The following is a 141,992-nucleotide window of genomic DNA, read 5'->3' as shown; positions in this document are numbered from 1 at the left end:
CGGCTTTTCAATTTGATGGGCACATTCTGCTGCTTCCGGACAAATGAGAAAAAAAAGCATGTTAAACACACTCACTCCTGGGAAGCTAATGCTTGCTTGTAAACGGACATTACACCATTTGAATTACTTTTCACCTGACAGTGGTTAAAGCTGCGTAGGTCTCGATCGATTCCTTTTTTTTTGTTGATAAATAACTCAAGCGTCTTCTGGAAATTGGGGTTTTTTTTAATACAACCACAAAACGCCACCGTCACGCTGCTCGTTAATTTCCCGCAGGTACTCCATGCGAATCGATAATCGAGGTCAGCAAGGCTTAGAACACGGCTTATCTCCGGCCGACCCTCGTCATCGATCGAACAGCGCACCGGACATAATAGGCAACCAATTGCACTGGGCGGACGATGATGAGGATGGTGATAAGCTGGAGAATTTGTCTCCTAATCTGCGCACTGTCATCGCACCACTTCTTGAAAAGTCGTTTTAAATAGACTCGGCCTGTCACTTTGGTTGCCTGTTTCGTGATACAGTTGCTTGGTTTTCTTTAAGGCTGAAGAAACTTTTCATGGGGGATATTTTTCAATCCAATTTTAAAGCCTAGAGCTTATGAGTTATGAAGTTAAATATTTACAACTTTTTTGCTGGATCACAAGACTGGATGACTAGGTTTTGGACAGCTTAATGTTAATAATTTCAGATCAAGGCCATTGCAGTACATCGAATCTCTTTAACTCCACCGCGTATCTTCTGTTGTATCTTGTGAAAAACTTTACAGACTAGTTTGTATGGTGTCATTCTCAAGACATATTCACCCATCTGCTGCCTAGTGAGTCTGATTTAAATTAGAGAAACAAGCTCATTCATAAGCTCATATATCCTACCTTCTTATTCATTATAAATCCTTATGAGCTTCACTGTCTCAGTTGTATGGCTTTTCATCAGGTTGAGACTTTCTCTATATACAACATAACATTCCTAGTCTTAAACTATAACCTGTCCGCTTTTATCAACAACTTTAATTATGACAAAAAAAAAACCATCATCTCTCTGCACATCACAGCATACTGCCATAACCAAGAGGATGGTAAAATAAATAAAAAAAATCATCCACACTCCATGCGCGTATTTTTATGAATTACTCAAACGGAGAGCTACAGAATACATTAATTCTTCATAACAAAAAGGCGATGTAAAACCTTGTACCAAAAATTCATCGCTTGAAATAGAAAAACCATTCAGTGCTTGCAACCCACGCTAGCCCACCGGGTCGTTCAAGGCTGGCAAGGGAGCGACGACTCGGCCATATTTGCGTAGGCTGCACATTCAAGCAACAAACATCGATTCACTATAAAAAGCCGAGCAAAAAACAAAACCGAAGCGTGGAAAAGAATGTTAAATTACGCCAATGCACACATAACGCCCATACTCTACGATTCCTAATGAGACGTTTCGCAGCATTTAATTACCGCCCTCCCCGACCACCATCGTACCGAGGGATGATGCCTTGGCGCAGCAAAACCACGATCGATGCGTAGGATCCATCCATGATCCATCGAGATTGCGGTAGGTATTGTTTACTTGTACGTGGCGCGTGGTGCGTGTTATGTTATTGGGACGGAAAAAACAACACCGAGCTGCGGAGAGTTTGTGTTTGCGGTCGATCGTTTTACTGGGGAATCAGTTAGCGCCCAAAGACCGGAGAACGTTTGGGAACCACAGTTCTCAGGCATGTTAGGGAGGCAATCAAAATTCACTGATTGAAGAGAGTGAGGCCAAGTGTATTTTTAGATTACTTTTTGTAGAGAAAAAAGAGCTGTATTGTTTAGTCTGTAATATTATTTTTAATCAAAGTCGTAATAATCTCTACTTGAATATCTACCGCATGACTCAAGTACACAGGCATTCTACAGGCGCAAAACTGCTAGCTCAGCCTCTCGATCTAATGAAACTCCATTCACAGCTTCCCAGCACAACCACATCACTCACTCACCTATTTGGCGTCAGCATCATTCAATACATTTTAATCAAGTATCGAACCGCTCCATATAATATCCATTAGACACCACACGGCCTTTTTCCAAGGCAGCCTTCAAAATTCCTTTCGATGCTCCCCCAAGTGCAGGAAGTAGCTCGTTCGCTAGTAGCATTAATTCTTATTTCTACCTTTAACACAGCTCCACCTCGAACTAATCACCATTTATCGGCGTATCGAACCCGCGGCTTGTCTTTCGTCGGAGGCTGAAGCCTTAATTATTTCTACAGTCCTTCCGGCAGCTGTCGGTAAGCTTTGCTGCGAGTGCATCAACTTAGCGCACTTCCGCCATCCAAATTAGGAATAAACGGAAGGAAACACATAACAAATTACCATCACCATTCGGTTTTTTGTTTCTGGGCCGGAACTTTCCATTCTTCGTATTCAAATTACCTCAAGCACGAGGATGCTGTCTTGTTTAAATACACATACACACACAGCCAGTTAGCATGCTGGCTGATGTGGCTTCCCTTAAGAAAAGGCTTAACATTTAAATCTGACTAAGCGACCGAAGAAGCAGCAAACCGGCGGCGGCTTGAGCATGAGGCCGGATGACTACACAATTTTCAGTGCCGCAACAAAGGAAAGCTGCTTCATTTAGCTTCACACAACAACCCGGCACAGGAATTCGGGTCTGCTTTCATCTTTCAATTCTATTTACCCATCTTCCACACCGCTTAAAGCCAACACCATTCGCATCGAAAAGTTGATCGAACTTTTTTGACATTTTGTACGAAATCTCGTGTGTGTGTGCTTTATCCTGCTACTTAAGCTACAGCCCGGTTTTCCCCTCCCCTCAGTGCTTTCCCATGCCAACACCGGTGGCTTACGGAGTGGTTTAGAAGAAGCACTTGCAAACCGTGCCAAAGTAAAAACATTGCTCCCGAAAGAGAATGAAACGTACGCAAAGCTGCTTCCTACGCAGATACGCCCGCATGTGTGCGCAAGGTGCTGTGCTGGGACATTATTTAACGTGGAGATCTTAATGCCGGGAGACAGGGCAGCAGGGTTGCTCTTCTCGGCAGAGGGTTTTTATGCTTCATCCACCACATTCGATGAGCTTAACTTCGTTTTAACCGATATATTCGTCAGCGGCAGTGTTAAGCCTAATGAACTTACGCTTCATCTTATCGACATGTTGCATTTGGAAATCGTGGCTAGCGTACGTAAAGGTGTTTCAACAAGTGAACTGCTTTAAAAACAAAATAACAACTGAACTCTTTTATCTCATTCGCTTTTTATATTCAATTCTTGTATTTTTTATTTACTTTGCAGAGAATACTGATTGAACTATTCAAAATATTTGTGTATTTATTTCTTTACTTTTTTGTATTCGTTTCAAATATTTTTGATCTATTTTTTTAAAGTTGATATAAATTAATGTTTGATACATTTTCTTTTGTCTATTTACATTTTTTTTATTTTCTCTTAATTATTCGTTTATTTGTCAATTTTTTCTCTTATTTAGTTACACTTTATTTAGTTTCCAAGTTTTCTACAATTTTTCTTTTCAAATAATTATTTTAATTATTTATTTTTTGTCTTTTGTATGTTATTCGACTATTCTTTTATGTTTCTTGTCATTTATTTATCTTTTTTATTATTGTAAACTTTTATTTTGTATATTATTTATTTTTCATTATTCGTTTTATTTTATTTTTCATTATTATCTAATTTTAAATCAGTGTTAATTTATCATTATTCATTTTTTTCTCTTTTACGTTATTTCCAGTTTTCCACTAACAGTGTCGGTCCTCACCCTCTCTACCACCTTTCTTTTCAATCACAATCCCATACACAGCTAATTATAGCAGAGTGCATTATCAGCCATCACATTTATCCACATGAAAGTGTGGTTTCACCCCCCAAAAAAACCCACTTTCATGCATATTTAAACACCAAACAGAACCGCTGCTCATCTAAACATATAATATGCTTTCCCCTGCTTATCGGTCCCCTTGACTGCACCAGTGTGGTGCCATCAGTGGAATCTCCAGCCAGCACCATTCAAACTTTATCTAAGCAGCAGTTTCGCCCTCTATTATATCTTGTACGGCACAAGAGAGTACGTCCAACCGCCATGTTTTCACCGATTCAATGCGATAGACCATCTACACACACACGCACACACTACACGCTGGCATACGTTATCTTGTACGGTTACCTTTATGTGCCGAAACTTCCTGTGCCATTCCGCTTTTCCGCTGTACGTGCATCGCATGACTCGGAGCGCATCACAGACCGTATGCCTGCATTTAGTGCACAGCCTCCAAACGCCCAACCCCCATCCCGATTTCGGGTTTTTGGTGAGTTCCAAAAACGTGTCGTGTGTCTTCCGGTTTGGCCTGGTTGTTCGCATCGCATTAAACTTCTCGTCGTGTGTAAACTTTTCAATGCAATTCTATTAGTGAGCGAAGCATTAATTGCCCTATTTTCGGTTGTGCAAAGCGAACAGTGGAAAACCGCACATCGCTCAACTGGTAGCTGTTAATCGAACACTGGGAAAGTGGGAAAGCCTTTCAGAAACAAGCCGTGGCTCTCGATTTGAACCATCGCCGTATCTTCCGGTGCAATCTTAATAGTCTGTCACTTGTCTGAGCCTTCCGTGCGGGAGACGTGTGCATACACGATGGCAATTTCGTACGGACAACTATTTCATTCTCCTATCAAGATCCGCATTGTTTGTCCATTTCCTTCTATGTAAGAGAAAATAAGATGCAAATTTATGCCCTTTTCCCCACCACACTCGCTTTCTTCTTCAAACTGAGCTCCTCGACGGCAGCACAGTGCTGCTAGTTGCTTTGCAGTGTGATTCTTTATTATTATTTCCTTGTTTTTATCCACACACACACAGACACACACTCGCCCTGTTGTTGGCCTTTTGCACCAAGCGGCCAGCCCTGGTTTACTGACAAAAACAGAAGCGAATGGCGAAAAACTATATTTGCAAAACTTTCCTTGTCCCACAATCGCACACAATCTCTGCACTGGGCGAGGCTGGCACTGCTCTACAGCCACAGGGTAGTTACCACTTCGGGGGGGAGTTTTTGTTAATTTTTTTCTCCTTTACTTTCCTACTTTATATTGTGTTGTAGGTTTGCATTTTTCCGCCCCTTCTTTCATCAGAACTTTCATTTGAACCAGCAAAAAGTTTAGTCTGTGTGTTTTTATTTCCATTTTTCTCTATTGTATTTTCTTCTTTTTGAGTTCATTCTCTTGCTCATTTTATCATCTGAATGTTGCACCAGTTGTAGTGCTCTTGTTTCCTCTTTTTTCTTTCCTTCGCCAGTTCTACTTTGTTACTAACTTTCATGAGTTTACAAGTTTACCCGACTTCGGTTTTCTCTACACTGTCCCGGGGATGGGTTTGTTTCCCACTTTTTCCCACCGCTGTGACCAGAGTGGCAACCGTTGACAGAGCGAAAGAGCGCCGCACTGCACTTTCGCTCACTTGCAGCAGGCAAATTAAAATAAATGTACATTGAAATGAATTGCGCCTGATGATGATTTTCTCACAACTTTGAGCGAGGCCGCAATTATCACCAGTAGTGGTGAAGCTGCCGACAATGGGTCTGGTAGGCGGTTGTGGTACTTTCTTGAGCTGTAAGCCATTCCTGTTATTGTGCTAATTGTGTCATCTAGAAGAAAGGAGCTTATAAGATGCTTTCTTCATAACGTCCTTAGTTTGATCAGCACAGAAGACTTATATCCCGGAGATTAGTCACAGCTCGATTAACAAAACCTCGGCCGAAAAACCTGATACAAAATTTAATTCCCTCGCTAGGAAACATCCCTGCCTTATGCTAAGGCTTTATGCACATCCGGTAGCGGAAGCACCGTCCCACGCCAATTCTCCAAAATGTCTTGCAAAATGCATCCTTAAGGACTTCCGGGCTCGAGGGCTACTTAAGGCAGGCTGCTTCTTCGCTGGTTCCTCCGCTTTTTGCCTTCTTCACAGACGAACCGACACACCAAAATTAGACAACCATTTCGGCCAGCCCGAGGGCATATCTTTTCGTTAGTTTCCGTGGTTTCCGTTGCACTTGCTGTAGCTGTCTGACTGGTGGTAGCATGAGAAAGCTTTTCCCTTTCCATTCTTTTGCGAGCATGCTATTTGGCTAGTAAAAGTTCTATCGCTTAGTACGATACGAGGGTTTTTGAGTGTATAGTTTTGCTGGTCCTTTTTATTGTCTCTCTCTCTTTTATTTAAGGTCGTCCGGTTCTAACCTAAAACTTATTCTTTTAACTACCCAGAAGCGAGCAAAAAAGAAGCACTACCAACAGTAACCACCGGAATCTGTTTTATTATCTTACCAGAACAGCAAGCAACTATTTAAAAATGAAAATGTCTCGTAGAATAAAGTGGTTGGTTTGGATTCCGTCCTGTGTTTTTGCCGGACATTCCCTAAAAAGTAGTTAAAGTTTTTTTTTCCTCCTTCTACTTCGGTCACAAGTTTACAGCTTGCTAATTGAAACGGATGACAACTGTGTGCAGATGTTATTTTCGATCCTTCCCATTTTCTTCTACAAGAAACATGGATCGCTTTTTGTTCCCGGGAGCTGCAGAACACACAAGGACAGCCGTACACTGGCCAGGTTTCTGCTGCAGAAACACACATTAAACCATAAACTTTGGCTTGACCTGCTTTGATTAAATTTCTACTCAAAACAATCTTCGAACAAAGTAAGCCATTTTCAATTTGTAACCAGACCGTCCGACCCGCTCCGATGACCTTCGGAGAGTTTTTCCTTTCGCTTTTTTTTTTGTTGGTTTGGTGAGAAGGTTGTTTTCATTGCACCAGCGCTTCCAGAAGCACAACGTTCCCACAAACACACTCGTTCGTCCCCTGAGATGATCCTCAAGTTCATGATGCCCATACGATTGGCCGAAGTCGTAAAGTTCGGTCGACAGTCGACGTGAGAACAACCAGCGTGGTCAGTGTCAGAGTGAGTGCTGGTTTGCCCGTCCCGTCTGCTGGTTGGGGATATTCGAAGAGAACAACTCGACCCACATGACTGACACAGCCGATATCCGTGTCTTCACCAGATCAAGCGCACATGCAAAAACCCCACCTGACCGCATGATGAAAACGTGTGTGTGTGCTGCTTTGCATGTGTGTGTGTTTTTGGGAAAATATTTCAGCGTTCACTTCTCCATCCTTTATCGTGAGGCCAGACCGAGTTCGAAACCGTCCGCTCTTTTTGGTGCAGACGAGACGTGATTCATGCTTTCATGTGACGCACAAACTTGCATTGGGAGCTGGTCTCGGCTAGCCAGAACAAAAGCGATAGCGATTGAACGCACCGAACACTGGTCTTTGGTCGATTCGTATCCGAGAATGGCGCGGTTTTTGCTTGCGACCCTTGTTTTTTCGAGATCGAACGGCTCTTCACGTAGTGCCATTTGTTTTGATGGATTGCTCAATGCCATGGGCGTGCAGTGAATGGCAAATTTTTCTCCCTACAGTGGTCATCACTTGATTTCACTCTACCGTCCTTGAAAGTACCACTAACGAGAATTCGCTGTTTGATTAAATTCTATTTTTTTCCGAAAAACTCTCTTCACCATTGCGAACGTGCACCGTAACGTGCGTTACTCACTGTAAACATGATGAATGCGTTGCACGATTGCATACCTTCAGGCGGATAAGCGGAAATAAAAACATTTTTCCCACTGCTCTGTACTGACACTCACTACAAATTACATCCTAACACGGGTTCAAAAGGGGCCATTTGTTTGGGCTCTGGGCTCTTTTGGTGCAACGGAAGCATTTGAAGCTTGTTGTGCCACACGGCCGTTGTTTACAGGTTCATTGGCACGTCGCAGACGGGGGTAGTTATTTATGATAGTTTCCAGTTCCTTTTAAGAGTGGTCTGAGAAGTTTTAAACCCTTTCTACATGTAAAATAGATGGTTATTGTTATATTTAAAACTCAACTCAACTGGTTTTTATTTCGAATTATTTTAATATTTAAAAACTAGGTTTTAAAATGAGTATTAATAATAAATGAGCAATAATATTTAAAAACTAGGTGGTAAATTTTGAGTAAATCAGAAGAAAATGAGCGAGAGAGAAACGCGGTAAAAATGAGTGAAAAATAGCAGAGAGCAAGAAATGAACAAAAAGTGAGACAAAAGGTTATGAATTGAGAAAAATTTAAGAAAAATATTAAAAAAAAAATATAAAAAAAATCGCAGAAAAGTTACGAAATAACGAAAAAATATCTAGACAATGATAAATGAACGAGAGAAACAATTAAGTAAATAGCGAAAGAATCGCGAGAGTAGGCGAGATAAAATGAGATAAAAATGAAAGAAAATAAGGAATAAATTTGAGAACAAAAATTTAAGGAGCGAGAGAGAAATGAGAAATCCTAAAGAAAAGTGAGAAAGAGAATAAGAAATTAGAGAGAAATGGGAAAGTTTGATAGAAATAAGAAATAAATGAGAGAGGAAACGAAATATAAATGAAGGAAGGGAACGTGAAATTTGAGTTAAAGCGAGAGAAAAGCGAGAGACAATCGAAAGAACAATTATTGTGCTGACAATATTATAAAGAAAAATAATTAAATCCACAGCAGCAGCAACCTGTAATCTCATTAAATATCAAATTTTTTATTCAATTTCGTCTTTCAAGCTTTTTTTTCCCAATCATTCCATATTCATTATCATCTGGCTACTCTTATGAATGGCAGAAGAGCCTTTTGTGTTCGCCGAAAATTAACACACCGGGATACGATAAATCGAAAGCACCGAACACCGCCGGCGCCACCATCATCGCCACCACCAATTGCCATTCTTCAATCACTAATGGAATCATGCAATTTTCAGGACGGAAGCCGGAAAAACATACTCCAACATCCAACGCATTCTTTCGACCGGGGGTCGGTCCACCACCGGGAAGCAGCACAAACACCAGCCAGCGCCTGACCGCCTGGGTTTCAGGCCCGAAACGAAAGTTGGCTACCAGTTTGCTACACTTTTCCTTCCCACAGGCATTCCGGTGTTCCGGCTTCCGGTTAATGGGCCACCGGTAAGGGCACAAAGTTGTGCCAGCCGAACAAACCGAACACATCAGCAAAGACACACACACACGCGTAAACGAGCTGAACCAGTGCGTGAAGATCGTAGGCATACAGAAATAACTTTAATTAAAATAACTTTCATTACGTACGTACAGTGGCCGAAAATGTGGCAAGCCCCGGCAACTCGGGCGAGATGTTTTGATTACCTTTTATACATATTCCTTCTACCCCCCTCCTTGCCATATTTGCTTATTTTGCAGGCTTTTCTTTCAAGAGGAGCTGCTTTTTTGTTGTTGTTTAATGAAATCCTCACCAACTCACAAAAACTTTTGCCCCCCTTTTTTGGACACATTGCAGCGCTGTAATGTCTAGTGGAGGAAGGATCTGTACGAAAAGAAGAAGCTTCTTCTCTCGTGACACTAGGCCAGCTGGTACGCTAGTATCGGGCGCATCATTCGGCAAAGCTGCGGTAAGGAACAAGTTTCTTTCAAGGGCAAATAGAGACGACTCTTTTTGTCTATTTCGGAACTAGGCACTTGTAATGGTGTTGTAATTGGAAGGCAATCTACCCCAAAAAAATCAATTCCATTCGAGATGGTCGCCACAGCTTTGCGGGGAACCTTTAATAATGCAGATAGTCGCCTTTCCTGGTGTTTACTCTGCAGTCTTTTTGGAGCTGAAACTAACATCAGCGTAATTGCTTCACTATAAAAGCGCAGAATATTGTATATACGTGTCGTAAAAACTTTTAAATCTATGAACTGTGCTACTTATTTCTGAGTAAAAAAAATCCACCTGGCCTGTCGATTAAAATCCGATCGTTTAACAAACAAAAATGGGTCATTTTTTGAGGCCGTTCGTGGAACTTAAAAGAGATTCCAAACCAAGTTTAAGCTTCCAATTTCTCAATGCCCTACGATGTTGTTTCCAGAACAAATTATGGACTTTACTTAACAAAATAATATTATAGTTATTGAAATCGAAAACAATCTGAAATACGAGTCATATTTAATAAAAATTGCATTAAAATCTTTGACACAAATTTATGAAACACAATTCAAATTTCCGCCACCAAATCACCTGCCGAGGACACTCTCTTAAGGAACACTTTGGTTGATAAATACACAATCCGCCCATTCAAATCGCTCACCTGCACAATTGTAGCCACTTATTCCTATTCATCTAAATAATATATTCCTGTAACGAGCGAGAGCCTCAGCTGCGACCCATCCAGAGCCACCCCGCTGATATCCAGAGCTGATTGTGAATTTTCCACAAGACATTCTGCGAACCCTCTTTCAAAGAGCGGGAGAGAGATATAGTGTGCGTGTGTGTGTGAGACAGCTCGATACCTTTCTATATGATAAACGAGTGGCACAACTTCAGTTATTATCCAATTCCGGTATCCCCAACCCAAGACCAACGGTACGTTGATGATGATGGCATTGGTTCCAGTTTTGAAAAGAACTACACCCGGCCACACATACACACCCAGTTAGCATTCATCCCCTTCTCCGGTCCGGGTTTGATATCGGTAAAAGTTATCCATTTGATTGAATTTCCATTTGCATACCGAGCCGATGGATGCATGGTAGTCCTGACTCCTGTCCTGGCGTCCGAAACCTTCTCGGGCTCGATCGAATGCAAATCGAAGTGATTCTATGCACGAACGAACCCCGGCGGAACGAACGATACGGCCGGGTTCTTGCCCGATGGATAAAATGTTATAATTAATATTCTATATCTCGCTCTCCTGTGTGTGCGACTGTGTGTGTTTGTCCCTCCTCGAGATTCCCTATGTGTTAGTGGGTCCTGAGCGATCCACCGAACCGGAGGTCCTAGCAAAACTAAATTTAAATCACGTCCGATCGTTTCTATTAAAATTTGCATCGATATAGGGGGAATTCGCCATGCCGGCTGGTTGGGCCCTCGAAAAGTGCCGGAACACACTCCAGCCTGCTGGCTGAAATCACGAACCGTGTGAAGATTTCACGTGCCAGCATTTTCGTTAAGGGCACTTCAAGTCAACAGCAAACGGTTATCGGTTTTGAGCGATTCTGCTCGATGAAAACCCCGCACATGGGATGGGAGGTGACGCAAGAGAGAGAGAGAGAGAGAGAGAGAGAGAGAGAGAGAGGAAAAGCGTGGAAGGAAGGAAGAAGTGAGGGATTGAATGTCCCCCGACGTGGGGGAGTTGACGGTTCATCCGGCCCCTTTAAATCTCTGCCTAAAGAGCTGGGAGAAAAAAATCTTTCAAATCCATACCACCGTTGCCAGCACCGCTTTCCCGCCAGGCACAGTAATAGCTGGGCTGGAAAAATGGATGAAGAAAAAAAAACACCACATCTCTCCAGCCCAAGAATCGATACATTCTGTGAGCAAGGTGAGCGCGAGCGGGAAATCCAAAATAATCGAACCAGAAAAGCTTTCCTTCGCCGAAGGTCGGGTCGCAACGGTCGGTGCGCTGCGTGAAGGTGTGTTTTGCGACTTTTTAAAACCTTCCCTTTGGTTTTTCGGGGGATTTTCTTTTGCGTTTCGTTGTGCATTTACTTCATCCCTCACAGGATGCGAAGTGGCCTTACGCCGAGAGTTTTTCAGAACAAAAAAAAAACAACCTCAAAATCTTTCATAACACAGGCAGGCAAATTGATGAAGGTCCTTAAATCTTCATCCCTCAGGAAAGGGTTTTGTTGTATTTTTTGGTGTAGTCTTGTGATCTTTCATTTTTGTTTTCCTTTGCTACCCCTGCTTTTCGTGGCACCTTTCTTTGCATTAAAGCTCCGCTCCGCACTGTCTCCGGAGGCACTTAGCAGCGTAACGAAAGTGAACACGCTGACAAGCAAAGAAGTATGGCTGGGATCTGCTAATTAAAACAAGCTAGACCGGTTTCCTCTTTGCCACTCCTGATTTAAGTCCTGCGAAGATGGAGATTGGTCACGGACTTTTGGGCAGGGGCTTTAGCACGATACAGAATAACTTTTGGTTGGGTGATTGAAAATAAAATTCGAAAGGAGCCTCAAGTGGTCTAGGGCTGCTGATTTGATTGAAGGACCTGTGAGTGGGGAAACTGTCCGGATGGGTTTGGATGACCGTGCATGTCACGTGCACGATTATCACTTCTACCTCTAACCCTCCATTGATTTTATGCAGCTTTTGCTTAAACTGTGTAGAAACTATGCTTGAAGATGTCGTCAAACTATCAGCTCCAAGTCTTAGCAAAGAAAGGGAATATCTCAAAGCATGAGAAAGAGCCTTCTTTTATACGGCTTCTTCTATGCTTTGCTCTCTCTCTCACTCTCTGTGATTCTCTTCTTAAAACAACTTTAACTGCTATATGACTGTAAATTTCAAGAGAAACTTATGGCAGAAAATTTTGAACTTGAGACCTAATATCCCAACAAGAATGAAGAACGCCTCGTCTGATATTCTGTAAGTATGCCCCAAGAGCTTCCCTCAAGCCTACAGTAGACTTTTTCCAAGCCTCTAATGAACGCATATTGACTCAGAAAAGGACGGAGATCAAACTAATGTCATCGGTCGTGCCTATTATTGCAGCCTCCTTTCAGTTAAGCCTTGTAGGGCTTCGAATAATGTTTGTGTCAGTGACTAGAGATGCACATCACCAGGTGACTATGAATATTGCCAAAATCTATCTCCAAAGACCAGCTATTGAAAATATTTTATAGCAACGATCTTCGATGTATTACACTTTTCCTTTTGCACAAGTAAGAAATACTTAGCATCTATCACACCTTCCTCAAGACATTATTATTTGTATCCGGTGACGGCAAATAACATACACAACTGGTAATGAAGGCATTACCATCACTATTATTCCACCACTGAAACCACGCCACTCTGCTCTACCCACCGGATACCAGCATGCTTCACCGAACCGTGGGAAATGAAGCAGAAATAAACCGCCCCGAATGAATTGATCGTAGTGACGAATTTTAATACCGGTAGTTGCAATAAATTGTACACCTTTCCCGGGGCCAACCTTTCCCATTGCTTCCACTCCTCCCTAGATCTCGTCGCCTTTTAACCACACGTTTGCTCCAATCATGCACCAATACCGCCGTTACGTGTATCGAATTCGAAAGTACGTGATTTTTACCGTTTCTCACCGAAAACCGGTACCTGGCTGCGAGTGAACCAACAATGAAGAACGAAACGAACAAAAAAGCGAAGCAAGTTCCTCATTGCTGCCCTTTCGATATTTACTACGGCATTACTACCAATCACGGCCGTACGCGAAACTTAGCATGATGGTGCCCGAACGTGGTGGGTTTGGTTTTTCGCCCGGACGTGTTTTCCCGAAACAAACTACAGCTGTGACTGTGAGCGACGGGCTGCCGTGTTGCAATCTGCGGAACTCCACCAATAAATGTGTGATATATCACCAACAGAGTTAGCTCGCTGTAAACCCGGGGGAGCAAGGGGTCAACAATTTCACCCATCAGGCGTAATGGAAGCGAGTAATAAATTTCGCTCAAATGCATTAGCTCGGGGTTCTGTGATATTGTTCGGCTGAACGGGGACGAAGGTGGCTTACCTGCAATTCCGGCTGCCGAAACCGGAACCGGAAGTGAAAATGTTAAGGAAGCAACTGTTCCGCCAAAACGAGCTGGAGTGGGTGTTATGTTTCTTTCTGTCTCTTTTTTTCTTGACCTACCATTGCTACATACATTATGTTTGAAAATGAATTAGTTTTCGGAAATAGCGAGGTGACCTACATTCGCTGCAGCAGGTACAGGTGCAGTTGCAGTTGAAACAATTTGCACAGGCAATGGTAATCGATGAAGTTTTGGGCCATGACTAATTCAAGTGATTGATAAAATTTGGTTTCCTCTCTTTAGGCGAGGAAGTTATTTCGAGTCTAATTAGCTGAATTCTCAATCAAGAATATTACTATATTTATTTTTTTATTGTGCTGCGATTTGGTAAGAATCCAGGCAGGTCGATCGGGATTATATCAGTTTATTGAACAACAAATCTAAAATTTTTATAATCACTTCCTTAAAAAGTAAAAACAAAATTCAATGTTCAAATGTAGTCCAACGAGCCAAATGTTAGCTGACCACTTGAAAGGCGCAACACAATTCCATCTAATTACACCGTGGCTGATTAATCGGTGGTTGGCTCGCTACATTTGTGGCTGGCCAATTATCAATTTCCAAAACTAACATTACACACCTACACCCAACACAAGGGTCAAATGTAACTGACAGCCCAATGGCACCCCCTGGTTGGGCACGATAAAAGCTAAGGCCACCTTTGTGGGCGACCATTTTAAATTACTATCCACATCGATTGGAACATTTTAAACCAATTTGCTATTTACAAAAAGGGACCGAGAGAAAGCGAGAGAGGGAGGGTGAGAGAGAGAGAGAGAGAGAGGCGTGCTACATAATGACTGAAACTGATTTTGCGGTCAACGTTTTGAAAACCACCATTCCTAACCTAGGAGGTAATTTTTGGTGTTAGAACGCACCCCGGAAAACCTGGGGAACGTTTGAAGTGGAGGTGACGTAAATTGGGATTATTTCTATGACGGTTGGGGACTGTTTGATAAATAGGGTGTAATTTTTCTCCCATTTTCAACCTGCATTCCACTCGCCCTCGGTCCAAAATTAACTCCCAACTCGCAGGCTAGGGACGTGGCCACGCTCCAAACTTTCCAAACATCACAAAATGAATGATCGTTTCCGGGTGCGCTCTGTGCGCTTCATCATTTTTCCCGAACTTTCTAATGAATTTTCAATGATAAATTATTGCGTCCATACAATTATGTTTTGAAACGGGGAAATCAATCAACTGGACGCTGGCATCGATGATACAGCCTGGGGGCGAATGTTTTGGCCGAAGAGTTTTAATTGATTTTCAGTTTCACTGGGCCCTGGGCGCATATGATGGACGAAGGCTATTCGTTCTTGTGCGAGGAACGATCTCGCTGACGGGCTTTAATTTCTTCTCTTGAATATTCTCCCTTACTTCCTGTATAGCTTAAGAGAAATTAATTCCTAATTTGGCCCGAAGAATTTGTCCTCAGGAAAACCCACCCTGAAAGAACGTTAGTAACAGTGACATAACCTCACCCGAGCCGGCTAGCCCAAACACTTGTTTCGGTAGGCAATCATTTCGACAACAATCAATGCTGCTGCTGCTACCGAACTGTACAGCTTCTTCTACTGTGGTGGCTTGTTAATAAGCTCTATTCTTAGCCAGCAGCAGCATCGATTTTGATCCGAACCGACGACGAACGTCTTTCCGGGACCCGAGCCCCCATATTACTGTAATCGAAAAGCCACAATATTAATTTATTCATAAAAGCCGAATGCTTAGCACGTGGGGACTGCCAAGACAGAAAGGCGAACGACACCGAACCTTACCCTAGGGATAGACCGGAATATAATCGGAATATCGAGCAACGAACGCATACAGTCGACATTTGAATGTTCGTTTCTCCCGGCCACGCTACGCATCCAGCTCCCCTCCCTGGACTTCCGGACAATCGATGGCCAGATGCCGACGGAACGGAAGAAGCAATCGATTGGCGGGAGATGGGGTGGTGGCTTTTGTATCAAGTTTTCGAGCCTTATTTCGAACTTCTTACCAACTAAACTTTCGTTCACTTCGTCGGTTTGTGTCTTACATTTTCCTTCCTAACACACACACACACTGGCAAATCTATAGTTAAGCCACCACCGAACAAGACACCAAATACGAAAGTCAGGTACATTTAGTGCTTCGTCGAGCAGCTCCATTCTTCGCCTTGCCAGTAAGCCAGCCAGACAAAAACCGTTTTCCCATTATCTTGGCATAAAACCGTACAACCATAATCCTAATCTGGAGCTCGAGAAACAGTACCAGAAACGATGTTTCACTGTTATACTACCACTTTTCAACTTGCCTGCCTGCCTGCCTACCAGATTCTATCACACGATCCAGTCGCTCGGTCTAGTGCAGCCTAGTGTTGCCGATAGAGTACAACCGATTCGTTCCAAATGTTGAAATCTTGTTTCGACTTCAATTAGTGTCAGGCCGGGTTTTGGTCGATACAGATCTGCCTACCGTTTTTTGGAGTGGGACAATGCGAATTGGTGAAGGAACTTCCTACAGGTTTCATTATGGGTTTGGATGTTTGTTTGCCAAGAAACTGAGCCTGTTGAAAGATGATCTCAAACATTGTATCTTATGACTGCCATTTTAGGTATGTATTCTAAGGTATTTAAATCTAATTTAGCATGTTTTATTTAGAGAATACATTTGAATAAAATAATAATTAGAGAAAATATGTAAAACAAGCTAAGAATGAAATATATGTCAATATATTAAGAAATAACGACAGAAAGAAATAAAATAGAAACTTACAGCAATTGGAAATGATCGACACTCCATACTTACCTGGAAAACAATTTCTTCAAACCTTATTTTTGTGTGAAAACAGAACACAAAATTGCTTTGGTTTAATGCTTTACTTTTATACCTTCGACGTTTAAATAGCTTCTTTTTGATATGTTTTTATCTCTAATCCTGCTGCACTAAGCTTATAGCGAGATACACTTGTTGATGAGTGTTTCGATCATTCAAAACCTTGCAGCATTCATGTCTTGCTCTTCATGCTTTTAATAGCACTCCAGTTTTGATGCCAGGTTTATCGAAAGCTCGAAACATTTCCCCCTATTAAGAGCAAGGCTTAACCCACCAAAACACAGCACATCTGCCCCTCGGTACAATCAACGGACGGGCGCTGCAGTCCTTCGGCGCACCGGTCCATGCATGCTCCACGGTACTCGTGGCAGGTGAGATTTTTCGCTGGTTTTACTGCAAATAATAAAACAAAAAACAAACGCTCACATTAGATTCGCGATCAGGGTTGGCACACAATGGCAGCTAATCACCTTCGTAGCAGCAATCAACCCCGAGATGACCATTTTCCGGGCAGAGTCCTTCCTTGCCGGGCCGCGAGTTGCATTCGCTCTTCTGCACACACATACCGCCGAGCATCGCACACGGTCGCTCCATTTTGTACAGCTTAACACCCAGATACGCTGTGGAGTTTTAAATAAAAAATCAAATAAAGTAAAACAGGTAACCGTTTTTCCACGAATAAAATTAAAAAAACAAAGATTTGTTTTTCCATCGAAAAAAGAACTCCTCTGATGGTCCCGTTTTATCATTCAAACACGACAACTCCTCACGACAATCGTTACCAAAACCACGTTCAAACGATATTTATCGACCCGGTATCCGGTACCTTCCACGAACCTACAACCAATTTCACGTAAATATTGGCAAACAAATGGAACGCAGTGCTGTAGCACACACGCACCCAGAAAGGAAACCAGTATCCGGAGCCACATTTTCCTGACACAAAACCAAATATTCGGTGAACATGACCGACATGAGGGACCCATCATCAACCGCTTGGTGACGACATGTGAACATGTGTGGACACCCATCAAATCCGAAATCCGGCTGTGTGCGAATGTACCGGCCGGTGATAGATTTCGGCCAGGATGCGTATTTGGTTTTGACATTTTCGCTGTCATACATCGCAGATTAGATAAATTAGACGGCAGGACGGCAGGACGACAGTATGGCAAGTCGTGCCTTTCCCCGTCTCCCCGTCGCCCACCATCCTTCGCCAGGTCCAGAGTCGCCCGACACGCATCCTTGACTGGTGCTAATTGAACCGCATCTAATTCACTCCGCTTCGCTCCAGTAACATTCGGCACGGTGCACGAACCGATTCCGAACAGCGCAAGAGCTGCACGGAGGAGAATCGGTGGATGTGTGTGTCTGTATGTTGCGTGGGCAACCATGCGTCTCCATTGAACGGCAGCGTGTACGGTTCAATCACCGGACACGCTTCGGTTACATCGATTGCTCCGCGCTCTGTGCCAGATTCTGTTTCCAACACACGCAAAACAGAAGCGAAAACGGGTCCACCCAAAAAAGAAAACGGGAACGGCTGCCCACTCTCAGCTCGCTTGCTCGCTCGATGTATGTAATTGCATCGTTCTGCAGTTGCGCTGGGAAAGGGAACCGGTCACCGAAACACCTGACTAAGTGCTGCAGTTTTTTGGCAACACTGCTCATTAGTGTGCAGTGCCAGAAGGGACGAGCAGCGCAAATGTAACGATAAATGTCGCCCCGAAAAAAGGCGAGGCTAACGACTCGGAAAGCCGAATGCGGTAAAAGATGCGTGCAGAACGTGCTCGAGTTTGTGCTCGGCACTCAACACCACCCAAAAACAAAAGGCTTTCTATGCGAGCATCACACACACACACAATCGCTTCTAGAGACCAGAGAACAAAGTGAACCGTTGGAAGGAATGTAATGTAACCACCATTCACCATTGCTGCCGATCTAACCATTGCAAAATGGTCGCTTTTGAAGGTGGTCGCCCCATACACACACACACACACACACACAATCAAACGAAAAGAGTAAAAGAATGTGTATTTCAGCATTATAGCACCACCGGTGCTAACGAACTGGAAACTGGTAAATAGAATAGGTAGGTGCACTGGGAACGTAACAGTGCGACAGTGTCTGCAAGTGGGTTGTTGAATGCGGGAAAATCAGTGAAGCTGGGAAAAGGGAAATTGGAGTTGCGACCGGTTGGGGGTCGTGGTAACGATTTGTAGCACATACGAATTGAAACGAATTTCATGGTGACAGTGTGCCGGAGTGACAGTTTCACCTGCTGAGATAAATTTACGAGAATTCATTTCAATGGTGGTTTCATTTGTAAAAGGTTACAATGTTACTACAATTTAAACTTTGTTCATACCTCGACCATGTCAATGGAGCATTTGCAAGACATTTTAAATTTTGATATTGTTTGAAAGCAAGCTTTTAGGCTCGGTTAGGAAGACGTTTAAGAAATTGAATTCCCTCAACAAAGCTTGAAAATGTTATTAATCCATAGATTATTAAATAGCAGTTATAGCAAATCGATGTTTTTAATTTTCCTCTCAACATAAGTCGCTATAATTATATTCGTAATTGATGAAAAAAAAATCTTTAAAATCTCTTAAAGGTTATAATTTTTTAAATAACATTTGTACACTTCAAGAAGCTGGGAAAAACATCTCAAAACAGGGTAATAACGAACTCGTCAAGGCCCTCAACCAACAACAAACAACTCCCAGCAAATCGATCAGCAAAACTGTGCTATAAAAATGTATGAAACATATTCTCCCAAGAATTTCAGCGTTTCCGAATCGTAAAGCTCGATTATATTTATATCGAATGTTCGGCCTTTCTCGACACCCAGATGGAGCGTTGGTCGAGCAAGAGTTCCTGGAATTTTCCCGTACACGAACACATTTCTCCAAATTTTTCGGTTTGGTTTTCATCGTGTTCTACATTCGATCAGCATTCCCGATGTCCAGTTCTCGTTCGACTCGGGCAACTAAATGGGCAAAACATCACGGTCTCGTAAAAAAAGCTATTTTATGTGTTTGTTCCTTTTCTATTCGATCATCTGCTGTTTTTTTTTTTTTTCGTTTTCCAATCTCCGTATGCACTACTCACAGACACAGTCCTAGGGATGAGCATAAACGAAGCACAAAAAAATCATCAAAATGGCACCAAACGACCTAAACGAATTTTCACCATTTCGACATATTTGATGTGGGACGAGAATCCGGGAGTAACGAGAATGTGTCGACGCGTGTGTGTGTTTATTTCCGCACTCGTGTGTGAGTTCTATCAAAACCGGAAACAACTCATCTCAGCGTGAACAGTCACACGCTAGCTCACCAACCGCTGGTAACCATCCATGCAGAAGGATAGGGAAAAATTGTTCGTCCACCACCCAATACAAAAAAAAGGTAAAGAAAAGGCATGGCGTCAAATGGAAAGAGTAAACTTTTCCTCCTATACACACCTGCTTCCGGTGTGTGGAAGCGCCAGCAAGCGCTAGAGGTAAAAATCGGTAACAGCTGGCCAGCCACCAAAAGCTGGTCGCTTCCGTAATCAGGACACACACACACACACACACGAACAAACACACAGTAAGACAGTTGGAAAAGCTTCGGCAGTTCAAACACCAGCCAAGGTGGTCCAAGCCATAGAGCAGCCGGATCCGGAAGCCTTCCGATGGGCTTCCAGCGCACACGGCCAACGGCAAACACGTCCACTGTCCACAGCGCTGAAAGCAACGGAAGAAATCACACGTTAGCGACTATTTCCGGGTGCTCCCACACACTGCAAGCAAGTGGCCAACGGAGATGGCGCCTCCGTTCGCGTTACTTTCCCACTGCCTCGCCACATTTGCTCAACATAACGCCGCCGATCATGATGACGATGGTGATGATAGCGCACCTGGTGCTGCAGAGGTGCTTTTGTGATTTCTGGTACTCGCCGGAAGAAGAAAACGACCAGCTCGCTTTAAGGCTCGCCGTTGACCTTTCCCCGCAGAAACAGCCGACAGGTGCGATTAGAAGCGATTGGATTTTCCAAACATCGCACCGAGCGTACCGAGCGAGAATTATCATGCAAACGTGCTACGGAGCGCACAAGTACGCGCCATTAACATTAATAACATCATCATAAAAATAATTCACCGCGGCTCGCTCTGCTCGGTTTGATAACAGTTTTCATCCATTTTCATTTGCACCGATTGGTCTGCATCGATGAGGGTAAAATATTTCCATACGAGCGAGGGCATACTGGCACGGGTTGATTACCGGTTCAATAGACGGAATCGATGGTGGCTAGCATCACCTCACACGCATCCATATATTTTATTCGGTTTCGTCTTCCTGCTTCTTGGCGAAGGGGATGTTCGTTGATAGGATCCGTGTTCCGGGCACATATCCCCTGATTGCAGCAGCAGCAGCAGCAGCAGGATGTATGATGCTATTCAGCTTCAGCAAACGTGCACATTTATGTGCGATTGAACATGTGATGTGCTCGGCTCAATAGAAGTGGCTCGTTTGTGCGATAGTCAACGAGATCACAAAGCAGGAAAACTGTTTTCCTTATTTATAGTAAAACTCAGCAAAGGATGCCAATAATGGTAAGGGTTTTTTTGTGTTGTATAATCCATCGAGAAGAGCTGGCCATATCAATAAATTATTAGTTAAGATAATTAAATAAATATTAAGGACCAGAGTTCAAATCCCAACTGGACCGCAGTGAGGACTGACTATCTAACTACGAAGTATAATTATATCTAGTAAGCCAGAAATGACAGGCGTGACCTGAGAGATCGTTAGACCAAAGAAGAAGGAAAAAAATCTATTTTTATAATACGTAAGAAGCTATACAAGTCATCAGGTTTGTAGCATATCATTAGAGATTAGAGCACTACTAGCAAACACATTATACGAGGCTCTAGTATCAATAGGTCTTCCCAGCTTCGAAGTCATCGAAAACATCACCAAGATCCACGTTGAGTTCATACTACAGCCAGAGGAAACTTTTTAACTCAAACGTCTTATCGCGATGGATGAAACTGAGACTATATAAAACATTTGAAGTCTCAGGACTCAGGACGTACCCCTCTAGGTTTCTGAGTCAGTCTGGAACTCTGTCTAAAACAAACAAACTCCTCTTAGCCTTTTTACCAAAGAAGGTGTTCAGAAGAGTATTTGGCCACATGAGTTCTACAATAACAAGCTCATGTCATGATCATGAGCATGATCATGTCATGAGAATACACATGAGAATACAGATGATCATGTCATGAGAATGGCACAGGACAACCAAGCCTGTAAAGAATTTTTACTCATGGATAAAGAAGGCGTGTTAGGCCTAAACTGAGCCTTAATTATAACGTTTATGCTTCTGTCAGGAAGGCCAGGATATTTGATTGGGTAAGAAGAATATTTTTTAACTAACACATCGATTATAATCTTCATAAAAAACATCCAATCATAGAATACGCTCCAGGAAGCGCACTCATATTTACAAATCATAATAAAGCTGAATATTTACACGCTCGCCACCAATCATTGCCCGACTAAACCATGATCTGCCAGAGATTGATGCACGCCGGTCCATATCAACCATAGAATGATGTACGACGCATATCATACCATCATTAACATCCTGTCCAAAGCAGATCAATATTGACACACATTCTCTCCCGCTTTCAGTAGAATCATCAGAAGCAGCGCAGCAAACAGAACACGATAAACAAACCTCGCTGGGGCAGCAAAACCAAAAAAAATAGGAAGTTATCAATACGTTCGCCAGGCGATAAATATCCCATCAAACTTCCCAGCCAGCTTTCCTGTTCCGGCTTGTAATTTATTATTAAACAAAGCGATCGAACGCTGTAATGACATGGCAATAAAGCAACTGTTTCGCGGGGAAGGATAGATAGTGACGGAGCAGACACACATGAGGGCAGCAAAAACCGAATCCCATACACTAAGCCAAATTCATTAGGAACCACCTCCCTCCGACCGGACTGGGGCAAGTGTCAGGCAAGAAAGCCAACAAAAGCCACCCGTTCGTTATGATAAATAGATATTCAATCAAACAACCCACCCATCCACCCCATCAAAAACCGTGCCCCAACCAACCATTAGTCATTCACACTCTCGTTCATTCTGTTTCTTGTGGCACTTGCTGTCCCGACTTCTTATGGCTCTGTGTGTTGTGGGTATTATGGTAAACGTTACACGCGTCGTAATTACGTCGCTGTCGGAACCGATTTCTACCGAGGAACTGCATTCACACTTGTCGATCGAACCAAACAGGGACTGGGTGATTCGTTCCCATACGTGATGCGTACGGAGGTGTGATTGAGCAGAACTCAATTTACGATAATTGGAAAATAATGTTCCTGTTTTCCAGTGCTCAATTGCTCCCAAAGGAAATGAAACAGTGGAATCTAATCGTGTCTTTGTACTGATGGCGTATGGGAATCATGCACTTGCTTGAGGACATTCCGTAAGAGGCTAGTAATTGCATTAGGATGGAAATTAGATAGGATCTTCATGGATAGGATTACCATTATGCTCTAAGTAAATATGTTATTTCTATAATTTGATCAACAGAATTGAATTTACTCATTTGAAACTATTTTCTACTTTTTTTCATTACTTTCATAAGAAATCAGCTATCTGTTGCTTACACCTCAACTCTAGCAGGTAAAGTCGGTTGCTATAAAGTTTGCTGATAAATGCTATAAAATATTCAAACGACTATATTCAAATAAATTTATCAAATTTTATGATACTTCTCTAATCACTTTGAAATAAGAGTAATTATAAAAGATTGTTTTGCAATTACTTTTATTCACTAGACAAACAATCCGTGAATAATTACACGCCATAAAAAAGCTCGCCACTCTACTTCACGTTCAATCGACAAACGACCGTACAAAGCACCCGCAACGATCCAATCAGTGGCGAATTGTTTTCAAATCTTTCTGCATTTACTCCCATTCACCATTGCCCGACTATCGAGAATGTATTGCGAGCTTTTTTCTGCTTTCCAAAGCTTTTTTGCTCAGCAAGTCCCAGTGTTTGCTTGCTTTTTCCCTCTGTTTGTTTTGTTGGGTCAAACGTGAGAGATATTTGATGCTTTCACTCGCCCGATTCACCTTTCCCGTTGGTTGGAGCAAAGAAATTGCAAAGCAACGAAGAAATAAAAATCTCGCCAAACGCTCAAATGCCTCACCTCAAACTTAAGCGGTTCCAAACGAGAAAAAAAAGCTCTAAAATGCGAATGAATCAAGACGGGGTGGCTCGTCGGCAGCAGTTTCCTGACGATCAAATAATGGCGGTGCAAATGAGCGGACAACTATTCTGAATAGAAAAAAGCAGCATTCGCTTCATAAAAAGCACGCCACGGTTCGCTATAGACGCCAACGGTGAACCGGAACCGGTGTCCTTTCCGTTTTTGTGCCTTGGGTTTGCATTTCAAGCGCACATTAAAAATTTTGCTTCCGCTTTGCGTTCGGCATCGAAACTTAAGCGTAATTACAGGTGATTCAAACCGGGGTCACATTCAATGGGTACTAACCGTTGGTCATTCCGGGGCTAGTTGCATGCATGGTTTTATCGGCGAGAAAAGTTCTGTTTTTAGGAGGTGATGAAATATTATCCCGGCTTCGCGTGCCGTGGTGTTGGGGTACGTGATTTAGATCGGTTTCAACAGGTATGAACTTCTTGTTTAATATGACATTTTTCAGAAATTATGTGTGGCTAGATAAGTTCAACACTGTGTAGATGAAACGATAATATTAAATGTATGTTTTCAGACCGGTCGTTTTGAAACAGATCGTTTAACATCAACTATCGCATTTCGAATAATCGTTCCCGAGGCTCCCAAAAATATAAAACGCTGGAAAGCTTTACTCCGATTCAATGCAAGAATCATTTGAATTAAACATATTAAAAGCATTCAAATAACATTATTTTACTAAGGTTTTAATAAGTCTAGTCCAATTTTCTACCCATGTGTGGTAAGAATACCAATTGAGCCTTCGAAGCTGACCGTTTGCGTTCCCGGTCTCTACTCAGTTGTCTCTCGTTCGAAAGGCCTCCTTCTCTTTCAGAATTTATTGTGTTGATATTTATTCCTCATGTTATGGCGCCTATCCAACATCTATCAATAGTTGATTAAGGTAAATTATAGCCCAAATACTGCAATACGACTCTCAGGCTCATCTAAAGGCTCGTCCGCGTATCAAAGAACCCGTAAAGAACCTTAAATGTCACCTTTGATCCATCGGTTTAGCTTTGATGAACAGCTCTATTTTCTTGTCCCGGGTGACATTCGATCCACCAGCGGTCGCGATTGGATGAAATTGAACCAAATAAATCATAGGGTAAATAAACTACAGCCTGCTCGGCCGTCCGACCGATCACGGGGACGACTCTATCAGCCAAAAGCTACGCACCACAGACAGAACCGAAACCGGCTAAGGTCGAACCGGCTTTAGTGAATGGACTGTTTACCAAACACCTCACACCTCCAGAAGTGTGCTTCGCCACTGCGTACTGTTCGTGTTGGACAGGAACTCCCAACCCGTCACGAGTCCACGGTTTTGTCACTAAATCGATCACACAATGGCGTGAATGAGTCGCCGCTCAAAATAAACACGATATTATAATCAATCATCGTCCAAACGGTTGACGCGGCGTGTGTCCCCGCAGGAGACACGCCGGATACGCCCGGACGATACAGTACCACACACGCATGAAGCATGCCCGGCCGCACGTCGGCCGTATCATCCACATCCGGTGTTTGGTCAATCAGTGTCTGAGAGGAAGAACGGCTAATGGGAAGGGTGGTGAGTACGAGTTCTAATCTGAGGTCTCACCGTACAAAACGCCCTACCGTAGGCTAGATAATCTGGGGATGGTCTGGGAGAAGACTTTTTGGACAGAAATCCAATCTATCGAAAACTGCTCACAAGGCCGGATATTTTTTTTGTTCTCCTAGGCCATTGCGATCAATCAATGGTCGTTACCCGTGAGGCAGTTAGACAGTGCGTGTATATAGCCACGATGTGGCTAGGCCATCTTGGTTACATTGCATGAACTTCAAATGACTTTTAAAGATATCACACGATCCTTAACATCATTCTGAATTCAATTCTATTTAAAATTGAAGTATTCTGAATTAAAATTGAAGAAAAGCTTGAATATATTTACAGCGTTGTTTTATAGCATATTTATGGCTCATCATTCTTTCAAACTCATTACGATGGACCTTAAGATTTATGATGCTTGCACTGAGCCACCTCATTTACAACTCAGAAAACTCAAAATTAAACTCCAAACTTCCTCATAACACCAAATGTGCTTTTTGCTAAACAACTGCATACGCATAAATCCCCAGAAAAAAATGTTCAATGCCATAAACCATTCAGCAGCAATCGAGCTCCCAGTGTACGAAGAAATCCTAACCTCTTCGGAAGAAGCAAAAACCAAACCCATCGAGTGATTGACTTTTACTTTTTTCCACCCTGCTTTCACGTAATTTTCCAACAGTGAAAAGATTTCGCCCGGACTCCGGTTCGATGCAGCTCCGCGATACATCGACCGGCCGGAATACTTACTGAACTTACTGCTTACTTTGCTCGTCAAGCGCGCACAGGCTGGCTGGCCGACTGAATGATTTATGAGCTTTTGCGAACGAAATGTGACTGGCCTTTTCTAGCTAATTTTTTTTTTTTTGCCGAGCGCTGAACGCCAAGCCTCGAGATGGAAAAAGTCAACAAAAAGCTGCCCTAGCTTCTCGTTGGCTAAAAGAGGGCGATCGCTTAGGCTGGAGGGACAAGGCGGACACAAGAAAATGTTTGCCCCATGTTTACTTGAGATGACACAAGCTGACGCGGGGCTTGTCTAGGATATTTATGAGCAAAAGTTTAGTTCATTTTGGGCCGCACAAGTTTGGCAAACACGCTCCCGATCCGAGCGAAACGTCATATTCCTGTCGAACTGGATTGGAAGGCACCAAAAAAACTGCGCTAAAAAGTTCGTTTTTTAAGGGCGGAGTACTTAAAAAAAAATATGACGAATATTGAACAGCATGTTATCGGGTTGTAAATGTTTTATTAAGCTGCTCTAGCCTTTTTTTAGAGTTATTAAAAAAGGGACGACTTAATCGGTATATTAAAATACATACTGCTCGTTTCTGGCCAGAGCTATTCATAGCTAGATATTCTTAGACTTGATTGTTGGGTGTGTGTGCTCTAAGCTGTTGGCAATCATGTTGGATATAATTCTCGAGATTCGTTTGTAGTTTGTCACTAAATGGAAGCAATACTTGGTCAAGATTTATAATCTGCAGGACTCGGTCAGGAGAGGAGCCATAATGAGACCAATAACGTCGATCATCGCTTATTAACAATACAACGTAAACAACTTATGATCAAACAATTTGATCCTCTGCCAACTTCCGATGAGCAACACACACGCTAAGAGAGATCAAGTACAAGTACAACTCTCAACTCTACTCAACATCGCGCCTGACAAATTACCAATTATTGTGTTCCACGAAACGCGGTGCTAAAAATAACTCACATGCCGCGTTGTTAAAAATCTCCCGAGAGCACAGCCTACAACAACTCCGACCACGGCACAAAACAATCGTCAAAACTTGCCATAATCATAAGTCTGATAGCTCTTCTTTTAACCTCTTCATCGCACTCGGCCTCCCTCTACTTCAGCTACCAGATCCGTATCAATCCATCCGAGCGGGTGCATGTCCCCGTAACTTTACCAACAAAAAAACGATCAACATTTCATGCAAATTGAAAAGACAACTTTCACGACGTCTTACCGCCATGCCTGAACTTTGCCAACTAGTCCGTCTGGCCACCGGAACTCGGGGTGGTATCTCCCATCCCCCCCCCCCCCACCCAAGTATGTCGCTCGGTAGCTCATTAAAATCTTTTCCCCCAAAATACTACTTGCTTGCATCATCATTACCCGACCGACCGCGGTTCGGCAGTGACGAGGACAAGGGTGCCGCTGACGACTGCGAAACTTTCCATCCCATTTGGTCCCGGGGTTTCCACCCAGCGTCAGACGATGGCTCGTCATCAGGCTTTTGCAGCGCATCAAAAGCAGCTGCTTTTAATGTATCATCTCGCCCGCCTTCGCCCAAAACCTTGAACTGAAACTTTTGCCAAGCGATTTCCATGTTTCGGCATGCCAACAAATTGCTCTCGTGTGTCCCTGCTGCTGCGTGTTGGGACGGAAAAGATCCCCCCCCCCCCACCGATGGCTAACTTTTACCTTGCCTATCCAAACGCACCATATTCCCCGGTCACAGAGACAGAGACAAAACGAATGCCGATGGAAGACAGTTTCCCCGGTTTACATTCCCGAGCGAGATGGAAAGGCGCATTAGTTTTCCGCGTGAAAGTTATTCAAATTGCTGGTTGCAGATGAGACAAGTTTTCCGGACGGGTGACGATCGAACGGAGGGATGCGAAACAGTGTCGAAGAACTTCCAACCGGTCCAAAAATCCGAGTCCGAGTTTTGTGTTTCCTTAATTGCCACGTATCGTGTGTCCTCTGTGGCAGCTGTGCCGGTGTTTCGGGGTGGAAGGCGAAAATCGTTTTTGCACTCGAATGAGCAACTAGAACTCGGAAAACTTCCTTCCCCGAAAAAACAAACGCATTTGGGAGAGTAAAGAAAAAAATCGGACCCCGTAAAATGTGTCGGCAGAGCCAGGAGGATTAAGGATTATGACTGTGACAATCCATTCGCTCGGAAAAGCGGCGCTACAAGTTCTTGCCCAGAGTCCAAAAAAGAATAACACTCACTCCTACCAGTTTTGTTTTTTTTTTGGAGCTAGATTTTAAATGCTTTTATGTCGGTAACCTTTGTTATGATGCCACCGAAGACCACATCCTCCTTGCAGGACAAAGCACTTTGCGCTCTTGGTGTCGTTCATATGGCGGACCATGTTTTTTGGCTCGCTCACCCAAAATGAATCCACCGCGAGCAATTAATGCAATTAATTTCCTTGTTCCTAGTTGCATCCGAACCACGGCGGCAGTGCCACCTTCCATCCACCATTTGTGATCCTCGATCGGCCATTTGGCGGAAGCTCTGGAGAGGAAAACTTACTGACCGTGCCGACTGTCCGAAAGTGTTTCTCGGACGAACGGCCAAACCAACATCGGTGAACATTTTCCGTACCCTTTTGCAGCCCGGCACAAAGCGCTGTCGGGCGTGTGGAAGTTCTCGGCAGGAAAATTTCTACAAAATCGTTTCCTGTCTTTCCCAAACCTTCCAAGCCACTCGTAGCTCCAGTGACGTTCAGCTATCGTTGCTCCCAGCGCTCAAATTAAGCTTCATTTGCGCTTCGACCATACCTACCGCCCGACCAGTCCGATTTCTCGGGCGGTGAACCTGGCGGAGGTGTTGAGTTCTACCTTTGGCTCGAAAGATTAGCACCGAAATTGGATGCTGCGGTTCGCTTTCCCGGGCAGCAACCAGGCGTTGTCCAGACGATGCCCGATTATTGAATATTGCAGGCAAATTTGCTGCCAAATTGATGCATTCCCTCCGGGGGTTTTCGGTGATGAACGATGCGATGCGGTGTCCGGACTAGCGCAGCGGGATGGGTGGGAAGGTTCGACTGGTACGACGGGTTACGGGTAATTATGGTTTATTATACAGAGGGTTGGCACTGATTGTACCAAGAATCTGGCCAGTTACGAAAGTTACAAAAGGCAATCGGGCGGATGGGGTCGAACGAACTGAGAAGCGGTTTGCGGTTGTGTTAGTAATTTCAGGAAATTAATTTTGTAATTTTAAGGAAGCTGTAACTTGCAAGGTGAGGTTTGCGACATAAAACAGTTGATATTAAATTTAAAGCACACAATAACAAAAAACAGTATGAAGTTGAAAATGTGTCCAACGATTTATACCCCATAATTATGAGTTCTTAGCCTAGCTCTAAACATCCAAGGAAGAGCTGATGAGGTCCTCCAAACGTTCATAAGTGATCTGAAATGCGTGTAAAGTTAGCCAAATGGATACGATGAATGACCCTAGCTTAAGACAACCTAATCTCATATACACCTCTTAGACAAAAACCCATGATGGTGAAATTGTCTGAGCCACATTTTTTCTTCTTTCTGGGCCTAACGACCTCTAAGATCATGCCTGCAATTGGTGGTTTAAAATAAATATGGATACCACGTAGTTGGATAGACAGTCCTCATTACGGGGGAACGGTCCGGATGGGATTTGAACTCAGTTCGTATCGCGTGGAGACCAGCTCCGCTGCCACCTCTATCACCGGGCCACCCCTAGGGGCTTCAGCCTTGATATTGTGATGTAGGTTATGTCATTCCAAATAATATTACTAGTGCAGTGTAATGGAACCTGCAACTAAACACTGTTACGACTTTATTCCAGTAGACATAAAACAGTCAATTAAACTGTTAAACCACATTTTTCTGACATACAATAAAAACATTGAGACAGTGAAGAATCTAATGTGGGAACTCATCTTGTCGCTGGAACCTCTTTGACGCATTTTTAGTGAAAAGCTATGATTATCAATAAAATTTACTAACTTCCTGGATGCATTAACTCTACCTATGGAAACTTCCACACAAATATCAACAATGTACGTAACGATAAGGAGCTTCCCAAAAAACTCATTGCCTTCCATTTCACAGCTCAGCACATCGGTTGGCTAGCGTTCCAAAAGTGCATCCCCATACTGCATCACGCATCATCATGGCCGCTGGCAATAATAACGCATCCAGCTACCTCTCACTCTCTCACAACGCACCACCGAAACTACAAGGACCAGCAAGATATGCGTCGCAATACACGCAATAAAACCCCGGGTCTAGCCCCCAAAAAACCCACCGAAAGCAAGGCGGGATCCACTGGTTCACCTTCCCGCTGTAGGAAGAAATTAATAATCACGCACTGCACGAACTTACATTCTTGCGCTTCCGATGACGATGCGCCACCATCGCCACCACCACCACCTCCCTCACCACCGGCCGTTTGGTCGTCCTGTACCGGCAGTGGTGGAATTTCGGCACTGTCACCGATGCAGACGGCCAGCGCCACGAACAGCAGCAGTGCGACAGCGTTGGAATTCATATTTCACTGATAGCTGGAGGGATGTCAGTGGTCAGCGTTTTTTGTTTGCTCCTGTACCGTTTCTGGCTTGCTGTTGCCTTGTGCACGGTACACGGAACCGGGCGCGAACTATGCCAACAATGTTTAACAGCACGTAAGGACGGTGAGGACGCTCGCACGGTTGGATCACTTAGATCTGGCACATGAACAGATACAACCGCTCGATAATGTCACAAGCGATGATGACGGGGGTCCGGACACACCATCAACGCTCAGTAAAACCACTGTACTGTGTATCACCAAACGAGAAAAAGGAAGAGAGATAGATAGAGAGAGTGAAAACAGGAATACCGTAGACCTGTGTGGGTTAAATAATAGTACAGCACAAAAGCTATGGCCGTTGCTATAACGACCGCAGCTGTTGTACCAACCGGGCTGCTGTGTTTTCGCGCGATCTAACGATGCTTGTTCCCGCACACTCGGGGCCCGAACGTTCAAGAACGGCACTCGAAAAGTGTTCTTCTGCGGACACGGCACAATGTCACCGAAAACTGTTTGCACAATGTTGCACTCCATCCACTTGGTCGCACAAAAATCAACAGGGATGTCACTTTTGTTTTTTTTTTTGCTTCCGATTTTAACTTCACTTATCCCGTTCTTCACTGTTGATTTTTTTAAAGGTTAGCTTTTGGCACGAGTTTCCGCGAATTTCGAGAGTTTGAACACTGAACTTTAAGCCTACAACAATCATCACGCGAATCGACGCGCGTTTTTAGCGCTCTTCACAGCACAACACGCAGTACGACTGTTGCACCACACGACATCGATGGCGCCTTCAGGGCCAACGAAACATTAACCTACGCCGGGACAACAACGTGACAGCTCGTGAACGTAGTCGACTGACACCGGGGGGGAGGATTTTTCGAACCGTAAAGCCTACCTACTCCAACGCACACGACTGACTGGTGGTGATGAGTAATCAATTGCTTTTATATAGACTTTATGGTGTTGCTCTGTTGCTTCTACTTTTTGTGCGCCTTTTTTTTCGTTCATTTAACCGTATTTAAGATTCCCCACCCAGGCTCACCCAGCACCCACCCCATCCCATCCGTCGCGTTCGTTCGGGATGAGTTAAATTGAATGACACCCATCGCAACCCCAGCAACGTCACCATCATCCCCATCGACCCGCCCTGTTTCGCCCTGGCTCCCTTCACATGGCGCAGTTTGTTGGAGGTCTCGCTAGTCTCGCTAATAGAGGCTACAGGCAACAACAGCCACACGGGCGAACACTCTTCGAAAAAACATTAGCATGTGATTCGTGCTACAACTGCTCACTGTTTCGCTTTCACTCGTCGAAAGCAACACAAACACAGCAGCGCTAGCCTCGGTGTGCCCCACATTATCTTTCTCGCATAATCTAACATTCTGCACCCGTGCGGGAGTAGGGGGTTGCAGCCGGTTTTGTTTCTATCGGTCACCCCGTCCGTAACCCGGCCCGGTAGGTTGGCTATAAAATGAAGTGCTGATGAGCATTTCGCCTGGTACGTTCGCGCGGGTCATTAGTGTGATGGATGGGACAGCGAAGCGAGAGAGAGAGAGAGAGAGAGAGTACCGTGATGCGTTTGATTTTTTATTCCGTCGTTTGTCTGCATGTTGATGCAGCTGTAAGTGCATCTTGATGGCTTCGGAAGAGAGTCAGAAAGGGTTTAGTAATGGGAAAAACCCATATTACAACGGAGGTTGTGTATAAACAAATAATGGATGAATGAACGGTGTGCTAGTTAGCAGCTCGTTAAGCTTTTTTTCAACCCTTCAGATCATTTTGTTTGCTAAACATTTTGCAAGCTTTCTTTATTGAGAAGTAGTGAGGACTATATACGAGCTGTGTGTCGGTAAAAGATAGCAGACTTTATGGACCCTTAGAACCCAACAATTTCATTGGATGGGGGATCTTTTATTATTATTTATTTTATTTATTAATTATCACGGCTAGAAGCCGTATTGTCAGCACCGCATGTGCTGACGAAATACAAATGTCAAAAAAAAATTCACAAAGAAATTACCAAGGCATTTCCTCCCTGGTGTTTAGCCTTATCCCGGGCCTGCTCGGTTGTAGGTGTGTGGCGATTGCAGTGAGGAAATCCAGGTCTATTGTAGAAGTTGTATCAATGATTAGGTCCGGGTCTATTGCTAGCGGTGTTGTGTTGATGGCAGTGTGATGTGTAAACGGATCATCCTTCCGTGTATCGGATCTGGAGAGTGAAACAAAACTAAACAAAAAAAAACAGCGTTTTGGACAGCACAAACATTTGCCTCTGTGTAGTGTTTCTCAAACTGCCCAGCAGTGATAGCCCAAGTTCGACCAAGCCAGCACCAAAATCAAAAGCTATCGGATGGAGGATCTCTTGGACAAAAAAAAAGTCTTGGACTGGGAACTTGTAAAATATTTCTATTAAAATATTTGAGATATTACAATGCAACTTTCACCAAACATTTGATCACATTTACATTCAATCTAAAACTCTGCTAGCATAGCACATCACCGACAATTTGACAGGGAAAGAGTGATAAGATGTTGGAATAATGTTCAAGGCAGACAAATACGATCAAGAGCAATTCTTTCAGAGTTGTAAACCCCCTGAAGCTTTTCGATCGTTTCCGTATGCACTGGTGATAGAGGACAAAAAAATACGTCACCAAGACTATAGACTCTGAAGAATTTTTTTCTTCCTGGGATGTCCAAGTAGCCGTGACGATAGCGGCACCAGTCTTCACATTTCAGGGCCGAGGATCAAATCTTATCCAGATTTAAATTATCCAGAGAATTTAAATTAAATAGACCTTCTGGATAAAGATAAGATCATATGGGATAACAAGTCCTAGCCAAAGCCTAGTCCCAAAAATTGGAGTTTTCTTTGTCTCTTGCACTAGGTCTATGAAATATTGTCAAAGCTTTGACCTTATCTGTGGATGCCGCAAGTGTTTCAACGCTGTACTGAGAACATTTAAATTATACCAGTAGCAGAGATATTTGTGATTACTAAGAAGACACTTCCTCCATCTTCCATCATGAAACTAATTGCAGTAAGGCTGGAGTCATTGCTCAGTCGTATACGACTAACAGTATACCCTTTGTATAGGATTTAGGCCGACCTGCCTGAAATTTGACCAGCCTAAGTGATCTTGATTTTAAAATATGTACTTATCTACATCTTCAACATTTCTTACATATTTAATTTAAATTCACAGGACCAACAGGGTAAACAAACGATCATAATTAAAGCAGCATCTACAACACTAAAACCATTTGTCCTTCTGCTCCACATTGCAGCCCTTGACCATCTAGACTTCCCGAAAAACACTGTCATTAGCCCCATTTTCTGCTCCACACCGCTCCGCGGACAGACCACCCGGCCCGCACTCCCAAAACGATGGCACGACACCGTAATCGAGCGCGTGTAAATAAATGATGGTGCATCGCATAAATTCCGCCGGTCCGTGTAACCAACCATGTTAATAAACGCATTCACACCATCCACCAGTTCATCGCCATATTTGCGTGCGCTCGAAAGTGTAATAGATTTTTACATTATTATTTACCCGCTCGCGTTTCCTGCACACCTCACACACTGCCCTTTGACTTTTAATATACCGTCCTCTGGCTGTGTGTGTGCGTGAGTGCATTCGAGCGTCATCCACCGAGCTTAAGCTCTCCGTGGTAGTAATTATTTTTTCGCCTGTTAACTTTATTACACTCTGGCTGGCGTGTTTAAGCCCCCGGGGTACATTAGGCCCCATAGTTGAGAGTGGTATTAGAACTGGACTATCCGGACTACGCCCAGCTTCAAAACTGCAGCATTCAATGGTGCATAATTTGAGTGGTTATTATTAATCCACTTTGGGATGTTGTTGGCCCCAAAAGCTCTCTAGAACACTGGAAGTTTTTTTATTCACCGGGCATAAAGAACTTTAACGTTCATTGCTGCACATGTTTTAACAACGGTCACAAGACCCGTACGCTTCACAGTGACAATTGTTTGCAATCATTATCGCATTATTTAATTGTTGCATCGCGGCCAGCGTGGAACGGCTCGCCAAACCCATTACTCGGGCTGGCTCGAGCATAAATAAATTATTTCGAACGATTGCCGGGGATTAAGTGAGTACCTCAAAAATGCTTCAATTTGCATAAGCATAATTTGTTTGCTCTCTCGCCCAAAACACCCCAAACTCTCCCTTGCTGACCCACCACCGCACCTGGAATATCTCCACGAATAGAGAAAATGAGAGAAAAAGCTCTCATTAAAGCGTTGTCTCGCGGATGTTGTTTTTCAACGTAATTTTATGGCGTTTTCCTGGCTGCCTACAAAAAACTCCAAATGGCTCCAAAGCTAATACGAGGAACCGGGTAATGTGTACATGTCTGTGACTGCTTCCACCCACTTTGTTGCTCTTGCCGGTGGACAGCCGATGCAACCGACCCCGAAACAAAATTACTGCCCCCGAAAAGTGGTCGCCGAGCAATTGCACGTTATTTGCACACACTTTCCCGCCGCAGTAACTGCTGCTGCATTGCTGCATCACAAGCCCGAATTACGGTCGGCAGGTTTTGGGTGTTTGTTTGCTTAGGATGCAGGGATGCCATGTTGTATGTTGCCGCATAGAGCTCGGAGCCCTGCAGCCAAGGGATATTCAATCGCGTTTCTGTTTTTTTGTTGGGTTTTACATTTTTCAATTAACTAAGATTATGTTCTGTTGGTGGTTTTTACTTCAAGCTAGCACATCCTGGTACCAGCAGAAGCATGGTGCAAGAACGGTGCCCAATTAAAACCGAGTCTAGCGTTTATTGTATTGCAGGCCGTTAAGTGAAGTTATGCTTTGATTTAAAATGCTTTAAATTCATTCCCGCCGTACGTTGTTGCACATGCTGAGGAATTTGCTCGCCCCTTTTCTCCCAATCCCTATCCTCTGCTATCTTTGTTTGTGGTTTATTCCCGCAGGCTCTTCCTACTGTTGGTAGATTTATTGGAGTCTACTAGCAAAAAAAAACGAATCCAGCCCAAAGCGCAATCCAAAAAGGCAAGCTGGGAAAAGAAAACCCATCGGATGAGGAAAATCATTAGCGATAATTTTATTTCAACGCCCTGTAAATAGTGGCCTTCCATCCAGCACAACTCACTGCTGCTTGAACTCCTAGAAGCAAAGTGTAGCAAAATAAGCGCTCGCGGGCAAAAAGAAAATGTACGTGGAAATGGGAAAATACAAAATAAAACGATCCTTCGCTGCAATCTATTACCGTTTTAAGCAAGGGCCAATGAAAACACTCCAGGATATGTGGGAAAACCAACAACAAGACGGCAAGCAGTGTGACTATCTATTACTGGCTACAGTAATGTTTTCACTAGCCCATTACTTTAATGGAATTGGTTTCACTTTTCAACTGATTTCTTTTTTAAGCTTATGTCCAAGAACAGCCTTGCTATGTTCGTTATTGCTTGGTGAGAATGAGAATCGAACACTTAAACTAATTGATTGATTTTCCCACATTTGATGAGCTTTGGAAGCTATTCCTGTGGTATTTCCTTCAACATTCTATTTATCCTATAACGAATAGAAAATTTTTGATTAGATAAAATGTTGTAGCATTAAATAAAATGAAAATAAAATTATTCTGACGCTTTTCCAAGACGTCATCCGGCGACCTATGATCTACAACTTATAACATCGGATAAAAAAGTTGAAGCACTTGAGGCACTTGGTAACCTTCTGCAGTTGAAGCTCAAATTTTTTTTAAATGTCAAGAACGACGAGGGCAGGCTCTTGCCACTTGTCAGAGCATTTCGATAGTCAAGTGTGTAATAAAGCTGATGAGGTGAGGAAACGCCAGCATCAGTGGCTTTACAGCTCCACGCGTTGTATCCAAGGGTCTAAACGATTTTGTTAACTCATAAAGAACGGACGAATAGGTTTTATAACTTGTACCTATTGTCCCTAAGTAATGAAAATAACGAAAAAAAATGCTGAAATGTCTTTTTCTGTGATGCTGAACACATGTGTCAAAATCAGACAGTTGAAGTTCAATATGCCTGCCGGCCATTGCATCTACAAGTATCAACCAACGAGCAGATAAGTACAATGCACTGTACAGACTTGGTCAATTCTGTTGGACCCAGAAGGAATCAAATATCTTAAATCGCTTAAGTCTTTTTATAGATGTAAACTAGAGTCATTAGAACTTCATCGGCGAACCCCTAATAGATGATTTACTTTATAAATTGTGAGGCTTAAATTCTGGGGCAACTTGGAAGAGATTGTACAGATTGAGGCTAAGCTTCCAGTGCGAGGATAGTTCCTTAAATTATTTTGTTGTGCTAACTATAGAATAACGTATTTTAAAAAATCGCTTGATGATTTCATAATTTTAATAACTTTGGAACACTAACATGAAACATTCAAGGCTTTACTCGCTCTAACAGAAGTTCAGTCAGTCTATTACTTAATTGTTCCAGCATCTTCAAAACCGAGGAAGAACCTCATGAAATCAAGAGTCAAACGATCGCAAAACAACAAACAAGCATGGACTTGTTAGGGGCGGTTCAAGTTATTTGGCAGCAAAAATTTTCCACCCGATTAGCTCATAGATTGCCAACAAAAAATATCTCACAGTAGGAGCTCATGCCAAGCGGATCGCTTTTCCGATTTTGGAGCTATTTTTCTGGCGTGCTCTTTAAACGTTCAGCCTAGAAAGCGAGTAGTTCTTGCCACAGTGATTGGAGGGGGGCTTTAGAAGGATAATTTTTCCACCATTTAGCTTCTATCTCCTTTCTTCACCCAACAGCAAAACAATGATCCTTGTGCCAAACCCCGTTTTCCCACACAGAGTCACAGTTCGGTGGTACATTTATCTCCTTGGTCGCAATTTTCGGAGTGGCGATGATTTTCAAGTCGATTATCGATTTTTGATTTTACGATTATTTTTATTACGATCGCTAGGCAATGGGGTTGTGCCGTCAGTTTCTTTTTCGTTTTTTTTCCTTCTTTGTGAGCATATTATCTTTACACCTTCATTCGGGTGCTTCCGCCCAAGCACCGATCGATGGCTTGACGATGGAGCAACGCTGTAAGCCCATGCTCATCGGCATGGGTGGATCAATTTTGCATCAAAGCATCAGCGTCTCCCCACCATGGTTTCGGGGAGAGGCAAAAAAACTTTTTCACCTTTCGTTGCCTACTGGGCAAGTGTTTTTGTGTGCGTGCGTGTGTGGCAGGATTGGAGATTGTGGAAGCTGGATGGTACGATGCTTTGTACTGAGGTGTGTCATGCTTTGATGTTCGCTTTCAATCTCTCCTTTTACTTGCTTTGTGCGTATCTCAGCCAGAGCTATAGACAAAGTCTAGGCAAGTTTAACTTTGCAGTTGTTAGTATGAGTTGCCTTTGGGTAAAGGTACTTGAAAACGATGGCAATTTATTGTTTAAATTATTTGCAGAAATAAAAATTTAGAATAATTTATCTAAAATAGCTCTTTTATAAATAAATTTTTCGTATTTTTTGGTCCTTGATATTGTATTCCACCTTAAGTTTTTGATAAGAAATCTATGAAATCGTCCCTGAATAATGTTTTCCTATAACAGCCTCTCAAGCAGAGCATAAAAACCGGAGTTTCCTCTTCCAATTTGTTTGAAGGCTCTCTCCTTTGTTTTCCTTCTACGTACATTGAATTGGCCTACGAAGCGGAAAACTTTCCTTGTACGATAAGCCACAAACATCTTCGTACCTTGAAATTTCACCAAACTTTGTTTGGGCTGTTTACTTTGAAACGAGATTTAATTGATGAATGTTGTTACATTATCCAATAGTCAAGCTAGGAAGCATGGGACACAGCACATGATAAGGATAGATTGTTTTCTTTTTCTCACGGCGAGTACAATATTTAAATAAGGTCACATTCATTGCCAATCCCACAACAAACCCAAACCCAAACCACTCGAAACATTGGAATGAGGGGAGAAAAAAATGCTCCTCTAACGATCAATATAAATACAATTTTCCCATGCCCATTCCCAACGACCCGACCCATTTAAATGGGAGTTTTCCAACGGGGTTTCACTTTTGAGCTTTTATCTCTCGCACTAGGATTAATTTAAAACTCTTCAATCCCTTTTTTTCCTCTTTCCCTACTATTCCAATCGCACCTAAATGAGTGTATCCCCGCCGGGGAGAATTAGGACGGGCTACCCCAGCAACCGGACCGCGCACACACGTGGCCATTAAGTTTGGGTTTTCGTTCGGGTGAAAATTCCCAAAAATCATCCTGGGAAATCTTCTGTATTATCATCAGCATATTTTATACCATCCGAAACGACCACTCAAGCACACACATACAGACACACACACACACACGATAGTCCCAATTGGTGGGAAATCAAATCGAATCGAAACCCAAAACCCCGAAACGCTCAACCGGAATCGTTACTTTCCATGACCCTTGCGTAGCTTTCGATCGTGTGATGTTTGACCGTGTCTGTGTCTCACCCAGGACAGTCTCGCCGGATTTCGCACCAACACAGGGATTCCCGCTAAACTCTTTCCAGATGTAGACTGTGGGAGTTTTCACTTCTCGTGGTCGAAATCAAATTATTCACTTCCATGCGTCTTTGCAGCTGGCAAAAGCTGACGATTTTGTGCGAAGGATTGTGGATCTTTTTTTTCCTTCACAGTGGAGTTGGCGTAGGACAAAATGGCAGCCTTTTGTTCATTAGTAACGGTCTGCGTGTAAAAGGAAAATAAGTTACACAGAACATTTTTGAAGAGTTTAAAGTAAAAAAAAAATTAAATAGATCTGGATGTTATATGAGTGACGTACGTGTTCATAATTTATTAAAATAATTGTATTGGCCTTACTTAAGTTTGTTTCCTTTTTTTAATCGTCTTGTAATAAAGTACTGGGCGCCTCCAGCAATATTCACCTTACATGGAAATATAATTCTACAAGGACTAATATTTGGCTTTAACAGCTTAATTTAAAACTAAATTATTATCAAAAAGGAAAAGGAAAGTCTAAATCCTTTTAAAGAAACAATGTATACTCCGACTAGAAATAACTCCTGAAGAGTGCCCAGATAATGCACATTTGGACCACATTATATGGGTGGCTGAAAGCAAATAAATTTCGCCAATACCCCCCTGAACACTTATCCTCTATGATATCAGTCGATTTGATATTATGATCGTCCTCACGCCACAGTGCATTCGTCTGCAGCTGTATGAGTTGCAAAATAAATAACCCAACCAAATGTTCGGATTTCCGTTTATCGAATCTTGTTAGCGGATTGGAAGCAAGAAGGATAAAGGTTGAAGATGTCCACTAAACTTTAGATTTCCACTTTCACTAAACACTGTCCTTCCAAAGGACTGATCTGATGCTGTATCATCTTTGCCCAGTGTTGTCCTTCTAGACTGGCGCTTGGTGCAAAGCTGGTGTGTTTTACCCAAGGACCCATGCCAAACCTTTATTCCTTTCCACTTCGAACTGTCCTTTGGGGTTTTCTCTGCCGTTTTCCCCTCATTTCTAACCAGCCGTAGTCAACCGGCGATGGGCCAATCAAATGGGTGCAGTTATTTTTGGGACCAAACTGATTAGAATACGATATTGAAGGGATGGAGGTCCACGGCACGGTTTTAACCGACCCTGTTCATTCCGTCCCTTTTTATCGAGGTACGGTGACCAAAAAACCGTACCCCGTACCGGTCAAGGTTAGCCAACCTGCCTGCCTGCTTAAAGTACGCTCCAAGTGGATGTGTGGATTTCGGAGAATCCTCAATGCAGCAGGATAAGGAAAAAAAGGAACGAATTTTCATCTAGGTAAGTGAATATCCAAAAAACCAGACTACCGACAAATATTATAAATAGTTTCCCGGAGGGATCCTTCCATCTTTTTTCCATCCACCGGCTATTGACTGGTCCTCGCTCTTACTTGGAAGGTATCTAATAGCTAATGACAGTGATTTTGCACTTCCGATGCGACTTAATTGGGACGGTTAATCCGCATTTATTCAATCAACTATCCGACCACGGTTCGATGATACTTTACTTCCGGTAATTTTCCCAACCCTCGGAACCAGCATCGGACCAGTTTTAAAACTAATCCCATTCAAAGCTACTGCCACACTTTAACATCAATCTGCGGATCCGTTGATCCACAATCTGTTGTGCTACGGTTAACATAATTTAAGGCTCCCATCGGTGGAGGTTATGTTTTTGCAACCGCACTGCTTCACACCACCCGCTCGGTGTGCTTTTCCACCGTTGGCGAGCCGGAATATGCATGAAAACGGGTTTTGTTTGATGGTTTGCGGCCATTTGCAGTACGCACCGAGCGCAGCGTATTTACTTTCGATTATGGATGGGCTAAAATTTTGCTAACGCGATCCAATGTGTGTGTGTGTGTGTATGCGGATTCAAATTGTTTGCATACAATAATATAATTCCAAGAGCTAGCCAGCATGCCAGCGGTGAGGGTGGCTCTTGTGGCGGTAGGATGAAAGGGTGAAAACGTGCCCCGGAGGGGACATTTTCACGATTGCAACCAAATACGGGTGGTGGATGGTGCAGACCGAGCTGGAAAAAGCTGTGCATATTATGCGAATAATGATTCATAATGTTAAATTGTTGTTTAGTTTTTCACTCCATTGGAAACAAGGGGTCTTAGGGTGGGAAGTTGATGGGTTTGGTTGGGGTGAGTTTTCATTTTTCCATATAAGCTGGCGTATAACCTGAAACTGATAAATGTGACGAGTGGATGATAAGGATCCAGCATCAAAATTATTTTGATCTGAATAAACTATAAAAAATTTTTTTGGATGCAGTATTTTGAATAAAACTTAGCTGATACAGTAAGAAAAAGGTCGAAACCCTACTTCCTGAGGTTTAAGGAAGATTTTGAAGGCATTTTGCGGAAGTTCATCATCATAAATATAGAACTAGTGTTGTGCTGAATGAATCTTTTGAGAAGAGTCATTCATATGAATCTTTAGTAGAGAGTTTTGCAAATTATGAGTCGACTCGCGAAAGATTGATGAATCTAAAAAAACACAAATCCCCAAACATTCAGAAGTATTCAGAAATCTACGAATCCTCAATGAATCATGAATCTCAAAAGATTGATCAATTCTCACAAATTCATGAATCCCTAAAGATTCATAATTTTATGGATTTTTTACGCGTCTCGACTTCAATTCGTACGAGTTGTTTGATGAAATTCTGAAAGTATTATGTTCGGAATACTTTTAGAGAGATGCTAGAAGCTAAAACTAACCTAAATATTAGTGAAAATATGACAACCGAAACATAGAAGAAAAATGGAATATTTTCAATAGCCTGATTAATTCACTTTGAAAAAAATGTTCGTTTTGTATGTTACTATAGCTTACTGTTTTCTGTATGTTACTGTTTTCTTTGTGAGTTGTGACGATAAAAATAAAATGCTTGAAACTTTGAGTACTAAAGAATTTGTGAGAATTCATGAATCTTTAAGGATGATTTGAGGATGAGTTTCGGAGATTCATGAATCCTCTTTAGGATTTGAGAATCTTTGATAATACATGAATCTTTAAAATACAGAACCATAATTACTCAATCAGTTGAAAGATTTTCTCAGATTCATGAACCTGAATCAGATTCCCCAAACACTTATAAGAACCAAATCGATGAAATCCAGATTGTTTTGTTAACTCAGATATCTCATCAACTTCAAAGAAAGAAAGCTCTCCACACTCTCCGCCCATCGACTGCACATCAAAACAAAGTTTCAATTTCAAATATCTTGCCAAAGACCCCTACACACACACACACACACACATTACACTACAATAGCCAATTACTTACCTAGGTACGCGAAAATGATACCATATATATCTCACCGGTAGAAGCTTTCCTTCTCCAATATTCTCCAATATCAGCCTTCAATGAGAAATGTATCTGCATCGCCGAAAAACAAATATGTGACCAGCGCGAGACAGGGCACAGATTCTGTTTGTTCATCCCCCAGCAGCGAGACGACGTTTAACGGATGTCCTTTCCCTTCCCTTCTATCGTCCCTTCTCATAGCCCCCCACTCACACAGACACATCTCGTGAGCCCATCTCGCTGCTGAAAACGTTCAATGATGCGTAAAGAAATATGCGCACAATTTTATGCATCCTAAAGCATATTTTTCTTTCCGTCCTTCCGTTGGGATAGGTTGGATAGGTCGAAGAGGATGGTGGATTTGCGGGGGGGGGAGGTATGGGAGAAGGGTGAGATGTGTTCCATATCTCTAGAGCGAGTCAAATATCAAAATTCACTTCGTTCGTTCGCCTAGCAGCATAACCGGGCTCGTTGAGACGATGTTTTGAAGGTTCGATGAAATATATGCACTATCACAAAACGATCCTGCTGCTTGCTGGTGCTTGGAAACGGTGCTGGTAGTGGGTCATGTGAAGAGTTCTTGGATTGTTCTCTAACAGCGCCCTTTCCCTCGCTCCCTAATCCAACCCCTGTGTGGCGCACACAATCGTCGCGTTCCTTTCGGTTGGGTTGAATTTATGAATTTCAATCTCGCTCGAAAGCGACGAAGAAGCAGAACTTTGCTGGCAAGAAAAAAACGCTCCCAAACCAATACGGAACTCCTTTGAGATGACAGGCTTTTTTCCCTCTGTGTTGACATTCGACGGTTCGACACTAGATACTGCTAGCAGGTTCTCATATCGTTTCAGGCTTTGCTATTTTCACATTTTCAGCAAAAGGTTCTCATATCGTTTCAGGCTTTGCTATTTTCACTTCACATCCGTCCCGAGGTTCGAACTGAACCATCGGGCACGTGATTCGCGTTCGAAGCGAAAATCCCACCGTTGGGTGTTTGTTTGTCTGTGAGCTTACCGAACTTCCAAGCCCAATCGGCACAGGCCGATAAAACGCACATGATTTATGATGACGCCAACAGCAATCGTAGCGCTGAGCTTCCGGATATGTGTGTGAGTGATATGGCAGTGAAAATTCGCTTGGAGCCCAGTAGAAGAAGCAGTGGAGACAAAAAAAACTCTCTCGTCCACATGAATCAAGAAGCCTTCTGCATGCGTTCGTACATGCAGCAGCAGCACCAGTAGTAATGGTAGAAGTCTAGGCCAATTTTGGACGTAACCTCTCCAATCGTGAATCCGTTACACAGGCAGTGACTTCCGCCAGCCGTACCCACCCGGAAGGAAGTATGAAATGGAAAATTTATTGAATTTCGATGAGCTATCCGTTCGGGCCAGGCACCACACTCCAAAACAGGCCAGGCTGGCAACCATTAAAATTGGCCAGTTCAAATCCCAATTTTTGGGAATAGTGTCTTTGGGAAGTATTGGCAAAAAATGGTCCCGGCTCAAATCCAATGCCTCCAGAATAAATTCTAGCGCTGGATATCGATCGTTAGAAGCTTGCTATAGCTCGTGCAGTTCAAGCTATTGTCACAGCATTAAGGAACAAATGGCTGTAGAATCATTCCAAAATGCGTCGTTTGATCAAACAGGTCTTTAAAATAAAAATTCTTGCCACTCTCACGCTCGACTCCACACGCGACACGGCTGACATGGCAGCTTTATTGGAATGACATTTCAATTAAAAGCTTGCCCGCAGGCGTTAAATCTGTCACGGTGCTTAAAAATTAGTCGCTGGTACGGTTTGTGCGACATTTAAGCTCATGATATAGGCAAGAGGCGAATGAGACCCAATGCCTCTACAAATAAATGAAAAACAATAGCTCATGATTTGGATTTCCTTAGCTCTTGTTGGGACGTATTAAATAATGATAACAAAATTTAAAATAAAGTAAAGTATAACTACAATTTCCATTTACTTATCCTATTTTGGTAGAACAAATTGTGTTACGAATTTATCATAAAAGGATTCAAAGCTGATACAGCGATTCTTCTCCACGTAAAAGCAGCTGCTATTACGATCCTCTTTTTTGTGTCGAACGCGATAAAGGCAAGCCCGAAAGCTCAAAGAGAATCGTAATAATTTATGTGCCATTTGTAAAACATGTAATGCCGTGCTTCGGTTCGGTTAGTAGGAATGAGCAAGATCTGTTCGGCTGAATTATTGTTCGGTCCTGTTTAAATTCGCTTCCTTTCAACTAGCGCGAGGGAAGAATATTCTTTTTGTCGCCTTAGATGCGCTTTACAATAGAATTACTGTAATCCTACCGAGTGTAATCCAAGAAGTGCGCTAGGAACATCTGAATAATATTCCTTTATGTATAGAAGAAGATTACACTAAAGGATGTGGTAGAAATATTTTAAATGATAACACTTCCGTTAATTCTCGAGGAAGAAGCTGCACAGAGTGTTTTGGTCATTGTTTCTTTATAATATTATGCTAAAATATTTATAATAATTTTAAAATGTATATTTTTTACACAAACATAACTTTTCCATCAAAATTTCATTGAAGGCTTTTTTCATCAAGATTTAGCATATACTAAGGTCGTAGCAATTAAATGACAGCACTGACAGCATGCAAGCACATGACAGATGCTGGCAGCTATTCGGAGAGCAGTTTAAAGTACCGAATTGAATTCTTATAACTCTGTAGCGGTATTGGGCTACTTGAAGAGAATCTTTTTTATGGCTATGTTACTCTAAAGAGAATGAAAAAAAACCTCTGTTTGACTACTTTTGAGCTACAGTATTCTTCTATCCCCATACTTCCTTAGCCACTCATTTCAACTGTAATGCTCCGTTTATTATGCTGTCACCCTACGTGTTAAACATCACATTGTCCTACACCTCAGGATATAATTCGTTTAAATATTAAGTTAAGTATAAATAACCACCACCACCACCACCATCACCACCCCGACCATCATTATTCAAACCACTTGCTCCAACCTGCTCCGATCCGAACCTTCAAAGCGATCATTTAAAAGATTTATCACGCTTCTTCATTACAATCCATCCGAGGCACGGGAGGAAAACTGAACTGGCGCGCAATAAGATGCCGGAATAAGCACCACAACCCCATTTTCTCCCTGGCTTCGGAAGTTTCTCCGGCGACGGGAATACGGAAGTTTTCTTGCTTCTGAAAATCAAAAACTTCCTTTTTTTTGCCATTCTTGTGCCGTGGGTCCTTCCCGAGCCAGCAGGAGAAACAGGATGCGAAAACTTTAGGATGTCTTATTTTTATCCTACTTCACTTCCCTTCATTTCCAGCGTAGTTTTTACTCATATCAGAGCACGGATTCGTCGTCCACCAGTCCATTGTCGCGCTGGGAACAATTTTGGCTTTGTTTTGTGATTTTCCCTTTTTTGTTGTGGCAGTTTACCTCGTTTGCACCGTTTTTCCCCCCCTATTCTCCGACATATGGACTTTGGGTATCCCAAGCCGTGATTGTGATGAATCAGATTGAACGAAGGAAGAGAGAGAGAAAGGAAACTCAGAAGCCCTGACGATCGGTGGACAGTTTTCCTGGAGAAGTCGGTGGAAGACGTTAGTCGTCAAAAGTTTGTTGATTGGAGCATAAAAGTTTGTCTCATCTAACTTCACTGCCCGGACGAAGTAATGTCCGTGTGTCCTGTCCGGAACCACGTGGTCCGGAAGTCCACCCCGAAAATGGCGACGAATCATCCGTCGGTTCCGAGACGGATCCTACCGAGCACGTGGTATCTAGCCGTTGTGGTGTTTGGATGGGACGAAATTGGGACAAACTAACTAAAGAAGTGCCGTAAAAATCTGGGTCTCTCCGCGAACAAAAAATTAAACGGAGCTAAGGCTAAGATCTTTGCGCGACCGTGAACCTGTCATCGAACAATCGTGTTGCTTATTAAATTGTTCAAGTTTTCCCTTGCTTTCTTGCCCCGGGAGGGAAAATGTGACACTTTTTTCTTGTAGGGAAAGCTTGAACTAGACCAGTGAGTAAGTGTGTGTGTGTGTGTTTGTTGCTTGTTCTTACTTAGCGTCATTCTGTCCGACGATTCTTGTGCTCCACTTTCCGGGGCAATGAATTAATCAAAATTAATTTGCTCTATTTATTTTCCTCACCGCGTAATCTTCCGCTGGATAAGGACCTAGAACAGGAAGATCGCGGGTGGAATGAGAAACAAAGCTTTCCAAGAGGGGACTTTGAGCTTCTCTTAATCCTCGACCAACCTCAACAAGTCTCCCTCTCTCTCTGTCTTTCATGACTAATTTCCATTTCGATGGACATCTGCGGCAGACACCCTATTAGGGGGATGAAGATGTTGAGGTTAAATGATTTCTGTCTTTTTGTGATTAAGTTTTCTTCAAGATAATTATTTTTAAAATTTGTTGGACTTCAACTAAAAAGTATTTCTATCTATTTAGCAAACTAAAATCTGTGTCTAAAGTTGTTAAATTTCATATTTATCTTTCATCTTAAGACCTAGTGCACCTAGCATCGTACTGTTCAAATCTCACAAAATACTTTAACTAGAACGAAGTAATGCCAAGAGCTTAAGTTACTAATTGTCTTGGCAGCGTTATTAGAAAAAAATCTGCTAGGGATTTTATATTGATCGAATATTATTATTGTTTATCTGTAGCTTCTTAAGTTAAAACACAAACGCAAAACAGGAGTTTTACTGACTGCTCCTTCAGTTTTCTATATTTATTTTACCACTAGAACAACTTAGACACCCAACAACCGACAGTAGAGTTGCACAGCACAAGCATAGCAGACAAAAGTTTTCCCTCGCTATCGGTCGAAACTGTTTCCAGTTTTCCCGATGCAACGTGACAATCGAATGTCTTCCCTGTTCCGCTGTTTGAATTATGGAATGGAAACTGCTTCCGCTTCTGTGTCCCCTTTTTTCCTCGAAACACTGCCAGTGTGTCCACGACATGCTTCAGAAATTGATTTCGCAAAGCAAACAACACCAAACTTGCTGGCCCTGTATGGAAAGTTTTTTTCAACCCCGTCACCCTCGTGCACCGATTTAGTGCACAGTAAGTTGCGATGAGTTTCCCAGTTCGCTTAGTTTTTTAAACTGACAGTAAACGACTGTGGCACCCTGTTGTTGTTGTTTGAAATGCTTCAAGTCCCTTCTCTCTTTCTTTGTGTCTATGCTAAGTGCGTTTATTCTGAAGAGCGGAGGGAAGAAAGTTAGTTTTTATGAAGTTGTGCAGTTGTGATTTGTGCATTGCATTCAATTATTCATTGATTTGCTGGATCAATTTATTGATCGCAATTCTTGAAATGTGTGCTCCGTTTTATTTCGTGGAGCTTGAGAACTTGATTTGCTCCACTCGTTTGATTACCAAGTAAACTTAAATGAAATTAGTGTGCAGTTCACATGATCACTCAGCTCACTGCCAGCCGTTTGACAGAACGAGCAATTACTAATTAAAGTTTATATTGCTGGGTTGGTTTCTCATCCGCCCGAATTCGTGCCGGGAACATTAGTGATTGCTGAGGGAAAAGTTTTAATAAATATAATCGAGTGAGAAACACAATTGGCTGCACCTAATAGAATATTTGCGGAGGTTAACTTTTAATTGATAAGCTCCAAATAAATCTTGCATCACAAACTTCCAATTCTACACTTCATTTGACGCAGATGTGTTCACATCGAACCACAGATCCACGTCTCAGCTTTCCTACCCGTAATTTGGCTGATTATATTCAAACAGGATGTTCACTCGGAAAACCCGCGTGTCGCCAGATGCAGATCCGACATTGCTTTCGCCGTGCCTATTTCACGCATCGACACTTGGCGTCTAAAATGTCCTTCCGTCGGGATGGCTATCGGTGAGATTCAAGCCCATCTGTCTAAACATCGAAATGCGCATCCATTATGCATTAATGCACCACACTGTCGCTGGCAATGTTTCCAGCTCGCTTCATAGAAATCTCGATTAATACACGCCCGACCTGGTAGTTTTCCTCCTCCACTCCCTCAAGCATTAAACCGTACCTCGTAAACGCTCGTAAATAACTCAAAACCATTTAAAGCGCCCGCGTACGCGAATTTATGGCAAGCTGGATGGTACTTGTTTTGGGGTTGCCCGGTTTTTTGGCCACGGTTCGCGGTTTTCCCTTTTTCCACCGAAAACTCCCAAACGCTCCCGTGACGTGACGCGGGCGTTCCCCGGTGAATATTCCCGGAATCGGACAAGTCAACCGACGGTATCATTCCGGCGCTACAGGCTAACCAAATTCCGTTGGTTCCGTAGAACTGACCCCATGCGTACCTCCCAAACCCCAATTTATATGGCGGGTGATGATCCTCCTGCTAGGGTTTCAATTTGTTCGCAAATCGTTCCCACAGCCAACGCGTTTAATTAAAAGCATTTTATCGTTCGCTATCGTATAAATTCGATTCCGCCGTTTGAATGGGAACATTTTGTGCGATGAAATTGGATACATAACCGGTGCCTCTAGAGCAGCCACCGGTGGGATGTTCCCGTTTTGGCGATAATATGCGTGCATTCGGAATTTTCATATCCCTTCACTGCGATCGTTTCGATACAAAATTTGGAAATGAGTTTTTCGACAGGATGGACAGTTCGACTGCAATGCACCTGAAGTTCACCCAATTGACTTTTTTTGTGGAGGGATAGCGCTTTAAACAATCCTTCGTTGGTGAAAATGTTGAGCGGGAAAAGTGCGGCACATAATTAAACGATTGTCAACCAAACGGTTTGCCCGGCCCGGATGTCTCTTGAGGTGAATTATTTGCAGGGCACTCGTGCTCCTGCTGCTGCTGCCGGGCAGGATGCTTCAAAGCAGATAATTATGATGAAATTAAGTGTCATTTTAATTTGACAATCATGTGATAAGTGAATTGAAACAAACTAAAAAATGCTGGGACTTTTGATTAAAGGTTTTCATGCGGTTCGAGTGGTGAGTTTCAATGTAGCGACCCTAGCAGAGGACTAGGATGTTTTATGTTTTACTATCGGAGAACAAGCCTTTATGTGTGATTAAATTTTAAACATCTGCTCTTGAGTGTTACTGAAAGAGCTCCAAATATGCAGATGAGATGTTTCTTTTATAGTTTAAAAATAACTGACAACCATTCTCTCATCATATTACGAAATAGCGTCCTTTAAATACACTCACTGCTCCCATCAGTATCGGTGCGAAATGATCGGCCACTATGCTTCCACCATTAATCATTCCATTCAGCGCTGGAAACAGTAGCTCATCTACGCAAAAAGTCCAAAGTCCACTAGCCCACTACTACGTAGTGCGATGAGAAGATGATTTCTTTTAAATAAAAACCGCTCCCTTCCCCCAACCCATCCCACCACTTCCCGACCGAAACCAATGAAAAAACTCTATTGCGTCAATCCGACATCGTACGCCTTGCTGGCCAGCATCATACCGAAAAATTGTTTGCCAAACAGTTTCGCAAAATCCCGGCCAAAACATGCCGGCGCCAATGCTATCAATCGCTCTCGTGAAATGCAAATTCACTCCAGCCTCCCTTCTCCCTCACTCGATCGATTAGTCACTTGCAGGGACCGTGATTGATTCCGAAGGGCAACACGCCACGGACAATAAACAGTCAACCCACACCCCACTTCCCCTATCCCTTTCGCATTGCGAGCGTTGGAACATTCGAGCAGTGTCAATGTCAATGCCAATCGCTCAAGCTCAATCACACCCAGCGCTGATTGTTATGATGCCGATGAGGATCGATGTGCGGTTGCTTCTTTGCTCTGATCGATGTTGCTCCCGGTGTTACTGAATTTAAATTATTTTGTTTTGTTTTGATCAACACACACACACACCACAAATCGGTTCATCAATGGGTCACAACACGCTGTGTGATCGGTTGCAGGAGATGAGAATTTATTGAGCAAATGAAAACATTGCAAACCCACTCCTTTCGTTACAGGTTCTCCTCCTATTCCTAGATGACTTAGAGAGCTCTAGTGAACTCTGCTAGTAGAGTTGATAGAATTAATTGTGCCCATTACTTCTAGTGCTATCTTCGAAGCAAATTACAATTAAATTTGATGCCTAAAGAGAGGTTGTGAAGATTCAGTTGAAGCCCATCGAATGACTATCTCGTTAGACATAGTAGACGGTTCCAGCTCTTTGGACTAATTCAATTCAACCATTTAACTTCTTACGAATATGATGATAATAATAGCACTAATTTCAAAATCAATTCGATGTGCTCCACTTTAGGAGGCAGTTTGATTTAGCTCAGCATTGATCCTCGTAACTGACATAGCCTCTTATTTGAACCTCTTAGACAACCGATCATGCCGTCCATATTTTGTGCAAGCATAAAGAGAGCTTAAGCGACATAATACAGTCATCAGAAGCTTATATGTCCTGGGACACAGACTTCTACACCAGCTGCATATTCACCCTTGACTGTTGATGTTTGAATCGGAGTACCAAGAACACAATTTTTTGTAATCTGTATCATTAACAATATAAAAATGCTACCTTCAAAGGGCTTATGCGACAGCAGCACCAGCCTTCACACGGCAGGGCCGGGATACAAATCCCAACTGGGCCGTTCTCCAATAATAAGAGGACCCTTCCCAATCTTCTAGTTAATATCAATTTCAGTCTCTTCTACATTGATTTACTCAAATCCCTGCCCGAGATAACCTTGGATTCGATATTGTTGAGCATAACTATTCTTTCCACCTGGCGTCTGGTTAAGGATTCCTATATTCTTCTATTAACCTCAATCCCAGCCAATCGTCAAATTGAAAAGCTATTCTCTATCAAATAGAAATGGAATCAAAAATTTTAAATCTTCACACAACAGAATTTCCCTGCCAAATCTATATCAAACATCTCATCACCTTTTGTCTAATGAATAATCATTTCACAGGCTCTAGAAGAATCGTGCACCAGATGGCGAGCGACCATACCTTCACCCTAGCACAGTCCAGAATCCATATTGACCCTTGCCATTCCTAAACCAACAACCGAAAAAACGACATCGATCTGGAAGCTACTATCCTACGTCTCCTTACTGAAACAAGGTCAAACGAGGTTTTAGATTTCAGCGCATCGTACGTGTGTTCTATACTCACCAAACTCCACACCAAAAGTCACGTTTCTCGCGTCCGTTTCGTTCGGTTTTGCGATCGATCGATTTTCTATCCAGCGAGCCCTTCAGAACGCCGCACTGCAGACGTTGACTCTAATTGATCCCTATTAACCTCATCGAGATTCGCGCGAACCTACGTCACCGATTCGCCATCGAAGCTCTGATGGACCGAGCATACAGGCATATTGCGTAACGATAGGTAATACTGATCCGGTACGATACGTCCGGCCACACTTGTGCGAAACAATCAAACTTCTTTACCGACCCTAACGTGAGTTCGTGCTGGCTTCACGACGGGCAGATTCGGTTTCATACGTGTGGAAATTCGGATCTTTCGCCCGAGTTTGCATGCCATAAAGAATTTTTCCAGACGTCAATCGCTTAAATTTGCACACAATGTTTCATTGTTCCGATTGATGAAGTTCAGAGGTGAGTTTCTTCGAATAGCACCATCAAACTCCCAAACTTCACAATAAAAACGACATCTCTCATTACTGCTGCCTCGCATGGAGTCTACAAAAAAGGCAACAAATGAATCTGTCACAAACTAAATTGGATTAAACGTCTTCAGCGAGCCCGCTCGAAAACCCGCTCGTAGCACAGTAGCTTTATGGTAATGCATGCTTTAATGAGTTTGATTGTTTGATGCGCCATCCATCGTGCCATTTGATTGCAGCGTAATCCTTTTAGTAATCCCTCTTTGCAGCTTGATCATCATTAGCTCAAGCAATGGCGTCTGGGCGAATGGTTGAAGCCGTTTACGATATCTTTTCTTCGACAAGGGCATGGCAAGAGATCCACACACACAGGATGATACGATGGTGGAGTTTTTAATGAGATACTGGAGCAGTAAAAGGTATGAAAGATGCACCATTAACACTTCTTCGCGCTTACTACCGGCGGTATTCAAGATCCACCAACAGCTGTAAGAAAATTTAAATGACTTTGGGGGATGAAGGTTTTTTCAAGTAAAAGTTTAAATGGGTGTGTTATAATGAGCCTCGCAGTAAGATTTCATTCCGAAGTAAATGCACTACTCCGGTGATGAATTTGGCAATTTAAACTACAACGAAATCGTAAAAAGAGCAATTAGAGAATGCATTTCGGAAACCACAGCGAGGAGGTAGGAGTATGTTCTTATTTTGCTTCAATGTGGCTGCATCTTCGGGAGGTCCCGGCCAATGATAGGAGCTTTTCACCCTGCTGGAATCCATACAGATACATACAGACTTTAATTGCGTTCTGTGTAAGGCTCTTCAGAAATGTCTCAACTCTTTGGCTGATGACGACTGTACCGTTCTCAGCCCTAACACGAATTCCAAACTGTTGAAGAACAGGCAGCATATGAGCATTGAAAGGTTCAGGAATTATGGTCTTCCGCGTTGTTAATCTGCTCATTAAGGGAAAGAGCTCAAGCACCAACGGCTTGATTTTTTACTCAAAATATGATTTCCAATCTCTACTAAAGGTCAATGATCAACTAGAGATCTCTTTGTGGATCGCATATTCAACGATATCCGAGTCGGATCCCACGATTAACCTACCTCTTTTTCTGCGTCTTTGGCTCTCTACAACCTCGAGAGATCCCGACCTGCTATTTTTGGCACCCTGTGACTCGATTTTTCACCCTTAGCTGGATAGTCTTGTCTTGCGTATGGGAAGGTCTGGATGGGATTTAATGCTCCCGGTGCTGCCGTTGTTGTCTCGACCACCGGACTCATGACTAACCTAATAATACATACTAATGCCCTTTTCTAATTTGGCTCCTTTATGTCTAGCTGGAGAAGACTTCCTGCGAGACATCGAGCATCATGTTGTATGAGTCTTCTTCTTCTGGCCTAACGACCTCCTAGGTCATGCCCGCCATTTTTGGCTTACTAGACCTATTATTACCGCATAGTTGGACAGTCAGTCCTCCTATAGGGGAGCGGCCTAGATGAGCCTGAAGAGACATGAGACAGACGTACAGATTGAAAAATCCTATAAAATACTAGGAAAGGCACCTGAAGCTTATATCTCCCGGAACATAGAGTGCAACACCAGCTGCATATTAATCCCCCCGGTCCTGCCGTGTGACCGGGCAGCGCCGCTATCGCATATGGCCCGGCGGTAGATGAGTCTATCAGGCTCTAATAAAATTGCTCAAAACGTTAAGGGAAGTTTCCCCAGTATTACTAGCTATTAAGAGGTGACCATTAAGAACTTGGCACTCTGCGAAGGACTATGCTAATATTAAAAGGAATTTTTATAGAGGAGACGCTACAATGACAAGATCTATTTGAAACATAAAGTCTGTATAATTTGAAGTGTATCAGGCTTGTTAGACAGTCACTAGAATGACACTAGGCAAATCAGTTTTAAAATCATGTTCAGAGAAGAATTCAGGTAAAATAAAAGCTCTAGAGATGACTCTATGCAGTAAAGCAAACACAAATGAGCTTAATTAAAACATTTTTCCTGCCAAACGATCATTAAATTATACACAGTTGTATAGCCTTTACAGGCACATTTTTTTCCTATTCATGCTAATCACCAATTACCCGTAAATGAATCCTGGATTCATATTTTTGTATTGATTTTATTAACACCCAATAATTAAATATTGGTTGTTCCAGTTCGTTCCAGCAAAAAATGGCCTCACATAAAAATTGATTTTTGATCCAGATTCTACAAAAAAAGAAGCAAAAAACCAGTGTTAATTGAAATTAAAAATGGGTAAGCATAGAAAAAAAATGTTGCGCTTCAATAGAATCCGTGATCCTGCCATGTGAGCGATGACGTGCCCTTTTTTGCACGCGCTAATTTGCATGCATTTGATGTTCCCTTTTTTCCCATCGGGAGACAGAACCGTGTCACCGTGGGTGGGGGAGCTGGTTGTCACGTCGGAATGTTTATCCGCAATTAAAAGCCACAAAATCGGTACAAGCCAACAGCGTGCGCGCTTGGCGTGTTCCAGCAAAAGCGCCATAAATCATGATGGCAAATCATGTGGGTTGATCGCGTTTCTGTTTGATTTTCCGCAGCTCGAGTACATAACAGCTGCATTGCTGGCAAGTGTTTGATAACATTGTTTTGGGAACCAGTTATGAAAAAGCCTGCTGCCTTCTGGGAAGCCCCCTAAATTGTTACCTTAATTCAATGGAATTAAACTCTTCACAATGTGTTAATGGGTTTTTAACTAACTGCCAGCCGATAGAACGGCCGAGAACACAATGCATCGTTATGCAAATTTTGGCTGCAAAAACACCGCCAGTAATTACTGTCCCTTTTTGGTACATTTCTTATCATAATTTATTACCACCCGGACGGCAGCTAAAACGCACTGTACAGGACTGCACACACTGCAAAGATACGGCAACCAGGTTCAATAAAGAAGCGACTGTCAAGATATATTCGACCTCGGTGTCACATGGCACGCACGTGCGATAAGTTGAATGGTGGTTCCCCAATGTGCATAAAAAACAAAAATGTTGCAACGCACAAATAAAAGACCCACAAAGAATTCAATAAATGATAAAAAAAACACTCGGAACAAAAGGGTGAGCAGCGCGCTTGTTTGATGGTATAATTTATCAATTACCATACGTCAAATAGCACTCGAACCCCTCACACCGAGTGGCCGATGCACTGCGGCCCATCGGAGTCCCCATGCGGTTCCCGGTGCCAGCCTGTAGCAAGCAACAGACACAGAGAACGGCCAAAAAAGGCGATAAAATTATTCAAACTTTTCTCTCTACGTCCCGCACCAAACCGGCATAATAAATGTTATTATGCGAGATAAATTTAATTAATACTCTAATTAATTGCAAATACACACACACACACTCGCGACAATGGGGAGGAACACGCGAACGGACCCACTGTGATCGCGAAATGCATGCATGCCCTTTCATCATGTATGCCATTTGCATGGAACAGCCCAACAGAGGATGCTTGGGATTGGCACAGGAACTGGGCTCCAACTCTCGGGCGTACGGGCCCCTATTCTCGGTGGAATCAAAACCAGGGACACACACACGGACACAGACATCCGTGCATGGGCCATTCTCTCGCGATGTGCTACAGGACACGTACCACGTGACCATCTTCCCAGCGGGGTCTTTAACACGCCTCATCGAGCATGACCCGAGCCGATTGGGACCCACGTTCTGTGCCAGGACCAGGAGTATGCAAATGTGTTCCAAGGGGTCAGGTCAATCAGTTTTCCATTCCGGCGTGCGAGAGGCTGGCCAAATTAATAAACCAACCCCAGAGAACGTCACCGGAGAAATGTTGGTGCGTGCGTGGAATGCCACCCCGAAAATGGCGTCCATTATTAATTGGTGTTCCTTTCGCGAACCGGCACACAAGACCGGACTGGACACACTGTGGCAGGGGTTTGGCAACAGATGCGCGCACGATCTGATGCGTGCAATTAAAAGCCGACCACAACACACACGCACTCATACAGTGGTGGCTGCGTGTCACGTTTTTTTTTGGATGGGTTATCGCAGGTCTCGGAGTGGGTCGGATATTGGGAGTTATTGAACCATGAGCATATTCGGCTTGGCAGCTTACATTATTGCTGACCGAATGTTTGCGAGATTCCGTTCCGTTGAAGGAAATCGGTTTCGGATGGCCATTTGCTTCCGGTTCAATGGCCATCCGGTTGGTCGAACGGTTTTAATTTGGCAACAGTTTCCGATTCTGCATGAACCATGGACGGATTCGGTTTGATGTAATGACTACGTGGACATGGTGTGGCCCTTTTGAACGCTTTCACCAGCATTCAGGTTCGTAGAGGACTGTCGAACGTACCAACGTGCTTTAACTTGTGCATCTTTTGTCCTGGTGAATGCTTCAGGGAACTGTAGGAGTTTTGGATGCAGAATTACCCAAAAAAGGGGCCGGAGTCCGGATCGTGGAACCCGAATTTTGGATCTCGGATCTCAGATTTTCGATCTCGGATACCAGGAGTACAGATAGTATGATGCCAGATATCACGGATATGGGATCTCGGATACCACGATCCCGGACCTCGAGCCCAAGAATCTTGGATGAAGGACCCAGATCTCTGACTCTGTATCCTTGGAACCGGATCACAGGATCCCGGGTCCATATAAAATTCTTTCACGTCATTAAACCACACAATAAGTCTGTTTTGCAAAAATTAGGAGCATAAACTAATCGTGTATATATTTTTAACCTTTTTTTGAAATATAAACCCCACGAGACGGGTGCAGAACGAAAAACGCCGAGGACAATAATCTGTAAAAGCTTTCCAACGCCCAAATACAGCCTAACGACGCTCGGTTTTGCCCGTGCCTCGCTTGCCGGAGAACAGATGTTTCGGCTTAAGGTCCGGTATGTGTCGATCGGCCTCACCCTTGCGGGACATCTTCGTGACGCGCTTCGCAATGTCGTGCTTCGCCATGACCTTCGCCTTCGCTTTAAGCTGCAAAAAAATTAGAAAATGCACATTGTAAAGAGATGTCTTCCTTCGCGCTTCGATCCGCCCTACTTACCATAACATCTTTGATGCCAAGCTCGTTGCGTGGCGTTTTCCGCTTGATCGGCATTCCGGTCGCCTTGCAGATAGCGCTCGATTCGTGATCCTTCTTCGGCGTTTTCGGTCCACCGACGGCCGGTATGACGCTGCGCTTGATGCTGACCTGGCTCTTGGCGAAGTTCGTTTCGTCCGTGCCGGACATGTCCAGGCCGAGGTTTTCCATCGTCTGCCGCAGATCGTCCGCCTTGCGCACTCGCACCATCGACTGTTTGTGGCGGGGCATAATCGGACGGCCGCTCTTCTGGGCCAGCTTGCGTGCGTCCTTGAGCTGGAACCGGCGCAAACGGATCTGTTTGGCCATTTCGCGGATTTCGAGCAGCGTTTCGTCCAGGTTGAGCGGTGGTGGTTCGTAGAAGCCGGCCTCCATTCGCAAACCTTCCTCGCGCTCGAGCTCCTCCAGCTTCTCGAAGATGTCCGCGTCGATGTAGTCCGCAATGTTGACACCGTTCAGGAACTCGGGAATTACGTCGTACCGTTCCTCCTCCGGGATGGTGGTGTAGTTCTTCTTCAGATCCAGCAGATACTCGTCGCCCATCTCCAGCTCGATTTCCTTCTCCAGCTTGCGCTGACGTTTGGCGAGCTTGTCCGCGTTGGCGGCACGGGCTGCAAGCACCGCCTCCGGGATGCAGGCGGGACGGTCCTTTTCATCGCGCTTTTCCGGCATGGCTACGTGCAGACGGTTCAGTACACCGTCCAGCTTCTTCGTCTTCAGCTTCTGATCGACACGGTAACCGAGCAGACGCTCGCACGCTTCCAGCTTCACCTCCATCACGCCCTCCTCGGTGGCGGTGGACATCTCCAGAATCGGAATCACCTCCCGGTCTTCCGACAGCGCTTCAATGATCTGCTGCTTTTCTGGCTGCAGCTCGCTAAACTTCAGCACATCCGTCTTGTTCAACACCAGCACGAGCGGTTTGTTTGCGAACAGTGGCTTAATGCTGTCGAACAGTTTGGCTTGCTCCTCAATCGAGTGACCGCACTGTTCCGACACGTCCATCACGTACATGATGCAGGCGCGCAGATGTGCCATCGCCGTAATGGCTTGCATCTCAATCACGTTACGCTCCTCCAGCGGATGATCCAGTATACCGGGCGTATCGATCACCTGCCAGCGCAGATACTTGTAGTCCATGTGTCCCACGTACAAGCTTTTCGTGGTGAAAGCGTACGGCTGCACGTCCACATCAGCCCGGGTCACCTTGTTCAGGAAGCTGGACTTTCCCACGTTCGGGAAACCGCACACAATGATGGTGCGCGTGTACGGATCGATCGACGGCAAACGGGACAGATGCTGGCGAACTTCCTCCAGGTACGTCAAGTTCGATGCCTGTCGCTTCATGATCGTGGCCATACGACCCAGGGCGGCCTTCTTGAGCTGCTTGCATCGGTATAGCGAATCACCGAACTTCAACAGACGAACGTAATCCTTTGCAACGCTAAAACGGGATAAACACAACACAATTTCATCATGTTGCAGAAAACTCTGTCCCCCCGGTCATACTTACGTATCGATCAAATGTCTGGCCGTGTTAAGCTGTCCCAGCGCAAGCTTGTAGTGATCCTTGTCGTACAGTACGTTCATCAGATCCGCATAGAACGGATGCACATCGTCCAGCTTCGGGAAGTCCTGGATGATCTGCGTCAACCGATCGTGGAAGTTCTGCTGCGTGTACTTCACCTTACGCATGTAGAACGCTCGGATGCGGCTGATTTTGTAGTGCTTGTGTACAACGGTCGGTGTCTTCCGCTGGGTCTTCGATAGCATAATATCGATGAACGCCTAAAAAAGGAAATATGTTCCGTCGGGTAAGAAAATCATAAACATGACGACGTCGACGACACCACGGCGAGGCACCACCAGGTAAACAACGTGATTTTTCGCGTGGAAAACATTTTCCCGGCGTACTTACCTTGGCGGGCGGCACCACCATAATCTTTTTGAAGTTGTACAGACTCATTTTGATGCGTTTGAGGCTGTAATTTTTCACAAATAAAGGAAAAATTCAGCAACGCACTACTCCGAACACCGACAAAACACGCGGTTTCGGATTGAAAAGAATTTTGACAGCTCGTGTGCGAGCGAGATAGGAAGCGTGACAGACCGCAATACATGTACAGTGGTTGACAAAACGGAGGTACACAATATATTTTTTCCAAAAATACACGAAAATCCATCGGAAAGAAGTATGCTTGTAGAACGTGTGAAGTAGTTTGGAATATTTGGTTTTTAATACAACACATTCCACACTAAACAATTGTTAAACAGCAGAAATAATTGCATATTAAAATGTTTTCTCACACACCGGCTTGACAGCCACTGTAAACATTTGCCGAACAAAAGCCGACGAAAATTCGAAGTTCGAATTATACCTCAATCTTCGAAATTGGTCAAACGAATTTTCGAACATAGGACTTCGAATTTCAGAATTAATTAATTTCGTTCGAATTGGCCGTTATTGCTGTTCGAAAATAGGCGAACTCAGTCAAACATCGTCGTCAGCCCATATTTCCTAAATGTTTGGACACATAAAGGCCCTCGACTCTTTATGGTTTGTCTGCCATTCGATTAATTCATTAAATTCTGCGTCAATCATTGTCTTTCAAGTAAAATCCGCAAGAAAAGGAGAATTTCTTTCACATTTTAAATAAATCAGACGCTCATTCTTGCTCGTTTGTTATATTCACATTTTATTTTAGCTCTATTTCTCTAACCCTTTTGCTTACTAGTTCGTGTTTCAGTACGTTTTCGCTGCGGGTATCGTTCGTGCGCGCAGTTACGCGGAACGTATCCCGTTTCTACGGTTTTTTTTTTGCATTTTTGTTTTTCTGCTACGTGTGCATAAAATTAAAAACCTTCCCTAACGTAACGACCAGCTCTAGTAATGTGATTCGTTTATTTAGTATCGGCCATTCGTGCCAACACAAACCTTAACGCTAACGCACGTCACAACCGCAATACGAGAGAGCATTTCCATAAGGGGGGGGACTGGGAAAATGGGGACAGGATGGACACTTGGGGTACGATTAAATAAATATAAAAGTATTAAAATTAGCGATACTTTTTACAGTGCATTTCAAAGTTGGCAGTTCTAACGGAAGGCGTTATATATTTGTACGCACCCAACCAATCGTCTGCGATGACTCGTATTGGTGGGCAGACTACTACAGACACTGGGGCAGGACACTGGGGAGTTGATTTCAGGGGGATGGAATACGCTGAAATGTTTCAATCATATTGCAATTGTGCGTTTGCTTTGTGTCGCTCTTCATCTTCTTGTTACAACAACTAAACAGAAGGTTGGGGATAAAGGGGAGTTCCTTGGAATCGGTTACGCAGAGATTAAAGTAGAAGAGCGAGGAGTGTCAATATTATCTAGACAAGTCTATCTTCTATAGTCTAGAAGGGTACCCACCACCTGACTTAGATCCGGAAAAGTGAGCTTGATTGTGGTTGTAAGTGAACCGAGGAGAACAGCACAGAAGGACAGCTGTTCCCTACCGTTGTCTAGTGGGGCGTGTTGTGCACTAAGTATTCTAGTAAAAACGAGGAGTTAGTTGTGCTTTCCAGAGATGCGCTTGGGGACGAGAATCTTTGACTGCTGGTCCCCACCAGTAACCCTTGATCTCTGCGATATTAGCAAAGCAATCGTATCCGGAGCAGCGGAATGTCTGTCCAGTTTGCCGATTGCTTCGGTAATACCTTAAACTACCGTGTTCTTTACGTTTAATGTCTAATTGTTCTAATCTAACGCGCCCCTTAAATCGTTCTCCCTAAAGCTATACGAATGTTTTGTCCGCACCTTGCCAGAAAGGTTAGTGTTTCGGTGTTTCGTACGCGGAATTCGTTCGAAAGTAGCGTAGTAGTTTCGTTCGTTTCGAGGAAGAGACTCCTATTACAACATCCAACAGGCATCACAGTGATGGAGAAGAACTCGAAGCCCTTGGTTTGCTTCGGGCTCCGAGTCCAGAAGGGCTCTTGCGGGTGGGAGAGGTGAAGGATTAACTGCTATGCGAGAAGGCGGTGTTTGTGTACGGGCCACTATAGATGGAGCTGCCCGAGTTGGACACGGACTTGGTGCTGCGGCGGGCAACGATACACATCACCGCGAGGACGACGGCCAGCATCAGACAGAGGCCGGCAATGGCTATGGCAACGGCGAAACTACGCTGGGACACACAGATGGCATCGTCCGGTGTCTGGAGAGCATACGGGAAAAAAGAAAGAGAGTTTCTCGTTAGTAAATCGATCCCAACAAGAAGACTCAGACTCTTCATCTCTTACCTTCTCCTTGAACACCGAATCGGCATCATCACTGAGCACTTCAGCGTTCTCGTTGACATGAAGCCCGGAGAAGACTTCGATCGTGGCCGGTTGCCCTTCCTCGTCCGTCTGGCGCTTGGTGCGTCGATTCTTATTCGAGCAGGTCGGAGTCTGTAAACAAGAAACCGCCAAAAACCGATTACTACCCATCCACCTGACTCATCCCTTTCGAAAGCTTACCTTATGACAGTCCGGATCCTTCAGTGCGCACAGCTTCACATTGCACTGATAGTACACCGACGAGGTGTACGGGAACTTGTGCGCTGGAAACGTAACCGTCGCCTTACTCCTGTCCGCCGTGTACTCGAACGGTCCAAGAATTTCACTGTCCAGTGGACATCCCTCGTCGTTGATCAGCTTCTGCTCGCCCCAACCGAGCCCATCGCGCACCAAACAGTCCGTCACGTGCAGCCCATACTCTTCCTGCTTGTCGATGTTGATCACCAGCGTCAGCGGATCGCCGATCTTCACATTCTCCGCCAACTTTTCGCCGGTGAAGATCTTCATGTGACAGCCCGGCATCGGTTTCACCTCCTGCTCGTCCTCGGTCGTCAGCTGGTCGTCCTTGCCGGCGCTGCCACCATCCATCGATCGGCCATGCTCACGTCGATCGGTACCGCCACCTTCGGCGCTGGTCAGTGCCAGCGGTCGGCTGTCCTGGCCGGACGGTTTGTGGTGTCGAAACGAGACGTTCTTCAAGGCCGCCTCGCGACTCTTGTACCGGCAGCGTACGTGATAGCCCCGCCCCAGATCAGTGACCAGCTTGAGATGAGGCTGCAGAACGATCGTGTTGAAGAACTCGATACCACCGTCATCCTGCGTGAGAGTGAGTGCGAAAAAGTGAAAACCCGCAATGTAGAATCATGCTAGAGTAGCGAATGCAATCGTTAAAGGGTCGGTCAGTGTTCAAGCGCGATCGTAGCTCCCAAAGTACTTCAATGAGACCCATCGTGGCGAGCTCCGGATAGGTATAATCGAACGGGCCGAGGTACAGTACACTTACAGACCACCGTAATGAGCTTCTGTAATTCGGTAATGAAGGTATTCACCTTTTCTTCTCCTTCTCCATTCTATGGGGCGAACCTTTTTGCGGAGAGGTTTGGAAATTCTTCCACTCGCTTCAACCATTGCGAGCCTTCATCAAGCGCCACCACTCGGGCAAGTCGTGAGCAACACTTTAATTAGCAGTATTGCGGAAACCGAGCGCCCGCAAGATCGATGTGAAGAGTTGCACAAAAAAAACAACTACAACGCAAACCAAGCCAAAAAAAAAAATTCGCTGCGAAAACAAATCGCTTTCCCAGGTTGGGCGTTACAGGCCGAGAGTTTTAAGCAGGATGTTTTGGGGGTTTTGTTTTAATGAAGCTGCTCTCGCAGCGCAGTACGATCAGGACCATGGAGAAGCAAACGGAGAAACTGCAATTTTCTGCTACTGTTAATACTTCAACGCTTCTGGAGAGGGGGTTTGAAGAATTTTTGTGGAGCGAATATTGAACTGAAGAGACTTAGTCATAAGTATCTTCTGGATTGCTTGCTGCCAAATATTATGCTCCATCGTATCAAAATAATTTGCACACGATAGAATTACCTCAGACAACCTACAATCATCGCCCAAGTTCATGACCCTCTGCTCGCTGCTCGTAGCGATTGCGTAAAAGGCAAGACTTCTCATTTGAATATCCCCAGACTTCCCCCAGAACGCCCAGATGTCTCGTCTAACTGTAACCTCGCAAGCGCCCCAAAACAGGAAACAGCTCCAAAAAATCTGCAACTTGCCAATGACAGACGTGACCACCAATCAGGTTCAACACCTTTCCAAAATTCTATCCCTTTCCCCGCATTTCCATCCACCATCCAGGTCCCCCTTCGTGCCTGTGCCGTGTGGTCGTGCTTTCGATCGACTTGTAAACGGTTCTTTTGATTCGTTTTCAATTAGATTCATTCTCTGCGTGCTCCGCTTTCGTACAGAACACTGCTTCATCTTCCAACGTTTTACAGCCGATTTCTCATTCCACCCCTCTTCCCTCGTAGAACTCGAGCCGGCGGCATTCAGCGTCTTCACCTAAGTGATACTACAGTGGTGGTTTGATGGTTGTGTTTTTTTTTTCTATTTGGAACCCAGCCGAAAGAAATCGATCAAAACCCCCACCCCGAAGGCCCTGGCAGTTCGGGAGGTGTTTCAGGTGTGAGAAATCACGTTCGGCGAAAATTAATTTACAAATCTGATGAATCATTGGCTCCAGACTTTGGGGATCGCTCCCCGAGGCTCCCTGGCACGGCAGACAAGATTTGATCGCGTTACGTTGTCTCTTGGGAAGGTTTGGGGGGGGGAAAGGAAAACGATCGAAGAGGATCCCATTGGGCGAGAGACCACCGTAGAGCCGTTACGCTCGGTCAAGCACACCCCGAGTTGTGTCCCAGGGCGTGGTGTTCCGAGTGAGGTACCATATCGCGGCCCGGAATCAAATTTAAGGTAGCGGAATTTCAACTACAACACAAGATTGTTGTGGAAGATCATGCAAGTGTTTTGAGTGCTGCTCACACGCGATACATGTGACACACGCTCGTGCGGGGTGGAGAAATGTTGTCCCCCCACCGATTGACAGAACAATGGGGCAGATTGGGAGAACACTTCCGGTTACGTGCTGATCCCAACTTTACCGTTTCGTGTCAGCGTTCTCTAGCTTCAAACATCTCCCATCTCACCTTTCTGCTGAAGCGCCCTGTTTTTCTCATTACGCCAACAAAACTTCAGACTACAGACGACGGCGACGAGAAGCCGAGATTATTCGAGGGTAATTATTATCTGATAGTTGACTTCCGTGTGGATGCGAGCCGGTCTCGGTCCCACGCAACGAGACCCAACTCATCATCATCATCAACACCGAAGTCCCCGCAGGCCTTTTTCGACTTCGTATCTTTGCCTTTTCTCCGTTCTCCGCTGTGTGAACGGCACACGTGTATGTCGGCCATATTTCATCTACTAAATCACTTTTTAATTGTGTCCATTCAGGCGATAAGAGCGATTGTACCTGTCATTCCGTGCACGGAAGCAACGTTGCTGATGTCAAGGAACTCGATTGTACAATTTAGCAAAACCCCTTTGGTGGAATCGAAAACAAGCCAATAAATCGATCTCTCGGTAGCGAATAATGGTACTCGCCATTTTGATTTATACTCCTCGTTCGCGTTACCGCCAAACAATAAATGAATGGATTCGGATAAAGCCTTTCGGAGGACTGCAAGCGGCCTGTCTAATGTATAACAACAGCCATTCGTGGCTTATCATTCGTGCAATGGGGCGATTGTGTAAAAGGTTTATCGACACGATGTTCCGAGGGTGCAAATTGTTATCCAATATCGTGAAGCCATCTACCCTAACAGGCGATATCAATATGCATGCCGCTTTCCGGCTATGATTACAGGAGCCTTTCCGTTTCGGAAGCGTTCAGCCGTTGGACATTATTCAACCGTTGGCTTCCACCGGTAACGCAATCACGCAGTAGCCAGCGAACCATTACGCCGGAGAAAGTTCCCTTGCCCGGTTGATAACCACGGCACACGGTTGTTGGGTCGTTTGATCATGATCAGTTTGTGCATGATTCAACGATGCGCAAGTACAACGCCGGCTCGATAGTGCCTTTCACCGGGGCCAACCAAACGATGGCGATTTCTAACCCGATCCGATCGATCGATCTTGTCATCCGTGACTCAATACCTTCTTCGTGCTGGGTTCGCTCAGATCGATCAAATCATGGCTGATGGACATGCGAGGGACACATCGGAATGTTGATGGATGGAATTGGTGATTCAAGGTCACCAGCTATCGATGGTTCGATTTTTTTTGCTCGTTGGTCGATTTGAAATGGATTTGCTGGGACTTTCTCCACGCGGATGGCCAACATGCTTCCCGCTCGCAGGCCGCTCGGGAACAAAGCGCAATTGGAAGAGAAACAACCGTTACACACCACACGCCGGCTGACCCTCTTTCCGGGAGGGCTTCACTTCCAGGCGCTTCTCGCGATCGTGAGGTAGAAAGTACACATGCCGAACCCCGGGACGCGCACCGCTTCTAAGCAACTACTGATGCATGGCGGGCCCGAAGCGTGGTTGAAAAATTGAGGTTAGGTCGTTCGGATATCTCGGCCTTTTCCACGCCGTTGGGTCATGACCTCGTTTAGAGTGGGGAGTTTCTTTTGCGTTGCTTTGCTCAAGAGTTTTCCCACCTCCGAGAGCCCGAAATCGAACCAAATCGCGGAAGCGAGATAGGACACATCTCGTCCGAGTTGTGAGTGAGTTCCCGAGGGTGCGCGTGCACCCGTACATATGTGCCACTTTACTGCGGTGGAGGTTTTTCCCCATTCCATTTAGTTGTTCCAGATTGCTGTTGGAGTAAACGAGATCGTGCCGATGGTTACCATGGTGGTGCTCCGTCTGCGAATAGTGATCATGACGACGGAAGTCAATTCCACTGTAGCTTCCAGGCTACGGGGTTCAAAAGAACGCCAGTCGAGACGTTGTTGGACAACGTGAAACGGGGCCACTCGTTCGGGCATTGCATTGTTAAGAAAATGAGGTCACCCGAGCACAACCCAACACGAGCCCAAAAGAGCGTCCTAGACGGGTGCACCGTTAAACTGCACCAGGGACTTGGACTCGGCGTTGCTTTTCGTTGGTGGTCATTCGGTGACCAGAGAAGGCAAGCGCAAGCTCGCACACATAAAGATATCACGCATCTTGTAACCCCTACGGTTTACAGTTACTTCGTCCGCCCTTAGGGTGACTGTCGCACGATTGTCGCTCGGCAGGGACTGGACAAGATTGTATCGGGCACGATTATTGGGTCTCGGTGGAGTTGCTGGTGTCCCGCTGTCCGATGCCGATGGGAACGTTTAGTCAAATTATGCAACCCATTAAGAAGGTAATACGTGAGCCTGCGTGTGTATGTTGGTTTACTTCTAGGGCAAAGTCTCGAACGATCACCTCTTAGTTGCCTGTACCCAAGTACACAATTATCACAATTACACGGTTGCGTAAGTCAAACACAGGAAGTTTTCGGTGATCTTGTGCGCATGTCCGTGCGTCGATAGTTTGAACGTCGTGTGTACGTCTCACTCTTTTTTTCTCGCACCATAAACCCTTCCACCGGTGCTTCCTGCACTCCGAGCAGTGGGTCAAGTTCTTCACCGTCCGATCCCGTTAGCCGTTGCTGAGGTTGATTTTTATTATTTTCTTCCCCCCCCCCACTCGCACTTTGGAGGCTCGTGTTCGTCGAGTTCATAAATATTGACGAAAACATGACAGCCGCTCTCACAGTTCCATCTTCGTTCTGTCCGTTTCGCGTGCCATCAGCTCATCCGTGCTCAAGTCGACCGGCGTATTGTGAGCGCTGTTCACCGGAACTTCCGTGCCTGACGTCTGGGCGATGGACGTACCGAAATGGGCCGGAATGGGAAACGGGATGGGCCAACAAAACAGCAACAGCGATGTCGACGACGTTCGTTCCCGTTGTGTGACCCTTTTTTTCTCAACTTTTGCGCTATGTCCATTCCCTAAAGCATTAAACATTTCATTTCCGTCTGTTTCCGTGTGACATGCAGGAATGGGATTGACGGTGGAAGGAAAAACAAGGGCCTGTTGCTATGTCTTGTTGAAGACTTGAAGCGCTGTATATGAGCGTAGTGAAGCTCAGACGACGAGACTCGAATATCACTTATGAATCGTAATGTCAATTACGGTGAGGATCGCTCGAGAAAAGCTCTTCATGATGATCTTCGGAATTCTGAAGTTCTTTCTCTCAACAATTACACAATATTTTAGGATCAATTTTTCCTCGCTGCCATTATACCGTTACAGTTATCCTCTTAAATCTCCATCTCCCATCCAATCGTTGGTGATCATTTTCTAGTTGTACCCTCGTTACCGTTCGCCCCAAAAAACACACGCACCTCAGAATAGCCCCAAAGGTCGTTGTAGCATAAGCGCATAAGATCCAAAAAAACCCCCCAGCGGAACATAATAATAAAATTGTTTGTTTTGATGCTAGTGATAATTGAAAAATTAATAAGATCGCTCCAATCATTGCGCCAAGCTGATTGCATGCCCCGTTGCGGACCCGTCTGCACAGCGCCCAAAGGGTGGAGCGTAAGCATTAAACGGGCTGAACTTCCCTTTTTGCTTCGTTTGAGGCTCGTCCGATTGAACGGCGGATTCACTGTTAACGATTTCCTGCTTCACAAACACGCGAATTAAATGTAACGTTCGTGTGAATTTTTGGACCAGGCTTTTTCCCTCTACCACGGGTACCCTGAGTGAATTCTTTAGAAACTATGATGTGCCATAATGTAGCAGAAAGAACAGCTGTTCCGAGACTTGGTGCGCCGCTTCTTAAGTCCATTCACGTGCCAGTGAGCGGGGGATGGGTAATCTTTCTTCAATTATCTTGCCCGAGATCTCTCTCTCTCCTTCCCCGGCACTGTTCTCTCGGTCAATCTGTAACGCGAATGTCACGCAACATTGTTGAAGCAGTTTGAAAAAAAGGTTGAGCCAGATAAACCCTCCGGCTCCCTAATGCTCCTCTTTCCAAGATGCTCGTTTTCTAAACCTTCTTTTCACACAGCGAACGGGCGCCAGTTGACGGAAGTAATGTCGATTGCATATTCTCCCTGCCCGAGGGAACGCTGCCGTCCCGACACGATGTCCCATTTCAGAGCATTTTTTTTTATTATATCGCCGCCAACATCACCCTGATAAAGTAGTGGGAAGCAGTTGTCCCATTTCCATTCCAGGCACAATTCTCAACCCAAATCGCGGAAAATGATTCCACATAAAAGCCTTCCGTCTAACGGAGGAATCTCGGCAGGGTTGGAGGAGAAGCAGAGGTGGAAAAGAATGGAACCGACAGCAACCGACCACAGCTCCATATAAGACCAATTTTCCGACCCACTTACGAGCGTTTAACGATTCCGGATGGAGGAAACCGCCGAGCGACTGCCAAAGCACACACCCGGTAGCAGCAAGCGACGAACCCACCATGAATGAATGAACGCTCCCTGCCGGAACCGTTCGTTTGTTTGATAAAGATCTTGGGTTTAAAAAATTGGCATCACCTTCATTTCGGGCCCGGTTGTGAAAAATGTGGTGCAGAACTATTAGGCTAACGGCGAGGGCTCGCGCAAAAAAAAAAAATAGAATAGAAATCCCGCCATTCTTCTGAGAGCTATGCTCTTGCTGCTATGCTAGAAGGGAAAAAAGCGTTCTCCTCCCATCGTTTTCTAGAGCACAAACAAACCACACAAGCACGAGAAGAAGAATAAAAAACGGCCGCAAATAATTAACGATGACAGGAAAATTCCCACAGCTTTGCCCAGGGGTACGATCACAAAAAGTTTGGCACCCATTTCCAACGGGTTCCAACGGCCCCCTCAGGGCATGGAGTGATTTATTGTGAATAGGCTAGAGCGGGTGGTGAACACTGTAAGCTCCACGATAAATGTCTTCTAAATTGAGCCACTCGGCAGCATTATTACAACCATTCTGCATTATGCATTCATTTCGTATGCCCTCAGAACAATATAGGTTGCCAAAGATTGTCATGGCTGGCGACCGTCGGCTGTTTGGTTAGGGTGAAGCGTTTGATCTACTTTTTGGAGCATGTTCGCCAACGGTTCGCATAAATTGGGCGTATTGTTCTCATTCCTTATCTGCTTTGGGCCGCATACACATCGGAGTTATGTTTTACGATCTTAATGATAAGCTTTACGGGTGGAGCTAATCGAGAAATTAAGGACTTTGGCGGTTTTTTTGGTAAGCAAAAAGCCTCCCAATTTGCATTTCTTGATGTTGATCTTGGTATTAAGATCGTTTTCAATGGTAATATCCGTACAAATAATGTGATCTAAAGGTAGCGAAATTAACGGGGGCTTAGGATTTTAGAGTTTGAAAGCTCTTTTGTTTATGACTCCAAAACAGAGATCCGTAGAGAATCGGAGAACCTGTTCTTGGAGCTTCAATTTTGCTTCCTGTACACAACTCAACTCAATTCGATTCACCTTTTGCAGACTTCAAAAAACGAAAACAGCCAACTCTCGAAAAGCTCCCACTTTATTATGGCCCCATCTAGACGATCGTGATCGATTTATTGCTCCTCAATCTTGGACTCATCGGCCACAATTTCGTGACATAACGAACGACTCGCTTTTCATCTTCTCTGTTGCAAGACCTCCGGATGTCCGATGGGTGAAAGGTATATTCACCGTCCGTCAGTCAGCTGTGAGATACCTTCGAGGTGATGTTGATTCGAAAATCGATAAGCAATTCATAACTTTAAATCTGTATCGGAAACAAACAGCTTTCCACCCGAATCTCCCCAGCTCAAGTTTAACTCTCCGAATCTTGCGCAACCAGTGTTTATGATTTATGGTGTTTTTCTTTTTCCTTCTCTGTTTTAATATTTTATTCAACAAGCTTTTCGTTGTCTCTCGAAGCAGCTACAGTAAAAAAAAGGAAGGAACGGGCGAATGTCGCCTTTGGTGTGTTCGAGCTAGAAATGTCAGGCTCAATCAACTGGACAGCTGCTGGTGGTCAAACACACCCAAATGGCAACGTCGGCATGGCTTGAAACTGGTTCGCAAACTGTGAAAATACCAACCGGGTGATTAAATAAAGGTCCGGTCAGACCACATACAGACAAACACGAAAGGTTGCGTGATCGGCTGGCTGATCATTCGGTTGGGGTGCCTTGGAAAGGATTAATCACGACCTGAAGAAAATGCTTTTATTCTACTCTAGCCCGAAAAAAAATCGAGAGAGCGCTTCAATCGCACAATCACAAAACCCAACCTTCCTGAGTCAACCTATTGTCAACACTGGCCTTAAGTCTTTGCGCTAGGCCCACATGATTTTTTATTTGCGTTGCGTGGCGTGCGTCTGTGTACGTTCCGACAGCGATCGAAGAAACGGCCGCCAACCGAACAACCTTGAGGACGATTACGCTGTGGCGCCTTTTAGGAGCGAACCAAACCCGACAGCCGTTCGGCAGCTGTACAGGCGTTATGAAATCCGGACCCGCTTCCTATTTTGGAGTGGAGCAAGGTACGGTGGAGAACACAGCTAGAGGTGATACAAACACACGCACACACACTCGGATCAGAGCCGAGCACGGGGTAGCGAACCGTTCCGAGGATAAACTCATTACCATCTGGGTATGGAAGGTGGTAAGATGACGATTGGCATTGGCACCAAACAAACCGAGCAAGCAAACTGAGCAAGAGCGAAACCCCAGGGCGCTTTAATTTTAACGATCGGCCCAGCATCCACAGCATGCCGAACCGCTGGAATGACGGGAAATGGGCAAATGGTTCGCCGGTTCGAGACTCATTGAACGTCGACTCATTTGCATTTTTCGGACCGCATCTTTTCGCGTGCGTGAATTATGTAGATTTTGCTTGGGGTATGAAGGGTTGTTCTTGCTGTTTATATACACAGCCAGCCAAATGCCTGATCGTTAACTGATCGGTCAGTAAAGTCAGTGTGGTACCCATCTTCAAGATGGGTTCGTGAAAAGGGGTGTTTTGTAAGCAGTCCCACCTCATTGTTTTGTGCTGGAAATACCCTATTCGAGTATTCAGTACCGGGAAGGATCTGCTTAAACTCTTTCATCGTCTTCGTTAGTTGAAGTTGACGAAGACATTATATTAACAAAGCTTCCTCACGCATATTGGGCATGAAGACGATCAGGATGTGAAGGTGTGTGTGTACGATCGCGTGCGCGCGCGCCTAGAATTAATGAAGGAAACCATCGGACCCGACCCTACGGACAAGAATGAGCAATACACACGGTACGGTTCCGTCAAGGGTGCAAGGTCTATTTTTGTACGTATGACGCGATCGATGTACTTCGCGGCCACCATGCTCAACTCGGTGTGCGATCATCATCATCGACGATCGAGTAGACATAAACAACCCGAAGAATGTCAATATGGCTGACTTCATGTAAAGAAATACGTCTCTTTGTAAGGGAAATGCTTCTTTACTTAGTCATATTTTTCTTTCGTTTGCCAATGTCGCTGTCTCTCTAAATGGAGATGACACCGCTGCGATCGTTTCATTGAGCGTGTAGAAGAAAAAAAACTATTGGGGAGGGCCTTGTATTTAAAATTGGCTCATAAAATAAGCGTCCATAAAACGGACCTTAGACGGACCATGCCTTCGTTAAGTTTGCGCAAAAAACACACATTCGCTATAGTGACTTAAAGTGGCCAGTATTTTGGCACAGCTCAAAAACCAAACCAATCGATGCTTTACACAGCACAATGACTTGTCCGAACGTGCGTGTGTGTGTGTGTGTCGGTGGAACGAATTCCCTTCTGCTAGTCGGCTAGCTTTAAGGAAACAGGAAGTCTTCTCCAATACGTTTGGTGGGTGTTTTTTGATGATGCCGGGCCGTTTTATTGTTCGTCCTCCTTCTTGCTGTCAATTAATGATTCGCTTTTTGTTTCAAATTCTGAGGAAGTCCACGGTTGGATGGATGGTGGCTGTTCACAAAAAAACTAAGGCGTTATTATACCTTAAACGTACCCTCGTTTTGACGCCGGTTCAAAGCCGGAAGCAGAGCTGAAACGTGTGACGTTTAGAGAATTTGCTTCAAAAGACTTCATGCGACGAACAAGCGACGAACCCTGTGCTGATGTCATCACATTGAAAGCATCAGTGGGTATGCTTTGCTGATGTTATTTCGTTTTGATTACCGGACGACTTCGAAGCATATCGGTGCCACGGATTTAAGTAAATCCCGTTCTAACTGAGGGCCGCTTCCATTTTGAACGGCACCTGCGGAACCGCCTTTTCCATGTTATAATCTCCATGTACGCATCGGAAGCTTCGACAGCAACACAAAAAAAAAAAACGGATGGCAGACGATTTGTAACGCGGCGTGGTAGATGGTTATGTGGAGCATTGCGAACCGGTACCACATGTACACCATCTGTTGGTGTAGGCCCCCCGCAAAAGCATCCCCGTTGTGCGCATATGCATGAGCACACGAGCGCATTAGAATCGATTCATAACGAATTAGGCATGCCGAGCCGAGGTTCCGTACGATTCAGCGCATCGCCAGCGATAGAAAGATGCTTGCCGCTTAAAGAATAAGCTTTAAAATCCACTTACAAAAGCTTGTTGCGAACGTGTGTGTATAATGCGTAAAAATAAGGCCTAAAGAACAACATTCCACCAGATGACATGTGTGAGGCTTGTGTGCGACAGAAATATCTGCAAGCCTCGTGACATTCTTTCGCAAAACCGTTCGACAAGTTATTGTATCAAAACCGCCGCACTCGATCGTACTCGGGTATGCGGTGGGAAAACTTGTTCTTCTCTCTCGCTTCGTGAAACCAGTTGATAGAAAATAGAAATCGAACCATTTGCCAGTCGGAAAAATGTGTCCACCCGTGGTAAGTAATCTGATACGGTTCGATTTCGCAACCAAGAATAGCCACATGTGAGCATGTGTTTGTGCTTTCCTTTGTGTCTGCGTACATTCCCGTACCTATTTTCCACTCGAGACAAAACCACATATGTGTCGCTTGTGGGGATGATTTGATCCAAGTCAACCAGGCCACGGCACGTTTATCTCATTTCGAAATACCGCTCAAGGGCATCGGCGTCATCAGTGTCATCGCACACAAAAGGGTGGTTTTTGTTTTATCAACTTCTCATCGCGACACATTTTTCCCTCCCGTGATGGATATTGCCGATTAGCATACTTCACGCTTGACATTGGCATCGTACCACGCGCATCTCCCTCTCTGGGGCTTGTTTACTCCGAGAGCCCCTGGAGACGATAGGACGAGCCCTGCGAGTCGTTGTGCAATCGTGATCGGTTTCGTCACCAAATACACTTCAATGATGCATACGGTCTAGGCATCTCACTGTGACCTCTATCTGATGCCATTTAAAACATCCGGGACCACTGTTTGACGTAATGCGTCTTCCTACGCGCGCTTAGAATGGGTAAAGAGCTCAAACTAGTCCGGAAAAAGATCCTTGTAGTAAAGTCGTACCGGTCGATTAGAACTTCAACGCCTCGTCGACAACAGCGTGTGGGTTGAGTCTCAGCCTCACAAATATGATCGACACCCACCGTGCAATCATAGATCTCGAGAACTCGTTCTTGGAAGCAGATTACTAGCTCCTCGTACACACCCGCTTCTCGCGTACTTACCGTCTCGATCGGCATCGTGTTGCAGCTCTTCAGTGGCAGCTTGTACCGGAGCGGGCCCTCCTGCTCGTGGTACTCGGTAAGGCAGGTCGAATTTTTCGCCAACCCCTTCGGATACACCATCCCGCTGAACTGCCCGTTCAGGTTGGCCGGTGCATCCTTGATGGTGATCAGCATCGAGCCCGACTGGCATTGTATCCGCACGGTCGGTTCCTTGGTGAATATCGTCGCCGTCGAACCTGGAACGAACGGGAGTAAGAGATGTTCAGTTCGGTACGATGCCATTGAACTTTCTGTCAACCCACGGAGGACGGTTTTGTCTTTCATCGCCATCGCCCCAGCAGCAGCATGTAGGGATTACTGTGCACGAAAGGTAAGCTGCTCGTGACGATATTAATCTTGCCCGCAGCTATCGACCACATTGGCGACAGAGGCGTTGTTGTAGCAGGGGTTCGTCGCTTGGGGCGAATCTTTCGTGTCGACCGTAAGGGTTCGTCGCTTGTGGCGCAAGTCTTTTGTAACGGACCGAGCCATTCCAAGCCTGGTCAGTTGGAAATGCGACACGGATGAATTTTATTATTCCAGGGCTCTCCTCACTCTTTTTCACTCGGCCGAATGGCTTTCCAGAGGAAAAAAAAAGAGCAAACACAACCACATCAAACGAATCTGTGCCCGATGTGTTGCGTTTTGCTGTGCTTGGCGCGATTCTAGCCGAACGATCGTTTGCGGCTTTATTGCTCCCATTTATTTTAATGTCCAAGCTGTTATTGTACCCCCACCGGTCCAACGCGGGGTCTTCCGAACGTTCCGAATATCGAACGCTTGGGTTTTTTTTCCTACTCGCGAGCAAGGTAAAATCTTCCCAACAAATGGGAAGATGGGGTGACTCGATTGGAAGCACCAAACGATGCTACCCGGTCTCGGTAGAACGAATGGTGGTACGTACGCAAGAATGGCATTGTATGTAAGCTTCTGCACATGTACATTCTCGGCAGCACACGCGAGGGGGTTAATAATGTACCACCAACACTACCGCCCCTTAAACGGTCTTCTTACCGGCTGCAAAGACATGGACGATACGGAGACAGAGAGAGCGATATATCACGTCACGGGATACACCACCAAACGTGTGCCGCCACTGTCGTTGACCGGTTCTCGGGCAAAGTTCAATGAACGTTCTACACGAATATTGAATTACTTGAACCGCGTGGGTCTCTCACACGTGCACGTGTGGCCGTGCCGGTCGCCGTAAGTGAGCAGTTTCTTCACTTTCGTCGCATGGGAGCAGTGGTCTTGAATTGTTCCTTGTTCCTGATTCCTTCTCTCTCATTAAACGGCCGTTTTGTTGGTTTGTTTGCTTGAAACGAAAATACCTTGAAAAAGGGAGAAGTAGCTACGATCGCCACCGAGAATGCAACAGCTCGGCCTCGGACAGATTTACGATCGCTCGGTGCACAATGCAATGCCAGGAACGTCATAGTGGGCAGCTTTTGGTGCAAATGTTGGTATAAAATCTGTTCCTTATACTTTCTACTGATCAGAGGCTTTTGGGCTTTTTATTGTTTTTTAAAAGTATTAAAAGGTAGCTTATTAAAATTTAATATCGATTAAGTGTACCCTTTTTGCCTAAATATTGATAAATTCGTAGAACTCAATTTGCGAGTCAAAAATTAATTACTCAATGGAAAATTCATTCTAGCCACTTTTAATATCAGAAAATAAATTTTGAAGGAAAATATTCAGTAACTAAACTATTCCTAGGCTGAACATTTGAATTTCATCAATTCTGTCTATGCTCACTGTCCAGCGCCTAGAACGAATCTGATCATTATTTCTTCTTCTCCGACCACGGTTGCGCAGATAGATTTACGCATTTAATTAGCGCCTTGGCGGAAAAAAACACCCGGAGGGAGGTGACCCATCGTTACGGGGTGGTGCAATGCAATGTGCAAAAAAGGTTTCCCAGTTGCAATTACGCGATTGCATTCCGAGGGTGGCCTATAATTGAGGAAGGCTCGCGAGGGCCTCATCAGGGCTGATCGCGTAAAGCAAGGCGGACTGTGTACGGAAGGTTATCTGCCTGGGCAGGTATGCAGATAATCGTGACATAATCGCATCGCATGCTGGAGATAAAATTTACATCCTCATGAAGGAACATCCTCACACACACTGTGAGGACCTTCGTTAGGCGATAAATCAATGATGTGATAAGACGCGATATTTACAAGCATCACCGCAAACGCGAAACGTTTTTTTATAGCCCACACTTCTCACGGATCGCGATTTTACGAGCGCGACGTCGAGCTAACGGGGGTTTTCAGTTTTTCCTTATCTTGTGGCCCGCTTTGCATGCTCTTTTCCCATTGACCGCAAAGCAAGGTTTATTACGCCAAGGCTCGCCATGCTTTTCTTTGAGAGAAATGTGTACGAACAGTAACGACACGCACTTAGAACCTAGAACACTAAATGAAAATGCTTGCTTTCCACTCATTTTCTACCCAGCGTCGAGCTCCGCCAGCCCGGTACGGTAAGTGCAATTTGCAATCGCTTTCACCTGAGCGCCTGCCTACATGCGTACGACCCCATAAACGATTCCGGCCCTCATCCCGGCTTTATGAAAGTGTCTAGTGGCAGGGGGTTTTCGAAATAAATTACCTCGTGCTGGTCGGTTCGGCCCGTCCCGCCCAGAAGAAAATCTCCGAAGGTGAGGGAAGAATCTTCTTCCCGTGTGCGTTCTTCATCCGGCTAACAGGGGTCCGGCTCCCGACATCTAACCGGGAAGTTCCGTTCCGTAATGGATCGTTAAAAGTGGAAGCTATTTTGAATGAAGCCGCTGCACAGCATTTAGCGCCAAAGCAATGCGAACGAATGATATTGATTTATGCGCTAAAGGTGGAGGGAAAATAAAAAAAAAACCCACCGGCAAACGGGAAACTCCGGGGGCTTCTTTTGGGAGTTTCACTAACGGGAATGGAACACATTCTCGGAGTTCTGTTCGGTGTGTGAGCGAGTGGAAAAGATCTGAGTGAGAAAAGTCTCACCTTTCTTGTTACACTATTGCCTAGCATTATAGACTGCAATTTCTGCAGCTGTTAATGGACGGTGGGATGGTTCTTGTGGGATGCAACACTTTCATACGGTTTTTGATTTTCATATCGTTTTAATTGGGAAAAAGCTTTTTCTTGTTAAAGAAAGAGAATTATCAGGCAGAGGTTTTACAAATGATTTCACTTCAATAGCAGTCTGTTATTTACAGGGGCTTTGGGCCTTTAAGACCTCGCATGATGAGCACGCCTAGCACGTGCTCGTTCTCCTGTAGAAAATGCTTATAAATTGAAGTCCGAATAATATCGGGTGGTACTGCAACTTTGAAAATTATTTAAGACATATACCAGATAGAAAATAAGCTGGCTGAAGTCATCATAAACATCTACTTATAATTCTTCTTCTTTGGCACTACTGCTTCGTAGGGTCTCGGCCTGTCATTTATTGCTTCTTGATACTTTATTTGTCCCGTAGTAAGTCCTGCCTTTGGAGAGACAGTCTAGATGGGATTTGATAATCGCTCCTGCCGTATGGAGACCAGCGCGGCTATCGTATCAGCCATCGGACCATCGCGGATTATTGGAGTTCTGGATAGCTAGAGCTAGATGGAGTGGTCCGGTGGCCGAGGCGATAACGGCGCTGGTCTTCACACGGCAGGGCCGGGGTTCAAATCCCATCCAGACCGCCTCCCCATACAGGTCTGACTACTTTTCTACGGGTAAAATTAAGTTACAGAAAACCAGAAATGGCTCTGGCCGAAACCTCTCGAGGTTGTAATGCCAGGAAAGAAGAAGAAGAAGAAGAGGAAGAGGAAGAAGAAGAAGGATAACTAGAGCTAACCAACTAACCAACATAATTTGCTTAAATATTAAAAACACTTCAAAACCACCCAGAGAAACCTTGTAGCTAATGGAAAATGCACGAAGGAAAAGCCAACAAACGCACTTTCCCAATAAATCAATGTTTGCTTCCTCGCGTCATTGTCGTTACTTAATGATGACAATCGTTCCTCGGCAGCAAGTTCGTTCACTTCGGATGCAATTACATCACCCAACAAGCAACCCTCAAGTTTGTCACATGTACTTCCTTCTTTTTCGAACACACAAAAAAAAACCCCAATGAAAGACCACCAAAATCCCCTAACATTTTCCGAAGCCCCAAACCGATACCGGACGGCAAACAATTACAGCATACTTACGCTTCATGGATGGAATCTGCGCGCCATGTGTGAAAGTTGTTATTGTCTGTGGAAAAGAAAGTAAAAAAAAAAACGGGGGTTTGTGTTAGCAGAAGCGTAGCAAAATGGTTCGTTTGTGTTTTGGAGGGAGTTGGGATAGAAATTGGCAAATCGGATAAATGTTGTCGTAGCGGTCTGGTCGGCGAAAACCGGCCGAATATGTGTACGGTCCAAGGTGCGAGGTGAAAGATACAAGATAAGACCCACTAGGTGTTGTTTAGGAATGGGGGGAACAGCATAAATTTTCTGCTTTTCAGCAACCTCTTCCAGCCGTTCACTGACTGGATGGGAAATCCCGTCCGCACGGCAGGGATCGGCACATGTTTGATCGAATGTTCATTGTACGGTTATAAGATTTGCCTGCCGTCCACAGCCGTATGAGGTGAAGGTGTTTCCATTCAGTTTTTTGTTGCTGTGTTGTGTTTCGTACGGCTGCTGTCAACGGACTTAATTTGTGATGGACTTGAGCTAGAAATTATGAGACACCTCACTCCAACGATCTCCTGCTGAGTGCAGAGTGCCTCTGGACGTTCAGTGTAACGTGCGGAGAATAATGGTTACGCTGTTTTGCTACTGCTCCAATCGGAGCTCCCGTTGTGGGGTGGTAATACCATTTTTTGAAAGTAGAAAAACAACTTCTCGGCTATTGCCCGTACGGAAAAGGGCACCACGCCGCGCTGGTGGTAACCGAACGCGAACAAAACCGATCGAACAGAACCGAGTCGATCGGACCGAACACAAAACGCAAGCTTACGCTGGACATGCAACGTGCCGTGTCGTGTCGTTTCGTGCTCCTTTTTTTACGGAGTTCTTGGGTCTTGGTGGTTCCCGATCGCCCTTTTGCTGGCAGGGCAGGCAGACACAAGCGATACTTATCGGTTTTGAAGTTCACGACGACGACGACGACGTTGGCTACGGCCTACGCCCGTGCCTGCTTGCTACAGTGAGTCAGTGAGTTACGAACCCGGACGTAATTGCCTGCAACTCAACCTCAACTTTGTTGGCTGTACTGTGGGCAAAATGTGCTCAAAACGGTGTACGAGGTTCAGGGAACGCTATCGTATGTGAGTGGCGTTTTTCACTTGGATATGTCAAAGTACCAAAGCTAACGGTACCTGGGAGCTGGGCCGTCTCGCTTGGCCCTCCGAATGGCCCTGGCCAGCAAAAACCAGCCCGTCGAAAGGCCTAGGGTTCTGGGTCAAACTTGACGATGACGGTGCGAGGTTTCTGGCGTGGTGGTCCTCGCCCTCTTGCTGCTGTGCGGAGCAAGGCAAACTTCAGAACGCACCGTCGACGGCCCAAATGCAGCGATCACGACTTCTCGCTCTTGGTGAGAGTGGAGGAAAATTAAAATAATAACAATAATAATACGAGCATGATGAAGTGGTACTGAGGGAAAAGTAAATTGGTGGAAGCGTTGGTCCACCGTTCGCCGTTCAATTGTTTCCATCGGAATTCTTCAACTGCTAGAGTCGTCTTGGACGTAGAGGGTTTCTCATCATACACATACTCCAATCGAAGTTCTAGCGACATCTTGGCCACACTCACGCGATCATTATTTGAGTGACCTCTTCACACATATATGTACCCGTTCGCGAAAGGTCATCGAGATCTGCGGCAGCCTCTAATAGCAGGTCCGTTTTCACACTCCATCACAGCACACCAGTTCCCGGCACCAGTTGTCCGGGATGTAAACGGTAAAAATTACGACAATCTCCTAATTGCACTTCCCGGTCATGCTGCAACTGTATGCGAATGCTTCACAGAATCTGGTGGAGCAATTACTCTTGCCGAAGAGGCAACACCCGTACGGGAGAATAACAGTTAGAATAATGAACACATACATGACTCATCAAATTTTTGCAACCTTCTGCTGGACAATGGGCAGCTGGAACGGGCGCGAGCGCGCACTCGCTCGCGATCGCGTGGTCCAAGATGGGTGGAACATCTTCGCTTCGCTCCATTCTCGAAGATCATCTTCTGCTGCACGGTAACAATAGAGGCAAACGATTGGGAAGTCACGTGGGCACTTCAGCACCCAGCAGGGCGTTGGAGGAAGCATCAGACGATGAGCTCAACGATGGGAGGTAGGCCGGTCCGGCCGAAGGCCAGCTGTTCACTTACGTAATGTAACAATGTAGCCAATTTGCATCAACGAGCCACGCACCGCCACACCGTCATGGCGTGGCTACAAAGTGTGTCCCTCGAGGAAGCGCAACCCCACTGCGCGTTTTATATCTCGAGTGTGGTCGTGCTGTTTGCAGGCCATTCTAACGTCGGGAAGGGCTAGCTACTGCAGCCCGAAGAACTCATTACACCACATACCGGGCACCGTGGCTCGACAGGTGAAAACTTCCCATCGTGCTCATGCAATTACTGTCAGCACTAAGACTCCGTGCCGGGTTAGTTTCGCTGTTGGATCGCTGTCTCTGGTGAATTCGTTCTGACCGCCACCAGAAGTCAAGTGGAGTGGATAGAAACGTTCAAATCGGCCGCCATATTGGGACTGTCAGTTACGTCAGAATTAATTCGTGGGATTGGAATTGCCAGCTCAATCTCTCGCTCTCGAATTCGTACCCTCTTTTCTCTCACCACAACTGATAAGGATTAATTACGAAACGCCGTCCAAACCGTAGAAGGCGCCGGTAACTTGATTGGAATTCTTGGGTCCTTCGGTTTCTGACACGCCACTAACACATACTATATCCATATTGATAAACATCGGATTGCGAAACTCGGCGGTCAAGCATTCCTGCGAGTAGAATGAAGGATGTCCGAAAAAACCCACAACTACATGACATACGCGTCACAACGACGCGGCCCGGTGCTTAATCTTCCCATCGCATTCGCGGGCCATTAACACACGACTCGTCATGTTGCCCTACTTTCGAACAGGTTCGGTACACAAAACGGGCTGCCGAAATTCTTCTCAACTCTGCCTCCGGGGTAAAGATTCTACGAACTCCAGCGTCCGTTTCGGTGGGTTGGGGTTTCTGCAAGGTAATCACCGTTTGGGATATTGTGTCAGAAATTGTGTGTGTGTGGAGCGGGATACCATAAAATTGCTCTGCCGTGTTCAAACCTTGCCCTTCAGGAACGCTTCATGGCGCGGGTAGGTTGGGTTGAGTGGTGTTATTTACATATCAAGACGTCTCTGTCCCGATGGCAGTAGCAGGAAGCCATCCCACTGAACATCCACCCGAACGGCATTCCAGCCGAAGACGAGATTGAAGCTAGACGACAGTCGACTGACAAGTGACGATCAGCTCGTCGACTGGTGGGTTGCCTGCCTGAGCGTCAGAAGACAGTTCATGATGCAACGGCTCTGGTGGGACAGCCAGGGTGAGTGCCTCCCTGTTTGCCAAAACGACCACCCTTGTGGAACCTCTCTCTCTCGCCAGACGGACTCTTACACCGATCGCAAACTAGTTCCCAATCACGTTACCGACAAACGTTCGCATGATTGGGACGTTCAACACGCGGCGAGGACGTTGTGGATTGATCATTATCGTCGGATGCGAATGCTCGCGTTTGCAAGGGCTCCAGTGATTGGAAGCGACTTGTGCTACCAGTCGTCGTCGTCCTTTTGCGGATGCTTATCTCGATCTGCGCGCTTACAACGGGACAACTCTCCATTTTTTTTACTGTTAGCTCCGGCGGATGGGTGCGCTTCCATGGGTGGCGTCTTGCCGTCCAGGCACTGACTTTAATTGACGTTCCAGGGCCCCGAGACGATCGATTCGGTTTGGACACGCAACAGGAAATTAAAATTAAACACACACACACACACACACACACACACACACACACACACACACACACACACACACGTGATCGGATACTCTAAACCAGCTCGCCACTAGGGGAAGGAAACCGACGCGCGCACCACCGTACTTCGAGTTCGAGTGAGGTTTAATGAATTTCAAAATATGGGCCAACGGTTTTTACTTTGCGGCTTCCCCGCGATCGATCAGCACCAAATCGATTCGATCGGTTTTCCACCAACTTTTCACTTACCAAAACGTATAGTATCGTGCTAACTATCGAGTGATGATGCTCCATGTTGATTTCATTGAGGTGTCTGCAAATGAGTGAGAGAGAGAGAGAGGAGAAGAAAAAAAGCGTTAGAAAATGGAATTAAAAGTTTGAGAAATACACATTAAAAATAAAACACTGATGCAAATGAGCTTGCGGAAATCGAACCGAGAGAAAGCGTTGCTGCTATGAAATTAGATTTGCCGAAAAGGAATGGAAAAGTCGAACATTTCCTTATTGAAAAGAAGATGCAGTTCGTTTGGAAAAGGCCACCTTGTTTCCAGCTGCAGAAATGGAAGCATCTCATGAATATGTGAGTGGTTTGCTTTGTAGCACTCAAAAAAACATACTTCTTGGCTTGGAAAGGTTAATCAGGTGATTTTTGGCGAGCGATCGATCGTCTGATCTTTCTAATTCCACTTTTTCATTTGAAACAGTTTTTGGATTGGGAAGTGAAGTGATCTACAAATTAAATATTCTTCTTTTTTGTTAAAACTAATGCTTTGGAACAGCGATGGGTTAACAGATATCGAGATAGCGAGCCCATGCCCTACAGCGTTGTTCAGTTGATAGAGTAAAAGTAACGATCCTCATAGCCCGTGTTTATACCTGTCGGTTACGCACTTATCCAAGTGCTAACAGGTACCGTGTACAATATCACCGGCTACGATTACTATATCATCTGGTAACTTTACAATAATAGGTATTCGATTCCCCTATCATCTGAGGTCCTTCCAATGTCATCTTGCTTTGTTTACCATATCATGTAAAGAGTTTACAAAATCAACTGAACACCTTTGTAAGCCAAAAGACATTTGGAAATATTTAACATGAAAACTTGAAATTATAATATAAAAGTAAATACTACATTACAAGCCATTGATATTTCCCGGCCCTCACTGTAAAAAATAGAGCTGGCTTCTACTTTAAGCAAGATTAATGTAAAATTCTAGACTTAAGTCTCTAATTAATTATTTAATTTTGCTAGTGATCTTCCTTATTGATCATTTAATAATTTCTTTTTATCGAACCAGTTTTAGAAACGAAAACCGAGAAGCAAGCTTACAAATAAAATATTCCAAACGCAAACAAATGCAACAGAATGTGATTAATTTTATCGCTTTCGGCAAATGGAACGATCAATTTTAGTATCACTAAATAAACAAGCCACAGAAGGCAGAGAGAAATTTTCGCCTCTTCTGTCTTCACTCGTATCTTTGGATGACAATTTCTTCTCACCCTGGTTCGTTCCCGTCCTGGTTTGAAACTGGTTTGATGTCCAGTCCAGGCGATATTTTTGCGCACAAGATGAGATCATCGACAAATTTCACCCATTCCGGCGCAGGTTGTTGGGGCTCGCGTTGCAAAAGCTTCACAAACTTGTCTTGCATGATAAAATCCTCCATATTGAATAATGCGTTGTCATCGGTGTTTGTCGTACGCGAATAAAAAAAAATCCGACAAGCCGGAAATGAGACGTCGCGAATGCGGCCCGTAACGTTTTTCCTTCGCTTCGGAACGGAACCGGTTCGATGCGGTACGATCGCTTGTGCTACATTCGGAAGTAGGAAATAGGAAACGCACATTTTCTTCCTCCCCGTTTTATTTTATCCCCACATTTTATTTCCTTCGCACCTTCCCAACTACTGGCTAGTGGATGGGTGTGCGAGCGTGTTGAAGCATCTCAGCATTATATTTCTTTTCTTCCGCTTTATGTTTTCCTTTATGTTCGTAAACAAGATGCGTTTTTGGCGTGTGTGGAAAACTTTATGCAAAGCGCACCCCAAGCAGACGAACGATGCTTTCACCCCCGATCGAGCTGGCGATTTTTGTTGGCTTTTTCTTCGGTGGCCTTACTCGTACGACTGTGCGCAGCATCTTTCACAGCAGTTGGCATCGGAAATGTGGGCGCGCTTTCGCGAACGCGTACGTGGAAACTCCTCATTCACGTGTTGACGTAACGCGCACACAAACAACCAAAGCCCGTGCGAGTTGGAGGTTACGTCTTTCACTCATCTCTTGCCGAGTGGGGCGAAACCAGGCAAGCCATCAATCGACCATCAAATGCACGCGCACACCTCGTCAAGGAAGTGAATGTAGGTGACGATGGCAGCTTTCCGAGTTCCGAGTGTTTTGCCAACTGAAGTGACTTAATCAGTTTTTCCTTCAAACAGTTTCCCGCTCTCACCGTATGGTCACGAGAGTTCTGTGCCTTCCTCTAGTGTAGCACATAGTAGTGGCGCCAGCTTCTGCCAAGGTTCTCGAGCTTGGAGATTGAGCTCTTGAGCCACCGAGCATGAAATGGAAGGAAATTATTTCTCCTCGATTTATGGCGGTGCTGAAAAAACGGAAAACCTTAGCGATGGGAATGTGTTTCCCCTCCTCCCCCCCGGAGGCACCTAACCCGCTCCGGCATGACACATAAATCATGAAATCTGTTGCAAAGTACGGACAAAGCGGCAGAGGCTCACGGCACGGTTCTTAATACGGGCCCAATAAATCATTGACGGCCAAAGCGGCTAAACATTCGCCAAGCTATCCCGCGATCGGGTAAAGCATTTCTGATCTGATAAAGTGGTTCGGTGTTTTTTTTTTTCATTTGGGTTACAGGGTTTCCGCAATAATAAAATGGGATAAGGCAACCATATAATGAAATTATTAATAAAATGGTGACGAAGATGAATATTTGCTATGAAGTTGCATGAAGTGCAGTTGTTTAATAATTAAGTAAAAAAAATGAATATATAATAACCCTTTTTGTTGCAAAATTGAATGTAATAAATTATTTAATTTCAGCTCTCGCTATTTTAATGGTCAAATACTCCCTTCTACGGTTGAAAGCCCCTGTACGGTTTGCTTTGACCTCTCGCGCAACGTACAAAGACTGTCGGAGCCCACGATACCACCCCAAGATCGGACACGATCGCAGCACATTACCAACTGGACAGATTTAACCCTCCAGAGAGCCCACGACAACGGTCACCACGGGATTTTGTGCCTTAAACGGTTGTGCTCAACTCAATAGGCCGCGTCATGTCGCCTTCGGTGCACGATCGCGCAGGACATAAAACACACATACGAGGCATCAAGATATGGATGGAGCACGATTTTTCTCCTTCTACGCCCCGCTCCTATTGCGTGCGGCGTGGTGGTGTATGAAAATTAGCTTCACCACGGTACGTGAGCTTAAAAGGTGCATGGCCTGGCACGCCCTTACCGCCGGAATGCTCGTTCGCTGATTAAGCCTGTGCCTGTTCGTGGCAAATAAGCGGCTGTAAGCTGCTCTGGTTTTGTTTCACCCAAACATGACGACACGATACGCGGTTTCAGTACCGTGGTTCATCTTAATGTCTTCGGCTGCTTCGTAACGAATCGATCGAAGTATGGCGTCGAACGTTGATCAGCTTCGCCACCCTGATTTGCAAATATTCATAATAAATAGCGATCGACCCGCTGCTCGGAGGGTGATGAGTGAAAGGTATCTCTTGCTGCAACAAACGATTTGCCCCGGTTGGATGTGTGTGTGTGGGCAGACGAGGGCAAACTAGGGAACGCAATCTAAGTTATGGCACGTTTTACAAATTAATTTTTGCAAACCCCTTCTTTTTCCAACCCGGCTCGTAAATTCCATTCCACCGCATCTAAGCTGATCCCATACAGGCATTTCCATCTGATTTGAAGCAGATTGAATAAACCCCCGCCCATGTCATGAAATTGCTTTTTAATGCATCGCTTCAACAGGGTGTGGTGATGTACTCGGGGCGGTAGTCTCGCCGTACAAATGTAGCCAGGAGATGTGCAAAAGATTTACGAATGCGTGAAAGTGAAAGGAGTTAATGACTGGAACGGGGCACGCGGAGGGCTCGTCGGGCGTTGTGTTTGCGGTTCCGGGCGGTTCGTTACAGACACCCCGACCATTTGTGCCGCTTCCTTTCGGAAATCGAAAACAATTCGCTGGCGATGGTCGTTATTGTTTTTCGTTTCATTCTGCTGTTTGCCTTGTCTTTCCATCTCTGTTGCTATTTATTGCTAGTTTGTTCGACAGTGAGGTTGATTCGGTTTGGGGTTTGGCGAGGAGGAGCAGGATGATGATGTCCAGTAACTGATGTTAGCCATTTCTTCCGAACGCTTATGCAACAACAGGCTTGTTTTCTCCCATTTTTGCGACAAACTGTGTTGCTGTTTGCTTTGTGTATTTGTTTGCATCATCTTCCGAAGGCGTAAATTAAAGTGATCTCTCTTTTGTAATTCCACTAATTGAATTGGGGGGTTTTCTCTGATACAACCAGCTTAGTTGGTAATTAGAAAAATAGATATCCAACGCAATTAAGCACACCTTGGAAGAAAAATGATTGTACAAGAAATTGAATGAATATAGTAATAAAGTAAATACAGAAATCAGATGGTTTGTACAAACAAAAAAGACAAAAGGTTAGAAAAAAATATCTACTAACCTAACTTTGAACAAAATAATTTGAAGTATTAATTAATATAAATAAAAGATGTATTAAAGATGATAAAAATTCAAACTCAATTAATTGCACGAAAATATCATGCGACAAACATTCGTGCAAATAGTTCCAATATTCCAACAAGAATTTATAACGTGAGCATTAGCTGTGGAAAATACCAAACCTGTGTAGTGATTTACCTTACATACAAAAAAAGAAAAAAAAAAGATGAAAACGAACAAAACACACTAAAACTAGTAAAATTAACTTTCAATAGTAAAATTACAGAAAAATATTTGCAACACGGCCATACCATTTCTCTTGAAAAAAAGTATAAGAAAAAAAGTACAAGAAATATTAAAACATGGAAAAACAATAAATTAAAGCAGACGAGTAAAATCAGAATAATCAAGAAGAAAATTGAAGAAAACAACAAAAATAAGACAATTGGAAACTGACGTATAACATTGAAAGAGAGGAAAAGTAATAGTGAATACGGAGAACATATAAAAAATGATAAAATAGAATTTCTAAACAATAAAGTTACTAAAAAAAAGATCAAAAACTAATAAAATAATTGTAAAAAAAGAAAACACTTAAACAACTATGAGACAATAAGACACAAGATAATAAATCTACATTATAGCACTAAATCAAGTGAAACAATACTAATACAAGCTGAAATATGAAAGGTCAGTGAACACTAGAACCAAACGATCAGAACGAAACAAAAAAATCAAACAAAAGCCTCTTTATAAACAAAAAAATAAGCCTCTTTATAAACGTTTTCATATCAATTTCAATCAAATTAGAATCTTCTATATTGTGGAAGAAATAGAAATAGATTGGATGGTATAGAATATCGGCCACTCGGCAGCAAAACCTCATAAAATTGTAGAAATATAATGAAACTGCTTTTAAGCCATAGATTAACCAACCAAAATAAAACTCCTAAATTTGTCAACCTTTGAAAATACCCAAAAATTTTAATTAACCTCTCATGCACCACCACGATTCATTCCACCAAGACTTGATCAATTATCGGTCCAACCAAAAACAACAAACACTAGACAAACCCCTCGTCTCCCATCACTCGCACACGACTAGCCACAATTGTCAATTAATGACATTTTTCTTCCCTCCTCCGGGCAGTGAGCAAAGTAAGTTCGTTATTTATAGAGACGCCGCCACAACAATATCTTAAACACAAACACGCTCCCCAAATTGCCGTGCGAATCTACACTCGCCCCCCTGCTCACTAATAGTTCTGATCCATCGGTCCCCCGTGTGCCCTATAAAGAAATGCTGCTCGCTGCTGCGCTTCGCTTCAATGTCAATTTTAAACATAATTATGATGTGATTTTGCCACGAGATGAGATAATCGCACGGGCAAGATGGCTGCGAGCACTCCCGAGCACGCTTTAAAGCCTTTATAATTGTCATGAAGGCCGAACGAGCGCGGGAGAGATGGCCTCCCCCCCCCCCACCGTTGTACAGATGCCGCTGCAAAAGAGCAAAAGTTTTGTAGACTAAAGATCAACCACAATAACCCATTACCGGGCGCGGCGTCCATCTGCAGCTGCCTGCTCCAGGGCTCATGCGTTTGTGGCTAAAAATAATGCCACTGTCAACCAGCCGACAGCCGCCGCGATGATTTGCGGGAGTGTGTGGCCTTTCGTGTGGCTTTGGGGTACGTCTTGTAGGTTTTTTTTCGTTTTGCTCTCATCCTCTTAATCATCTAGCTGAGACAAAGAAAGACAGACAGACGGACAGACAGCTCTGGATGGGCAGATAGTAGTTTCTTAAGGCGATCATTGTGGTTGCTCTTCGCTTCGAATGGCCTTTACGTTGGACGAAAATTATGGGGGGTTTATCGGGGCAGATGAGTGAGCCTGACGCACGGCTTGCTTAATTATCTGACTTCTGTTTACACTCGTAACAAGCATTACATTAAGAGGATTTCAGGAGAGCGCTTTATTCTATATTCGAGGCACCTCTATTCCACATCAAAAAATAAATTATATTTCGTTTACTATCGATTTATTCGTCAATTTTACAATTCAGCCTTTAAATATTATTCAAGGGCTTTCATAGGTTTAAAAACGTTCTAAGACCGTACCCAGCGATTGTTCAGGGACGCAATCATCAATTTTAAATTCTGTTATACGTCGACGGATGTAGGGATAATAAACTGTTCTACTCCGTAGATCGATAGTTCCGCTCTATGAGGAATTAAAATTTTCAGGAGTTTGGAACAGCTTTAGTCTAATTTTCAATTCTATAGATAACATTGAATCGGTATAAATTTGAGTCCTTGCATCATTATCTGATAATATTTGCAGGTTTAAGATTTTATTGCCGCCAGATTAAGACTTGAGTCAAACAAGCCCTCGTATCGTTGAGTTATGTGTTAAATATGATTCCAATAATTAACACCGTGTTGGAGTCACTAACATTGTAACTCGTTTTCCCAACCAAATTGAATAAACCCTCTATTTAATACCAAATGTACACGAATATTCGAACAGTTGCGTAATCCATCGAAAGAATTCATCGAATGCAAAACAACGAAGCAGGAAGTCGTGACAAACAATGCCCCCCGTCCTCCCCACTTTTTGATGAGATCCGGATGAATGCTATCCGAAAACCCCCAGGAACACCCCAGGAGACCTTCCTATAAGCTTTTTTCCCCCCTTGTTGTCTTCTTCATCTATGTCTCGTCTTTCGTGTCAAGATTTATGACATCACCGTCGCCCGGTTGACGCTGATGGATTGATCACCGTCGAACCGCCGGTCCCGCCCGGGTGTTGGCGATCGTCACACGGGCTGCATAATTACAACCCGTTCGCTGCATAAGCAGGTCCGCTCGTTCCGGAAACTATCCGGTCCCGGCATCGTCTAACAGTACCGTTGGATACCGGGGGACCGTTCCCGGATTAATCGATCGAGCGGGGCCGATACTTGATTAATGTACGATCGCCTAAAGCGGCTCGCGGAGCCGTTCTACAATTAGCATTCTTCGCTGCCCAAGCACCATCCCGTACCCGCAACAGGGAGTTAATGATAGTTTTGTTTTTTTTGTACTGTCTACTTTATTTATTGGCAATTCATGTTTTGTCAGTGACGCCACCATCAGCTAATTGTGCCGTATAGGATGCGCTCGCGGGGAGGCTGAAGCGTCAAGATGAGTTCACCTTCGGTACGATCAAGCTTGAGTTGGTAGTAACAATAGAGGAAAATCACACACACACACTCGCGCGGCCTCTTTAGTAGGTATCAAGCAAACAACCTAGAGCTTCCTATCCTTTAGCTGTCTGGTATTATAAATAAGCAACAGCAAAAAGGTGTTTTGGCATAACGATAATGATGACATAATTGCTGATCTCATTGAGCAATCCTTTCGCCCGCTCAGCCAACCAACCAACAATGCGCATTAATCACGTTGATCACTTTCAGTGCGCAAATCTTTTACAATTTGCTGACGGCGATCCATTACCGGGCACTCGCAATTGCCTCAATTTCTAGCTAAACGGAATCGCCGAAAATCGGTCGGTCGATTATTTGCACACCTTTGCGCTCCCGTAAGTAATTGCTCCCTCAGAAGGATTTCATCAAACACTGATCAAACTCTGATTTCAGCTCCATTTATTCCACCTTTTCCTTCGCCGTGACAACTTTTTACGTTGCGTAATAGAGCAATTTTGCACACACATACACGGGTCATGCAGATCGAAAGCAGTTTCCCCAAAAATGGAGATCATTTAATGATACGATGTACAAAGCGATGTTCACCCTCGCCGTGTGGATAAGAGTTTAAAAAGACCCGACCTGGCTAGCTGAAGTCCCTTTCCAACCGAGCTTAAGATGACCTCGCCAACCTGTTCGAAACAGATCACTTCGCTTTGGGGTCCCCAAAAAAAAAAACACACACACACACAACGACCGCCGAAAAGGTGAGGTGTCAAAACGAAACGGAATCGTGCTCGCCGAAAGTGGGTCGCCTTTTGATGACTTTACAAAATTGAATAGTGTCCCCTTCTGCTACACCAACCCCCCGGCTCAGCCTCGTCGTTTACGGTGTGCGGTAATAAAAGAAAAATCAACATTCATTCGCTGTGACCTTATCCTCTCTTTCTGATGTCAGTAGCCGCTTCCCAACAATGATTAGAGGCTGTGCCGTTATCAATCATACGAAATCTGCCTGTTTTTCCCTGCGTTTCTTTAGGAAGATTTGATCTGGTAAGCTGTTTCTTTCGGCCCCCCCTATAAAACCAGACCTAATTTGGCTAGATTGCAGCCAAGTGATCGACCCAGTGCCGTGCCACGTAATGGTGAGAATTTGGTCTAATTAATTCCGTTAGGTTGCTTTTGTATACTCGCGCGGACAGTTATTTGAACAAGGGCGCAAGAAGCGCAAGAGTCTTCCAAAGAAAAAAAGAGAGGCCTTTAAGCTAATCTTACGACACCCGTTTCCCGACTAGGTGACTCTTCACAAACGTAACTACGGCTTCAAGTACTGCTTTAGCTTTGATTCTTGTTTCTTTTTTCGCATTTCTAAAAAAACGAGGGTTCGTCGCTTACCACAATCTTTTGTATCGGTAGTATATCACACCGAAGCCTCAGAACTTGTTCAGCTTAAAGAGGTGAAACATTTCCCTATAGAAAACCCCCGGCAGCCCGGCTTTTGATCGGAGCACCAAACGGACCCCGGTGATCCGGTGATTGTATGTTAATTGCAGCTACAAAGGCAGCTGAATGGAAAAAGAGGAAAAAAGGGCAGCAAATAAGGCCCAAAACTATCGCCCTGATCTTTGCGATCGAGGTGCATGGTATACACAGTACACAGACAGTGGAGCGAATTGAAAATCCCTTTTATCCCCTTCTTGGCGATCGTCGAAGGCAGTCTCCGAGAGCCGACTCCCTCAATGAGGTAACCACAAGGCGTAAACATTTATACGGAGCGAACTGAATAACTCCCCAAACCAAACTCGTTTTTTTTTCTATTGCGATTTTTCACAGTCTCTTAATAGGACACTCATAATCAGGCGCGTGCCTGAGGTGCGTTCTTTCTTAGTTCAAAAGAATGGAGACGAACACAACAACCAAGCAGGCCAAGCAAGAAGGATGAAGACACCATTTTTTTCTAACTGTATCACGGAGAAGAAAGCCTTCCCGGTACAATGAAATTGGTAAGGTATGTTAAGAGGGCATGATAATTGTTGATGTTTTGCTGCGTGATTCTAAACCGCGGCGAGACAACGGGCCGAACGTCGTCGTATGGAGCATGATGACGTTAGCGTATGGGAACATTAACTACCGTTGTGCGTAAAATTGATCACAAAACTAGATCAATAGGGATGGTGTTGGGAGAACAATGGAGTACTGTTAGAAGCACTGGATGGGGATGTTGATGTGATGTACTGATTGCGGATTTTTGTCTTGCTTCTCATTTTGTTTAAGTGCTGCACTATAAATGATTTGTTTTATCATAGAAAAATGTCAAGACACTTCAACAACTTCTAAATTCAAACAAGCAGAAAATTACCAATAAAACACGATTATAATTAGCACCTTTACTAATTAGAATGAAGAAAATCCATAAAATATTACATTCCAGACAATAAATAAGCGTTGCATTAGAATGAAGAAGTTCTCAAACCCCAAGCCCAATCAATTAATCTTTACAAATAGCCGCAATAACATTATTCACTTGCCCAAAACCTTCCCACAAACCATAAATATTGCTTTAAGTAAGCCGATCGGTATGCAACGGCTACATCTGTAACCGGTAATCCAAAGATGGCCGACAACTTTATCGTCATAAAGCTTCTCAACCCCATCCGACAGCGCACTCTTCACCACACATCACCCAAAGCAAACATCGAGTCAGGAGGGCATTTGCATAGAATTCCCATTAAATGCTGCCAGCGGCACCGTTCCTCGATAGGGTAGGAATTCTGACGAAAATGTGTGTGCACCAGTGGCCATTAATTGATATGCAACCCCCGTTAAGGCGCAAGGCCCCTCGGGAAGACATTCGTCCCAATCCCGTGCGCTTTGTGCGATAAGCAATGTGTCACCCGGACGAGATAGAAGGAATCGATCGTTCTTCACGTTCTGCTTCTAACACCGATTGGACCTTTCGGTCGGTGGATCCATCCGCAAACCGTCAAAAGTGGAGCGGAAAATATTTAATCCACGATTAGAGAACGCTATAATTATGTTGCTCCGTTCGCTCGCCTTACATTTGCCTGCGGCTGGTTGCCTTCTAATTGATTTTTTTTTCTTGACTCTCCTTTGAACCGGCTCTCAGTTTCACTGCCCCCGAGAGGCCCCGAAAACGATTCATTAAAAATTTAAATATTTGCCAAATTGTTGTGATCCTCGCAGACATTTTTGCGGTGGCCTACAAATCCTGCCGACGGTTCGGCAGACGGCCGCCGGATGTTGATGGTTGATGGAAACACATTTGTACAATTTCCATCTCCGAACTGGTGGTTCTGCAGATCGTGCTGCTGATCTTCTGCTGACCAGCGTACCAGCGTGGAATAAATTATTGGTTTCGATTGCTCGCGGATTCCTGTCGACTGTTGCTCTACTCGAAACAGACCCGAGGAGCAGTCGCAGTACAAAACTATAATTTGTTAAATTTACAACATTCGCAACACTCTCAGCCTAGTGAGGTGAGTGAGGCTCCCGTGCAATAACTGGGCCACTCGAGTTGGTTAATAGCTAATGAGGCGTTTGGGCCACATTTAAGGCAGAGGTTGTTCTACTCACCCAGCAGTCCAACAACACGGCGCTGCTCTCCATCAATAACTGAACTCCGATAGGGATTTTGCTTTTTGATTTACGCGGTTACTCGCATTGATCGTCGATTAGTCGTGACCGACCGACCAGCCGGTTCGGTTCGGATAGACAAAAGACACCTCTCTTTCTTTCTCGTTTTATCTTTAATTTGAGCTGACCTATTTTTAGCGTTTTTCCTTCCCTAACGCGCACGTGAAGCTTCGACCTTCCCGGGCGCTCGAATGGAGACTCCGTCGATCGATCGATACGATACGATCGGCTTAAGATTGAAAACAGTTTTTCTATTTTATTTTATCGATCATCTAGGGAGAAAATGTGATGAACGAGTGAGGTTGTGGCTTGTGAAGAGGAAGCAATAATTAACCGCGCAAACGTGAGCTCCGTTTGAAGCGGCGTAGCCTCGATCGATCGTCATCCGGCCCCGGCCCGAAAGACACCGCGCACCGGGAGGATGTATCGAATTGATTCGAAAATTGCTCTGTCCTCGTTCGAATCATGCAGCTCTTTCACAATCGGCGAGTATGCTTATGCCTGTTCTGCTTTAATGCAGACTGATTTATTTCGATTTCGGAAAGATTTGAAACTTTGTCAGTTCGTGCCATCTGGAAGCATTGAAATCTTTTGCTTACATTGCGTTTGTCGGGCACTACAAAACTTCCACCCGAGGGTTGGTTATTAAATACCGTAAGAGTGCAATAAACTTCCCACCCAACCATAATACGTTGTTAATCGGTATTATCTCACCTTATGCTACACCTGGTTAGCTACACTAGCCGCGATGCATTCCCAAGGTCTTCCTTTGGCGAGAGTGTGCGTGTGTGTGTGTGATATAAAGAATTCTTTCACCAACGCCACACACCCGTCTAAAACGCACATCTGGTGAAAGCTTTCCATTCTCAATCATTCACAACGCGAGACGTACCGCCGGGGCCACCGCTGGCTATCCTAGCGGTACTGACTACGCAGCAACTGGGCATTCGATTGGGAAATCGAATTTCAATTTATTTTCCATTTGCCCTGGCGATCCGGTAGAAGGTGGCTACCCTTTTATTTTTTTACCTTCACGCAGCTACTCACGCACGCACTCGAGCGAGTGGTCAATCTAATGCGTACAGCAGTCGTATGCGAGCGAAGCAACCGCACGAAAAGTACGTTTGCTTTCAATGACCTCGGCGTACGCCAATGTAACGGATTCTTGGCTCGACCGTGTCGGCAGCGGTTGGTTGGTTGGTTGGTTGGCCGGGCACATGCAAGCGTATGTATGGGTGCTGGCTGGTTGGCCGATGCTTTCCTCGATGCTTGCTACGCGATGTTATTATTTTTGAGGGGTCGAAGCATTTTCCCCCCGGCTGGATGGTTGGTTTGGTAAGAAATTCAGGTTCAACGTATGGATTGTTGTGTGCTGGTTTCTTTTCTATCATGACGCACGATCATCTTGCTCGAGGTGATCGGTGATAAACATTCGAATCAAGCGCTCAAGAGTCAAATGAGAATGAGTGTGCAATGGGGATGTCTGCATACAATAGACTTCAATGCGGGTAAGCGAACGAGCCTCAAGTTTAAGCTAATTTAATTGTTTTTCTTCTTGACTAATGTCAGTGAATTGTGCAGTGAATAATGAATCAATTTTATTTAAGCATTTTGAATTTAAAGAAAAGGATTTTGAAATCGAGATAATTCTTTAAATGCCTAATCTGTGAAAAAGAGGCTTCTGCATACAAAAGACTTAAATGCCATGGCTTAAAAGCGACGAACCTCAATTTTGGCCATTGGCCTCAATTCTCCATTTTACACAGCTAGAACGATTTCGAATTATCTGTAGTTAATGCCTTCTCTCAAGTGCATTAAATAGTACATTTTTTTCGTTCCCACTAATAGCTTCGACATACAAAACAGTACATGATAAACACATCGCCTCGACCTAACCTGCAACCAGCATGCCATTGCCAAAAACCGTGCTGCGGTGTGAATTATGCCTAGAACTACCATTATTTTTCTCTCCGATGTTGGTACACGCTCACCCATTCATGCCAATTTGCGTTTCAGTGCAAAAGGTTGGTATGGTTGCGAATTACCCGTTGGCATCTTGCTAACCCCACCATCATAATCAACCACCGGGATTCGCCAATTGTATTTCACCTCCAAAGCATATGTGCTAGAGACCTGAGACCCAGGCGTGGAATGGAAAAGCATCTGGGGAGGGCAGAAGGCAGCAGGTTTTGTTTCCGACTGTAATGAAATTAACGCAATCAACACACCATCCATCCATCCATCCATCCATCCATCCCCCCTTGACGGCGTGCAAATGAAGTAATTGAAGACTGCGTATTCTTGCCGTAGCCGATCCGAGAATGATCTCGGTTTGCTTACACCTACTCACAAGCACATGGCGTGCCGTGCGAAGAAGGCGAGAGGTCACAGACCAGACTGGGGAGACCGTGGAGCGGAGTGGCAGAAGCGGTCGCCACGTCGCCTTTGCTGATGCAGCTCCATCAGTGACGGAAGTCAGCAGAGGCTTGGGTAGCGTGGGTGCACGTGAGCTTCGAACGCCTCCACACACAAACGTCGGCTAGGCACAGGCATCGGGTCGTAGTCTCTCGATGACATCATGCTACACGGCCACGAGATTGTGAGTGTGTGTGTGTTTGCTCGAGGGGAAACGTAAAGTCCATGAGAGTTGAAGGTTAATCGACGCAACGTAATGTGTCACGTTGAAGTGGAGTTTACTTGGCTAAGTAAACGTCTATCCCGGCCCAGTATGTGTCTCCCCCACGATGGGGATGTTGGGTTTTTATTGCGTACGGTTGGATTTTGTGTGGGATCGAGGATCGATTTATCTTGCTGAACTCCCACCACCCACAAGGAGGAAGAAGAAGACGTTCTTGAGCCGAGAAATGAGTGTGCGTACAAGAATAAATCAGATTTTCTCTCTGTGTTTTCCAAATCGATCAAACCCGTACCCGTGAGTCATGCAAGAAAGCAAGACAAAAGAATTACGCCATTAAAGTTCGTGCGGGTGTGTGCAGCTAAACTGTGCTGCTTTTATTACCTAAATCAGGCACGCAAATTTAGTGTACACACGAACAAACACCTCAATCACTCACGACTTTGCTATTTCAACGTTCGCACCTGAGTTTGCCTGATAGGCTTTATGGTGGCCAATTTTCCTACGATACGAATGCCCCTCGACCTTGCTCCGTTTGGTGGGCAGTGCAAGTGCTTGAACGGTGATCTACGACGGGGAAGAACGGTCCAAGCCACAAGAACGTTCCAACGTGTCGGAGGGAAAAGTTCATGAGAACGTACAAGCTAAAAGCCCGCTTGAATGGTGCTTGTCTTGCAGTGGAGAAGGTCGCTACGGGTCTTTGCTGGACGTTGCCTTCGCCTATCGCTCACCATACACAGTTATGCTTAATTTCCCATTGCATAACCTCAATACTGCTTGTTCCCTTTTTTGTTTTTTTTTCCGCTTTGTTTCCACTTCACCTTCGGCAAAGCAAAGAAAAAAGGGCACACACATGCATTCCGGAACGCATGCCGCATGTGCGAATTTTCCACACGATCGCATACATACAGTAAAAAATCTCCATTGGGAACAAGCTAACGGCCCGGCAAGGGTTAAGTAGAGCGAGGAAAGTGATGCCTCAGGGATCGGCCGGGATCTAGATTTGTTTAAATGGTGGAACCCGGGGAAGAAAACTCCCACCACCAGGGATGCCGTTATGCCGTATAGGTAGGTGTCGGAAAAACTACCGCGACAAAGTTGGTTTTGCTGTGGACCGACGATCCTACAACATCCTGCCTCGTACGGAGGCATGTTTTGCAGAAGCACTAATCATCGCGCGTGATAAAATTATACGGTTTCATCGTGACTTCGTGTCGGGAGAAAAAGATCCGAATCATCCCCCTAAATGATCACTTCCGGATGGAGCCGGATTGGCCTTGGGATGGGACCCGGTAGCTTATGTTGGCTGCGTCATATTTAGGCATTAGGGGCCGTTTGGCAAATGCTGTGCCGCGTTAGGTCATCTGCTGAGATCATCCTCAAATCTGAGATCCCGATCGTTCGAACGATCCGGGTGAATCCGCTCAAGTCATGACGGTTGAAGTGTATGCAAAAAAAAAACTACAACAACATCAACTTCTCGACATCTCTTGTCCCAATCAAACGGTAGTCAGCCAAGCTCCAGGAAGGGTTAAGAGAATCGACGAATTATTAACAATCGTGACGGCGGACTTTACAGAGCATTGGCACCGATCAAGGTAAACTGTTAAAGTATCGGGTTTATCCGTAATCGAATGCCCCCTGTTTTTTTGGAGAGAACTTATTTTTGGGCTATGATTATTGGTTGATGTATTTTAAGCTTCTGTTATTCCAAACCAAATCATAGCCTGCTGAGGGTCTCTTGCTGCGGCTCGTACGACACAATGCTAATACGATCCCACCGAATATGTTACCTTGGTTATTCATAGTAAGCTGTAAGGGAGTCCTGTGCGTAGCTCTTACCATAAACTTAATATTTGCCTATTGAAAGGCTCTTCCTGAGGCTCAGATTATACTACCTCAGTAAGATTCCACTTCAAATTTAGCTTTAGAACATAAAAATTGTGTGGTTCATAGCACATTACAACAATAAAATCGCACCACAATTTCCAACTCAGCAAACAGATGTTGATCAGAATATTTATCATGACTGGCTCACAATAAACTACATCTATGCGATCCCACCAACCATATTGTCTTTGTAAATCAAAGATGAATTTGAGCTTAAACGTATCCCAGTAAGGATAAACGATCTGCAATCCATCTGCATTCTGAAGGACATCCGCCGATACTTCCAGCAATAAGAAGGAATCCAGCTTTCCGTCGGACTTCGGCAAACGAATGAAGCAAAATTTGAAAGGAAAAACACAGCTCACCCGACAGCAGCGTTCGATAACCGGTAACCATCTCGGGGTCGGCATTGTAAGTGGACACAGCGTGCCTGCTCACTTACAAGACTTACTTACTTTCCACTTTGTCGAGGTTATGCAACGGCCTGCACACCAAAAGCAAACGAACACGGGCGCTGGTGATCGATGGTGGCGGTTTTTCTTGCCGTTTTTCCTTGTTGTTAGTGTACGGCCGCGGTTCTCTTTCTACTGTTGCCGACCGTTTCGTTTTTGATGAGCACGATCGCCCCGGGGGCTGCTGTACGTCGAGGACAGGGTCCTCAACCAATCCTGTTTCGAGGGTGTCCTCCGGCCCTGTCACTGACTCCCAGCACCTTCTCGGACTCGCAGCTCAAAAGGCGGCTCCTTTTACTGCTTCTTATCTGCCCGCACACTCACACATACAAAAGCACACGTACACACTGCACTTTTTTATTTCTCTCTCTTTCTCTCTATCTCGCTCTTGGATGCACACCACCTGCAAACACTGCGTTTCGTGCACAGGATCTCGGCCGCAGCTCACTGCACGCACATCGCACTACACCCAACACACTTGCATTTCCCGTTTTGCTCTTTTCGCTCGCTTCACCACCATCAAACCGAAACGGAACAGGGAGGAAAAAGAGGAAAATAAATATTAAATTATGAAAAATGGGTTATTGCCACCCGGGAACTGAGAGCAAACAAAACAGCACCGAAATAAGCTAACGTGAAGAATTTATCGCCCCAGAACGCTCTCGCACAGCCCAGCACGGAACGGAACGGAGGACAGAGTACACACGCACTGTACGGCACACCACACCGACGACGTCAACGATATCTTCAAACACGATCTTTGTCAGCACGGACCGGACGGTTAAAGGCAAACAGAAAACACGCAATCCACCTCGTCGGCTCTACACCTTGCGTTCACCGAAGACCGATCTGCTCAGCACATATTCTATACTGTCGGGCCCCGGCTGCGGGCCAGATGTTGAGGGAAGTTGTGTTTTACCTTAAACCACCTTTTCGTACCAGCGGGTGACGAAGTTAGGAATGAATTTTTAAACACGATAAAGCGAAAAGCACTGAGAAAAATTAATAATCGCTAAAGGCTTAAACTAAATTTGAAACACACAACGGAACGGACAAAAACACTACGGGTGGGCCACAGCCGAACTGCAAAACAGTCCCCAAAAGCATATTCCTAATTTATGTCTAAGCTACCAAAACTTAAAAACGGTGCTGATCGTTCGTTCACTCGCGGTGTTAGCAAAAGTTAAATAGTTGAAACAAGAACACACACACACACTGGGAGAGTGGGCGCCGCGCAAAACGCAACGGCACTGAGGCGGAGATCGCGAGAAAACCAGCGAGAAAAGGGAGGGGGCAGCAAAGGCACAACAAACTGTGCGCAGCTCGACTTACTCTTTACCGCTACGAGGCTACGGACCGAATAAGTTTGTTGCGTTCGGCCGGGAGACTTCAACGCGCCCGCAGACCGGAATACCTTGAAAATGTTGCTCCCGGTTACGGTTCTTAGGAACGGGCTTCGGCGGGGTGAGAAAAGTATTGATGTTGGTGAGCTGACGATGAGATATAACTGTTTTCTGTTTATTTATTATAAATTACAGAAAGGGAGGGGAATTTGTTTTGATTGTTTTGACATCTTCAGCTCTTGGAGAGATGAATATAAAGATTTGATTACGTGTGTATACGTACGAATTATTTTTAAACCATTAAACGGACAGAAATTTACACAACAATTTTTAACAGCAGGCAATTTATTTTACTGAACCACGTTAAAATACTTTACATTGGAAAAAAAAGATATTTTAAAAGAGCAAAATCTGCAGATAAAAACATTTTATGTAAATATTATTTAAAATTCAGATATTTAAACAAAGCTTTTACTTGTAAATAACGGGTATCGAATCCCGTATGGAACATTCCAGCAGGAATTATTGCTTCAAGTCCAGTAAGCCAGAAATCGAAGGCTAAGAAGATCTTTCGAGGATATTGTGCACAATAATTTCCAGCAACACAGAAATCGCTGACCAAGACAATTTTTCCTCGAAGTTAAATGAAAAATAGAAGCAGAGCGATTTTTTATGGTACTTGATAGATACTTCAAACAGAAATGACATTTTTTATCAGTTTGCTTTCTTCCGAAAAATAAGCCAATAATTTGAAATTGTTAACCTTACCTAACTTTCCTGCCAAAGACAAATAAATAGGTCTATCAAAGCTACAAATGACGAGAAATTTCTTCTAATTGAAGTTATAATTTTCAACCCGAAGCTCATTAATTCTAATATACAATAAAATTTCATATTCTTCTAGATTGTAAAGGACGCAAGAAAGTCTGTAAACCGTTGAAGATTGCATAACGATGTAGAATAATTGATAGTAGAGTAATCCTCACCAAATAATTGTTCGTAAGTTTGCTCATTTTTTTATGAAAAAAACCCTTTAATTAAATTGCTATCTCAATTCACTCACTCACTTATAAAAAAAATATATTAAAAATACTTTTGATCACAACGAATAAAAAACAGGAAAAATCACCATCAAATCCACTTTCCCTCTAGGAGTCTCCGGAAACCGCGCTTGCACTAATCCCACCCGGGCCCTTCCATCTCGTTCCTACCATCAGCACCTTTCTCGGTCCGTTTCTTTCCAACCTTCACGCATCGGAATCACAAAACTGTGTGCATTTTTCCACCCTCCGATACATCTGTATTGGTGATGGTTTAATGCTTGGTGCGCACCGTATGCACGCGCCGTCGCTATGTTGTGTGACGATGTGGAATGTGTTGTGTACGTGTGAATGGATTGCGCAGCAGCAACACGATGCGATCGGGCGGCAGTGTGTTGGTGTGGGTTGTTTGTTGCTGCGTTCGCGCGATCGTGCATAGTGGGCTTAATTGAATTTGGTTGCTTTTTCGGGCACCTTTCAAAATATTGCGTCCGTTAAGCAGGGGAATAATTTAATTAGATCATTTTCTAGGTCAACCCGAACAGCTTCGATGCTGTTCGGCGGGGGTAAACCACAGAAACTGTTCTTTTGGCTGCTGCTTGGAATGTTGCTTCTCTACAAGAGCTTATAATATCAGCTAATCAGGGCACGGATTTTGCTGCTGTAATGCACTATCGGAAAGCAGTGTCTAAGGTGGCGTAAGGTTGTAACGGGTGAACGGGATGATTATTTGTAAATGCAATCCTAACGGGGCAGGAATTATTATTTTGTTCCAGTATTTCCAAACCATTCTTATAATAGCTTGTTTTTCCGACGCCAAAATTGGAAAATACTCCCTCGAAGCCTAGAAAACGAAAAGGCTATTTAACATTGTTATTTTACGCGAAACATCGATATGGCGTCACGTCGACCTCAAGCCCTCAATAAAGCACATTAGGAGGGTAACCTTTTTTTTCCTCTGAGGCATCATCTCGACCAGCCGACGTCCCTTGCGCCATTGATCTGAACGCTCAATTATTTCTGGACGGCAGCAATAATAGTGGCAAATCGATGAGCATCACACACATCTCATCAGCGCACAGCCCCGAACTAATGAGCTATACACAACATCACGCCACCGGGTACACTCTCTTGGTGCACCACTGCAAGCATCTTCAAATGGTCTTCGTACATGATAAAGAAAAAAAAAACAAAAGTGACCTTAATTCGATCGGCCTAGTAATTAGGAAACTTTTTCTCTCATTTACTTTCGTTCTTCAACGCCAACACGGCCGGCGCAAACGCACCGTATGCAAACGTTTTGCGGTCATTAAGACTTCCCGGACCGCTCCGGATCACAGATATCAAGGTTGGCAGGAACTGGGAAAAAGCACAAACAAGCATAAATAAATAAACCTAGCAACGTCGGCTAATTTTACCCCGGGTCCGAAACGAAAGCGGGAAACGTCGCATCGTACAAGCATCGAGCATAAATCGGCACAGAAGTAAAAGTGTCCTCGTTTTTTTTTTCGGACCTGTCCTAGCTCGCCCCAACAGGGAAATGGGTCAGCATCACCGGGCGTCCGAGCCACCAGCTCCGGCTCACTGAGGGACCGGTCATTTGAAAATCGAGTTCCTGCATCAGGTCGGTTCCGCGGCCCACGCGCACACACGTTTTCGGGCGCCATTGCTCGCCACCATGTGCAACACATAGTTCTAACATGGCAGCATTGTGCAGCCATACGGGGCTGTGTGCGTTTGGCACATCGCCGACACCCGGGCCGAACCGGTTGCAGCCAAGTTTTGCAACACAAATACTACCACACCGGGCAATGCTGCGCCAGAATGACGCGATGGGGAAATTGCAGAAATGCATCACCCCCGGGTCGGACAAGACAAAGCCCAACACCAGAAAGCCGCCCGCCAAAGAATGCTTGCAACAAAGACCGTCTTGTGGGGAGAACCACAGAAAGGAGACAACAGACACAGACGAAAAGGAAAAAAAATGCAAACTTCGATCGGATAGCATAAACATTTTTTTGTTTTGCGTTTGCTTCATTGGCCCTTTTTTCCTGGAACACGGCCGAGCACGATCGTGTGCTGCATGTTGCATATATGCAACAGATTCGGTGCATTGATTCGGCACAGGAAGAACACGCGTCACCCTCCTTCCTTTTTCCTCCTTCCTCCTACTTCCTATAACAATCCTTTGTCCGGATCGGTTCTTGCACCCGCATTGGAATGCAACGTCACCGTGCTTTGCAACCCCGATCGTGGAATGACTAATCGCGGAAAACCCACCCCACGGACCACACCAACACCCAACCTACTCTCCCGCCACCGCGATCGAAACGACCGATGACCGATTAAAAGTAAGCAGCTTGCTTTTCTGTTGCTTTTGTAGGAAAACTATCGCGCTTCTTTATTTGCTGAACTGCTCTAATCGAATACGCACTCGGCTCGGCTACTGCTGCATCGGTGGTGGTGAAGATGCAGCCTCGTCTAGATGCCGCAAATAATCTTGCTCGAAGTCGTTTATCTGTCTCGACTGTTCCTGGTTGAACTGTTGCTTCTTCATCTGGTCGACGCTCAGGAGCAGCTTCTTGTAGTCGGCCAGCACCTCGGTGCGTTGCTTGCGGAGCTGGCGGATCTGTTTCTCGTACGTGAGGCGCTCCTGCCGCGCGGCATCACGTGTTTCCTGAGGAGAGATGAAGAAAAAAAAATGTTTCCAGCAAGAGGTATGTATATTAAATTTAGAATTGACATTCATTTTCATTCAAGTACAGCCTTTCGAACAATATCGAATGACCTAACAGTCGACTAAATTTATACTAATATGTGTATCTTTTATTGGAAACGCGTAAACCAGATAGTTGAAACACAACTGAAAATTGATTTCAAATAAATCACGACAAATTAATAACCGTGATGAATTAAAAATGGTAAATTTTAAAAATTACAATGCAAGAACCAAAAAAGCATGCGAAAAGCGACGAAAATGGCATCTCATATTTGATGAATTATTTATGACCCTTTATTGTTTTGTTAATTATATTCCATAAAGTAATGCGTGGGAAGGTAGAGGGGACGGCCTGATGGTAGAAGTAATCGCGGCATCGAACACGACAGGACCGAGGTTCAACCCATCCGGAACTGAATACTAAAGTCATTCGTTGGGATGGCTTAAAATATCTGCTGTATTTAATCATATATTTAAGACTCGGGGTCTTTAACTGATAGACCCAGGCAGCTTTAAGGATATTTGACTAGAATAAAATATAAATTTATCAGTTCTCTGTTTCGATCACAATATTTAATAATTTTTAATAATTTGTTATTAAGCCACTGGAAAAAATATACGAAAATGTGACTAAATTCTTCTTTCAACTTGATGCTTGAACTTGATTTGAGCCGTCCGCCCGTAAAGAATATTTTCTATCCAACTTCATGGTATTAAGAAGCCTAGCAAACCACTATAAGGCAAACATGATCTAGCTAGTCGCGAACCTTGATCAATTTAAATGATCACCAAAGTATCTCTGCCATAAACGGATAAAACTTGATTAAGAATAGATGGCATGAGTCACACATTCATAACCCAATCAGATAAGAAGCCATGAACACATAACCTTACTCTTTCAAAGAATTCATCACCCAAACCCGTACATCATCTTCCGCATACTCCACGGAAACAATTTGTTTCCTCCGAAAGAGCAAAGTCAGTCAAAATTGTTTGGTTCCCACCTTCACGCATACACCCCCCCAAAAGCACTTACTACACGACGCTAAAAAAAAAAAGGGGGAAAAAGCATCGCTCAACATCAACAAACGTAACAAACGGATACCTTTTCCGAATCGTTCGCGATGCTCAGCTTGATGCGCAAACTTTCGACCTCCTCCTGCGTCTTGAACAGTCGCTTCTCCTGCGTCTGGTTGACGTGGGCCAGATTGCGGATCTCGGACCGTGCCCCAAACAGTTCCTTCGCCGACACGTTCAGCTGGGCATCCTTTTCCTGGAAACCGAAACGAGCAAACGAGCAAAAAAAAAATCATCAATCATTGCGCATTGCGCTGTAATTCGCGCAAGCGACTCATCATCACCCGCGGCACCCGTGGTGTGCACCCACCTTTAGCAATTTGTCCAGCTCTACGTTTCGCTCCTCAAACTTCTTGACGGTACGTTCGAGCGCGCCGTTCTTCGTGAGCAGCTGTTCCTTCAGCGCTTCGAGCTGCTTCAACCGGTCGAGTGCCAAATTTAGATCCTTGACATTCGCCTCGTTCTGTTTCTGGCTCGCCTCCAGCTCGGTCTGAAGGATAGCCACTTTCGACTTGAGGAACCTACGCAGAGCAAAGCGAACATCATTAACGTCATGCCACGCGGCTCCACGAACAGCGCCACGCCACCTACTTGATCAGTCCCTCCGAGCTGATGTTCTTCTTCTCGAGCACCTTCGGCACCACGTCGGCCATGTTTTTCGTCAGATTGCGTGCCGTTGCAGCCGATGTCACCGATTTGCTGGCGATCAGCATTCCACCCCCACCGACGGATCCGCCACCACCCATCGCGCGCTGCCCATTATTGCTTACCTTCCGCTCCGACACCGAGACGGTCGTGACCTTCACCAGCTGAAGCTGCTGATTCGTATTGTTCGCCCGCTGTGTATGCTCTTCCTGTATCGCATCGCACCGTATCTCGGTGAGGGTCGTCAACGTGGAGGCCGGTCCATCATCGCCCCGCTTCAGCTCCTTCTCCCCGCCACCGTACGTGTCCTTCTCCCCATCACGGACCACCGCGAAGATAACGGCTGCCGATGAACGTTCATCACTTTCAGGCTCCTCGTCCGACCCGGTTCCGGTCCCGCCGGTGCCACCCACCGTCCCGTTGGTGGTCGTATCGATCGAGGCACCGAGGTCCGACGAGGACGACTCATCGCCCGGTGGTCCCACCGGGACGGCATTGTTCAGCTTCTTCATGCCGTGGCGCAACCGGCGCTTCGTTGTCATCCAGCTGACGTTCTCGTTCAGCTCGAACAGACCCCGTGACTTGGCGTTTATTTCTTCGTTCAGGCGGAACAGCACACGTTCGCGCTCGACTAGCACCGGATCCATTTCCCTTCTCGCTATCCCGCTAACCAACAGCCAAAACACCGAAAAACGCTTGCCGTGACGCTATGTCCGAACAGAACTGTTCTGTCACCGGTGCTACCTTACCGGACGACAAAAACACGGACCTAGCGAAGCGAAGCACCTGATTTCCTCACACGTTGTTTGATGTCTTTTCAACTTCAACAAGATCTGATTTTCCGTTCTGACGCGTTCCGCGTTGCAAGCCGGTATCGGGCAAAGCGAGTAATGCACACTAGACCTACGTAGAAAGAGTCGTTGATCGAAAGCGTCGTCGAAGGAAGGTGGCAACCGTTGCGTTGCGTTGACAACCAACCGGAAAGCCGTTGCTATGTTGCGGTATCGATGGAGCTCGGTCCCAGCTCGCCACCAGCAACACCAGCATTTTGTTTATGCACACCAAACACACTGTACCGGCGCGACCTGTTGATGATGTGTTGGGGACGTTGGGATTACGTTTGCGTGCCGAGGGTTTGTTGACGTCCGGAACATATTCGGAATGCCAATTGAGGTGATATGTTTCCCGAAAATTGCTTACCATAGGACGCGTTCCAGTTTTTTTTACCGAAAAGTAGGGATCAAGGCGGAAAACGTTGAAGAGTTGAACTCCCGGTCGGAACACAACACGGCGTCTACTCCGGCGTGAGACATTGCATGTGGAGGAACCGTCTAGAATTTGAAACACTTTATTTCTATTTTAGCAGGGGAAAATGTAATTAATATTTTCCCTATGCACAATGTATCCGAATACAATTTATTTATATCTTTAATACAAGCACAACAGACTTACACCCTAGAAACACTCTATTCGTGACGCATAACAGTCAATGTCGACATTCATACCAGGCCCTCTTTTCTATGCCTCAACAACCTTCTTATCAGTCGTTATCTTTCGAACGAACATCTTGACGACTGATTGTACCGCCAATAGCTCACCCGACTAGAAGGTGATTTATTGTGTACTTATTTGTCAGTTCCAACGGTGCAAAGACAGATCGGTGAAAGTGGCTGCATTGATTGCGTACAGGTGTACGGGCGGTCGTAAAAATGTACCGATTAGCCAAGGCAATCTTTTTGGGGTTGATTGTGATCGTTACCCGGGCCGAGGCACAGCTCGAGTTGGCGAAGAATTACGTCTGCACCGAAGATTTCTGTGACGTGAGTGAGCCCGGTCGCGTTGCCTTTATCGGTACTTTTAAACGTTCCCTTCCCCTCGTCAGAATTATCGCGAAAGTAATGAATGCGATGCACTGAAGACACCCTGCAGAGCACAGAATGCCACGCACAACGGTATCATCTTCCCATCGGCAACCCCTTGCTCCTGTTGCAGGACTTGTGTGGAGAATCTAAAGCTCGGTGATGATTGTTCGGTGGGTGGGTTAGGCTACCCGGTACCGGCTGGCATTTGTGGTCCAGGGCTTTACTGCAAGGTGGCCGAAGGTGATGAACATCCAACCTGTCAACCGAGTAAGTATGTGTGGCTGCGTGATATTGATTAGTAAGGAACACTAAAGATCTCGCTCGAACAGTGCTGGAATCGAGCAAGTGTTATACAGTGCAGAAGAACTTTGACGATGAACGGCAGGCAGGACTTATAGGACATCTGATGCAGCGACCGGAGTGTGATGGGGATGGAAACTTCCAGCCCGTTCGATGCATTCCCGGACAAACGTAAGTCTTTGGGCTGTTTTTGAGAATTATTTGAAAGCAAATGTTATGTTCGCCAGATGCTACTGTGTCGATGAGGAGGGTAAGCGAATTTTCGGAGAAGCTGTCCACACTGCCAGCATTCAGATTTCGATGCGATGTGGTAAGATCCTTGAAGAGTCAAGTAACTTGAATGAGATGTAACTAACTTTCTTCTAATCTCTGTAGAATGCTCCCGTTTGGCGGCAAAGGCACGCACTCTACTCAACTCTCAGTATCCAGTGCTGACGTCACGCTGTGACTCGAAAGGATCCTTCGATCAACTCCAGTGCGTAGACGATATGTGTGTCTGTGTGGACATGCACAGTGGACGTCCAACTTCTGATCTTCGGAACGTTACCCGTGGACTCTCGAGTCTTCCTTGCTGTAAGTGTTGCCTCTAAACGTTATGTCCCCCATTAGAAGATCAGATAATGAAAAGCATATGATTGCCTCCTCAAGTCGATAAGCGCCTCCACGAAAACACGACCTACCTCCGGGACTGTGAAAACGTCAAGGTCTCCCAAATCTACGACATCAGCGAGTACGCCACGGAAGACTACAACGTGCTCGAGTTCGATCGTGACATCTGCCAGCCGGACGGATACTACGATCGCATTCAGCTACACCCGACCGGGGGCTACAAGTACTGTTCCGACCGGGACGGTGCACCGATCGAGGACTACCGGGCGCCGCTCGGTTCAAGGCTAGCCGCGACCATGAACTGCAGTAAGTTTTGTCGGCGGTCCTTCAAGTGCCGTACCCAAAACGGATAACAAGATCACAACGCCCGCTCCCTTACAGAGTGTGCCCGAGCGAGAAAGCTGCTGATCGATAGCAAAAGTCTAGAGATCCCCGAGTGCTGCCCGAACGGCAACTATAAACGGTTGGCGTGTCGACGCGGCGAGTGCTACTGTGTGGACGAGGATGGCGCTCAGGTCGGCATTGAGCGACCGGAAAAGGACAAGCAGAACCTACCGTGCTACAATGATGGCGATTACTGTCCGCTGGCTTGAATTTTACGAGGTAATGTACGCTGAAGTTTGTTGCTAGGAACGAATGATCCGCGTGTGCTAAAGGTGACAGACACGTGTCGTCACGAGCGATTACGAAACGACCCGAGTGCTGGTCAATAAACAAGTTCACAAAGCAGCAACGATGGTGCCACCTGTCTATAAATATTAATTGTTCATGACAAACAAACCTTGAAGCACTCAAATAAAAAACGTGTACCTGTGGGTTCTCTTTAAGCTTAAGGTCATGATTTTAAAAATATATTTACTACACTCTAGGCGCTTAAAAAGTGGAATGGCACGTAACGGACATAAACAATACAATCTTACAATACCGAGTACGGTTGTTCTCCCACTGCTGCGAGCCCTTTACAACATCGTCTCGTTCAAGGGCCTTGCCCAGGCCGGGAAGGATGCTAGCTCCGGATAGATAATGCTGCCCCACGTCGGAAAGCTGGCCCAGCTGACGAGCAGCGAAAAGATGGACGGTCCAATACCGGCGACGGCCATATCCTTGATGCGGATGTTGCCCACCCCGGCCACGATCGCGTTCGGTGGCGTTCCGACTGGAAGGTGGAACGAAAAGCTGCATACCATCGCCACCGGAAACATGAGATACAGGGGATGAATTTCAATTGCGATTGCCTAAAGAGAAGACACAAACACACACAGTTAGTACATTGCGGGGGGGAAGAAGCAAGGGAGAGCGATAAGAGGGAGAGGTGAACCTTACCACTTCCGCCAGCACCGGCAGCAACACATTGCAGATGGCCACGTTCGAGGTAAACTCGGTAAGAAATTCACCAACGACGCACAGCACGAACAGCAGCAACAGCGGCGGCAAGACCTTCAGCCCAGCCAGCGATTGTCCGAGCAAGGCCGACATGCCGGAAGTGCGGCCACCTTCAGCCAGGGCAAACCCACCACCGAGCAGGAACAGTAAGCTCCAGGGTGTCTTCTGATTGATAAACCGCCAGGTAATAAGACCCGGTGTGGCTCGTTTTGGTAGTCGACCTTTAACAAAATCAGGGATCGTCAAGCATTGAAGAAAGCTCATCGTATACAGAAAGCTCCAAAGCTTCTTTCTACAAGTTGCGTGAAAGGCTTGCATGCAACTTACCGCCCCCTTTACGGAAGAATGACAAACAGTTCCAGTCGGCCGGCACTATGAACATCATGATCACGACGAAAATGGCGGGAGTTGCGTCTTTGATTTTACTGCAAAAGCACGTGGTGAGGACATTAGCATAGGAGCATTTTCACTTCGAAAGCTCACACACTTACACATCCGGTACAAGTTCGGCCCATCCCATCATGAAGCCGGGTTCGCGGGTGAAGTAAAGTACGACCGAAAGGACGAAGAAAAAGGCCACCGAAAGCTCGTGCGAGCTCATCGGACCGAGCTCACGGTAGCGATTCTCGATCACTCGCTTCGCGACGGCCTCTCCTTCGGGGCCAATATTAGCGGCACGAGCATCCTCACTGTTGGGACTGTGTGAAGGAGAGCCAGAGTTAGAAGTTCCTCATGAAGGTTATTCTCGTGTCCAACAATTTCACTCACCTAAACATTCCCATGAAAAGCCACTGGAGCCAAACCCAGGTCAGGAAGGTGAAAATCAGCATCCCCGGGACGTTGTAGAACATAAACGATGGAAAGTCAATGGTAGGTGCGTCGGGGAAGCGACTCTCGTAGATGCCCTTCAGGGTGAGATTCACACCGGAACCGACGATCGTACCAACACCACCACACGTCGCTGCATATGCCGTCCCGATGTAGTAACACATCGTTACCTTCGTGGGTCGCGGTGCTCTAAAAATAAACTCGATCATTATGCTCGTTCACCTTGCCCGGTACGGACCTCGCTTACTCTTCTTCCTCGCTCGAAGGACCTTCAACCGACTTGGACTTTTCGTTGATCTGGCAGAGTCCTTGCTGTGGAGATAGCCCAAGTTGAATGACCTTCTTTAACATCTCACACTTGGGGGGACAAAAAACTGCTACTTACCGCTTCCAACTCCTCCAGCACGGCCTGTACGATCGGACACATCATCGCTACGGTGGCCGTGTTGGAGATCCACATCGAAACGAACATTGTCACGACGGTAAGTCCGAACGTAAGCTTCCGCTGGCTACAACCGATCACCGAGATCACCTTTAGGGCAACGCGCTTATGAAGGTTGCAGTACTCCACGGCCAGTGCCATCACAATGCCTCCGATAAACATCAGCATCGTGTCCTTCATGTACATCATGCACGTCCTGTTCGTATCCAGGATGCCCATCATAGGGAACAGCACGATCGGGAGCATGGAGGTGATCGGTAGTGGAAGGGCCTCCGTGATCCAAAACACACCCATCACCATCACGATGTACATGCACCGGAATGGAGGTGAAGTGTCGACCAGAAACACGGTGGCAGCTAGACACGGCACGAGCAGGACTAGGAGCGTCTTCCAATAGACTCCCATAAACAGCCACATCCGTCGGCCACATCCTTCTGGCACCTGTGTCCTGCAAGTAATCACACTGTTTTAGCACACACACACACACTGGCCCAGGGTCTTCTAACTTACAGCACAGGATCCAGCTGAAGTGTGAGCTGCTCCTTCTTAATCACCATCGTTGTTTCACCCATCACTAAAACCACACTGTCAATGTACCATTTACCCTTCGAGGAATTGTAATCGAATGGGGGATGATCGCAAAATCCCACCCGCACGTGATAAAGTACCCTCCCACCTCTGTAAACACCACAACAACCGGCTTGAGGTAGGCCACAGCTTTGAATGGTGCTTCGTTCACCGAAACCGACACATCAGCACCAATTCTTCACCACACGTGACACGTTCCCGGCCGAAAGGGCCCTCAGCTATTCTTTACCGTTTAACCTAAATTTAGTGACGACCACTCGGGCGCGGAACACGGGAATTTAGTTACACTTCAATTCGAACAATTTGCTTCCTCACAAGCGGGTTGCACAGCAGGCGATGCCTTTCCTCGCAATCTAAGCAACCAACAGCGCAACGGTCTCCTTCGACTGACGGAAGCTGAATGAGATGCCGGACGCGAGAAAAGCATCCTTTATGATTTGATACTAGACCAGCACGCGCACTGGTGAGCGAGTGTATGTCTGCCCGACCCGGTTGTGTTCGTGCGCGCTCGTGTGCGGACTACTCGCTGATCGTTACGCTTAATTTCGTTCCATTCTAGCCATTCGCCGCCAATCGCGCGTACTGTACAGCTGTTCAAATTTTCGACTGACGACAGGTTGTACGAATAGTTCCGCATGTGAGCTGCTGCTACGGGTATGTGGTACTGTACACACGGGAGTGGTTAGGTTGATCGATTCTTGCGCTGAAGCTAAGAGGAGCTCATTACTATCGGTTGTCGATGGCAATGTACGCACTAGATCGCATACTGGGCGAGATGGCCATGGAGGCTCAAGGGCTTTATTGATTGAATTATTGCTTATCTGCCGGCAAAAGCCTTTCAACACAGTCTATCGATCGGCTCGGCTGACGACCTACATTCGTGAAACTATTATAAGGTTAAGTGTGCCTGAGAAGGCAGATGATAAGAGTACGATATTAGATTCCTTGCTTAATGTGCACTGGAATGTTTGGGACGGTTCTAAGGAGCAGACTATAAATGTTCACTAGAGACTTTTCAGCTCACCCTCAGGATTAACCAGATCCACTGCACCATTCAACAAGCCTGTCGATTCGTCCAGACGACAGTTCATCGACAATCAACCAAATGTGATGCAAGAATCGCACCGCATTATCACTTGCTCCGGCTAGGTTCAATGGCTTTGGCTGGCTTTGCGAGGGCACTCTATTTCAAGATTTTCTACAGCCTTATCCTTGACCGAGCTATTAATTTTATTAGTTCGGAATTTTTGGGTTTTTTTTTCCTATTTAATTTTCGATTAGTTCCGTTCGATAATGCGTCGTTGATGACGAATCTGCGTCATGCATGCAGTCGTCGCGATAAGGGGGAGCATTAAGTACGTTTTTTGTTTTTTTGTTGGAAAATCGTTTTGAACGCAAGCACTCTACAGTGACGACAGTTGGAGTGGTGGCTGTTTACTGGCAGGGAAAGGAAAATCGCTGTTAGCGTGAGGATCACCCGATCACGTTGCAAACAGAACCCAAGCCCAAACCTAAACAGGAAGCATGTTCGCTCTGTCGGATGACATTGGATTGGACCGAGGCGGCACACGACACGGACCCAACGATCGTAGTACGGTCACGTAAAGCTTGCAAGGCCCGTGGGGTGTCAGTTTTGTTACCTTCAACCCAAAATTCGGTTGAATGAACGCTTGACTACATTTCAAAACGCGAGCGAGGTTCTGTTCTGCTCAAGTCCAGTTCTACGCGTCGCACGTGGTGCTTTTGAATTTTCAAATTAGAACGATTTATCATTTCAATGAGACGTTCACTTTAACAATTAAACCCAAAGTCCGAGTGAAGGCGCTACATTTCAAATGCTTTCATTACGACGATCATTGGCGTCGATCGGGTCCGGAAGGGAGAGCACTGCAACTAGAGTTGAATCTTTCGTCGTGGTAAAATAACATTCGAACGTCACAAGCAAAAGGCCGAGTGTTGTTGAAAATTAACCCAACCACTATTTACTAAACATCGACACGTAGCTACAAATCTCCCCCCCCCCAACTGATGCTTTTGTTTACTAAATGAAGAAATTTCAATTTGTACTCCTTGCCGATGATGATGTGATGATGATAGCGGGCGCGTTTGTCGGTCAAGCGGATGTTATTACCCTGGGGGCTGGAGGCCATAAATGCATTCGTGCGCCACATTAGTGGTAATTTATAGTCCATTAGTTTGCGATCGGTTCGTAGTGCCATTCTTTTCCCCGGGTAATCTATGCTTTCTTTTCCGTGGAAAATAATAAAATCAGTTGAGCAGTGATAAGGAGGTAAAAGCCTCTTGCTGATTAACCCTTGTTGGATCATTAAGGGTTAACCGGCATTTGATCGCCTTGTCGATCATGGAGTTCATTAGCAATTCATCTTGAAAACAAAAACAACCACCACTTTCGTTAACAATAATTATAGATTTATTTATTAATCACTAATAATTTCTAGCCTTGTTTAGTGTTTCTTCTTTCTCTAGTGCGTACTGCATATTTGTTTGACGCTTCTCATTTGTTCCTATATCATTGTACAACAGAAAACGAAAAAAAGGTATATAGTGATATCGCCTAATGTTCATCCCACTAATGTCTTCCGCTTCCTCCATTCGGATTAGGAGCGGTCTGTGTTTGTGTGTAGGAGGTGTGTTGATGTGTAGATGTATGTGGAAAGAACAATAAAATCTGTTCGATCTGTCAGTCGCTATGTTTGCCCATTTGTTTTACACTAAGTAGCTCATTGTTCGCTCGCTGCTGCTGCCATGGCCGGTGTTGCATCCGTTGCACTGTTTTGTTATAACACTGGAAGACACGAAGACTTGACAAAATGACTGACCGGCCAAGGGACAGCTGATTCGATGTGTTATTGTTTTGTTTCTAATTATCCCTTTTCTCTAACCACTGTCCTGTTTTTTGTAGTTTTTCGCTAAGTACCAACATTTCCTTTTGTTTCACTTAAACAATGAAGCAAAGTGCCAAAGCCGCTGCTTGTGCTTGGATCGTCGCCTCCAGTACAGTTTGGCAGTGTTTGCTTCCATTAAATGCTTTTTCCACGCTTCCACAGCTAGGATCAAACTTCTACCAGGAGGCTGGCTACTTTTGGCACATGTTTTGGTACGTATTCTAAAATATAAACAAACAAAAACAGTAACGCACGTACCAAGGCCACATATAATTCCGATTGCATCTCCCGCTCCCACCGCTAAAGTCTCAGACTCAGCTGAAGTACTTTACATCGTGTCATCAAATTCCTCGCTTTGTAATTTGAGGAAGAAAAATAAAAAAAAACTCTATCTATGTCCTTTTTTCTTCACCGGCTTAATTAAGCGTCGCGTTCGTGATGACAGGTCGTGCCCAGTCGGGGAAGGTTGCCAGCTCCGGATATACGACGGCACCCCACGTCGGGAAGCTGGCCCAGATAACGAGCAGCGTAAATATGGATGGGCCAATGCCAGCCACCGCCATATCCTTGATCGCAATATTGCCCACACCGGCAACGATCGCGTTCGGTGGCGTTCCTACCGGCATGTGAAACGCAAAGCTGCACGACATCGCGGCCGGGAACATGAGGTACAGAGGGTGAATCTCGATCGCAATAGCCTAAAAGCAACAAGAGTCAATCATACTTTCTTACTTATTGATCATTTTTCCGATGGAAAACATACCATTTCAGCTAGCACCGGCAGGATCACGTTACAGATGGCCACGTTCGACGTGAACTCGGTAAGCGTCTGTGCGGTGAGGCACACTACGAACAGGAGCAGTAGCGGAGGCAGGGTCTTCAATCCGGCCAACGATTGTCCTAGGAGGGCTGACATGCCGGACACGCGACCTCCTTCCGCCAGTGCAAAGCCACCGCCAAGCAAGAAGATTAGACTCCACGGTACCTTCTGGTTGATGAACTTCCACGTGATCAGCCCTGGAGTTGCTTCGGTCGGGAGGCGTCCTAAGGATAGAAAGGAGATAATTTAGTATAATTGATCCACTTTCAAGCATAGTTCTGTTTTTGGTAGTACTCCCATAATTTTCCCATTAACATTACTAAATATCAAGCAGGATTTTTGCTAACGACTGCCCCAAAATGCTATCCTGACTCATCTGAAATTGGAGCAACTCTCGCCCAAGTCATTTAAAGAACTTGACCAGGTCTATTTAGATTTTCGGTGGTTGCACTCCAATGAGTCGAAACGATCGTTAATATCACTAGAACAACACTAGAGTATGACCTTTTTGATAAAAGAGATCAAGAGCCAATTGCAACGCTCCATTATCCGAGCTAACTATTGAAGATAAGCAGGTACTCGTCAAACACTTTACTAACTACAATTTTATTGGCTTTGCCAGTAACAGAATCATCTTTGGAGCTACTTCACGATAACATGCTCGTGCCAAGTCTCGTTGGGTTTGTGTCAGGGGTAAGCACCTGCTGATGAGCCAGCTGATCAATATAGACAATTGTTTACAAATCTTGCCGATCATGCAAGTACAATATTCTGGCACGAAGTGAAGCTCGCAGACATCACACTCGTATTCTAACAACCCACAATTATTCCCGACAGCGCACGATCACCTCACTCCAGTCGTACCTGGATTACTGCGGCAGAACTTCAGACAGCGCCAGTTGGCTGGAATCATGAATAGCACTATCACAATAAACATGGCCGGTGTTGCATCCTTGATTTTGCTAAAATGGTACAAGACATTAAGACATTAAACACGGATTTCCCTTTCTTCTTCACCCTAAATCCACACGTACACAGTGTTCAGCACGTCAGCCCAACCGGTGATGAATCCTGGCTCGCGGGTAAAGAACAGCACCACCGCCACAATAAACAGGAACGCAACACTCTTCTCGTGTGACGTCATCGGTCCCAGCTCCTTGTAACGCGTCTCGATGACACGCTTCGCTACCGCTTCACCTTCCGCACCGATATCAGCTGCCTTTGCTTCTGGGCTGTTCGGTCTGCAAAAAAAAGCAAGCGAATTCCTTTTTCAATCTAATCCGCCTGAGAGTCACGTGCAGACGCGTTCCAGGGCGCTTCCCTACCTGAACATTCCCATGTACAGCCACTGCAGGTACACCCAGGTGAGGAACGTGTACAGCAACATGCCGGGCACGTTGTAGAACATGAACTTTGGAAAATCAATTCCGGGTGCAGTTGGGAACCGGCTCTCGTAGATGCCCTTAAAGGTAAGATTTACACCGGAACCCACGATCGTGCCGCAACCGCCTAGGGTGGACGCATAGGCAGCGCCCAGGAAATAGCACAGGGTCGTCTTTGTTGGTCGAGGGGTTCTGAAAATGGGAGAATAAGGTGCTGTCAGGCTTGGTCGGCGATTCGCACAGCATTGATAACTTACTCATCTTCCACCTTTTCCTTGCCAAGCATGCCTTCCTCTTCGCCCGTCTTCTTCCTGCGTTCGTACATCTGGCACAGTCCTTGCTAGAATTAGCCCCGAAAAAGGAAACTGAGAGTGAGTTTCGCTGTCTACTTTGCGTGAAGATGAAGGCATCCTACCGATTCGAGCTCCTCCAGCACAGCCTGCATAATGGGACACATCATGGCAACGGCGGCCGTGTTCGAGATCCACATCGACACGAACATCGTTACCACCGTGAGACCGAAGTTAAGCCGCCGCTGGCTACATCCGATCACGGAGATCACTTTCAACGCGACACGCTTGTGCAGATTGCAGTACTCGACGGCCAGCGCAATAATGATACCACCGATGAACATCAGCATCGTTTCCTTCATGTACATCATGCAGGTGCGATCCGTCTCGAGCACCCCGAGCACGGGGAACAGTACGATCGGGAGCATAGACGTCACGGGCAGTGGTAACGCTTCCGTCACCCAGTACAGTGACATGGTCAGCACGACAAACATACACCGGTAGGCGGGCGAGGTATCGATCAGGAACACGAGCGACGCAATCATCGGCGCGATGATGACCACCATCGAGCGCCAGTACGCACCGATGTACTTCATCGTCCGCCGGCAGCAACCAATGCGTGGCGCTGCTACCGCTTCCCTGCAAACCGTACGGGAAAAAGCCATCCATTAATCAATCGTCCGAGATTGAGTTCAATTGTGTGGTCGATGGGGCACCTTGCCCACCTGATACTTACATCGCTACAGCCTCCTCCAAGTCGCGTTCCTTCTGGTCGGCCATCTTGTCTCCCTAACTGACCATATGATGCTGCTGAAGACACAAGGCGACACACTGCTGGAAGGAAAGCGATCATTAGTGGCGTGTTCTGTACTCGTCGCCTCGACGCGGAATGCACTTTCTAATTGCTGTGACCCTTTCGACAAAGAGCCCTTTCCCAGTTATGGTAGAATTGTAGCAAGTCGCGTCAGAATTGCGCCCTCGTGGCCCTGCTTTTAACGACACGAAAGGGCTTCCGTTCGTTGCCCTTTTTTGGTGGTGTGTTTGTGTTTTGGCTTGCGTTTTTGTTGCGTTCTTGGCGATTTTCGAGCGCGTATCACACATGCCCTCCAAGAATGGCGTCCCGGTCGAAAGGTTATCGGAGTGGAGCGAATTTACAATTCTTGCTGTTGCATGGCTGTGTGTTAGTTGCCAAGCGGGGGCTTGTGGGCTTTTTTTATAATGTCACCTTCCGTAGTTTTTCAGCAGTACAAAAAGCTTGTTTTTAAACTATTCTGGCATGAGCTCTCAGCGCTCCAAGTCGTATCTAATGACGTTGGAGGAGTGTGATCGAAGTACAGCTGACAACTGCCATGTTTATTGCGCCATTTACCAAGTGACCAATACTTCAGACATCTCGCTCCATTCCCTCCGAGCAGAAGCCAGAACAAGTTCTACAGCATTGCAACGCAATTTATGGCCGGCGCGTACTTTGTACAGCAACTGAGATGCCGCGATCACTTGATGATCGTATAGAAGTACTCCCATCGTGACTTCCCCCAACGTAGCAAAAACAATGTCTGGTTTTGACGCATAGAAACATCACAACATTTATGTGTGTGCTGTGGGGTGTTTGTTACGGCTGCCCCTGGAAATAGACACGCGTCGATAAGAGCAGTCATTTTGTTATCACTCCACTACGACGTTATGCGGAGATTTGAGCGCCTTACGTACGTACAGCGCAAATCGCAATAATGGAACTCTTAAACCTTTTCGTCCACATCGAAAAGACTTCTGGTGAGAAGATCACGGTCCGTAGTCGACACTGAACTTGACCAGTACAATACATCTGGGAGCCCCGAGAACCGGTTTGGCGCCGTGCTTTTTTTTGCTCACTTTGGTAGCAGTTGACAACACCACCCTTCTGACTGAACCCAGTGCTGCCCACTTGCTGATTTGCATGGAAATGAAATTCACTTCCAGCAGTCGCAAGAATCCCGTTCTTCATTCATCTCCTTCGCTTCTTGCGCCCAGGGTGGTTTGCGATCTTTGTCCAGGTGGCAGGCTTTAGAAATCGAAAGTTCGCTCACTCTTTTGGTATATCTTATCGATCACCTATTCGCTCGGTAATTCGCTTCCTACAAGATAAAGCGACAATCGTAATTGTAGTAGGAACTTACTCGATGAAGTTTGACCCCAATGATCAAAGTGCTCCAGCTAATCACAGCATTATTTACAAACGTCTCAAATATGCTACACACTTCCCGTCGAGATGGAATTGCTTGCAAGACGCAAATGTCTCAGTCATCGTGCGGGCTCGGAATTGGTGATAAGGTGACGGTGGCTAGCTTATCAGCAACACACAATATGGCGGATTGCCCCCCGCATTGCTGGAAACCCTGGAAACCCAACACCTGAATGAAGCTGTCCGCGTACGTTCATCCAGACATTTCGTCAGATCGTAGCGAGATGACATAAGGATTGTTGCGGACAGTGAAGCATTACTTCACGCCAAGAGACAACGAGAGTGTTGATTCATGCCGAGGTTCCATGCACCGGTTTATCGGATTTGTTTGGCGAGTGGCTTATCCTTTCTAGCGCCCGCGGAAAGGTGGCAAGATTACCGAGCGCATTGATAATCACCGAGGGTGAGGGTGATATTTTAAGCAACATTTAGCTGAGATTAGCACGGAATTAGCAAGGCGCTTTACCTCGTGCAGATAGCGGCTGGTCTAGCTTATCTCAAACATTCCAACCTAATCAAAAGCGAAGGGAGACCTGTTTTATGGTATTAAAATTTATTCCCCCCAAAAAAAATCCTACCCTGGACATTGCCCTGCTCAGCAGGGCATTCGATCGAGCGAGCCCCTAGTGCATCGAAGGGTAAATATTTTGATCCACCACTTCACACCATCCTGTCAATACCACGCCATGATCGAATTGGAAATGATCCTCACGTTTGACGATCGTAATGCGCAACGGACCTAAATCGCCGGGAGACGCATTGTTGAATCGTTTAGCGTGCAGTAATGCTCTAAAAATATTCATCCTTCCCGTGACCATCGGACCAAGGCGAACCGATCATTCGCCCTCCCAATATCTCAAGGAGGGGGCGTGTGTGTGCGTCCTTTTACATCTTCACCCCGGATTGCACCGAAAGCAAAAACAAAAAAAACAAGCGCAAATTGACGTCAATTTTACTCCATCATCGGTGTTCGGTTGGCTCCCCCGAAAAGCGAAGCAAAAAATCGATTCCCCATACGTTACCCGTACCAAAGGTCACCTGAACTTGCGCTTACGCAACAGAATCGGTTTCAAGTTCGAGTCGGCTTACTCCGATCCAAGAACGGGCGCACGGTCTGACAAGGTTTGGTTGTTTGTCAAAAAAGCAAAATCCATCTCCCAGATTTTGCACCGGCCGAGTGAACCGGTACGGTCGAGATAATGGGCAGCGTCCTTCGCTAGGCTAGATGGGCAGAAGAGAATGGAGGACATCTCTTCCTGACACCTGACACCGGTGGTTCAAAACGGCACGCCGCCTGCTTAAGCGTGTGTTTGGTCTAATTTTAGCCCACCGAAACCGACCGTAGGATCGGGAAATCGCTCATCGCTCGCCTTTTTCCGGGACACGGGTGGAGGAGCAGCCGTGCGGAAACCAATTTTTCGCGAGCGCCATGATAACGCACGGTGCTCGCGCGCGCGTCAATAATCACGTGTGGGGATGAACTTGATCTAGAGCTGTGGCGTGTTGCGTCATCCCGCTCAAGGGTGGGTTGCTACTGGGGGTGGTTTTTTTCAATTCTTTTCGGTACTCCCACTCCCAGTTTCTTCCCGGTTATCTTAAATATTGACAAAAGACAAGCGTGCGCTGCATGAATTGATGAGTTAGTCATGACCTGTGTCGTGAGACACACAGCCAGACATCAAACCTCGAGACCCAGTTGGCCACCACCAACAGCAGTTGGTGCGCATAAAATCAGTCGATCGTGACGGAGTGGTTTGTGGGCTACGTGATCGAGTGCATGTAGCGACATTTTCGCAATGTTGCGTCTGGTTTACCCTCATGACGACTAGACGAAACACAGAGAACAAACGAAAACGCAACAATCCTCAGACGTTGGTCGGCTGACTGGCTGAATCCTGGACCTCCGGACCTGTAGCATAAGGAAGCAAAACAGGCTACAAACAGGTTCTTGTGAAGCATTTTTTTGCCAGACCCAACCAGAAAAAGGAAACCAAAAAAGTAGATAAGAAAACAGTCATGTTGTACCGAATTTTGCTCGACATTTGGGTTCTCCCTTATCGTACGCGCGTTATGTTTATGTTTCGGCCGATAACGTCGTAGCGGCGTAAAATCCAAGTAAAAAACGTGTGCTGCATGCTATTTGAACAGGTGGGCTGGTTCCAGGGTGAACTTTTCCGATCCAATTTTTTTTTTTTTTTTTTTTTGTAGCGACCATTTAACCCGCCACCCTCAGACAGCGTCCAGGGCGATCGATATGCGCTGGAGATGTCTTTGATGTTGGTACGATACCCTTTGCCATGAATGTAATTTTCATTCACACATTTAATTCCATTATTTTCGATGTTCCCCACAGAAACACACACGCAAGATCATCTGCGATCGGCTGCAGTGCAACGAAATCCACTTAGCGTACGACCGTCGATGGAAAAGGCAAACAAAATCCAGTTTGCTAACACGAGAGAGAAGAAAACAAAGCACTTCAAATAGAACGCGCTGGCCGTTGTAAAGATGGCCGTTGATTCTCTATAGCAAAGGGGGGCCTTGTCTTGTAATGCCAGTTTTATCACACCCGTTTTCTTGCTGAACTGAACTGATCTTATTTGCGCGCAATGCAGTGAAGTTCCACTGGCACCAATTAAATCAGAAAGCAGTCGGTGCGATAAAATCGAATCGGTTCCAATTATCGGCAGCGCGAAATGTTCGTGACCGGGTCATCATCACTGAACATATGACGGTCAGACGTCGGTGTGATCCTCGAGCAACGCAATCACAAATCGTACAGAAGAAGAAAAACACCCCTAAACTGGGTGACGACTGACGGTCACTGCAATGGTAACGCTTACATAACGCTTCATAACGTTATGCGGTAGAGACTAGGAGCGATTGCTTGGTAGTAGAGGGACGAGCCCGTAGATTTATATATATTTTCCTCTAGCAACACACCACGCTCGGTACTGGTATTTTGATGAACTTTTCACACACACACACACACACCCAAGGTTCAAAAGATCAACAGGGTCCGGTCGATTCCGCGCTATCAAATTCTCGCCACTCAATGCCCGCCGCCTTCACGCCACACTGAGGGGCTGATAAGGTTCGCGCAAAAAGTGTCGATGAATTTTGTTGTTGTGTTTCTTGTGTTCGATCCGGTTCGAACATTGAGAATGGTCGACGGTCCGAGGAGAGTACAAGGGGTTCCCCTTGAAATACAACCATGCCACATGCAATGCAGTTTATTAAATTGCCCAACAAGCAAAAGACCGTAACGGGCAAACAACATCGCTTTAATCGCTTTTAATTGCGTCCGCTTGCCGCACTGGAATGTTACACTGGCACGTCACGTCATTGATGCAGCTAATGGGAGATCTCTAGGCGATCGTCACAGTTAGAAGCGAAAGGTTCTTGACTCTTTCCGTTTTATCCCATCCTTCGCTGCCCGTTCTGACCCGTTTCCAGGGAGGAAGCATAAGCTCATTCATGGTCCTCCACAACAACAACAAACGTTCTTACTTTCTCTACGGAGTCTCACACTTGCGCACACGTCACGGAATGTTGAGAACCTTGTGGTGCGTGCACGCTTTTTGAGATCCCACACGATCACCAGCATCGAGCAGCGGGAGAAATGCCGGACGGAGAGATATTTTTATCCTGCCTCATGGTGAAGCTATTTATACCATACCCAACACCAGATTCCTAGCACTCCTTTAAGAACTCCGAACCCCGAAACATACGCACACACACACACTCATCCGCCCACTACGATCGATCAGATGTCTCATCTGCATCCCAGACGATCATGCTTTTGTAAAATTGACTTGTTTCTTGATGATGTCTGCGCTATGCTTGAGTTGATCTTATATTCACAATGGGGGTTTTATTTTTTCTCTCTCGCTCTCTCGCTCTCTTGATACAACATATTTCACAGAACGAATCGAAGGGCACCACAAACACACACACAAACACAGAGAACTCGCAGTTGATAAAACATATGTGTGCTATGTAAATTCCGCTCAACATCCGCTCGACGGCCGTACCCAGGGCGAAGGAATTTTCCATACCAGACAACAACAAAAAACCGCATAATAACACAGCGCTTCCCTATAACCCCCGGTCGAGAAGAAGAAGTTTGCCTTCTTGCTTTTCCCCTCGTTTTCCACCCCACGGGTACCTTCCGTTCACTTCCTCCGGGTGCAATTGCACGCCACGCCGAAACTGCAACCGTAGCGCTTATTTTTTCCTCCTGCAAACAACACCAAACACCACCGACCGGGACCGTTTCGCGCGGCTGCACGACAACGGAAAACACAACACACGCGCGACCGCACCGGCGATGCGTTCAAATCGGAATGAACGTTCGAACCGGTCCCTCGGAGCCGTTTGCCGGTTTGCTCGGGGTGCTGCAGCGATTGGTTTTGGCTGGCGTCCGATAAGCGCCCGATGCCGTGTGTTGCCTGATGAGGGGTTCCGGCTGAAGTGAGAGTCGAAAACGGGAGTGTAAGAGAGCGAGAGAGATTTTTTGAATTGAGAAAGTTGGGAAAATTATAATAATGCTAGAAATCTTTTGTCAGTACATTTGATAAGAAAGAACGACATTTTTTAAAGCTTTTTGTTTAATCTTAAGGAAATACACACAAGGAGTAGGCCAGACGCCAAAGGCTGCTTAGCTCTTCTCTCATACTAAATTCCTCTGAGAGTCTCTTTCCTATGCTTCTCATCTCACGCCGGTTGCTTGGGTGCTCTATTCGATGCGTGCTCACTATGGGTCTAGTGATGGAATTATAACTTCCACATGAGGGTTGTTGGAAGCCGCTGGGTACATTCAATAGTAATTTCTGCTATTGGATATTTTACAACAAATTTTAAGGCATTTTTAACGTAAAAAAAGCATAAAAAGTGATGGAGTTCTTATCTACTTTAAGATATCGATTAATATTAAATAACCAAGCATCATCTCAATAATTTAAAGAACACGTGTTATTAAACGCCAGGCAAATATTGTACCTGTAGTTTTAAATTTAAGAAATAAATAGTCAAATGTGATAATAACCCCTCCAATGGTGACGTGAGAATGACGAAAGCCGTTAAACTGGTCACGAAATCTGTAGGACGCTTCGCCCATGGAGGTGATGCAATTGCAGATCTCTGAGCTTCATATAACGGCTATTCACGCTTGAGTAATTATAGGTTTAGGAAAAAGGGGGTTTTGTTTGAAGGATGATTTCTATAAGGGAAAAAGAAATTTTTGAGCTTAGTTCTTCTATTTTAAAGAATGAAATCTGAGGACTAAAGTCAAGACAGATATTACGAAATATGCAAGAGAAATGGATAAAGCCAACAACAACGGACGGCCAGGCCTTCTAACCGAAAAAAAAATTATCACTTCCACTTCTTCCTTCTTCCTAATTGGCACTACAACCTTGAGAGGTCTCGGCCTTCCATTTCTGGCTTTCTGTGACTTTATTTTACCCGTAGCAAAGTAGTCAGCCCTACGTATGGGGAGGCAGTCTTGGATGGGATTTAAACCCCGGTCCTGTGACGACCGGCGCCGTTATTGCCTCGACCACCAGACCACCCCAATTTCTTCCACTAGCTAAAAGAATTTCTAAAACTTTAGTGAAACTAAAGCAACGTTATGAAATATGCAACCGACATGGATAATGCTCTCACATCATCCATCATCAATGGTGTAACGCCCTTGACGGTATTTAGAAATAGATTGTCCCGTACTTACCCCGTATAGAGTATCATAAACGATTTTTATCGTCCTATTTGCCTTTAATGGCTCAGCTTAACCTCCCCCACAAGCACTACTTCCAATACGTGTCCTCCAGTAGCGTTGTTCTTTGAAATGGATAAAGGTAATCAAAACTGTGGACAGCCCGAAGTCCACAGTGTTAATGCGCTGCTTCGGCACTTCAATTACCAGGTAATACGATACACTTTCCCCGTGGTACGACTGCTGCCGGGATGAATGCAGTCAGCATGCAGACGAACCAATACACTCGAGTGTTGGGCCTAAACTGACCCAGGTTCGGGTGAGCGCGTGATGTTCGGGGCAGTAACGAGCTGGTTCCGCCGGTCCCGCTGCATGTGCACGGCACCGACCCCGAGAACTGTTGCATGCAGCGCTAATGATAATTCCATACATTTGATATGCTAGGACGACCTTCTGCTGCGGGCGTGTTCGGTTTTTTTTTGCCCCCCTCCTGTTCTTTATGTCCGCCCGTTCAGAGGGATGAATAATGGTCCGAGGCCCTCTCCTTCTGGATGGGCTTTTGTAGTTTGATTGATAGGGAGCACCTCATCACTGGTCGCCCTGCTATCCACGGTGACGTAGAACTAGTATAGGCTTCATTTACCCCTACTGATGGCATGTTATCAGTGGCAAGCATCAAACGTGGAATAATAGACGAAAAGCCGGACGGAGAAAGTAATCCTCAAAAACGGAAGTGAGAAGAATGTGTAAGAAACTGCTTGCCACATTCGTAAATATTGATTGATTCATTATGTCAGGTGATGCGAAGTCACCTCGTGGTAGACGCCTGGACACTTCCCGAACTTCCTTTCCCGTTTTCCACGAGGGCACATTCATTTGTCTTTCTATTTTTACTTCCTGTTTTTTGGGGAGGGCGCTTTTTCCCGAACATGGTAATGGTGACCAAGGGCCAGTAACGATTGGCGTAGCCGTTCGCGTGACACGCGGATGTCCTAAATTATTAACCGGCTCCCGCCATCCAACGTGGCGTGGCTCGAAAATAATTACGAATGTCTTTTCGATCGATTTTACGCGTCCGGAAGCATTTGGAATCGTTCCCAGCCATTTGCCTAGGAGTTCCACGAGTCGTCGGAAAAAATCGAACAACTTTGACCTTTAAAAAACCAGGACCGGGTGTTTTTTGTTGATTTTTCCCAAAACCCCCCACGAACAACCAACGGCTGAGGCATCATAATAGGATACTTGTTTTAAAATACGTCGTCACACACTCTGTCGGCATTTTTTTCTTCTTTTAAAGCGCCCGCATCCACAGGCTCCATCGCAACAAGGCGCACTGGTGTGCAATCCCCTTTGCAGGGACATGTTTCCTTTGTGTAATTAATTAAATAAATTCTAACCCAGGCGCCTAATTGCATTCGCGCGCGCGCCTGTACGCCGTGCGAATTGGGGAATTGTTTTGGGATTAGCAGGCGCTCGGGGCGGATGCTGTTGGCCGGCTGCTACCCGAGGTTAAGGAAAAACAGTATATAAGATAAGCCGACATCCGGTATCAGTCATCAGTCATCTGCCAACATTCCAACCCGGTACAACAAGACATCGCTCTTGCAAGCAAACGTAAAGGATCCCCCGTGAAGTTACAGCCTCATTTACAGCAAAAGCAATGGCTTCCTACAAAGTGCTCGGTAGCTTGATCGTTGTGCTGCTGGTCGTGCTTGCGCTGAGTGGATCGGCCGAAGCCGGCTACCGGAAACCACCGTTCAACGGTAGCATCTTTGGCAAGCGTAGCGGCAGCTCGGGTGGTAAGTATGATCCTGGAGGGCGTTAAGATCTTCATCTCTCCAACCTAAAAACTCTTCCACCTCCCATCAGACTACGAGGGAAACGCGAAGGTGCTCTCCACCATGTGCGAAATCGCGGCCGAAGCGTGCCAAAGCTGGTTTACCCAAGAGCAGAAGTAAGCCGATTGCTGGATGTGTGTTTTTCGTGCTTTCTTCGCCTTCCACCGACCGACAGACCGACCGACCGGAACGATTTGGTGTGCTTCCCAAAACTACACAGTTTAAACTAAACACGCTACACCTTTGCGGTGTTGAACTACCGAACCGCAGCAAGCAGCTGGATGATGACGAGGGTTTCGCCATGTAAGCGTTCTATTCCGGAATAAAATGTTTTGTGCTACCTATCAGTAAAGCAAATATGTTCAAGCTACGTCAAGCGTAATTTGAAAGAAATATTAGTCCGCTGGTTACGCGCTCAATTATAAATCTTTTATTCATATCACAATAAAATAACAGCAATACCAAATAGACATGTTGTGGAGCGGGGTTTTCCCGCCAGCAAAGGATAGCATCCAAAAGATTACGGCTGTTTTCCCGTTGCTTAACTCAGTACTTCACGTTCGCTAAGGTTTGCTCAATCGGATAGCGGCGATTGCATTAAAGGGAACTCATTTCCTTATCAAGAGAATTAGTAGGCTGACTCATCCACTTTCACGCCCTATAATTGACTAGGAAATCTCATCCCGCAGTACGTTGGTTTAAAAATTAGCACAAGAAAAAAAGGATGGCTTCTACACGCATCATGCCATGGGGAAATAAAATCAGGCCACGTACGTAAGCGGCATTCCCGCTAAACAAGCATATCGGAGCAAGATGAGTCCAAAGAAATAAAACATTAATGGTTTAGGAGTAAGTCTATTCTAAATTCGAATGATTTATGAAGTAATGCGATGCGATTCGGGTTGCTCCGTTCCAGGGCGCACCCGCCACTAGTCGTCGGTGGAGTCGAAGCCACCAGGCACTTTTCCTTCCTTGCGTAGTTCGGTGACGTACTTGCGAAGGTAGTTCATGTAGTCTTGCATTAGCGTAGTGTAGGCCTGAAAGAGAGATGATTGCAGCCGATTAGCTAAGGCTTACTAAGCCGCTTCGCACAACAACGTACAGTGTCTAGCACGTAGCGTGGGATATAGCCCTTCAGATCCAAGCACAGCAGCCACTCGAAGATGCAGTGATCCTTTTGATTTTCGAGCTCCCGCATCGCCCAGCACGACAGTTTGTTTTCTCCTCTGGAAGGCAAACAGGCAATGGTAATTAAACTTCACTCAAATAGTAACCAAACGATTGATGGAACACTTGGGCTTACCGGATAAAAATAGTATCATTAGGAGCACCGGGATATTCTATACTGATTGCCGAGCTCACGTACACATTGCCACCCTTTGCGTTCGATTCGCCCGAGTCGGCTCCAGCAGCGTCCTTCCTTTTCGCCTTCGGATTCGCTCCCGAACCCGCACCTTCGGCAGCAAAGTCCTGTGCGCCCAAGCTTTTGCTGAGCGATTTAAATGCAGTCTTATCTTTCTTCGCGCCACCCTTTGCACCGTTTCGGTCGAGCGATTCGACGTGCGATTGACTCATCTGGGGTACGGATTTGGAGGCGGGAATTTTGCCCGAAACGTCACCCTTTCCCATGCTACCATCGCTTTCCTCCGCGTCCTCCTCCTCGTCGTGCTCACTTTGCTCTACCGAACCGTCGTTGCCTTCGCTTTCTTCCGTCACGGGGGATAGGTTTATTAGCGGATTCGGCAGGATGTCGACACCCTCGATGACGCGCCCATCGCGGCACAGATGCCAGCAGCGTAGGTTGACAAAATCACGACACTTCACCACACCGCCACCACCGCCCATCGTGGCCTGGTACGTAATATCCGTATGGCTGTCGATTTTCTGCAAAAGAAAAACACACGGTTTTTGCATCCATAATCCGCTAGCGAACGGAAGTTAGCTCCAGCCGCACTTACGCGAATGATCTTCGATTGCACGAGCGTCGGATTCCACTTGGGCACGTCCTCGATCTTGTAGAACAACACCTCCAGCAGCTTCCGGGCCGGGTAGTGAATCTTTGCCGTAAGCTTGTACACCTTCCCGAGCTTATCCAGATGGCAGCTTTGGATCGTGTCACCCTTCGACGTTACCTTCTCAATCTTCCAGCTGTCCGACTCGAGTACGGTGTACGCCCGCCGAACGCACTCGGTGCCCATCCGCTTGAACTCGTCGTCCTGCATCGAGAAAAAAGGCCAGAAGAAAGAGGCAACAGAACACCTTTAAAAACCCGAACCTCCAACAGCATTCGATCCGATCGCCTACAAGGGCCCGATCAAACTGGTCTGGCTCGAGCGAAAATCGGAACCAAATATCGGAACTGTTTTTATAGAGCCCGGCGCGCGGTGCAGACACACATTTGAATAAAATATGCAAAATCCGGGGGCTGTGCTGTTTCTAGAACTGCCTGATCTGAATTGTCGATGGGATGAATCGGTGACCTGGACCGAACGCTGGGGTTTCAATGTCAATCGCCCTTGTCCACTGAACGGTGCGGTTGCGTAAAATCTGCTTAACATTCGCTTGGGATGAGCATGTGATTTACCTCGACGAGCGTATGGATTGTGCCGAGAAAATTACACACAACGCTGGATTCGTTCGTCAGAGAGGATCGTGGAACGGCAGCAGCAGCAGCACCATGGATGGCGTGCTGTTTTCGCTTCTGGAAGATGTTCGCTAGGAATTGTTTCATCTCGCTGCTGCTTTCGCGATGGACCTCTTCGGTTGGGGATTACGTCGTCAACTAATCGCTATCCAGCGTTTAGCCGAGTTTTTGAACGAATACCAATTAGATAGAGCGCAGCTCGGCTTGAGAATCTTATGCGCTAATTGAGTAAGCGCAATTAAAAGCTGGCTCACCAACCGTTGAACTCTAGACCTCTCTCACAGTGCTTCTTCCACTACATTACCTGCCGATCTTCATCATCGTCATCGTCGCTGTTGTGAATCGAATCGATCGGAGAGTAAAAGTTGCCTATACTTTCCGTCCGGCCAGCCACGGTTGCGCTCAGAAATGGGCCCAACAATGGTGTGCGCGCGTCCATCGAGCCAGGATTTGTGATCGCTGTGAGAGAATTGAATTTACGATTAAAATCGAACTTTAAACGGATTATTTAATTTGGTTCATACCGACGAAATAGTTTCTCGCATATCGTTCCTGCGGTATAACGCGACAATCGAGAAACCAGGCTTCGCCCCATGCCAGCACAAACGATACCACGATCAGCAGCACCTCGAATACCGGTTGTGGTGTAGCAGTCCACTACAGAAGAGGTAAAAAAGGGAATTTTAAATTCCTGTGTCTCCGCAAACAAGATCACGGCTTCGGCTACTTACATCGTAAAGAAATACTTTGCTAATAAGAAACGCACAGGAACTAGTTGTAGATAACTAAAATAGGAAGTGCAATAAAAACTAGATTACAGCTGCCAGGCGCCAGACAGATTGGGGCAATGGGACTTACCGCTATCACTAGCCAATGGCTGATGCTGAGCAGCCCGTAAAACAGTATAAGAAAAATGAACCTAATGAGGGCAGCAATAACGACATCAAACAGCGATGTGTAGACCGTGTAGTGCAGGACCTGAGTTTGCAGTGCATGTATAACGTTGTCGCCGGTGATCTACGGAAAGCGAAAACCGCTCGGTAAACATTAGAATCCGTTCTTTTCGGACGAGAACATAGCTTGCGAATTAAACGCACCACAACACAGATGATCCACAGCAGCGAAATGAAGACGACGTCGAATGTTACGAACAGGCAGAAGAATCGGCGGACGACCGACATGCGGCCCTGCTCCATGTACCCGGCAATAAAGTCCTCGCTCAGCAGATTGACCGTGTGTGATTGCGAGCGTGTCACTGGGTGTTGAAGAAGCGAAAAGGGGGGGATGTGATTAGCGTTTCATTGTGCCCTGCACAGAAGACGATTCGATGTGGTACTCACTGCCGAGCGTGTTCATGGGCGGACCGCTACCATAGCCCTGGGAACCGCCGTGCATCATAGATTGGTGATGTATGACCGGCGAGTGTGTGTGCTGCTGGTGATGCTGTTGCTGAATGGCATAAAGCGAGTGTACTGCCGTTCTGATGTCATCGTCGTCTGCCATTATACGGCGTGAAGCAGGCGGGTGTGCTTCACCAGATCGACGGCCACATTAGCGGTGAGCTAGAAGTACGCAGAAAAGAAAGCCACGATTAACCAGAACAATGTTAGCAGCATACCGGGGATGTGTAAGGCAATGTGGTAACGGGATGAGTGAGCGACAAAGTATTACAGAGTGTGCTACAAACATTCAGAGTACATGTGGAACGAGACAAGATCGACAACTGATCAAGCGATCATGAGATTCTATGCTGGCGGCGGACAGAAGACACTACGAAACAATCTGCAGCATAAATCGTAAGAACCTAGCGGTGAGCCCTCGCCATGATACCTTTGTTTACAAGCTCTTTGTTAAGCCAACACCCCGCTAAGCTTCTTTCGATGGCCGCACCCTACAACAGCCCACCGCAATCTAACAAGTGTTTGTTTTTGCGCCAGCGACGTGATAATGGTACAGGTCTGGTGTGTGTATTTACAATGTGGAACCAATAAAACGCACACATACACCCATAACTACACAAACACCCCCCTTAAACCGACCGACACAACTAAGTAAGAAACGGAGCAGATGATTCTATACAGAAACGGAAACAAAAACAAACGACACACAGCGCATCGATGAGTCATGAAATTGCATGCAGAGAGTAGAGGGTGGTGGTGCATTATCACGACGGTGCACGGTGCCATGATTATCCATTTACCATTACAAAACGGAACGCCGGCGAGGAGCTAAATCTTGTCTACTCGTAACGAATTGTCCCCATCCGCGCGCTGTCCACTTTCTCGGATGATTTCCGGTCACCGCAAGTTGATGTATGTATGTGTGTTTGTGTGTATGTTTGTGTGCCTGTCTGGCGTACGCGGAAGGCACGGAAGATAAGATACGGCGTGACCTTAACGTGAAAGTGCGTCGAACCGCGCGAAATTGACGAAACGAAACAGCTGATGATAGTGGTGGAAGAGATGCTGGGAGTTATCAGCGGCGACAAACGGAACGTTAAACAAAGAGCACGCGGGAAGCGAAACTGAACAGGATGAAGAGCAGCAGCAGCAGAACGGACAGCAGACACTTGAACACTTGCGTGCAGATGATTTTCATTTTTCGCGGTAACGCCGTTTCGCGCGCTTGGAAGGAGGTCTTTTGCTCTATTGCCGTGATGTAGGCGACTCGGTTCCGGTGGTATAGAAGCGCTAGAGGAACGCGGGCAGGATGAAAAAGGTCAATTAGATGCCTGATGCTGCTGATTGTTATTGTATCACCCGCACACGCACTGGGTGATGCGCCGCTTGCAGTTTACCGCTAGCAAAGATGCACTCAATCAATTAAATCTCTCACCCGCATACCCGAGTTCTCGGCAGAACAACAGATTGAACAATTTGCGTATCTGTGATCTGGGCAGTTGTTTTCTTAGCCCGTGTACACGCTTCCGGCCCGCTCCCTTTTACGCTTTAGTGAAAGTGCGTCGATGGCGAATTTACGCACTAAACCTTTGTTTGCTACAGGTAAATGGGTTATTTACGTACACACAGTTAACCTACAGAAAGAGAGCAACGTGGATTACTTATGGGCCGTGCGATTTGTAAGTGCTTTATTTGGACTGCAGGGAGAAAAAAACACGCACTATTTTGTGATGAAGTAATGGTAAACAAATCGCTCGACTGGGTGCTTGTCAGATTTGACAGCGTTCCTGTCAGCCGGGTGAAGCGTGGTAAAATTTTCACCGGGGTGTGAAATGCTCGTACATGCTTTTGCAGGTGTTTTATTTGATTTTCTCGTGATATTGATATTTTATCTCTTAATTTCAATTTTTTTGTAAGCTAATGTCTTAACTTTGTTAATAAGTTATGGAACTCAAGGCATTTCTCAAGGCATTGGATTATAATCTTCATTTCGTTTCAAATCTACAACTAATTGCGTAGTGCGTATTGCATACTTTTGGGGGGCTTTCTGTGTGCGAGCGTTGAAGCATCCAAATGTGATTTAAAATTATTTTAAACCCACATCCGGTCCGGTAAAACAAAGAAGACCAGCAACAAATTCTTTCTCCTATTTATTTCTTGTATCGACATTATATAAATCCACCATGATAATCAATGATATATTACTACGATGTCGGATGGTCAGTAGCAAGCAAAAATTGAACGACTTATATCAGACTTTGTGGTCGTGAAGAGGTTATGTAATCTATAACTGTTTTAATGCTGTTTATTATACTTGTGAGCAATGTTAAAAAGCGATGAAGCTGTAAAAACTGCAATAAAAATTCCTTTTCAAAAATCGTACCGAGACACACTTTTGACTGCAACGACCTTCGGTAATTTTTATTGTTTCCTCTTAATGGTGTGTAAATGTGAGAACGCATATCTTAACCTTCCTTCCCGGAGGACATCTCCACTGTCCCTTGCATCAAATCAGACGAATAAGTAAAACAAAAAAATCACAACCATCCTCTGAAACTCTTCGCAAGTGTGTGCGATTAAACGCAGTAAGGGGTGCAATTAGTTCTGCCGGTTAATGGCAAGCTACCGGTATTTGACACAGTCGTCGCCGGTAGTCGATCCACTTGCTATCACCGGCAGGAGAACATAACACGGGACACGAAACAGCAGCATGTACTGAATAATAATAACACGATCGTTCGTTTTTCGCGAGATCTGCTGCGGCGAAACGGCCAAATCCAACCCCAGCGCTCAGTACACACGATACACAAAGGAAGCCCCCTTTTTTTTTCTTCGCTCCCCAAATTAAAGCATAACCCCTCGCGGGCAAACGGTTTTGATACAATCTGCTTCTGGTTTTGTGGTGCTGACCCACGCCGGGGTCTTCAATGTTTGCAAATGCTAACTTCCGAACATCCCTTGACAAGATATCATCTCCATCCAGCCAGCCCCATGTCATGGTATGGCGGCGTGGTTGCGTTGTGCCGCCAACGGCCTAAATGTAAGATGGTAAGATGGTTGAAAAACACGAACAAAAAGTGAACGATTAAAACAGAAACCAAAAAAAAAACAAAGGTATACTACAGTCCTGTCTGTAGTTACAGAAGTCATCGAAATCGCGAACCAAAAAAAAAGGAAATCAAACAAGAGTACAAGACGCCGAGGGACGCCGAGGCCTTTTCTGGAAGACACACAGCGTCACTGCCGTGTAACGCAACGCATAGCCGTTCTTTCTCACCTCAACACCGTTCGGGGACGCACGAACTGAAGTACAATTCTCCAAGAAGCGACCAACGTTCCTACAGGAAAACGAGCGGGATTGATTTGAAATGCTAATTTTTGCTCCTTTTTAACTTTCCAATTCGTAGCGTCAGGCGCGTCCTCGGATATATGAAACCCCTCCGTCACAGCAAAAGCGACACATCCAAAAACGCAAACTTAAGCAGGTAACAGAAAAGCACGGAGTCGCGATAACACTCCTCCCCCTGAGGGCGCACAGATCACGATCGCGGTTGAGCAGCAAGATCACCTCGCCCGAAAGGAAACATGAGGCGTTCCCATTCGGCTGGGGGCTTTTGTTTTCGGTTGCATGTTGCTACCTTTTTGGATGTCTCTGGAGGATTTTTTGTTTTTTGTTTCGTTGGGTCTTTCATTACCATTTGCTTCAAACCGGGAGACTTTCGCCCTTTCGCCATGTTGGTTCGGCTGGCACAATGCCCCGTTTTTTTTGCAGCGAAAAACCTTGGACGAATGTGTCCCGAACCTTGTTTCTTTTATTTCTCGTGATTTCGGCTCTCCAAGGTCTCGCGGAAGGATGGGACTCCTCGTATTTGGTTGCTTCCAGTGGCAACCCCCTGTTTTCGGGAAGGACACCGAACGCCCCCGGGGGTGTTTCGGCGTGTTCGCCAGTCGGTGTATTCTTGTGATGGTTGTTTTCCGGGGGAATATTTGGAGGCGCTTCTCACAAATCAGCCACTACCGTATCGGCGTAAGGACACTGGCCGAAATCGGCAAGGATAGGCCAAGGATATGTTATTAATGAAGATTAATGACTGACTAGTCATCATCGGCACGATCATTGCGCCTGGTAGGGGTTGATCATTTAATAAATGCCAGTAGGCAAACAACTCGACGTTCAGGAACTTCCACGAACGGGATTGTTGCTCCAGTTTGAAGACATTTCTAACGGGATTCAAGTGAATTAGGTTTTTTTAGAAGAATGCTCTACATTGTAAAGGGTGGAATGATCGTGAATATCTGGAGCCTTACTGGGGAGAAGACTGATTCAATATCAAGGGAGAATGGGGCGCGAAGAAGTCTAGCTTTGTCATAGACATTAGAGAATATCATATTCAAGTTGTTTCGCTTGTTGGTCAGCTCCGTCTCGTCGTTTTCAAAGTTCCCAAGGACACAAGGCTTCAAAATTTATATTCTTGGTAAAAGTTACCCAATTAAGAAGATGATGTTCATAACCATTTAAAGGAATTAAAGCTACAACTCTGCTATGATACTTTAGCTCACCTGATCACTCATCCTTGTAACGGGTTGTTCCAATTTTAATAATACTTACTACTTAAACCGTGGCGAAACCTATTTTCCGCTTAAAAATGGAAATGAAACCTCAACTCCAGTTGTCAGCAGACTACTCAACCCGGAAACTCTGCACCAGAATTCCTTCTAATAAACTGTTTTGCAACATTAGCATATAATGATGGCCATTATACGTAAACATATGTTTTGATTTCATCAATCGATTAATGCAAACAGCTGAGAGGCTCTGGCTGCCTGGAGTTTGGTGGAGTCAGTCAGGCAAGCCTTGGCAACTACATCTGGAGCACAAGCAGAACACAGGCTGGCTGATTACCGTAGCATATCATTTCGGTTTATTAATATTCTTTTCGGCGAGTCGATAATCGATTCTGAACGCAGTTTCGCTAATCGATCCCAGAGCTCTGAGTGCTGGACATGATTTTGGTGGAGCTGATGTTGTTTGCAAAATCGCTTCCAAGATGTGGCCCTTTCGTTCGGGTGGATGGTGCAGAGAGTAGCGCAAGGAGGACGGTATAATCGTCTAGTTCCGTTTTCACTTTCCAGAAGCGCACTGGAACGCCAACTGTTTCGCGTGAACAACGATCGATCACCACCACTATGCTGATCGAGAGTTTTCCTTCCCAGCTCGCTTCGACAGCCGAACGAAGCGAAGGCAACGCACAATACAGGCCCTGATCATTTAATCATTCAGATTGCAGTGCGCATAATTGGATGGTTTATCGCACTAAACACACCAATTTTTGGGGGTTTACGGCCATGCTGACGTAGAAGCGCCGGAACCGAATTTCGGTACGGTTCCACACGATCGTGCGTGATTGTTTTTCCGCACACACACACAGTAAATTTTCGCCCCATTCACAGCGGCGCAGAAAGGAAGCAAGAAATTAGTGTTGACGTGTTCGATTCGCTGATCAACGATCGAGTGGGCGCCCGCGTATCTTCTCGCCGTGAGCTTCATTTCATATTTTTGGACGATTGTTAGCCGAGTACGTTTCAGCCGGACGGCAGCCAGAAAGAAAACGGGAAAAATCGGGCCGAATTTTGTGTGCAGTCAGCTTGCCCCTGGTACACCGTTTTCGAGTCCGTTATCAGAAGATGCGGCTGAAAAACCGTGGGAAACTGGCGCGAAAAGTTAAAACATTATCCCATCGTGCGGGTTTTTTATTCGGGAAAAATAAAATTTTACAATCATCGCGATGGCGATGACACAGGAAGGTGAGGTGGAAATGGTAGGGAAGGAAATGATTACCGATAAACGATATGCAATTATTTGGGAGCGTGTGTTTGTATCTGTGTATTCGCTTGTGTGTAGCTATGTTTTCTGTTTTGGAATCATATTTTGGAGCGATGGTGATGGTTTGAACGCTTGCTGGTGAATTTATGTCGGTTTGACTTCAGCTCAGTGAACCATAAGCGAGAACAATTAGATCTAGTTGCAGTAAGCGATAATCGAATGATTTAGGATGTTCATCTTAACTCATATGGTTCAAAGATACGAAACAAGTGAGATACATTGAGATACGTTTGAAAAATAGATAGTGCATGAAAAGATCGAATAAACAGGGCAAATTTGAGAGTAGAACAAAAATTACGAAAAAAAATAGAAAAAAAAATAAAACATCGTTAAAACAAGAAGCAAAATAATTGTAAATACATAAAACAAGAGATAGAAAACAAAACTAAAGAAAGACATTTAGGAAAGGACATTTAGGAGAGAAAAGAAACGATATAAATTGAAAAAATGAAACAACAAGTGTAAAATACGGAACAGTCAAATTACAATAACGGAAATGAGTTTAAGAAGCAGCTCGGTTAAGAAAATATTAATCCCAACCAGGCTGCCTTCCGGTACGTAGGGGCTAATTCAGTCACAGAAAGCTAGAAATGGCAGGCTTGAGATCTCTCTTGAGTTCTCGAACAAACAAAATAATGGGCCGTAGCTACGAAAGACTAAGTTAAAAAAACATATATGATTAACATAAAACAAAACAATATAAATAAAAAAGGATAAAATAGAGTTAGAAGAAACGAACACTAGGCTAAAGAGAAGAGACTAAAGAGAAAACAATTTAATTGAAAGAAGCAATCTACATATGTTATTGGAAAAAATGATAAATGGATCTCATGAAGAATAAAACACTAAGCAACAATCTAAAAACAAAATTAAAAAGACCAAATAGAACTAAGAGAAAGAAAGAAAGAAAAGAACAAAAAACCACAAATGAAATGAATTAATGCTATCATTAGCTTTATTAATTGCAAAACGCAATGTAATGACAGCAACTACAAGCACGTCGAAATACAGTCCATTCATTTAGGCATCTGCATCTGAAACATATTCATGAGCTTTTTTCCCCGCTTTTTCCCACTTTCCTTTCCATTCCTGGATGGATGATCGAGGAGCGTGTAATGTGGCGTAAGGCTAGGTTAAAGCTTGCTGAAGGTAATTTGTTCGTTTCACGCGCTTTCATGAAGCGGACCGGACGTGCGGACAATCGGTGGGAAATGGGGCTGGTCTATCGGTCCGGAAGCTAGCGAGCGTAGTTGAAGCGTTTAATGTATGCTGCTAGTAGGTAGATGGTGTTGTGAAAAACGCAAAAAACAGAAGATAAATTATCACTAAAGTGTTGAAAAAGTAAATAAGCTTCCCGATGCCATCATTAGCCACGCTTAAGCACTGTTTGGGTGTGTGCCGTTGATGAGCTATGCTAAGTACGTTGAGTTGTGAAGGATAACCGAGCGCAAAAATTGGATTAATTATTAAAGCTAAAAGAATGTGAAATTTGACTTACAGTTTTGCCGTCGGAAATCGATACATCCTTTCGATACCGATCCACCCAACCGTCGGCATTTCCAACCACACTCGGCTGCAAACTGCGCCCGACGGTGCGACGACCAGCAGAACAGAAAATCCCCCAGACTCCTGACGGCATGCAACCGACGACGCGGTGGAACCAAGGGTGGAAAACCACAACCGGACCGCAACTCGCGCCGAAGTCTATCGATCGCATCCTCCACCCTCCAAGCCCGCCCAAAGTCCGAGGGTAATTTTGTATAATTTATACCAATTTCGTTTATAATTTTCATTTCTGAACTTCACTTTTTCGTTGCTCTGCCTTAGCGTAGCGCGCCGCGACCGGCCAGGATTGGCTGCGGTCAGCTCGCGTACGGCTGCAGCGGTCGTGTTACGGATTGCAAGGTTTCGATCTTTTGGGTCCAGTCCAGCCAGTCGAGCGACCGAATCGGTTTGGCCGTGAGTTCAAAGGTATCCGTAGTGGGCCCTGCCACAACGGCGATGCTCAGCGCTGGCAAATGGACAGACTAATGCGTGGCATGGCAGCATGGAACATGTCCCGTGGCCGACACGTGAAGGTCTGTTTTCGCCTTTCGCCAGCGGCTGCATCTAGCAGCGAATGGGGCCTTTTTGTTAGCGTCTCTCTCGTTCTCGTGAAGCAGAGCGGGCAGCAGAGGGCATCGGAACCGGGGTAGTCCAGCAAGGAAAAGCTCGCCGGAGCTGTAAGAGCTGATCATCATCGTACGCAGCTCACAGGCGTATTATTTTCCACTTTTCTTGTGCTTTTTTCTTAACACTGGTCAAAAATATTGCGCCTGTGCTGAATGCTCTCAATCTTCAAAAGCACGGGGTTTCGGGTTTAGAAAAAGGATTCTCCTGATGAAAGCGATGAGGCAAGGAGGCACCTAGCAAGATACGTTCCGAGCAAGAAGATCTGAACTGTGCGCTCGAGACACAGTTCTGTAATGATCAGGCTCAGGCTAAGTACATTAACGCACCCGGTACGTCTGGTAGCCGTAGGGAACGCAGGGAACGCAGATGCTCGATGTAAAGGAAAGTGTTTTTCCTGGTGGCGAATTAAACGATCGAGCAGGACGGAATTGGCAGTTCTGATATGGCGCTATTGGTAATGTAGAATGGATGATCGAAAATGAAGCGTTGAAAGATTGGGAAAGTGATGGCGTTTTTTGTGTTTTGAAGCGATGATTAATATAGAGGGTTTATTAAGAGGATTCCAAGCGTAATGATCGTTGTATAAAGAAATTAATGTATCAAGCAATATTTATAAAGTCAAATGATGAAAATGGTATTGCCTGAAGCTATTTTTTGTAACAAAAAAGGACTGCTGCATCTAAGCTGGACCGTGTCACTATTAAGTACAAATCGACCTTGTGTGGTTTAAGTCACTGATAGCTGATATTTTTTAACTTATCAGACGCTAGAACATTTTTTTTGAACATCCCGAGGAATTGTGGTGGACTCATCAATGCCATCACTTCATCGCAGCTGGAGCCTACCATCCACTCTGTCCATGTGGAAGGCCTAAAAACCCTACGGGCGGGACGTTTGTATCTTGACAATTAGATGAAAAGGTACTCAATTCTTCTCGTTGGTTTGTGATGAATTTCACTAAATTCATACTAACATAGCTTATCCTGCTTCTTCGTTAATAAAATTTAAATTTAATATTTTTATAGCTAATTCTTAATATTATATCTCATTAATGAATCTTATTTATCAATGAAGATGATGTGGTTTGACTCCATATTTTCAGCACGTCTTTTGCTAATATCACACAAAAATCCAGAGGTAATCCCCTTCATATATTTTACGTTAGACAGAACGATTCATTTCAAGAATAGTTTGAAAAGCTAGAGACATAAAATTCCTTTCCATAAAATAATTTAAGAATAAAAAATATTAAAACAAAATTATATTTGAAACCTTGCTACAAAACGTCAGGATAATATGCGTATAGCAGCAAAACTGTTGATACCTGTCAAATATTCGATAACCTCCTTCCTCTGCCATTCAAATAACAAACAGTCACGTACATCATACAATTTAAACCTTTGGCTCCCGCGCATTCAAATGCTGCCCTGTCCCTATTTACCCTCTCGATGCGATTTGTTGGCAATTTTTACTCGAATGCACACGAGTACAATGTTCACTCCCCACGGGGATAGTCCGTTCGGCCATATGCAGAACACAGACTTTGGGCCAACCACAAAAGGTTGCCGCAAAAGAAGGGGTTTTTGATCACACATGCATAACGTGTTGTGGCTTTGTTCCTGCACCGGAAGGGGCTCGAAAAAACAAAGGGAAAATGCTCCCCGATTTCCACATGTGACCATTTTCATGTGTCGTAGGTAATAAAAGAGAACCGTCATGTGGACTCAAATAAGAAGTCTACTGTTACTTCATATTTCTTTTCACATTTATTAGCTTAAATTTTAATTGATCCTCTCTGTCGATCGATTGATCGCGCCCACAATGTCTCAATCCGGGTTGGATTAATTAGCTACCCGTTTTGTTTTACGCTAATCGATGCAGGAAGGACTTTCTTCCGAGCGGTCTATTACATTCATCAGCCTGACAGCTCCCAGACCATCGGTAAACATCTATTATGCATCATTTTCGCACAATTTAGCATAAAGCGTTTTGCATGCCTGATGCGTGGCCTGGTGGTGGTGGTGGTGTGTAATAATAGAATGCAAATAGTGCTTAGCAGACGTGGCACGTGGCACCACCTGAACGCAGAAAACCACAACCTGTCAATGAGCAATCCCCTTTTATCGAGACTATCGATCGCCATCATGCCGTCAGGGGTTTTGGAGTCTCCTGGAGTCTCCTGGCGTTTCGGTGCCGCCACGAGCACACATCACGCACCCAGACCCGATCACGAGAGCTACAATTGTCGCCCGAAGCAGCAATAATGTTTGGACAGCAATTATTTGCCTTGCCACGACTCGCAATCGAGTGAAAGCAAAAGCACCAAACTTTCTTCTCATTCTCGGCGATGCATCTCGCTGAGATGAGCAGTCCAAAGGAAAAGGCAAACAAGCGCATCTCGATAATAGTATTAATAATAATAATCAGCAAAGGCCGTTCGGCGATAGCGTATCGTGCAATTTGCGAATTAACATTTAATTGACGAAAAGTGAAATTAAAACAACGAAACGAAGCGAAGAAGAAGTCTCGGGCACGCAAATGATGGCACGGGGTGACGGTTGGCTTCCCGTGTTACGCCGAGCGAAATGGTTGCCACATGCTTTGCTTACCGACGGCTAAAAGTATTGGAACTGCGCCACGGCCCTTGTTTTTGCATACGCCCGACAAAACTTGGGCGATCATTGCTCTCGGGGACAATCTCCCGTTTCGCTGGAGAATAATTTCCTTCGACGGGCAAGTGCCCGGCTGGATGCAATTAGAACACGAGGAGCCTGGCTGGAGAAAGAGATGACCAGGGATGACAGACAGATAGAGGAGAAGGAGAAGAAAGGGGGGGGGGGAGACTCATAAGGCGGGGAGAAGGAAGAAGGATTTGTGGTCAGAGGATAATTGATGGGTAGGATTGATAAATGCTGAATGAGCTTTGGTTTTGGAGCGGTATCATATAATTTGCGAATAAAAATTAAAGCTTCAAGCGATGGCCATGGGTCCAGACGAATACGGGTCGCGAATTCTTCGACGCGAATTACGAGTCTCAAATTTATGAACGGAAATAAAAATTGGACGGCTCCACATCTCAACATCCTAATGACGATCGCACAAAGCTAATGACAAACTCGCTTATAGCGACGTCGGTGCAGTTTGCACTACGTTCTGCGCCCAACGCGGCTGGCAGGAAGTCTCAGGACATCACGTGGGCAATCAAAAGCAGGGCTATCTAGCAGGACTCGTCTTGAATTCTCGGGAATCCGCCCGATCGAGATCACCCTATCAAAAGGGTGATTTCATCCGCGATTCGCGTTAATCAAATAGAGCGACCAACGTCCTTCGGTTCGAAGGGATTTGAGGAGTTCCTCAAACTCCCGACCAAAGAACACGACACATCCGTATCGCCGAAAGTATCAATTAGAAGTGTTTTATATTTCCGAGTTCGATCAAACGTTCGGACCGCTGCGGCATCATTCCTTCACGCAACCTCGGAGCTCCTCGAAGCCAATGTCGACTCCCGTGTGGTGACTCCGGAACGAATGCCGTGTGGAATT

General features: G+C 45.2%; 9 protein-coding genes across 17 annotated transcripts; 2 read left to right on the top strand and 7 right to left on the bottom strand.

The window, feature by feature from the left end:
• Positions 1 to 16,513: 16,513 nt before the first annotated feature.
• On the bottom strand, positions 16,514 to 31,654 carry LOC118514179 (U-scoloptoxin(19)-Sm1a). 5 transcript variants are annotated; one of them, XM_036060852.1, is made up of 4 exons: positions 31,544 to 31,654; positions 30,459 to 30,892; positions 16,959 to 17,108; positions 16,514 to 16,881 (listed from the first exon to the last, which is right to left on the bottom strand). In XM_036060852.1, exons 2-4 carry the CDS (start codon positions 30,622 to 30,624, stop codon positions 16,754 to 16,756), a joined length of 444 nt encoding a protein of 147 aa, XP_035916745.1. In that variant the 5' UTR covers positions 30,625 to 30,892; positions 31,544 to 31,654; the 3' UTR covers positions 16,514 to 16,753. The 5 variants fall into 5 exon arrangements, with proteins under 5 accessions (XP_035916745.1, XP_035916744.1, XP_035916742.1 ...); XM_036060851.1 differs by having other exon boundaries at positions 31,532 to 31,599; XM_036060849.1 differs by having other exon boundaries at positions 31,465 to 31,590.
• A 25,152-nt stretch (positions 31,655 to 56,806) lies between these two features.
• Positions 56,807 to 59,307, bottom strand: LOC118514178 (nucleolar GTP-binding protein 1). Its single transcript, XM_036060848.1, has 4 exons — positions 59,129 to 59,307; positions 58,724 to 58,998; positions 57,175 to 58,654; positions 56,807 to 57,104 (listed from the first exon to the last, which is right to left on the bottom strand). Exons 1-4 carry the CDS (start codon positions 59,174 to 59,176, stop codon positions 56,949 to 56,951), a joined length of 1,959 nt encoding a protein of 652 aa, XP_035916741.1. The 5' UTR covers positions 59,177 to 59,307; the 3' UTR covers positions 56,807 to 56,948.
• A 575-nt stretch (positions 59,308 to 59,882) lies between these two features.
• LOC118514177 lies at positions 59,883 to 99,732 on the bottom strand. Its single transcript, XM_036060847.1, has 8 exons — positions 99,674 to 99,732; positions 98,345 to 98,849; positions 82,056 to 82,119; positions 78,000 to 78,045; positions 73,760 to 73,995; positions 61,720 to 62,355; positions 61,501 to 61,650; positions 59,883 to 61,415 (listed from the first exon to the last, which is right to left on the bottom strand). The coding sequence occupies exons 3-8, from the start codon at positions 82,098 to 82,100 to the stop codon at positions 61,218 to 61,220; spliced, it is 1,311 nt and encodes a 436-aa protein (XP_035916740.1). The 5' UTR covers positions 82,101 to 82,119; positions 98,345 to 98,849; positions 99,674 to 99,732; the 3' UTR covers positions 59,883 to 61,217.
• Positions 99,733 to 103,098: 3,366 nt separating this feature from the next.
• Positions 103,099 to 106,715, bottom strand: LOC118514175. Of its 2 annotated transcripts, XM_036060843.1 has the most exons (6): positions 106,366 to 106,715; positions 106,144 to 106,250; positions 105,112 to 106,068; positions 104,831 to 105,041; positions 104,549 to 104,716; positions 103,099 to 103,401 (listed from the first exon to the last, which is right to left on the bottom strand). In XM_036060843.1, exons 3-6 carry the CDS (start codon positions 105,810 to 105,812, stop codon positions 103,168 to 103,170), a joined length of 1,314 nt encoding a protein of 437 aa, XP_035916736.1. In that variant the 5' UTR covers positions 105,813 to 106,068; positions 106,144 to 106,250; positions 106,366 to 106,715; the 3' UTR covers positions 103,099 to 103,167. The 2 variants fall into 2 exon arrangements, with proteins under 2 accessions (XP_035916736.1, XP_035916737.1); XM_036060844.1 differs by lacking the exon at positions 106,144 to 106,250.
• LOC118514176 lies at positions 106,708 to 108,669 on the top strand. The gene is made up of 7 exons (XM_036060846.1): positions 106,708 to 106,985; positions 107,048 to 107,294; positions 107,357 to 107,498; positions 107,555 to 107,637; positions 107,703 to 107,900; positions 107,976 to 108,242; positions 108,318 to 108,669. The coding sequence occupies exons 1-7, from the start codon at positions 106,875 to 106,877 to the stop codon at positions 108,527 to 108,529; spliced, it is 1,260 nt and encodes a 419-aa protein (XP_035916739.1). The 5' UTR covers positions 106,708 to 106,874; the 3' UTR covers positions 108,530 to 108,669.
• An 87-nt stretch (positions 108,670 to 108,756) lies between these two features.
• LOC118514174 (protein I'm not dead yet-like) lies at positions 108,757 to 111,584 on the bottom strand. The gene is made up of 8 exons (XM_036060842.1): positions 111,100 to 111,584; positions 110,533 to 111,037; positions 110,395 to 110,459; positions 110,088 to 110,336; positions 109,811 to 110,017; positions 109,647 to 109,744; positions 109,260 to 109,540; positions 108,757 to 109,171 (listed from the first exon to the last, which is right to left on the bottom strand). Exons 1-8 carry the CDS (start codon positions 111,159 to 111,161, stop codon positions 108,896 to 108,898), a joined length of 1,743 nt encoding a protein of 580 aa, XP_035916735.1. The 5' UTR covers positions 111,162 to 111,584; the 3' UTR covers positions 108,757 to 108,895.
• A 2,001-nt stretch (positions 111,585 to 113,585) lies between these two features.
• LOC118514172 (protein I'm not dead yet-like) lies at positions 113,586 to 123,175 on the bottom strand. 4 transcript variants are annotated; one of them, XM_036060837.1, is made up of 9 exons: positions 122,965 to 123,175; positions 117,312 to 117,406; positions 116,701 to 117,214; positions 116,543 to 116,625; positions 116,229 to 116,477; positions 115,938 to 116,144; positions 115,768 to 115,865; positions 114,847 to 115,127; positions 113,586 to 114,781 (listed from the first exon to the last, which is right to left on the bottom strand). In XM_036060837.1, the coding sequence occupies exons 2-9, from the start codon at positions 117,353 to 117,355 to the stop codon at positions 114,500 to 114,502; spliced, it is 1,758 nt and encodes a 585-aa protein (XP_035916730.1). In that variant the 5' UTR covers positions 117,356 to 117,406; positions 122,965 to 123,175; the 3' UTR covers positions 113,586 to 114,499. The 4 variants fall into 4 exon arrangements, with proteins under 4 accessions (XP_035916730.1, XP_035916731.1, XP_035916732.1 ...); XM_036060838.1 differs by having other exon boundaries at positions 113,746 to 114,781; positions 117,312 to 117,409; positions 122,965 to 123,144; XM_036060839.1 differs by lacking the exon at positions 122,965 to 123,175 and adding an exon at positions 122,476 to 122,629 and having other exon boundaries at positions 113,746 to 114,781.
• Positions 123,176 to 126,056: 2,881 nt separating this feature from the next.
• Positions 126,057 to 126,702, top strand: LOC118514171 (FMRFamide-related neuropeptides). The gene is made up of 2 exons (XM_036060836.1): positions 126,057 to 126,311; positions 126,382 to 126,702. Exons 1-2 carry the CDS (start codon positions 126,173 to 126,175, stop codon positions 126,468 to 126,470), a joined length of 228 nt encoding a protein of 75 aa, XP_035916729.1. The 5' UTR covers positions 126,057 to 126,172; the 3' UTR covers positions 126,471 to 126,702.
• A 55-nt stretch (positions 126,703 to 126,757) lies between these two features.
• Positions 126,758 to 130,497, bottom strand: LOC118514170 (steroidogenic acute regulatory protein-like). Its single transcript, XM_036060835.1, has 10 exons — positions 130,335 to 130,497; positions 130,092 to 130,249; positions 129,853 to 130,011; positions 129,726 to 129,779; positions 129,519 to 129,651; positions 129,299 to 129,453; positions 128,309 to 128,566; positions 127,654 to 128,234; positions 127,453 to 127,576; positions 126,758 to 127,387 (listed from the first exon to the last, which is right to left on the bottom strand). The coding sequence occupies exons 1-10, from the start codon at positions 130,495 to 130,497 to the stop codon at positions 127,280 to 127,282; spliced, it is 1,893 nt and encodes a 630-aa protein (XP_035916728.1). The 3' UTR covers positions 126,758 to 127,279.
• Positions 130,498 to 141,992: the final 11,495 nt, after the last annotated feature.

The sequence above is a fragment of the Anopheles stephensi genome, chromosome 3 (genome assembly GCF_013141755.1).
Source record: "Anopheles stephensi strain Indian chromosome 3, UCI_ANSTEP_V1.0, whole genome shotgun sequence".
Taxonomy (NCBI): Eukaryota; Metazoa; Arthropoda; class Insecta; order Diptera; family Culicidae; genus Anopheles; species Anopheles stephensi.
The sequence above is the reverse complement of the archived record's forward strand: the minus strand, read 5'-3'. Positions and strand labels throughout refer to the sequence as shown.

Coding starts and splice junctions, on each gene's coding strand:
- LOC118514179 (XM_036060852.1), bottom strand. CDS start 30,624: ATGAATTCCAACGCTGTCGCACTGCTGCTGTTCGTGGCGCTGGCCGTC. Junction 17,109..30,458: donor GTCATCGGAAGCGCAAGAAT/GTAAGTTCGTGC, acceptor AAAACTCCACAG/CGTATCTGGGTGTTAAGCTG. Junction 16,882..16,958: donor GGTTGATTGCTGCTACGAAG/GTGATTAGCTGC, acceptor TATTATTTGCAG/TAAAACCAGCGAAAAATCTC.
- LOC118514178 (XM_036060848.1), bottom strand. CDS start 59,176: ATGAGTCTGTACAACTTCAAAAAGATTATGGTGGTGCCGCCCGCCAAG. Junction 58,655..58,723: donor GCCAGACATTTGATCGATAC/GTAAGTATGACC, acceptor ATCCCGTTTTAG/CGTTGCAAAGGATTACGTTC. Junction 57,105..57,174: donor TTGGCATCAAAGATGTTATG/GTAAGTAGGGCG, acceptor ATTTTTTTGCAG/CTTAAAGCGAAGGCGAAGGT.
- LOC118514177 (XM_036060847.1), bottom strand. CDS start 82,100: ATGGAGCATCATCACTCGATAGTTAGCACGATACTATACGTTTTG. Junction 78,046..82,055: donor GCACGATACTATACGTTTTG/GTAAGTGAAAAG, acceptor TCTTTTCCACAG/ACAATAACAACTTTCACACA. Junction 61,651..61,719: donor AGGATCCGGACTGTCATAAG/GTAAGCTTTCGA, acceptor TCTTGTTTACAG/ACTCCGACCTGCTCGAATAA.
- LOC118514175 (XM_036060843.1), bottom strand. CDS start 105,812: ATGGATCCGGTGCTAGTCGAGCGCGAACGTGTGCTGTTCCGCCTGAAC. Junction 104,717..104,830: donor AGCTGGACAAATTGCTAAAG/GTGGGTGCACAC, acceptor TTCGGTTTCCAG/GAAAAGGATGCCCAGCTGAA. Junction 103,402..104,548: donor TCGCGAACGATTCGGAAAAG/GTATCCGTTTGT, acceptor ATCTCTCCTCAG/GAAACACGTGATGCCGCGCG.
- LOC118514176 (XM_036060846.1), top strand. CDS start 106,875: ATGTACCGATTAGCCAAGGCAATCTTTTTGGGGTTGATTGTGATCGTT. Junction 107,901..107,975: donor ACTCTCGAGTCTTCCTTGCT/GTAAGTGTTGCC, acceptor TGCCTCCTCAAG/TCGATAAGCGCCTCCACGAA. Junction 108,243..108,317: donor AGCCGCGACCATGAACTGCA/GTAAGTTTTGTC, acceptor GCTCCCTTACAG/AGTGTGCCCGAGCGAGAAAG.
- LOC118514174 (XM_036060842.1), bottom strand. CDS start 111,161: ATGGGTGAAACAACGATGGTGATTAAGAAGGAGCAGCTCACACTTCAG. Junction 110,337..110,394: donor CCTTCGAGCGAGGAAGAAGA/GTAAGCGAGGTC, acceptor GTTTATTTTTAG/AGCACCGCGACCCACGAAGG. Junction 109,745..109,810: donor GCCGAACTTGTACCGGATGT/GTAAGTGTGTGA, acceptor GTGCTTTTGCAG/TAAAATCAAAGACGCAACTC.
- LOC118514172 (XM_036060837.1), bottom strand. CDS start 117,355: ATGGCCGACCAGAAGGAACGCGACTTGGAGGAGGCTGTAGCGAT. Junction 117,215..117,311: donor TTGGAGGAGGCTGTAGCGAT/GTAAGTATCAGG, acceptor TACGGTTTGCAG/GGAAGCGGTAGCAGCGCCAC. Junction 116,478..116,542: donor AAGGAAAAGGTGGAAGATGA/GTAAGTTATCAA, acceptor TCCCATTTTCAG/AACCCCTCGACCAACAAAGA.
- LOC118514171 (XM_036060836.1), top strand. CDS start 126,173: ATGGCTTCCTACAAAGTGCTCGGTAGCTTGATCGTTGTGCTGCTGGTC. Junction 126,312..126,381: donor GCGTAGCGGCAGCTCGGGTG/GTAAGTATGATC, acceptor ACCTCCCATCAG/ACTACGAGGGAAACGCGAAG.
- LOC118514170 (XM_036060835.1), bottom strand. CDS start 130,497: ATGGCAGACGACGATGACATCAGAACGGCAGTACACTCGCTTTATGCC. Junction 128,567..129,298: donor ACGATGATGAAGATCGGCAG/GTAATGTAGTGG, acceptor TTCTCGATGCAG/GACGACGAGTTCAAGCGGAT. Junction 128,235..128,308: donor TGCAATCGAAGATCATTCGC/GTAAGTGCGGCT, acceptor TTTCTTTTGCAG/AAAATCGACAGCCATACGGA.